This window comes from Elephas maximus, chromosome 12, assembly GCF_024166365.1.
Source record: "Elephas maximus indicus isolate mEleMax1 chromosome 12, mEleMax1 primary haplotype, whole genome shotgun sequence".
Classification (NCBI taxonomy): domain Eukaryota; kingdom Metazoa; phylum Chordata; class Mammalia; order Proboscidea; family Elephantidae; genus Elephas; species Elephas maximus.
Genome location: NC_064830.1, coordinates 94,649,381 through 94,792,378, shown reverse-complemented (window position 1 = coordinate 94,792,378; position 142,998 = coordinate 94,649,381). Strand labels below are relative to the sequence as shown.

The window sequence follows — 142,998 nt, the reverse complement described above, 5'->3', positions numbered from 1 at the left end:
GGCTATTGAGAAGGGCCCGAGACAAGGGCTGCATTCAGGCCACAGCCTGGTTTCCAGTGAGCTCAGCTGCTCCACAGCTGGGGCCAGAGACCGCCTCGCACCCCACCTGCGAGGCCTGTAGGGGACAGGGAGCAGATGTGCAGAGAAGCCCCCACGCAGAGAAACCACGGATGCAGGCCCTTGGGAAGGGGAGCAGATGGAGTGCACGGGAGCCACCCACTGCCGTGGAGATGGACTCAGGTGGTACGATGGCCACACCTTTCCTTCGTGGGAATGCACAGGGACATGGCTGAGACACTTGCCCTTGCACCAGGCTGGTTCTATCAGGGAACAACAGGTTTCTAGAAAAAGCAGTCTCATGGTCAAAGAAGATTGTTCAGCAACAGATACACAAAATGTGTTCCATCCACACAATGGAGTATTGTTGTCCTATTGTTGGGTGCCGTGGAGTTGATTCCAACTCATGGCGACTCCATGTGACAGAGAAGAACTGCCCCATAGGGTTTTCTTTTTTAGATTTCTTTTTGTCGTTGTTGAGAATCTACACAGCAGAGCATACACCAATTCAACAATCTCTACATGTACAATTTAGCGACATTGACTCCATTCTCCAAGCTGTATAGCCATCCTCACCCTCCTTTTCAAATTGTTTGACTCCCAATAGCGTAAACTCACTGCCCCCTAAGTTTCCTATCTACATTTTCAAGTTGCTGTTGTCCCATAGGAGTTTTTTTTGACTGTCATCTTTACAGAAGCAGGTCACCAGGTCTTTCTCTCACGGAACTGCTGGGTGGGTTTGAATCACCAACTTTTCGGTTAGCAGCCAAGCGCTCAACTGTTGCACCACCAGGATTTCCAGTGGGGTATTATCCAGCCATAAAAAGGAATGAAGTTCTGATACGTGCTATGACATGGGTGAGCCTTGCGAACATTATGCTGAAAGAAGCCAGACACAAAAGGACAAACACGGTATGACCCCACTTACATGAAATGTCTAGAAGAGGCAAATGCATAGAGACAGAAAGTAGATTACGGGTCACAGGCGGCTGGGGAAGGGAGAATGAGGCGTTATTGCTGAAGGGGTGCAGAGTTCTGTTTGGGGGGATGCAAAACTTTTGGAAATGGACAGTGGTGATGTCTGTACAACATTTGTTGCTTCAGTGTTGCTGTCCTGGCCCTCCACCCACCTCTGAGTCCACCTGCGCCTCGGTGGGTAGGCCCAGTGCACACCGACAGCTCCCCCTCCCGAGTACTTTCACCTGTTGCTTCTGTACAGAGGGGCTTTCCTGGCACCATGGAAGCTTGCTCAACCCTCACTCAGGGCTTTACACAAGGACGGGGGGAGTCAAGGATAAATACCCCACCTTCTCCTCCCCTCAGGGAGGCAGCTTTGAGGTGTCCTTCGTGTTGCTCCCCAGGGGTCACCAGCAAGACGGAGCCCCAGCACCCACAGCGATCCTCTGCTCATTAACGGAATACCAGCCAGATCTTTCAACAAACACATGCAACGCTGGAAGCACTCACTCATCTATGCCATCAAATCTGGAAGATAGCTACTTGGCCAACAGACTGGAAGAGATCCATATTTGTGCCCATTCCAAAGAAAGGTGATCCAACAGAACACAGAAATTATCGAACACTATCATTAATATCACACACAAGTAAAATTTTGCTGAAGTTAATTCAAAAATGATTGTAGTAGTACCTCAACAGGGAACTGCCAAAAATTCAAGCTGGATTCAAAGAGAATGTGGAATGAGGGATATCATTGCTGATGTCAGATGGATCTTGGCTGAAAGCAGAGAATACCAGAAAGATGTTTACCTGTGTTTTATTGACTAGGAAAAGGCTTTCGACTGTGTGGATCATAACAAATTATGGACAACACTGTGAAGAATGGGAATCCCAGAACACTTAATTGTGCTCATGAGGAACCTGTACATAGATCAAGAGGTAGTTGAACAGAACAAAGGGATAGATATTGAGTGGCTTAAAGTCAGGAAAGGTGTGTGTCAGGGTTGTATCCTTTCACCATACCTATTCAATCTGTATGGTGAGTAAATAATCTGAGAAGCTGGACTATATGAAGAATGGGGCATCAGGATTGGAGGAAGACTCATTAACAACCTGCAATATGCGGACTATACAACCTTACTTGCTGGAAGTGAAGAGGACTTGAAGCAGTTACTGATGAAGATCAAAGACCACAGCCTTCACTATGGATTACACCTCAACATAAAGAAAACAAAAATCCTCACAACTGGACTGATAAACAACATCTTGATGATCTTCTCTCCCCTCCTCCTCTCCCTCTCTCCCCCCTCTTGTCTCTCTCTCTTTCTCCCTCCTGCCCCTCCCACTTCTTCCCCTGTCTTACTCCCCCAACTCACTCATTGTGCTTCCCAAGTTCACCTTCCAATTCAACTCCAGTTCAGAACCTGATTTTGAGTAAATCCAAATGAAGGCAGTTGCCGGGCCCACTGGCCAGACCCTACTGGAGGTGACACAGGGGTCAGCCAGAGGCACCCGAGGCTCCATGGGAAGACGCTGGGCCTCAGTGGCAGCAAACTCCAGATGGAAGGTCCCAGCCCTGCCTCCTGATGGATGGCGAGGGAAGCAGAGAGCACGGTCTACCTTATAGGTCCCTGAGAGCCACCAGGGGACAGAGGGGCCCCATCAGGGACTGAGGAGCACGGTGATGGAAGGAAGCAGCCTTGGTCATTCCATCAAACAAGAAACACTTTAAAAACAATAATTTTATTTATTTTTTTGGTTGTGGAAAATACCCACGGCAGAATATACATCAATTCAGCAATTCCTACGTGTACAGTTCAGTGACACTGATCACGTTCTACAAGCTGGGCAACCATCCTCCCCCATTAACATAAGTCACCGTCCCCTAAGCAGCCTATCAAATCTTTAGAGTTGCTATTGTCAATTTGATGCCATACAGACAGATCGTAAAAGATGATCGTGCTTGAGGCAGACATTCTTTCCTAATTAGCCAAGAAACATGTTTGAGCACCTGCTGTATGCTAGGTACTGCTCTCGGTGCGGGGGAGCATTACACTGAACAAGTCAGAGAACATCTTTGCCTTCCAGGAACTTAGAATGACAAGGTGAACAGTGAGAGGGCTCAGAGGTTTGTGGTCCCGGCGATGCTGATGGGTGGGCGTTATTGAGCACCTCCTGTGTGCCTGGCTCGCTGTTTCTTTTCTCACAGGACATGGCTCACATTTAAACCCCACAACAGCCCAACAACCCTCTTTTGTGTGGGGGGATCTGAGGCAAGGGAGGGGCCAGGTGGCATGCAGTGTTAGGACTGCGGTCTGCCTGGCCCACACTGTATAGGAGAGACAAGGGGACCCCAGGCAGCTGTCGTCACCTCCGAGAGTCAAGTCATTCAGCCCCGTCCACCCCTCTGCTGCCCTCTCTGCTCAGACAGAGGTCCTTCCTAGGCCTGTGGAGGGCTGGAGATGAGTGAGAAAGATCCAGCTCCCCTACCCTGCAGCTCTGGGTCCTGAGAAGCTCAGGTGATCTTCCTGAGCCTCAGTTTCCCCATCTTTAACAGGGCTGCCATGAAGGCCAAGGTCACCAGGTTCACTCCCCCACCAAGCCAGAACCTTTGGGAGCCCGTGTAGCCCACTTCACAGTTTGATGCATTCTGCCCATTCCTAAGAGAAGGGGCTGTTGGGGGCTGCAAGCCTGGGGGGCATCTCCTGGCCCTGAGAATTGGCCTGGCAGTGGAGGTCTGCCCCAGATTGCCCGACTCTGTGCGAGACACACCCCTCAGGCCCATGAGGCTACTCTGGGTCTGGTTGTGGTATCTCCAGCTGGACTGTCTACTTCTGGGGCCAGAGGGCAGTACAGTCCAAGAATGCACCAGTTGTCCCTGAACCCACGCCCCTTGGCACCCTCACCCCAAGGCCTCAGGGGCCTGAGTGGAGACAGCACATTCCCTCTTCTGTTGTTGAACCGGGAGTGGGGGCACAGAAATCCCAGATCTGCGTGGACTCACACCCGTCAGTCCTAGCCACCACCAGCCTTTGCCTTAATTACTTAATTTGCACTGATTCCCATGCCATTCATATTAAAAAAAAAAAAATTCATATGCGTTGCCTAAAATAACATTGCCTAGAAAACAAACATGTCTGACACTATTTTTATAATTTTTCAAGAAAAAAAAAAGAGAGAATCACATGGTCAGCATTTCCAGCTGTTCCCCCTTCCTTTCCTCCTATTTGCACTGTGTTTGCTGCTAAAGCTGGAGGCGAGGATGCAGGACTTTAAAGGGATAGCATGTCTCTTTATGTGTTAGACGCATGGGTGGGTTATGCCTTTGGCAAGTCCTCCTCCAGTTAACACCCGTCTGCCTCCCTGGGAGACAAGGATGGGAGACTCACTGCCGAACAGGGGCTCAGGGTGGTCAGGACACACATGCTCATATACGGTACCCAGCGTGGTGAAAGGTGAGCACATCCACTTGGCACTGTGGGCCTGTGCACCTCAGAGCTGCCTGCGCTGAGCTCCACCAAGGCTCTCAGCCAGGATGCACAATGGTTTGGGAGGGCACTCAGCCCAGAGGCAGGGCCAGAAGGGCTGGGGCATGAATGCATCTGGGCGACCCTCACAGATGAGGAAAGGATTGGCAATGAACACTCCAGGTCCTCGTCACTCAGGGACCAGAGCAGCAACGATCCCCTCATCTACACTTTTCCTCGGCCTCCCTCCTTCCCACCCTCACGCCTCTCCCCTTCTGCTTCCTGAGACCTCTTCCCAAATGAATCATTTGCACCAAATCCTTGTCTCAGGCTCTGCTTTCTCCGAACGCAGACGAAGACAGCATGTCTGTTTGCGTGCACACACATGAACATTGTGTTTACATGTGCACAGGCCTATATATGTCCATGGGTCTGTGCACACACAGGCATGGGCATTATGTTTACAAGTGGGCAGATAGCGGGCTAATAACGACTCCTCCCCGAAAGATTTCCATGTCCCAACCCCTGGACCTATGAACGTTACTGTTGTAGGTTGAACCGTGTCTCCCAAAACTGTATGCTGAAGGTATAATTAGTTAACGTGAAGCACACCGGAATAGGGTAGCCCATAATCCCATCTGAGTGACGTCCTTATAAGAAGAGGGAAAGAGACACAGAGATGGACAGAGGGAAGATGCCTTGTGACAACAGAGGCAGAGACTGGGGTGAAGCACCTACAAGCCAAGGAATACCAGGAACCACCAGAAGCTGGAAGAGGCAAGGAAGGGTCCTCCCCTAGAGGCTCCGGAGGAAGCAGAGCTCGGCCTTGGCCCTGAGAGAACAACCTGGACAGTTAACAGTAAAGACAACCATAGTGATCACTAACACGTGGGGCTGACCTGGGCCAGGCAGCGCTTTAAGGGTTTACATGGTGCTGATGCTCACAGCAAGCCCGTGAGGTTGGTGCTGTGCTGTCTCCATTTCACAGATGAAAACACAAAGGGGCATGAGTTTAGGCCAATGTCCCCTAGCCCTACAGCTCTCAGTGCTGTGGGAGAATGTAATGAGGGCAACTGGCCCAAGCTGGGTGTTCAGGAAATATCGACAAGAGGGTGCTGCTCTTGCACAGAGGGGAACAGTGAGCAGCAGCAAGTCCAGGGAGAAGGGTGGGGGGACATAGCAACAGCAGAGTCAGGAGGTCAGTGGTCAGCAAGGCCAGGCTGCCCTGAGCCTGTGGGGGATGCTCCTCAGCTGGGCACCCCCATTGAGTGGGCAGGGAAGGTCTAGCCTGTAACCTTTAAAGGTTGATTTCTACTTCGTAGTAAGTGGGAAGGGTTAAGGGACCAATGGCTCCATCCTCCACTGAAGAGAAAAGACAGCTCAAACTACTGTCAGTCATGTAGGGAACTTGTAGGCTCTTAGCCACCACCTGTCTATTGGCTTGTTGTACTGCGGTGGCTTGCATGTTGCTGTGATGCTAGAAGCTATGTCACCAGTATGTCAAATTCTAGCAGGGTCACCCATGGTGGATGGGTTTCAGTGGAGCTTCCAGACTAAGAAAGACTAGGAAGAAAGGCCAGGCGATTGACTTCTGAAAATCAGCCAGTGAAAACCCTATGAATCATAATGGTCTGATCTGCAACTGATCATGGGGAAGGTACAGGACTGGGCAGTTTTTTGTTCCATTGTGCATGCTGTAGCCATGAGTTGGTGGTACCTAACAGCAACGACAGCAACTACAACAACATGGGCTCTTGAGCCTAGATGGCTGGGAGCTATGTGGCCTTCAGGATGGATTTGATCCAACATCTCATGAAGTTATCAAAGGCCCAGTGTCTGGTCCTCTTCAGTGTTGGCATGGCCTCAGGCCAGCACCCCCACCCCCATCATCATAAAGGCCACTGACATCCCCATGTCACACTGCTTAGGAGGACTAGGCTTCCATTTCTTACCAGAAAACCAAAAAAAAAAAAAACCGAACCCGTTGCCGTCGAGTTGATTCCGACTCATAGCAACCCTATAGGACAGAGTAGAACCGCTCCATAAATTTTCAAGGAGTGGCTGGTGGATTTGAACTGCCAATCTTTTGGTTAGCAGCCTGAGCTGTTAACCACTGCACCACCAGGGCCCGGCAAATGCCTTGCCATCTCATTGGCTGAGACATGGGTCACAGGCCCATGGATGAGCCAATCCCTGTAGCCCAGTGGGTGGAATTATGACGATTAGCTCAGACCTGAGCCAGGTGCCCACCAACAATGCTGACGGTGGGGACACATTGGCCTGGACTTGCGGGTGGTCACAGGAGAAGGGGGCATGGGTGTGGGAGGCAACTTCACCCTTCCTGTTTGCCTCTGGGAGGGTCTTGGGCAGAGCACAGGGTACTCCCTTGCCCTTCTTAGGGTTTCCCGGTCCCCTGAGTGCCCACCCACAGAACCAGGCGTGTGAGACATGGAGGACACAAGGAGAGAGACACTGGTAGTGCTTACAGCCAGGACAGCAGAAGTGACAGGTACTTGACACTGTGGCAAGGAGCTTCCTCCTGCAGGACCCACCTCCCCTAGGCGTGTGTGGTGTGTGGGGTGCAGTGGGGGTTTCTGAGACCTTCTAGAGTGGACAAGACAGGGAAGAAGTGATGTTCCTGCTCTGTGGTTTGGCCACGTCTTCAGGAGGGTGATAGCCTGGGTCTGGGTGTGGGTCTGCAGAGTGGCATGCTCTCTGGGGCTGGCTGTAATGTTTCCCTCTGGCTGGGAGACCAGTTTCAGGGCAACCTCAAGACCTGGCTCCTGGGTAAGAGCCAAGAGCCAGGCTTCCTGATGCCTCCCCTGTTGGTGCTTGAGCCTTTGTGTGTGTGTGCATGCACACATATGTGTCCATGTGATCTGCATGTGTGTGTGTGCACACATGCATGTGCCTCTGGTCAGACTGTGCCTGTGTGCACACACATATGGTCAGGTGTGTGTTCTGTGTGGGCACCAGGTCCCGTGTGTGGATGCCCTCATACACACAAGCCCTTGTGGGCAGATGTGTGTGGTTACAGGTCGGTGGACACCTGTGTGTATGTGTGTGCATCTGCATGTGTGTGCCTGCATGTGAACGTGTGTCTGAGTTTATGTGCTTGTGTGTCACATGCATGTGTGTGTATGTGTGTGTGCTCATGTATCTGTGTGCGTGTGTGTGTGTGTGTGTGTGTGTGTGTGCAGGGGAAGACGGGATGAGAGTTTTCCTGGAGACCTGTCCTTGGTACAAGGCCAAGCTGTCTCCATTGTCATGTCAACCAAATATTTCCAGCTTCCACGCCCAAAAGCCTCCGGAACACACGGTATCCTCGCTGGCTTGGGAAATCATGCCAGACTCCCAAACTGCTCGGCAGATCTCAAGCCCCTTTTTTAGCTGCTGAACGAAAAAATAAGCAAACCCAAACCTGCTGATCCCAGGCGGCCCCCTCTTTGGGGGAATTTCATTTCTGGGCTTTGATCTGGTACCAGGACCCGGAGGACTTGTTATTTCTAAACAGAGAGCTGAATGTCTGTGCTCTGGGCCTGAACTTTTCTGGTTTGGGGAAAATATAACTTTCCATGGGAACCCTTTGATGAGCAGCTCTGCAGCCTGTGGTGTTGTCCACACCGGATGAAAAGAACTTTCGTTGTTGGGAGGGTCCGCTCAGCACCCCCGTAAGCGGCCCACCCTTGGGTGTGGTGCGGTGCCGGGAGGGGGCTGTGGCTGACTGTCCCTCACTCCCTGGGGACCTTGCTGCAGGGCCTCCCCCTCTGAACGTGCAGGATGGGTCCCTGCTGGCCTCCTTCTCAGTGGCCTTGTGAGGGTCAGTAAGCTTCCCCCAAATGTGGAAGGACAGAGCATTCCAGACAAACACAACCCAGGCATGGTGCCCTGACGGGACGGGCTAACACAGGCAACCCCATGCTGGGGAGTCTGTGGTCACCTCTCCCGTGGGCCTTCGTTGCAGAGGCAAAGGTCCTCCTCCAGACCTAACACCTCAAACCAGGGCTGGGGGTGTCGAGGATAACAGCAGGCAGCTGCTCACAGGCTGCGAGAAACTGTTGCTATCAAGACAACTCTGACTCATGGTGACCCCATGTGTCAGAGTAGAGCTGTGCTCTACGGGGTTTTCATTGGCTGATTTTCAAAAGTAGAGCACCAGGCCTTTCTTTCCAGTCTGTATTAGTCTGGAAGCGCCACAGAAAACTGGTTCGGCATCATAGCAACACGCAAGCCTCCACCGACAGGTGGGTGGTGGATGAGCATGAGGTGCATCGGCTGGGAATCGAATCTGGTCTCCTTCATAGGAGACGAGAATTCTACCACTGAACAACCACTACCCCCTAAAACCAACTGTCATCAAGTCGATTCCCACTCATGGCGACCCCGCATGTTTCAGGGTAGAACTGTGCTCTGTAGGGTTTTCAATGGCGGATTTTCTGGAAGTAGATAGCCAGATTTTTCTTCCAAGGTGCCTTGGGTGGACTTGAACCATTAACCTTTTGGTTAACAGCTAAGCATTTAACTCTTTGCATCACCCAAGGACTCTGGCAACACGCTGCCTGGTGTTATGGCAGCCTTGGAGAACTAGAGAGAGGCACTTCCTTCTGGAGGATTTGGACCCTCAGGGCATAGCTTGGACAGACTGACAGGGCCTTTGTGCAGAAACACAGGTGCAGCTTCCTCTGGGGATTGTGAGCCTGCCCCAGGGTGCGAGGCCAGGTGGAGGAGCGTGCTCCAGGTTTCAGCTTGGTGCTCTCGTGGTGCAGCCTGCTGCCTTTATCTGTGGTGGCCCTGCCTAGACTCCTGGGGCTAAGGAAGGGTGTGTGGACGGGAGATCCCTCGCCCTCCTGTGTGAAGAAGAGGGTGGAGGCACGGGCCCGCCCCTTTTCCTAGGGAAATGGCCCCTCCAGGTGCAGCGGGTCCTTCGGCCCAGCGGTGACCTCATGCCCAGGAATGGCAGATTTCACACTTGAGACAGCATTTCCCCGGAAAGCAGCCGTACATGCTGGGACAGGCGGCGTCGCTGAAGGTCAAGAGGCCAAGGCCGTCAGTCATCTGCCCCGATAATTAGCTCCTCAGGCAGCCTGGAAAAACCATGCAACCCAATGTTTTCGAGCTCTGTCCACGAGCTCTAGCTGAGCCAGGGAGGGCGCTCTGAAGGCTGGGCTCCCTCCGCCCTCCTCTTACACTATGGAACATCCACAGGGGTGGACACTGAGGGCTGCCCACAACCCCGGGGCACACCCGCACAGCACAACTGGCCTTAGAACGTCTCCAGGAACCCAGCCCAGGTGGGAGCCACAGGTCCTGGAGCCTGGGAGCCACAGGTCTGCGTGTACTCCTTGGCCATGTGGGGTTGGGGCATGCTTAAAAAAGAAATTAAATAACTTAATTAGCACGCCACCTCCTCCCCGCCTCCCCGTCTGTCAGTTTGTCTTACTGTGGTGCCTTGAATGTTGCTATGATGCTGGAAGCTATGCCACCGGTATTTCAAATACCAGCAGGGTCACCCATGGTGGACAGGTTTTAGCAGAGCTTCCAGACTAAGACAAACTTTATGAAGAAAAGCCTGGAGATCTACTTCTGAAAGTTAGCCAGTGAAAACCCTGTGGATCACAACAGAACATTGCCCGACTCACTCGCTTTGGACACAGCATCAGGAGGGATCAATCTCTGGAGAAGGACATCGTGTTTGGTGAAGTAGAGAGTCCGCGAGGATAAGGAGACCCTTGGTGAGATGGACCGGCACAGAGCCGAAATGATGGCCTTGAACGTGCTGGCAATCACGAGGTTGACGAGGACTGGCAGCGTTTCATTCAGTTGTGCATAAGGTCACCATGAGTCAGAGTCGACTAGACGGTAGCTATTTATCTCTCTCTCTCTATAAAATAGTATCGTGTGTATATATATATATGGATGGATGTGGCATAGTGGTTAAGAGCTTGGCTGCTAACCAAAAGGTCAGCAGTTCAAATTCACCAGCTGCTCCTTGGAAACTCTATGTCCCATAGGGTTGCTGTGAATCAGAACCGACTTGACGGCACCTAACAACAACATTATATACATACACATCGTGTAATGAGAAATAGAACAATAAAAGCTATTTCACAGAGAGAATTATCTCTCATTCCCTCCAAAGGCCATGTGACAACATGCAGTAGCCAGTGCTGTGCTAAACGCTCACGTGATAACCCATCAAGGCAAGTGCTATCATCTCATTCTACAGACGATGAAACTGAGTCGGACTCTGGCCACCAGCTGAGGGATTAAAGAGATGGAACAGAAGCTGGGTCAACCGGGGCTCTGAGCTTCATTCCTGCCTCCCCAAAGCTGGACAGGAGCCCACCCAGGATGCTGAGCTCCTCCTGGGTAGTGACATCCCTCACCTTGCTCACGGCTCCCTCTGCCCTCAGGGGCCAGGCCTTGGGGTCAGCAGGATGGTACCTGGTGTTGGTAACCTGTGGTTTGGTCTGTGTTGGCCTGGACCTCCCTTGCTTTGCCCCACTCTGGGCAAAGTGTGAGCCTCACAATCGCCAGCCGACCCAGATTTTTGTTTGTTTTGTTGGGATTGTTCAAGGGGCAGGCTGAGCTTCATCGTCCTTCCCTGCTCCCAGTCTGGTTTCCTCCCCTTCCTTTCACAGGTAGTGATCCCAAGTCAATACCTTGCAGCTCAAGTCCCATATTGGAATGTGCTCATGGGGAGCCCAGGCTGTGATGTCTTCCTGCTCCTATTAGGACTTATTGCCCCTTGTGTCTGCATCTGCCTCTTCCACTGGACTAGTGCCCTTGTGTCTACCTCCCCCACTAGACTAGCACCCTCTTGCCCACCTCTTCTTCAGACAGGCGGGAGAAAGCTGCAGGTGGGGTTGTCCCATCTTGTTACTGTGGAGTGGCCCTGAGGATGAAGCCAGAACTGGGTGGCTGAGTTGAGAGACCCAAAGAAACCAGGTTCGTGAAGACTTTGTTGAGAAGCTGAGAGACCAACCTGGACTCTGCCCACCTGTGGACACTCCTGTCATGAGCACTAACAGAAGCCAGTGTGCAGTGGGTTTACTGCTACCTTCAAACAAAAGCAGTCTACTTCCAAAAATGTCTTTCTTTATATAAGACAGAAGGCATTATGGAGGTCAATTTGCTGGCTCTGAGCCAAGTTGCCTGGATTCAATCCTGGTTCTGACCCTTACTAGCCACAGGGGCTTTGGCCAGTTACATAGCTTCTCTGTGCCTCAATTTCTTCAGCTTTAAAAGAGGGTCAGTGCTGGCGCCCACCTCAGAGTTGTCATGAGATTAAATGAGCTAATTCATGTCGGGAGGGACCAGTCCCTGGAGAAGGACATCATGCTTGGTAAAGTAGTAGAGGGTCAGTAAAAAAAATGAAGACCCTCAACTAGATGGACTGACACAGGGGCTGTAACAATGGGCTTAAGCACAACAACAATTGTGAGGATGGCGCAGGACAGGGCAGTTTCATCCTGCAGTACATAGGCTAGCTATGAGTCGGAACCGACTCGACGGCACCTAACAACAACAACAATCGATGTCAAGGGCTTGGAACAGTGCCTGACATAATATGTGCTCAATTCGTCTTCACCTTTTGTCCTCTTTTCCCACAAGGCTATTCTTCCTTCAGGGGAGGGCATGGACCTGGGCACTGGGTGTCCTTGGACTTGACTGGTCAGTCTCGGAGCCTGGAGAGATTCCAGCCTCCCCAGGGACCCGTTTTAGCACCTCTGTATAGTTCCTGGTGTGACCAGATCCATCTTCCCTTGGCCCTTACAGCAGTGGCCCCTCTACTCAACTGAGTCTCCCTAGAATCCTACAGCCCATTTCCTGTCTCCTTGAGATTCTTGCCACGGCCCCATATTCCCCATGTCTGTTGGGCACATGAGCCACTGTTGGACCTGCTTCCTTTTTGTCTTCTATGGAGATAGAGGAAAATGGCCATCCATCCATCTATTCATCCATCTTCCCTTCCTCCCTCCCATCTATCCATCCTTACTTCCATCCATCCATTCTCTTTCCTTCCTCCCATCCATCCTCCCTTCCTCCCTCCCTCCCTCCCTCCCATCCGTCCGTCCATCCATTCATCCATTTATCCATCCACCCTCTCTCCCTTCCTCGTATCCAACCTTCAGGCAGTCAATCAGTTGATCAAAGCCTCAAGCCCACACCATATGCCAGGAACGATATTAAGCACTGAGCATTTAATGGTGAACCAACAGGCATGGTCCTGCCCTTGCGGTGCCTACGGTCTGGCTGGGGAAGCAGACAATATGCAAGTGAGCAAATAGAGACAGAAGTATGGATTACGATTAATGCCATGGAAAGGGGTTAGGTGCCAAAGGAAGCTAGAGGGGTGGGTATATCCTTCAGAGAGGGTGTTGGGGGCTCCTTTCTGGGGAGGTGATGGCTAAGCCAAGCAGCAAAGAATGCAAAGGAGCAGCCATGTGAAGAGTGAGAGGAACAGCATTTCAGGCAGAGGGAATAGAATGAACTAAGACTCTGAGCAGGAAAGAACTTGGGGTTTTCCATGGATGGAGGAAAGACTGCAGTTCCTGTTCACTTTTATTGTGTAAAAAAGTACTTCAGACTTCACAGCTTAAGACAACAAGGACAATTTTGTTATCTCTTGCAGTCTCCGTCCATCATGAATTCAGGAACTCAGCTGGCGGTTCCGATTGCTGGTCGCAGTCAGACTTGCAGAGACAGCAGCAGTTAGGGGCAGATGGGGCATCTCTCTCTTCCTGTAGTCGCAGGGCTTCTTCACTAGGGCTTTCTGTGTAGGCCAGGCTGGGCTTCCTCACAGCACGGTGGCCTCCACGTAGTCGCACTGCTAATATGGCAGCCGGGGCTGCAAACCACTATCCCAGGAGGACCAGGTAGAAGCTGAGCCGCCTTCTATGACCTAGCCTCAGAAGCCACATAACATCACTCCTGCCAGAGTGATCTGAGGGCAGGGGACGTAGGCCCCACTTTCTTACAGGTCTTTGTGTGTTGGGAGATAAGTGGGGAGCACGGTGGTGAGAGATGAGGCTGTAGACACCAGCAGGGACTCGATTTTGCAGGACTTTATAGACAGGACAAGGCAGAGTGCGGTGAGAATCCATAAAAGGAAAACAAAAGCAAATGAGGAGCGTCAATGCAGTTTTACAAAGATTCATTCTGGTTGCTGTGAGAACGGTGTGTGAAGAGGAGGGTGGAGACACAAGACCAATCAGGACACTATTGCAACTGTCCAAGCAAATGAGAGTAGACAGATACCCTGTGGCTCCTGGTCATTCTCCCCGTTCACACTTACTTCCCTTTAACAACAACAAGAACAGTTGTGTTGAGGCAGTTCTGACTCATGATGACCTCATGTGTGTCAGAGTAAAAGTGTGCTCCACAGGGCTTTCAAAGGCTGATCTTTTGGAAGTAGATTGCCAGGCCTTTCTTCTGAGGTGCCTCTGGGTAGACCTGAAGCTCCAACCTTTCGGTTAGCAGCTGAGCACATTCACCATTTGCAGCCCCTAGTTCCCTCTAACAAAAAAAAAAACCCAGATAAAATCTCACATTCCTAACCAGAACAAGATGGCCACCTCCATGGCGTGCACACCTTCGGAGACATCGGCCTGGCCAATTGGAAATACATGCAGCAAAACAATACCTGAATGCAATCCAACCAAAGGCAAACATCTCATGTAAAGCTCATGACATACAGATAAATAGGAGAATTCCTGAGGTCTGATACATTGGCCAATCAGATAAGATTGCTCCTGAGTTACTGTATGTTGGGAAATGACCTAATAACATTACAGCTTGTTACTGATTAATTTTGTTTGATGTGGGAGGCTGCATGGATTTTTAATAAGGGCTACTTGTAATTGCAGACCAACAGAACCTTCCAGAATCATGGAGATCATCTCAGTGAATTTAAAAAAACACATACGTGGCCAGCAGGCCCGGCATTCTATGCTGGTAATTAGACCTGAGCTGCTGTGTAAGGAAATCCTGGGGGCTCTTGTTAACTAATAACATGGAATTAGGGAGCTATTAGGGCCTGCTTGTGGGGCCTGGCTGTTTTCTCCATAAATCTCCAGCCTGCCCATTTTCTCACCTCCCACCAAGAGGAGGAGATATTAGCCTGTATATCCATAGGCACTGAAGAGAGGATACAGAGAAAACTCCAAAGTCTCCAAAGCTAGGGGAGACCCAGTGGCCCTTGCCATCTGTGATTTTGCCCTTTCCTTTGTAAGGACGCCATGATATCAGCCACCCTAGCCATATCGGGGTGGTGGGTGCTGAGCATGGGGGCAGTAGTTACAACAGCTGTTTCCACAGCTTCACGTGGGCTGAGCGCAAGCCTCTGTCTTAATTGCCCTGTGAGCAAGCCTTGTTTCTGAGAAGTGGCCGTTCTGGAAGTCTTTGGGGTCTTGCCACAAGAGTCAGCCAGCTGGCAGGCAGGGCAGGGGCTAGCTGGACAGGAGGAGCAGGGCATCAGACAGATGAACACTCAATGGTTGGAGCATCTAGGAAAATGGGTGCAAAATGGAAACCGCTGGAGCTGCAGACAAGGAGGTGTGTATCAGTTGGGAAGTGTTGGGCTGCAAGTAACAGAAAAGCTAAACCAAGACAAGAAAAGCTTAACTAAGACAGGGATTCACTGGCTCACGGCACTGGAAGTCCCTGAGGCAGGGCAGGTTTCAGAGTTGGCTTGACCCAGTAGCTCAACGATGCTGTCAAGGACTCAATTTCTTCCCACCTGTGTCTTCTGCGGAGTCGGCCTCATTCCAAAGCCAACTCTCCCTCATGCTCACAAAATGGCTACTGTACTTCCAGCCTTCACATACAAACACTGCCCCAGATGGGCTTGCAAATGCAGCTGCCCCTGCTCTGTCAGGCATCTCCCACCTGACAGTGCTCCCACACATGAGTTCGCCCCCAACAGGTACACACACCTGAGGCTGGTGTGGTCACTGCACTTATAACCCTGCACCCCCCACCCTGCTTACACAGACACCACTTCACTGGGCAGCAGAGGCCGGTCCTTCCGGATAACTCCCGGTAACTCATTCTTACTATGGTTTTAGTGGTTGATGGTATTATAACTGGGAGTTTCTCAAACATTTCTGTAAAATCAGGATACTAAATGCATGCCCCCCACCAGGATCTGGGGGCACAACCCAAACAGCCCACCCAGGTTCAAAATGTCTTCCACATTCTCGTTTGTGAAACGGGATCTTGTACAAATTTTTCATCAGTGCCAGAGGCCACCTGTGCTTCTTATAGTACAAAACAACGTTTTCCACTGACTGATAGGGACCCGGCAGGGAGAAAGGACAGGTTCACCTGCGGTTTTTCAACTCCATGACTCCAAGGGTGCCCTGGGGGTAGTGGTGTCCCAGTTTGAGAAGCACGTGCTGCTAGGTTCTCTCTCTGGGGTTCCCAGGATTCCTCCCTGCCCTACCCCTCCTGGCCTGGGGTCTGTGGGTGAGACGCCTGCACAGCCAGACTGGGAATGAATCTGGAGACCCCTCTGATCTTCACATTTAGCTCAGAGACCCTAAAAGGGTGTTTGGGGGATGGACAGGATGAGGGGGACATGTGGGCAAACCTGGGAGCCAGACACCTGGCTCTCAATCCTGTGCAATTGTGCCTCAGGTTTCAGTGTCCTCCTGAATCCCAGGGGACAGCTGCCCTAGGTTCACAGCCTCCAGGGTCACAGTATGTGTGTGGGGGGGGATCACAGTGGGGGTGGAGGGGAGGGGCCCAAGGAGGAGAGCAGAACTCAGTGGGGTGTTTGGGGGTGACAGGAAGTGTGAATCTCCATCAGGATAAGCCCACAAAGGGTGGGCTCGGTTTCTCTGCTGTGCCCCCAAACATTCAGTGATATGTCGGCATCTAATTCCCAGGTCACCTCCTCTGAAAGGGGCTGTGACATTAAGGTTAGATAAAAGAGTGTCAGGTGCTCAGCCTCCCCATGACCCCTCCAGGGCCCAGCTACCTTATCCATCAACTTGTGCTTTCAGGAGGCTAGTGTGGAAGGCTCTGGACTAAAGCCGGGGCTCCTCTCAGTCTGCAGGGCTGGGGGTGGGGCCTGAGTTACAAGTCGGGGGCCGGAATGGACCCTGGGCGAAGGGGGGACGAAGGGAGGGGCCTGGGCATGGCGGGGCAAGGTCAGGGCAAGGGTGGGTCTTGGGCCGTGGGGCGGGGCCTGGGCTGTCTGGGGCGGGGCCTGTGTGGCTCAGTCCCCGCGGTCGGTGCATCCTGAATTTCGGGGGTCCGCAGACTATATATTCCCGGGGCTCTGCTGCCACCTGGTGGCGGTACGCGGCCGTGAGCCCTGCCGGACTCCGCCCAGGCGGAGCGGGGGCGTCAGCTTTAGCGCATCCTGAGGCCGCCACAGGGGTCGGTGGGGAGACGCTGGAGGTGAAGGGGAGCCGATCCGTCCGGAAAGCCCTGCGAGGCTCCGGCTTCCGCTCTGAAAGGCGGTGGGAAGAGGGAGCGGCTGCACTTTGAGCGCCAGGAAGGGCTTGTGCGTCCTGAGCCCACTCCCCTCCTTTAAGGTGAGGAAACTGAGGCTGGGGCGGTGGCAGCATTTCCATTCGCCGTCCTCTCGTGCAGTGGACTCCTTCAAGGATGAGTGTGCGCCACTAACTGTTCCAGGGACGGGGAGTTCACAGCTAACAACTGTGGGTGGGGCCAATGTTCTTATAGAGCAGATGCGTGAAAAAGCCAACAAGCGCAAAAACTTAATCAGTGCATCCTAACATCATAAAGCATAATACAGCAGATCTCCCATAGCCCTAAGTGGGATTAAAAACAAAGCGAAAGCGAAATCGAAATCGGAGGGCAGTTGCTGCGACGCTGCTGGTTTAGGCTGGGTAGCCCAGGGAGGCTTCCTGGAGGGTGCAGCATTTGAGCGGAGCTGGGCATGAGGATGAGGGGCCAGTCAGCTGGCATCTGGCCCAGGACTGCTCTAAGTGGGGGAGGGAACAGCTGGTATGAAGGCTTTAGGGTGTGGCTGGGACCAAGTGAAGATGGTGAGCAAGGTGATAAAGAGGGAGGAAAAGCTGGGGGTGGGTAGAGAGAAGGACCTCAAGCTCAGGGGAGACCAGGGTAGGGCCTAAGGACTTTATTCTAAGTGGCAGGAGAAACCACGGGCAGGTGGGGGCAGAGAAGGGGCGTGGCTCAATACCATGCTGTGATTTCAAAAGTCTCCCTTTGGCTACAGGTTGAACAGCTGGGATCCAATTTCTGTAACAGGGAAACTGCACAGAACCATAGGATTGTATCTGACCTGCATTTTATTGTTGTTTAAGCCACTGAGTATTGGGGTGGTTTGTTTCTCAGCATTATCATGACAAGAGCTGACTGATACAAATGGAGAAGAAATAGGGGATTTTCACCTCTTCATTTCCCCTCCCGACTACATGGTGTGTTGTTCAAAGGGGCAGTTGCACATTGTTCTTTTCAGTGGTTTGCTCCTGGTTGAGACTGGCCTGGGGCAGGTTTAGGAGGGTCAATAGATAGAATATCTGAGACCCGAATGTTTGAGTCCACCAATGTCCGAAATGCAACTCAGGTGTAATGAAGCCTGTACAGAGGTGAATTCAGGATTTTCTCATTTGAGTGGGCTTCTTTGGGCAAATAATCCTTGGTTTCTAACTAGTTACAGTTTTTGAAGTTACTGAGGCTCCTTGGTTTCATCTTGGTGCAAATGGTTGAAGGGTGAGCTCTTGGTGTTTGACTTCTCTCTTCCCCCTCTCTAGTGAGATGTTTCTGCTTTCTCCACGTGAGTAAATCTTACCTGAAATCCAAGTCCCAGATCAAAGGCTTTGTTGTTTCCTACTCTGTGTCATCAGGCAACTTCCAGGATTGATGAAAGTCACAAAAGCCCAGATTCAAAAGCAGGTTAAATAAGATGGATCCTCACACAGACACTTTGTAACAAGATAGCAGACAATTAAGACAGAGACGATTTTTTAAAAACAGCTAGAGACTTTCACTTCTGGACAACATGGAGTAACAGAGACCAGATTTAGCCCCTGCCTGCCTGAAATAACCAAAAAACAGACAGACTATATAAAACAAGCTTTCAAGAAACGTGACAAAGCACAATAATCCCTGAAAGATGGGAAAATAAGCCACTGAACACTACAGCAAGGTGGGGGCTGGAGACCAGCTGCATGTTTTCAAATGGTGTTCAGCTCCACCACCCTGTGGGTCTGTATATAACACTTTTTTTTTTTTTAATTCTAAAAGTATAACGCATTACATATGGAGGAACAAAGATAAGCATGATAGCTGATTTATCATCATAAACAATGCAAGTGGGAAGACAATGGAACAACATCTTTAAAGTACTGAAGAGGGGGGAACACCTGTCAATTTAGAATTCTGTATCCAGTAAAATGATCTTTCCAAGATAAAAACGAAACACAAAAGCTGAAAGAATTGACCACCACAAGAAATGGTAAAAAAAAAAAAAAAAAAAAGTCCTTCATGCAGAAGGAAAAGGATAACAGATAGAAATATGAATCTACTCACAGGAAATAAAGAGCCCAAGAAATGGTAAATAGATAAGATTTCTTATTATTTAAATCTCATCAAAAGATACTCTAAACAAAAATAATAGTACTATATAGTGGATCATAACATATGCAAAAGTAAAATGTATGGCAACAAAAACACAAAGGTCGGGAGGGAATAAATTGCAGTCTGCTATTGTTAAATTATTACGCTGAAAGAGAAGGGGCGTAATATCACTTGGAAGTAGATTGTGATAAGATAAAGGTACATACAATCAACTCTAAAGTAATCCCTAAAATAACAAAGAATTATAGCTAATGAGCCAACAAAGGCAATAAAACAGAATCATAAAAAAATACTCAATTCAAAAGAAGGAAGAAAAGTAGGAAAAGGGGATGAAGGACAGAGGGAACAGATAGGGAACAAATAGCAAGAAAACAGACTCAGACCTAACTAAATCAATGAGCATATTAAATGTTAATTGTGTTCCCCCAAAATATGTACTGTAAATCCTAACTCCTGTATCTGTGGTTATAACCCCACTTGGGAATGGGTTTTCTTATGTTAATAAGACAGGATTAGTGTAGGGTGTGTCTTAAATTAATCTCTTTTGAGATATGAGATCAAATAAGCAAGCGAGAGAAGGAGGTTGGGGGAGTGGTGAGCGATAAATGCCAAGCCACATGGAGATCTCCAAGGAACTGGGATACAGGGAGCTGAAGAGAGAAGGATCTTCCCCCAGAACCGACAGAGAGAGGAAAGCCTTCCCCTAGGACCAGCGCCCTGAATTTAGACTTCTAGCCTCCTAAACTGTGAGAAAATAAATTTCTGTTTATTAAAGCCATCCACTTGTGGTATTTCTGTTATAGCAGCACTAGGTAACTAAGACAGTTAGTAGTCTAAATACCCCAATTAAAAGGCAGAGACTGTCAGAGTAGATTAAAAAAAAAAAAAAGGCAAGATCCGATATATGCTGCCTAGAAGAAGTGTGAAAAAAAAAACAGACTTTAAATATAAAGAAACAAATGGATTAAAACTAAAAGAATGGGGAAAGACACACCATGCTCACACTAATCAAGAGAAAGCTAGAGTGGCTATGGTAATGTCAGAAAAAGTAGGTTTCAGAGTAAAGACTATTGCCAAGGTAAAGAAGGTTACTTCATAATGGTAAATGAGCCAATTGGTCAAGAATACTTAATCTTAAATGATTATGCACCTCATAACAAGCCTTGACAATACACGAAGTGAACACTGATAGAACGGTAAGAAGACATAAAGAAACGTGCACTTATAGCTGGAGATTTCATTATCTCTCTTTCAATAATACAGCAAGTAGACAGAAAATCAATAAACATATAGAAGAGGTGAACCACACTGTTGACTAACTTGACTTTGTTGACATTTATACAATGATCCACCCAATAACAGCAGAATGCACGCTTTTTCAGGTGCATATTTATGACGCATTGAGGAAGGAAATGTGTTAGCCACTGTAATGGTTAAGGTTGTGTGTCGACTTGGCTGGGCCATGATTCCAAGTGGTTTGGCAGTTATGATGTAGTTTGGCAGTCGTATAATGACATAATCACCTCCGTGATGAGATCTGGTATAATGTGATCACCTCCATGATGGGATCTGCTGTAAGGAGCCAGTCAGTTGAAAGGGAGTTTCCTTGGGGCTCTGGCCTGCATCCAATACTTTCTGGCAGGGCTCGCTGGCTTTTGCTTGCTCTGGATCCTGCAACTGGCTCCTGCTTGTCTGACCTCCGGTTCTTGGGACTTGAGCTAACAGCGTACCTGCTGGTCTTGGGATTTGACAGCCTCCACGGTCTGGATCTTGGGTTCGCCAGCCACTGCAGCTACCTGAGTCAGGAGAAGACTTCGGCCTGACCCATGGATTTGGGACTTGCCAGCCTCTACAACCACCTGAGCCATTTCCTTGATATATATTGTCATGGATTGAATTGGGTCTCTCAAAAATATCTGTCAACTTGGCTATATCATGATTCCCTTGTATGATCGTATGATTGTCTACCATTTTATCTTCTGATGTGATTTCCCTATATGTTGTAAATACTGTCACAGTGATGTAATAAAATGGATTAGTGGCAATTATACTGAAGAGGTCTACAAGATTAGGTAGTGTCTTAAGCCAATCTATTGGGAGATATAAAAGAGAGAAGTGAACAGAGAGACATGGGGACCTCATACCACCAAGAAAGCAGCCCCAGGAGTGGAGTGCGTCCTTTGGACCTGAGGTTCCTGCACTGAGATGCTCCCAGACCAAGAGAAGACTTATGACAAGGACCTTCCTCCAGAGCCGACAGAGAGAGAAAGCCTTCCCTTGGAGCTGATGCCCTGAATTTGGACTTGTAGCCTACTCGACTGTGAGAGAATAAACTTCTCTTTGTTAAAGTTGTCCACTTGTGGTATTTCTGTTATAGCAGTACTAGATGGCTACCAAAACCAAAAACCAAACCCAAGTGCCATGGAGTTGATTCCAACTCATAGTGACCCTATTGGACAGAGTAGAACTGCCCCGTAGAGTTTCCAAGGAGAGCCTGGATCTAGACGGCTAAGACATATGTATATAAATATTTCTCTCTTTCTCCCTATCTATCTATCTATATAGACTCTTCACTGGTTTTGCTTCTCTAGAGAACCCAGCCTATGACAAGCATGATAGTCCCCCTTTTTTTTTTTGGTCATGAGATATAATCCATAGTATCCATGTTATATTTCCTTTATCCTCAGTGGTTTTGGCTCTTTTCTTGGCAGCATGACCCAAACTTAATTCCTGGGGAGTCTGAATCCTTGGTGATCTTATAGCATGGGTTTACACTTTTACCTTTGAACACGGCAGTATCGAGAAGGCCCGGGGGGAACTTTGGCTTCATCTGTGTTCCTCGGAGCTCAGCTGGGTGGCAACTATACTTCCCTTCATCAACAGGGCCCACAGTCAATATCTTTTCTGCTGTCTGCATTTTCATCCGGTAGCGTAGCCATCTGGATGCCTAAACTTTCAACTCCACGGACCACTGTTCTGTACCCTGGTAGCAGAATTTCTCCTTGGGGACTGCATTAGATAGGATATATGCCAGAGACATCCAGAGTTACAGTGGCTTAAACTAGATAGACGTTTATTTTTATCACACATAAAAGGCCAGGAAGACGCTCCAGGGCTAACACGCAGCTTTCAAATCACCATACTCCTTCTGTCTGGTTGGTCTGCCATCCCCAACAAATGGTTCCCATCTCATGATCCAAGACAGATGCTCCAGTTTCTTCAGTGAGGTCAGCATAAAGGCGAGAAGGGGGCAGGGGAAGGCATGTCCCTTCCACTTTAGAACAGGACCTGGTAGTTGTACACACAACATCTGCTCAGTTCCTTTTAGCCAGAACGGAGTCAAAGATCCCCCAAGTTCAGAGAAATCTCTCTCTCTAGTTCAGTGGTACGCCTCTGAGAGCTTTCCTGCTCCTTGGTTAGATTTCAGTTACAACCTGAATGTGCTCCTTTTTCTAGCAGCTTCTTTGAGAGCCATTGGTTCCTGATACTTTTCCTTTCTCCTTTTAGGTTGGTCTAGCATGGCCTTATAGACTCTGGGTGCCTCGGAAGAAAACCCTGCTAATCTGCTTCTGGAAAAGCCGTCTTTGAAAACCCTGTGAATCACAGTCCTACTCTGACACTCGTAAGGTTGCCATAAGTCGGAATTGACTTGCAGGAACAACTGGGCAGCGTGGCCTCAGCATCTCATTTTCCCCTTCGGTTCTGCCAAGGCTGGCTTTAGGCCTTGACACCCTCTGAAGCAAAGCCTATGCCTCTTCTCCAGCCTCATTCAGCTCTTCTTCCTTTAGCTTTTCAGTCCCTCTTGGCAACTATCCTGATAGTTGTTTGGTGCCGTCGATTCCGACTCATAGCGACCCTATGTGACAGAGTAGAACTGTCCCATTAGGGTTTCCTAGGCTGTAATCTTTACAGGAACAGATGGCCAGATCTTTTCTCCCAAGGAGCTGTTGAGTGGGTTTGAACTGCAAACCTTTCAGTTAGCATCCAAGAGCTTAACCCGTGCGTCACCAAGGGTCCTAGCTGCCAAGTGTTCCAGGCACAGACCTTTGCTGTTTTTAAACTTTTACAATGAAGTATGGTAATGCACATTCTTAAAAGTGCACACTTCTAAGTGGACGAATTTTCACAAACCTGAAGTCACCTGCATAATCAGAACTTAGATCATGAAAGAGAACAGGACCAGTGTCCTGGAAGTCCCCCCTCACACCCTTCTTCAGCATGACACCCCAAGTCCAGCTACCGTCTTGATTTCCAACAGCCCGGAATAAACTGGCTTGTAAATATGTATAACAGTACATTTGCCATTCCAGCCATTTTTTCCGGTCCAATTCAGTGACACCAATTACATTCACCACGTTGTGCGAACATCACCACAATCCTTTTCCAAATTTTTGCATCACCCTTAACAGAAACGTTGTACCACTTAGGAGTTTTTTTTTTTTTTACATTGTACTTTCTGTTTATTGATTAAATTTTTCAACTTGCACATTTAACATGCAGCGCACCTTCCGTATTGAAATATTTCCAATATTGTACCTTAGAATTAACGTTTTCTGCTAGTTATCACAATAGGCATTATCTGAGAATATAGAAGTACTTTTTTCACTTAATGATGCAACATACCAATGTTGACAGTATATGTTCACATATAGCTTTATTTTCTCATTGACAATCAAAAGATGGGTGAATCCAAAGAACTGCTGTAATCACTATACGGAGCATACCGTGTTGGTATGTCCATAGTTTATTCCAACCCATTTCTTCTTTTGTAGTCTAGAACATCTTCGTTGTGTTGTTTGAGGAGATAGACCCACAGGAAGGCTGTGGTGCCCAAGGTCAGTCCAATTTTCAGCCAGTCAAGCTTGTTATTCGATGGCTCTCGAACACAGAACTTTGGCCGAGCTGAAAGGCTGCTCCGGAGCTGGGCTAAGGCCAGCAGCTGGGAGAAGGGACACAGCAACGCCCCCATCCCTGCCCCCCTGGCTGAGCACCCCCAGCCTTAAGAGTATTTTTATTGTTTAGTCACGTACACACACCACTAGGCACTATCTCACTGAGAGATAAAAGTTCTGTATCCACAGCCCTTTGTGAACGTGAGGTCTGAGCCCCTAAATCCTGATGCCTGAGGCCCTGGGTTCAGATTCTGGCATAGGACGACAGAATGAACACGGGTGGCTCTGGGGAGGGTCCTAGCATTGTTTGGAGGTCCCTGTCTGAGGCTGGGAACTCAGGCAACCAGAAAGGGCAGAGGTCCTGGATGGAGGGACAGAGACCTGGGGAGGCACGGGGCATGGGGAACCCAGGCTGCAAGGGGAGGTGTTGGCCAAGGAATGGCCTGGGCAGTCCTTCCGCTCCTGGGGCTGGTCTGTGTAGAGCTGGACTTTCTGTCCTGAAAGCCGGCTCCAGCTTTAGCCCCCTCTCTCTGAAGATCCACCCTTGCTCCCAGACATCCCCTTTGAGGTCTAATGCCTCGAGGTGCTTAGCGAGCTCTTATGGGCCCAGACAACCTGTCCCTACGGCCGCCCTGGATGGGAGCCCACCACCATGAATATTCACATCCTCGGAGGGCGCAGGGAGGCCTCTGTGCAGAGGAGGGCGGTCAATCTTGATGTGATTTTAGACAATAAACAAGCCCAGCAACATAACTCCTCTGCAGCCTGACTGGCTCCCTGAGCGCTAGTGACCAGTGCGGTGCCCACACCCAATTATACCTCAATCAACGTTAGAGGCACTTGACATTTCCCTTTGATTTATGTATTAACCTTTCCATCAGCACAGGGGTGCTGATTGCTCCGTCGCTGTGGTGGGAGTGCTCTGAGGGGCCAACTCCTCTGATGGCTCTTCCTTCAGCCGTCCCCAGTCCTTGGGGGGCATCTAGGGGACAAGAACTCACACAGAGACACCATCCTGACCGCACCTTCCTCACACACCATGGAGAGGATATTTTTTCGTAAGTGCCGTTGTTTCTCACACTCAGTCCTTGGCACTAAAAGGATTGGAAAAATGCCAACCATTTGCCACCAAGTGTGGTGTGTGTGAGCTGCATTTGGAGGGCAGCCATGTTACAGAGGCCTGTGCGATTGTGCAGCTGGACACGAGTGGGGGTACGGAAATGCTACAGAGACCCCCACACTTGTGCATGCCACCTCCCATGGCCACACAGAGGGGAGCACACATGGTCATGGCCGCATGTGCGTGTGCATAGAAACCCACACATGCCTACAGACACCCACATGTATGCACACGCAGAAACCCATACTCTGCACACACACGTATGCACGTGTAGAAAACCATACTCTACATGCACACACGTGCACACACATATGCACATATAGGAACCCATTTGCCACACACACATGCGTACACACACAGAAACTCATGCTGCGTACACGCACATGTGCATGCGTAGAAGCCTATGCTACACACATGCACAGGCACACACAAGTACGCGTGCATACGAATCCACGCTCCGCACATGCACATGCCCATCCAGAGACCCAGACGTGTACATAGGTACCTACACTCCACGCAACATGACACACATATGCGCTGCAGCCAGAGTGTCACTATTGCCAAGGACAGCAGGTGTTTGCACAGGAGGCCCAGCAGTGTCTGGCCCGTGGTTGTTCTAGACCAGGTCACCCTCTCTGAGCTTGTTCCAAACAGTCCAGAAGCTCACAAGGAGGTGAAGGGCACACTGGGGACACATGCATATGGTCGGTGTCATCCTACTAGTGCTCCTCATCTCCTGGCTGCGCCCCACACACCCAACTAGCTGGTCAGTGTGGCCCAGAAGGTCTTGGTCTTGGTCAGGGTCATGTCTGGTGGGCCCACCATCTCCCTGCCTTGAAGGGGAGGCAGGGTTGTCTCTGCCCCCTCCTCCTGAGGGGCTGGAGGGAGCTGTGAGCTGCTGACCAAACCCCTTCACACAGTAGCGGTCAGCACCTACATCTCAGTTACCTGGAGGCTGTGCCCCCCACAACCACCCCAACAGCAGAGGGGCCAGGACCATGGCTCCCAAACTCTACTGTGTGTCAGAGCTGGCTAAAACACAGAATCCAGGGCCTTGGCTGTATTGATTCAGAACCTGTGGGAGAATCTGCAATCCTCTCAATTTCCCAGGTGGCATGCAGGCCCCACTTCCACACGGGACTGGTTCCAGTGCTTTGAGCCTAAGGCCCTCAAGCAGACACAGCGTGTCTGTCTCATCACTCAGATTCCACCATTAGGGATATACTTCTTGGACTAAATTATTTATCTCCTGTTATTAAACAAATATCGAAACACTTTTGTGTAAATCTGGACGCCTTAGTTAGCAGTGTCAGAATCTCAAGTCACACTGCCTTGAGCCCAAAGAAGTATCTGTGGCACAGATAACTAGAAAAGGTGGCTTTAGGCATGGTTGGATCTGGGTGCTCCAATCATGACATTGAGAATCTCTCTCTCCTTGCCTCTTGGCTCTGCTTTCTTCTGTGTTGTTCCCTGGCAGGCTTTCCCTGGATGGTGGTAAGAGGACCACCCATGGTCCCAGGCTCACATGTCACCAAACAGAAAGTGCCCCTTCCCCACAGTTCTAGAAGAAGCTCCCAGGGTGGGTATTATTTGGATGCATTTGGGTTATGTGGCCGTCCTCGAACCAATCTCCATGGCCAAGGAGAAGGGGACAATCCAATTGGTGAGGTCCGGGCCATGTGCTGGCTCAAGGACAAAGGGTAGAGTAAGCCCCCCAAACCAGGTAGCCTGAGGTGGGAAGGGGCTGCTCCCCAAAGGAAAGCAGGGGCTAGTCAGGCAAAGCCAATGGATTTCTCTCTATAACGCTTGGGTGAAATAGACAGTCTCGGAGAGGCGGCTCCAGATGGCTCGTGATAGGAGGGGCAGCCTCCAGTGCCAGCTCCAGCCTGGACCCTCTCTGCCATCCTCGCTCTGGGAAGAGGCCCCTGTGGCCAGGTGACAGAAAATGCCCTGGGTGTGGAAAGGGGAGCTCAGAGACAAGGAAAAGCGACAAAGGAGCTGGGCAGAGACAAGTCATAACTGGTTGAGTGCAGGAAGTTTGGCTCCTGCCCCAGGATGACCTATGAAGAAATTCCTAGGCCCAGGAGCACTCGCTCAGCTGCCCTGTGCCCAAGGGACATTTCCCAGATGCTGCTCCCTCGGTCTGCCACTTCAGTCGTAGCCCCCCCTTCCCTGTCTCATGTCCTCATCTGTGAGGTGGCAATCCAACCTACCAGCCCAACCTGGTCTACAGAGCTCGTAAGCTGGCTGAAAGTCCTTTGAAAGTTCTTCAGCCACTGCGGGCAGAGCCTGGGAGGGCTGGTGACTCTGGAAGCCGAATAGGCCCTTGGTTCCTGGAGGGGGTGGTGGGCCCCCACGGGAGAACAGGGGTAGATAATGGGTCTCCAGGCCACCCAGCTCACCACCGGGCGGCTGATGTCCTCCAGGGCCAGGGGCTCCTCAGCCTGGCCCACCCCACCCCGCCCAGCCCAGCCCAGACCACCCCACCCAGCCCAGACCACCCCCTCTGGCGCAGAGCTGCCCCTTTCTTTCCCAACCACTGGTCTTAAGGTCCCTCCAGCTGCCCCATCTGCCTCTTCCATGCAGACAGCAGATGCTGAGCCAGAGGTTTCTGGCCCACATCTGGCCAAGCCAGTCACTCTAAACAGAAACAGTGGAAGAAATCATTCCCAGCTTTTCCAGAAGCTGCAGCCACATGTGGCATCCTTTGTCTCCCAGTCTGGGGCGGCCAGACTCACAGATGTGCCTGCTCCAGTGCCCAAGGCTTTTCAGGGTCAAACACATGTCCAGGCAGCACACTCCGGCCCCTTTGTGTGTAGGGTCTGCTCCAGGCTGGAAGCGCGGGGTCTCTGTGAGACAGGGCTGGTGGTGGCGTGTGTGGGCGAACTCACGTCCGTCTGTGGCCATCCATTTCCCTCGGGGTGGGCTGTGGGCCAGAGGGACTTGTGAAAACCCTGACTGCCCCCTCCAGCCAGTGTCCGTGTTGCTTTGAGCCTCAATTTCCTCCCCTGTCACCCGGGGAAAAGATGGGGGCTCTCAGTGAGTTGCTTTGTTACCTCCATTTCTGGAGCATTCGCCCAAGCAGCTGTGTTCTCCCTGGACTACTGGGAGGGCTCAGCCCAGAAGGACGTTCTGCACCATGGCTTGGAAACCAAACCGACTTTCATGAGGCTGAGGAGATGCAAAAGGCGACACAGAAAGGGGGAGCCTCATGCGCATAGACGTGGCGCCCGACATCGGCAGATCAGACCGGCCAGCAGAGCTGTGGAGCCTTTGTGTGCTCAGCAAGACACCGTCTCCCGTCTGTGCCCGTATGTGGACCAGGGGACGTTCTCACTTAGTAATGTGCGTTCATGTCGTGTGCCATGTGTCCTGTGTGTGTGTATGCGTGTGAGTGTGCACGTGTGAGTGTGTGTGCAAGTGGGCATGTGCATGTTTGAGTGTGTGCACAGGTGTGAGTGTGTATATGAACATGTATGTGTCTGTGCACAGGTGTGAGTGTGTGTACATGGGAGTGTGCATGTGTGTGTGGACAGGTATGAGTGTGCACACATGTGGGCATGTGCATGTGTGAGCGTGTGAGCATGTACATGTGAGTGTGTGCATGTATAAGTGAGTATATGTGAGTGTGCACATGTGAGTGACGCACAGGTGTGAGTGTGCATACATGTGTCAGAGTGTGTGTGCACACGTGTGTGTATGAATTTGTATGTGTGAGTGTATGTCAGTGCACGTGTGTGAAAAAAAAGAGAGGGGCTTATAAGAAGGGAAATTCGTTGTCACACAGCTCTGGGGGCCGGGAGTCTGAATTCGGGGTGTCAGTCATATTGATTCCTTCTGAGGCTCTGAGGGAACCAAAATGGGGATCCTGGACATCAATAGCTTAAACAAACAGCTTTCTTTGCTCCTGTTCCTAGTGTCCTGGGGCTGCCAGAAGCCACTGTTTGTGAGACGGGGGACAGACAGGGCCTGGGCAGGCACTCATTCCTCCGTTAAGTCAGTTGGTGCTGGGCCCCAGACAGGTAGGGCGTGGACAGACACGCTCAGTGGCTGCCCTGAGTCCACATGGATGCACACAGCTAACCCTGCCTCACTGTCCAGAACCACATTGACTTGGTAGCAGTTTGAAGAGAGAGCTGGTTCGAACTCCCTGTTCGTCTTAGCCCAAACTCAGGAACAAAGAACACGGTTGTCTCAGTCATCTAGTGCTGCTATAACAGAAATACCACAAATGGATGGCTTTAACAAAGAGAAATTTATTTTCTCACAGTCTAGTAGGTTACAAGTCCAAATTCAGGGAGTCGGCTCCAGGGGAAGGCTTTTTCTCTCTGTCGGCCTTCTCATCAGTATTCCTCTGGTCAACGAGCTTCTTCACACAGGGACCCCGGGTCTAAAGGATGCGCTCTGCTCCTGGTGCTGCTTTCTTGGTGGTATGAGGTCCCCAACTCTCTGCTTGCTTCCCTTTCCTTTCATCTCTTGAGAGATAAAAGGTGGTGCAGGCCACACCCCAGGGAGACTTCCTTTACCTTGGATCAGGGAGGTGACCTGGGTATGGGTGGTTTTACAATCCCACCCTAATCCTCGCAACAGAAAATTATAATCACAAAATGGAGGACAAGCATACAATACTGGGAATCATGGCCTAACCAAGTTGATACACACATTTTGGGGAGGACATAACTCAATCCATGACAACGGTAGTGTCTCTGGGAAACTGACCTGACTTTTGGAACTCTCAGCATTCAAGTGAGGAGCTGAACAGATTCAGGGAGTGGAAGGGACAGGTCCCTGGCCATAAAGGGTGACATGGTGTTAGCATGGAGGGCTGGGAGTGTATTAAAAACAGTCGCCATAAACAGATAACAGATAACACGTGCTCAGCTCCCAGGACGGGGGTGAGTTCTCACCTCCCAGGCAAGGTTTCGGGAAGAGTAGGGAGACCGTGTGCGCGTGGCTGACCCCTGGTCGAGTCTGCATTTAGTGCACAGCAAGGAAAGAAGTTGAATGAAGTTCAAATGTTCCCACTGCATTTCCTTCCCTTTCTGCAAATGGCATCTCAGAGTCACCTCTTTGTTATAAATCTAATACTGCGGGTCTCAGTTGAGTGAGTTCCCATTTTACTTGGAATCTCGGCCTGAAGTCGCCTAAAGCTGGTGGAAATGTAATTGTACAAAAGCACCGAGGACTGTTAATTTGTAACCTGCGACAGCTTGTCCTGGTCCCCAGGAGCCAGTTTCTCGGGGAAAAGCAAAGTGCATCAGGAGGGGCATTTACATAAGAGGCACTTGGCGTTTTTAATGGGGTGAAAACATGTAATTTTGCAAATCTTTCTGGATTGCTAATTTGGCTGAATAGCAGAATCAAATTACAGGTGATAGAGAATTCACCCGCTTTCTGCCCGAGGTCCCCTGAAGTCATTACTTCAGGGTACCTGGGAGCTCACCTAGGGAGCCTGGGGCCTGGCGGGCGGGTGGGGGGCATTTACCAACAACTCAAAGGCACCCACTTTACAACAGTGCATACAAAGCTGGGGGCCATGTCTGCCTCTCACTCTCCCCAACTCAGGACCCCAGGATGAAAATATTCTTGCTATCCCAGATGCACGCTGGAGGGTCAGCTTGTGGCCCTATCTCCTGGACAGAGAAGATGCTAAGCGTGGCATGTACTTTGACCTCCAGGTCAGAGAATGCTACCTGCCATCAGCTCCGGCACCTCTGCCCAGTGACCACCAGAAGTCGTTTCCATCAGGGTCCGTGCAGGAGGCCCTATGACTATGCTGGTGTCCTGGGGTGCCCCCCAGTCACCATCAAGCCTACCTTGGCCACATTTTCTCTGTAACTCTCTTATTGCGGGCAGACCAACGCCCTCAGCAGTAAATACTCATCAATAAATCCTAGAAGCCTTTTTGCCCCAGGTACTATCTTCAGCTGTGTTTTGTCAGATGAGACTCTGGTTTCCCCAATATCTTCCCGAAATCTCAGGTGCCCCCAATGTCACCCCAAAACCTCTAGTCTCCCCAGTATCACCCCACAGGAGCTGCATTTGGACACCTGCCATTACTTAGGTCCCTATGAGAAGCATCATTCCCCACCTAGGATCCCCTTTCCACCCAGCAGCCCCCAGGCTTACAGCTGAGAGAGGAGAGGGAGGTGGGGGCTGTGGTGGGGAAGGGGACACTGGCCCCGGCTGCTCTGGCTCTACCTGTGGCAGGTGGCCTCCTCATTGCCAGGCCCTCCCAAGATGAAATTCCTGGGGAATATCTGGGAGGTCCTCCTTCTCTGGCGGGGGCAAACCCTCAGCCCCTTCCCACAGGTCTCTGGGCCCTCTTGGCTCTCATGAGTGTGTCCTGCTCCTTCCTTCCCCCCCAGATCCTCCCCGTGCACCCACAAGGTGGGAGACACCCCAAAGTCTGCACAAAACAAGGTGGAATTTCCAACTGGGCTGGGTTAGCCACCTGGTCTGGAAACGAGTAGAAAGCTCAGGTGTCTGCCATGGAGCCTAGAGAGGGAGTCTCTCAGAGCTTGGCGGGCAAGGAGGCAGCAGGGGCAGCGGAGGCTTTGGTTGAAACACCCTGCAAGGTGGTGAAGGTAAAGGCCATCAATGGGAGGGGCCTCCAGGTCTCAGACAGGGAGACAGGGAGGAGTAGACAGAGGGGCCAGGTTCAGCCAGGGGCAGACATGTGGGACCAGGTGGAGTCACGTGGGGCCAGGTGGGAGTGGCAGAGGGGCAAAGGTGACCTGGTACCTCCTGTGCAGGCCAACCCCAGCGGGGTGCCTGAGTCAAGGTTTGCTTCCTCTCAGTTTGCCTCTGGGTCCCATCTCCCCAGGAGGAACCCAAGTTCATTTTGGGGTGAGGAGTTGGGAGGTGTATTTGGTAGGTGAGGGCCAGGAGTTGGCTCTGTGTTTTCAGCGTGTGGAGCCATCTATGATTTTCGGGGGAGAGGGAGTGGGAACTGGCTGTGAATTTGGGGAGTGGGGGGAGTGGAAATGGCTGTGTATTTGAGGGTTGGGGTGTGGAGCCAGCTGTGTATTTGGGGGGAGCTGGCTGTATATTTGGGGGAGGGAGCCACTGTTTTTGAGGGGAGCTGGCTGTGTATTTGGGGATGGGGTGTGAAGCTGACTGTGTATTTGGGGGGAAACTGGCTGTGTGTTTGCAGGGGACCCAGCTATATATTTGCGGGGAGCAGATTGTGTATTTGGGAGGGAGCCAGCTGTGTATTTAGGGGAGGGAGCTCGTTGTGTATAACGGGGGTTGGATCTGGCTGTGTCATGCCGGCTGCTCTGGCCCCTACCCCCAGGTGGGCCCCCAATGCTTATTTTCTGTTCGTCCGTCTGGTTGAGAAGCAGGTATCTCTGATTCCTAATTTAGAATGTTTACACAGCGAAATTCAAGGGTCCTCCATGTCCAGATAAACCCCTCTTGTTGGGTCCTGGCCCTGGAGGGGAGGTTGGAGCTGAAGGAATTTCAGGGGGTAGCCAGCCAAACCCTTCCCTCAGATCCACAGCCCTGGGGGGTAGGCATGACTGAGGCCTCTGGCCCCAGTGCAACCCCCAAGGGTCCCCCAAGATGAAAGACCCCTGTGAGTGTGGTTGGCAGGGGGAGCCCCAGTGTGGGCTCCTAGAGAAGAACCCAGAAGTGAAATAGATAGAAATAGGGAAGGCAAACCCAGGCCCAGGTGCCCCTGCCCTTCACCACCCTAGGGCCACCTGGAGGCGTTCCTTGTCCTCCCAGCCTGCCTGCCGGTGCCAAGGTGGCTTTGAGAAAACCAGCAGTGCCCAAGGACAGACTTTGAGACTCCCAGGACAGACTCCCAGAGGGAGGTGCCCAGAGGAGCTGCCCAGGGCCTGGACAGCTGGAGCTGGTTTTCACTGCCGCCCTGCTCAGTTCTTCTGCCCCAGGAACCAGTCCACTTCCTCCTTGCAGGGTCCTGGGGCAAAGTGAGAGGCAGGGCTAGGGTGAGGGGACGGGAGCCAGTCCCAGTCCCTGAGCACATGGGCCCAGCTGAGGCTGCCCACAGCTGACAAGGTGGGTATCTGTGTGTCCTGGGGTGGCTGAGCAAAGGACCACTCACTGGGGTGCTTACAAGAACAGAAATCTATTCTCTCATAGTTCTGTCTGCAGGGCAGGGCTCTCTTCGAAGTCTCTAGGAGAGGATCCTTCCTTGTCTCTCTCAGCTTCTGGTGGCCCACCTCTGAGAGACACTGCTCATCGTGGCTGAGCCAACTCAAAGTGTGGACAGTCCTGAGGAGGCCTGGTAGACCTCCTGAAGACCCCTTCTTACCCATATCACCTACCCAGGCCAGCACCCAATGTCTATCCCTGAATCTGGGGGCAAGAGCAGGAGTAGCATGTTTGCTCCAGCAAGCCAGCTGGCACAGAGGTCATATCAACCAAGGCCAAGTGCCCAGAACATGGGAGGTGATTGTCCTGCTGGCCCTGCTTTGACTCCTTCTGCAGGAGCTCCACAGGTTAAAAGGGACAAATGAACAGAAATTTGGGGAGTACATCCCAAAGGCTAAAGAAACAGCAGGTTTGGCCTGGGCTCAGAGGCTGGTGAGAGAGAGAGTTGTTGGAATCTTCTTACGCACACACCTCCTGGTCTCTTCTGCAAGCACCCCCAACTGTTTCCCACCACAGGCACTTGGCTCAGGCCATCCCCATTGCCTGCAATGTTCTTTCCTTGTAGACTCGCTGCTCCTGATCATCCTTAAGGCCCCAGCTTGAAGGAGGCCTCTGAGGGAGCCCCACCGGGCAGTATTGCCTAAGCTTGCCTTCTACGCCCCCAGAGTGGTCTTCTGTCTTCACGCATAGTCTGCTCCCTGGCATGTGGAGTTTCACATGCATGAAGTGGATGCTCCTGTGTTTTCTGTGCTCACCACCGGACCACCATCTGTGGCTGTTTTGCTCACAGCTGCGTGCCCTGCACCTGGCCCAGGGCTCAAAATGTCTGCTGAATGATGAACACACAGCCCCAGAATTGCTCAGTGGAGGAAGGAAGGGATGTGGAGAGTAGTGGGAAAAGATGGAAGCATCTGGGAGTCAGAGGTCAGCTCAATACTAACGGGAAGCGCCCAGTGGTCAGCTGCCTACTGAGGGAACATCTTTGGAAGAGTGCAAGCGAACACTGGACCACACTTGTCAGAGGTGGGGGAGGAAGCTACCTGAGGCCAGGTATGCATTAATAGGAGCAGAAGCTGGACCACCCTCAGAGGTGGGAGAGGAGGTGCTACCTGAGGCCAGGTGTGCACTAACAGGAGCAGGCGCTGAACCCCCCTCTCAGAGGTGGGGGCGGAGGCGCTACTGAGGCCAGGTGTGCACTATCAGACCTGGCCGTTCTTCTCAATTCTCCTTCTCTCCCCTCCACGAGATACCTGGGGCCATCCCTCACTGTTGCAGGGCTAGGCAATGGTGGAGCCCCTGGGCCTGGCTGCTGTGGGAAAGAATACCCTAAAACCTCACAGTGGCTTGGAAATCCGAAGGCAGCCCAGCCGGAACTTTGCTGCGCTCTATGGAGATCTGCCCACATCTCCCCAACTGGCGCACAGTGGCTCCTCCCCACTCTGCTAATGGAAACCTGGTGATCCATAACCACGTGTGCAGACATCTGCTCCGGGGTAATGCGGAGGTAATGTACATATCAATGATCAATCAGCGGATTTGCAAGAGAGGCATAAGGTATTTAATTATAATTGCGTCGGGCTCCCTGTGTAATGGCAACGACATTTGAATAGGTCACAGCCAATCCGCACCCTGTTATGTCACTGGTATTAAATGCCACTCATTCTTAGAGCTGGGAGCTGTCCCAGGGTCTCAGGGGCTGCACACACTGGGCAAATTGAAAATGTCTCTTTGCTTTTAAAAATATGATTGATATCCTTTCCAAAACAAGTGTTACACCTCAGCGTACACAGATCTTGCCTGGTATGGCCCCTCTCTCCTCACCAAGTCGCCTGAGCCCGTGGTTTGGCCATGAGTGTGTGCTCAGCGGGGCCAAGTTGCAAGGCCTCTAAGGCTGAGTCTCCACAGGGTGTCCTATTTAGAGCAAAGGGTCTTTCTGTCCTGAGTCAGGCTTTGCTGACCAGAACAAAATACAAGAATAAAGCAGGGCCCCCAAAGATAAAACGCACATTTTATTTGCTTGGTTGGTAGCAGAAAAAAGATTTCTGCAAACCCTATAGACCATAGCTTGTGCATAGCGCCATCTGCTCTGTCTTACCCTCTAAATCAGGCTTAGTGTCACTTGAAACAGTATTTTTAGCAAGAATGACCAGGGATATAAACACAGGAGTGCAGACATGGGGCAACAGACAGACACATGGATGGACACATGGGCCGTGATACACAGACACATGGCAAACACATGTATGTGGCACTTCTGATGGCCTGGAAGAGTCACAGTGGAGGGGGGAGGTTATGGGCCGGCTGGAGCCACACACCTGGGCTCTGAGTGGGGCCCGCCTGCGCTGGGCCCCCAACACGTAAAGTGGGCACAAAATGAACACCACCCATCTCTCAGGGCTGGTGTCATAGAAGGGACACATGGTGGCTGTGTCCCCAGCAGAAAGTTCTGGAATGCCAAAAGCTGACCTTTGCAAAGGAAAGGTGTTGTCCGCGCATTACAGGTCTTTTTCAGAAAACCGTATTTGGGGCTGGACCCTCCCCTCTGGCTGCCCCGAAGGTCACAGTCTACAGGACTTGACCAGGCAGCCAGGGCCCTAGAGGCAGCGAAGTGGGCCACCAGGAGAACTTCTCCAACATCTGGAAGGGATAGGATCCTCCCTCTTTTAAAAACAATTAAAGAACACGTGGAGTTTCTCTTTCCAGGGCAGGTGAACAAAGGAAATGCCAACCCTTGCGAATCAGAGACAAGGCCAGGTCTACCTGAAGCTTTGCATGGCTGGGGTCTACCTCCTCGGCCTCCCCACCTGCTCCTCCTTCCAGCCCCTGTTTTTAAAAGACTCTGGTAAAGCGCGACAATGTAATTTCCAATCGAGACAGCCAGCTCCTTGGGTGTGTTTTTGCCGTTTACAAAATTAGCCAATTGTCATCACCTAGTGGTTCAGATTAGGCATAATCCATACTAATGTTCAAATTAAGTCACAGAAAGCAATTAACTCTGCAAAAATGGGCTGGTGAAAAATGATAAGATTGGTCAAATAGTTTCACTGTGCAAAATTGTGTTTTTTAAAATGCCCATCTCTACACCGTAATTAAATCATTTACATTTCAAATGGAGGGTACAATTCCACCTCGACGTTTGCAGTGGTGAACACCCCTAACTGTACACCTCACACCGTACCAGAAATTTTATCAGCCGCCTGCCATCAGGGGCTGCTTTCGAGGGAAACCAGCTGAACAGAACTTGAGCGAATGGGGGGTTACACCTGCTCAGAACAATCAGGAAGAGTGGAGGGTGCCCCTCAGATGCTCCCAAATCTGGCCCCTCCCTCCCTCTCTCCTTCCTTCCCTTCCCCTATCTTTCTTCCTTTTCTCCTGTATATACAAAAAAAAAAAAAGAGTGCAAGGAATCTCTTCAACCAACATCCAAATATTCTGGCAACAACACGATATATTTGTCACTTCTGTTCACATCATCCATAACACAGACCACAATCACAGAAAAAAAAAAAAAAAACCCGGACTAAGATTGGAGGAATCCACTGGAGTCCGTTCTTCACTTTGTTTTCATTTTTTTGACAGTAGAGAAGATGTCCACCACCCTCACTAGCTGTGTGCAGATTTTCAAAGGATCAAGGGATGAAATACCGGCTTGACTCTGAGCAGACCCCGTTCTGAACACCCCACAGATGTTGGAGCAGGATTACTGGGTCAACCTAGAGCAGGCCCTTAAATAAAACTCCAGTCCAGTTGGGTTTTTCCTGCTCTGAACTTTTTTTTTTCTGAGTGGAGAAAGCCACAATAGCACAATGAGTATCTTTCATCCACTTCTGCCTCCAGCCCAGAGCCCTCTGAGAAAGCAGTTTGTAGGATCTGGCAGTACCTTGGCTTCTTGGTTCAAGGTTGGCAAAACTACTCTTCCTGGGAGGTAGCAGCAGGAAGACCGGTTCCAGGCCAACCAGAACCGGCCTCAAGCCCCACTTCACATTGTCCAAAAATGGAAGTTCATTTGCTGAGACTCCAGCTGAGGGTGTTTGCCCTCCTGCCTGGGATGGGGAGACCTGGGCCCAGGGGAGGACAGGATGTAGTCGATGCTGAACTTGATGGCGCGGTGGTCTTCCTTCCCCAGCTTGGTGGGGCTGGTGGGGGTCAGGGGCGCAGCCGGGAGGGCTGGGGCCGGGGACCTGAGCGCACCGGAGGGCTGGGGGGAACCGCGGGATTCCCCTGCGCCGCCCGCGCCAGGATCCCCGACCCCCTCGTCCAGCAAGCCGCGCTTGGGGCCGCGCCGCCTGCGCCGACGCCGGTAGTTCCCGTTCTCGAAGAGGTCGAGCATTGACTCGCAGCCGCCGGCGAACGTCCAGTAGTTGCCCTTGCCCTTCTCATGGCCCTCGGCCCGGGGCACCTGGGGGCGCGCGGCGCGGAGCTCAGCGCGGGCGGGTTCCCCAAAGCGCCCCGCCGCCTGCCCCTTCGCCTGCGTGCGCACCTGGGTTCACTGGGCACCCGGTGGGTGCCAAACCCGGGACGTCCCTGACACCACGCTCTTCCGCCTCTTGGGGTGCGGGGCCCGGGCGGGGCGGCTTAGTTTCTTAGGATGAAGTTTCCAGCAGCCGCGGAGGCGACAGTCCCTCCCCACACGCTGTCATCGGGGATGATTTGGCCGCGTGGGCCCGACGCGGGGCGGGCGACACGGGGTCTCACCTTGACAAAGCAGCTGTTGAGGGACAGGTTGTGGCGGATGGAGTTCTGCCAGGCGCGCTGGTTGGCGCGGTAGTAGGGGAACTTGTGGATGATGAAGTCGTAGATGCCCGACAGGGTCACGCGGCCCGCCGGGCTCTGCTGGATGGCCATGGCGATCAGCGCGATGTAGCTGCGAACGGGGGGTCCGGCCCCCAGCTGTTTGGAGTCTCCAACAGGCCAGCCCTTCCGGGGAGCCCGGTCCCCTTCCAAGGCCGACCCTGCTGCCCTTCCCTCCCCCAGGATACCGTTGGGGGTGTTGGAGGTGGAGGGCGTGAGGTGACCCCTGGAACTCTGTCCAGCTTCTGCCCAGACCCCAGAACTGTCTTCCCCCGCATTTGAGCATCCCCTCAGGGAGGTCGGGAGAACCCTCCCAGCTGCCCTCGAACATGTAATGCGCCCCGCTGAGCCCCCCTATCACTCCCCCTCACCCGAGAGAAGAAAGCGCCTCCCCCTTCCTCTGTCCTGGGCAGGTCCTGCTACTCGGCCCCCTGTGGAGCAGGGTCGCAGCCTGCAGCCCCCGCCACCGACCCCCGCAGTCACCTGTACGCTGGCCGCGTGAGCCGCTTTTCCTCGTTGGAGCTGCCTGCCGGGAAGTCGTCGGCGTCGTAGTTGAAACAGTTGTAGGGGTACTGTGAGCTGTCAAACATCTTCGTGGCCTGGAACCTCGGGCCCCTCCACAGCTGCAGCCGCCTCCTCCGCGCCGCCCGCCGGTCCTGAGGAAGCTATCTTCTCCAGCCGTGGACCCGCAGCGTCTGCACTGCGGGCTGCTCTGCGCTGGAGCCGGGAACCGGGGCTTCTGGGGTCCCCCGCCCGCCCCACCCCGCTCTCCTGCATCCAATCCCGGCGCAGGGAGGCCCCAGCCATCGGTGACAGCGGCGCGGGGGGAGCGGAGCCAGGCGCGGTTCTCAGTGACCCTCTGACCGGCTGCAGCAGGAGGCAGCAGCGCGCTGGGTGGTCCGACCGGCGGGGCGGCCCTTGCAGGCCTCCACTCCCTGCTCCCGGCGCCTCGTTGTGCTTCCTGAGCTGGACCCAGAGCTCCCAGCTGGCTGCGTCCCCCGAGCGGGGATCGGGACTCCCCATAGACTCGCTTCAGGCGGAGGCCTCTTCCGAGCCCACTGGTGCTGCGTGCCCTGGGCGCACCTTAAGCCACTGGGCTTTCCTGGCACCTGGGTCCTTGGGTGGACACGGGCTCTCAGCAGCCGCTGCCAGAGCAGAGCCTGTAGCTGAGCCACCAAGATGGCCAGAGCCTCTTTTCACCCCAGACTGGCAGGACCCAGCCCCTGGGTCTTTAGGGCCCAGGGATTGTCTCCTTGCCTGGGGCGGGAAAGGCACCGCCAATGGCCCTGGATCAGAACTAGGCCTGAGACACTATGTCCAACTTTTCTTGGGCAGGCACACTTGTGATCCCACCCCCTTGTCCCATACTGCCCAGAACTGTGCCTCCTCCAGGGACCCCAGCTCTGGGTATCAACCAGAGCCAGTGATCCCAGCCTGCCTGTAACCCAGCCCTGCGCCCAGGGGCAGAGCTCCAGTCCTGGTCGGTAGACTTCCCATAAGAAAGTAGCTACCAAAGTCCCATTCAACGCCATGGGTCAGTGGGTATAGAAGTGAAAAGAAGGGAAGGGGAGGTAAGGAAGGGGAAGTGATCTAAGCTAGGACAGTCCAGAAGGAAAAGCAGTAAGGTGGTGTCATGGATTGAATTGTGTCCCCCAAAATATCTGTCAGCTTGGCTCGGTCATGATTCCCTTGCATGAATGTATGATTGTCTACCATTTTATCATCTGATGTGATTTCCCTATGTGTTGTAAATCCTATCACTGCGATGTAATAAGATGGATTAACAGCAGTTATACTGATGAGGTCTACAAGATTAGGTAGTGTCTTAAGCCAATCTCTTTTGACACATAAGACAGAAACAAACAGACTGACGGGGGACGTCATACCACCAAGAAAGCAGTGCCAGGAGCAGAGCTTGTCCTTTGGACCTGAGGTTCCTGTGCTGGGATGCTCCTAGACCAAGGGAAGACAGATGAGAAAGACCTTCCTCCAGAGCTGACAGAGAGAGAAAGCCCTCCCCTGGAGCTGACACCCTGAATTTGGACTTCTAGCTTACTAGACTGTGAGAAAATAAATTTCTCTTTGTTGAAGCCATCCACTTGTGGTATTTCTGTTAATAGCAGCACTAGATAACCAAGACAGGTGGGATCTTAGGGGAGGCCCTTTGCTTTACAGTGGACATTCTGCCAGAAGGTGTTTCCATGAATAATCTGTGGAATTCTTACTGGGATCCGGTGCTGTGTCTCCCTGTGCCTAGGAAGCCTGGGACAAGGTGTTTCTTCCAGAAAGCTCCCCTTTGAAGAGAGCCCTCAGCTCTGAGATGATCCAGCCCCAGACCAATAGGGTGGCCCCAGGAGACGGATGGCCCCAGGAAACCCAGTACTGCCCCCCGCCCTTGGTAAGAAAGGCCTGCAGCCCACACGGAGCCAGCAGAGGGTCTCCTTGGAGAAGAGGGCCCAGCACTCCCAGGTCTTCCAGGGGAGCTACCTGGGTGCGAAGTGCCAGGGCCCCTGCTTTGGGCATTGCAGCTGCCTGGCTCAGATGCAGAGTCCCGAATCAGAGCCAAGTGCACCCAATAGCTCCATCCTGTCCTCACCATCAGGTGTCAAAATAAAAAGCACTGTAATACAGAAAGGGAGAACAGTTTGGTGGTTTCTTAAAAAACTAAACATTCAACTGCCATAGCACTTCACAAAGAGTTTCTTTATGTGGCCTTTTGCCTTGGTTCTGTGAAAAAGAAAACAGTTTGGGAGATTTTTGCTCCTGGGCCCTGAGGAGTTGTTATAGTACCGTTGTTACAGTTACCCAGGGAAGAAGCCATCCCTGCTGGTAGAAAATGTCAGTTATTATGCAAATAGATGGAGCCACTTGAGAAGAGGTTGGTCAGTTTAGTCCATCACAGCATCACAGCAACACACAAGTTCCCACAGTACAACAAACTGACGCATGCGTGGCGGATTCTGCAAATAAAGTGTATAAAATCCATCCAATAGGATTGAGCCACTTGTCTATATAAATACCCATCCCACAGAGGTTGAGGGGTGGCCTCACTATTACCAAGAAGAATAGCTTGGAGCGGAGTGTGTCCTTTGGACCCAAGGTCCCTGTGCTGAGACCTTCTAGACCCAAGAGGCAGAGAGAGCTGTAACACTGGACTGGTAGCAGCGGAACCAGGAGACAGATATAAGACGGTATGGTGGGCTTTCTGGCCCGTGGAGTGAGGTGGCTACAGTGGGCTTGCTGACCATGGAGCAAGAGAGCTGAGCACCCTTGGACAGGAGGCTTGCTGGCGGAGTGGGGTGCCTCTGGGCACTTGTTGGTGGAGCTAAAAAGCCCAAGTAGGGAGGAAGAGCCCAGCCCGAGCAGCAGCCAAGGCTAGGCTCAAAAGGTGGCTGAGAGAAGGCCTGTCCTGAGGAGGCTGAGAGGAGATATCTTAGTTATCTGGTGCTGCTATAACAGAAACACCACAAATGGATGGCTTTAACAAAGGGAAATTTATTTCCTTGCAGTCTAGTAGGCTACAAGTCCAAATTCAGGGTGTCAGCTCCAGGGGGAAGGCTTTCTCTCTCTGTTGGCTCTGGAGGAAGGTCCTTGTGATGCATCAGTCTTCCCTTAGTCTGGGAACATCTCGGCACAGGAACCTTAGGTCCAAAAGATGTGCTCTGCTCCTGGCACTGCTTTCTTGGTGGCATGAAGTCCCCACGTCCCTCTGCTTGCTTCTCGCTTTTATATCTCAAAAGATACTGGCTTAAGACACTACCTATTCTTGTCGATCTCATCAACATAACTGCCGCAAATCTGTCTTATTACATCTTAGTGATAGGAATTACAATGTATAGGAAAATCACATAAAATGGTGAACAATCACACAATACTGAGAATCATGGCCCAGCTAAGTTAACAGATATATTTGGGGCACACAATTCAATCCATGACAGAAGGCCTGTCCCGAGGGGACCTAGAGGAGGCCTGTCCTGAGGAGGTCTGCACTGCCGAGACAGGGAGAGAGAGAGATGTCCTATACTCAACAGGGGAGGAATGTGATTTTCACTTTGGGGGAACCTCCTAGACCTTGCCTGTGTACTTCCTGACATTGAGCCTGTTCCTGTTACTTCCAAGTTAATCCTGATCCCACTGATCCCACATTAGTTCCCTAATAAACCATATAACTGTGAGTATGGTCTGTCAGTTGTGTGAGGCCATGACAACAAATTATCGAACCCAGCAGAGGAGTAGAGAGTGCTGTGGGGAGGACGGCTGGTGTCAGAACTAGTAAAAGGGTTGGAGAATGGAGGTATGTCTGACCTCCACCCCATAGGAATCAGCTTTGGACCAATGCTGGTGCTGATTCTCATTCCCCCTGAAGTTAGAGGAGGCCCAATGCTACCACTACCCCATTGCAGCCCTCCTGGGCACTTACCCCAGAGAAGTGAAAATTTATGTCCACACAGAAACCTGTACACAGATGTTCACAGTAGCTTTATTTGTAGTGGCCCAAGACTGGAAGCCACCCAGATGTCTTTCAACAGGGGAGTGATTAAACTGGGCCCATCCACACCTTGGAATACAACTGAGCAATAATGAAGGAGCAGTTGATAGACGGAACAGCATGGGCAATGCTCCAGGGAAGGCGTGATTGATACACGCAAGAACGTGGGTGATTCTCCAGAGAGCTAAGCTCAGTGAAAAAAGCCAATCTCAAAAGGTTACATACCATGTGATTCCATTTATGCAACATTCTTGAGATGACAAATTATGAGATGGAGAATAGGTTAGTGGTTGCCAGGGTTAGGGGATGTGAGGGGGGTGAGCTGGGAGGGAGCTATAAAAATGCAACATGGGGGGATCCTTGCAGTGCTGGGATGCTCTGAGTTTTGACTGTATCCATGTCAAGATCCTGGCTGTGATGTTGACCACAGTTTTGCAAGATACACCATTGCAGGAAACTGGGTAAAGGGTACATGGGATCTCTCTGTGTTATTTATTACAACTGCTTGTGGAGTCTGCAATGATCTCAAGAAAATGAGGTCAGTTACAAAAGTGCTGAGTGGTCTTCAACATGTGGTTTAGGACCCTGAAGCTCAGAGGGGCTGGGCTGTATGAATACAATTAGATGGAGCAGCGTGGCCTTGGTCCCCAATGGGTTCATGCCAAAGGAGGGATGGAACCTCGCTTGCCTGCCTCTGCATTTGGGGTTCTCCACTGATCCTGATGCCCACCGTTCTTGCCTCCCTCCTCTCTCTACTTCCTCCCACAAAGCTTCGGATGAGCTTTTAGGGTTCTGCAGACCTGAGAGCAGGGGTCCTGGGGCTTGTCCTCCCGGGATCCCAAGGTCAGCCATCAGTTGAGGGAGATGTGGGGAGAGCTGGCAGAGTGACAGTCATGGCTTCTGACTGACAGGTGGGCCGGCCCATCAGTGTGCTTGAGCTGCCGCTGACTGGACCAAACTTGGCTTTGACTTCACCGCAGGCTTCCTTATCCCAACCAATGTCTCTGTGGCCAGCCCTAACCTGGGACTTCACCAACAAGGGGGGTCTGGGGACGCGGTTCCAGCTTAGCTGGGTTGGCACTGCACAGAACCCCGCGTGCCCCGTCTCTGCCTCGCCCCTCCAAGGAGAGTCAGCTCCAAGCAGCCAGCACACTCGGCCCTTCCACATCACATGGGCGCTGACCGGCCCTCCGGAAGTATCCTTTCTTTGTGAAGATTGTGCACCAAAGCCACAGAGAAGCAGGTAAGTGTAAACCTGGCAATAGTGGTGCCTTGGTTCACGCCACGCTCTGTGAAGGGTGTTACCTCCTTTTCAGAGCAGCCCCCCAAAGTAGACACAATGGCTGAGCTCCCTCGCATTTTATAAGAAGGAAGCGGAGAGTTGGGGGCTGGGGGGAGGTTTGGTAACGTACCCAGCATCCCACAGCTGGTGAAGATCAGAGCCCGTCTTTGAAACCAGCTCTGTCTCACCTAAGAGGTCTGCCTATTAAAACCACGCTCCGCGAGGGTCACTTTCAGGAGATAATGAGGAAGGCATGAGCTCGAGGGAGGGGCTACAGAAAGGAGGTGCCTCAGTAGCAATCCGGGCTCTTTTGTTTGGGATAAGACTCTGGCCTCAAATCCTGTGCACTAATGAGCTTTGTAATTCCCTGGTGGGATTCTGTGGCGTATGTACAAAAGCCAGGAGTCGCTTTAGACAAGAGGGTTGGCTCTGCTGGGCCTGGATTTGTGGGTGCAAACCAAGCCCGTCCTCCAACTTCCGCAGGTATGGGACTCAGGCTCCGTGGGCCTGGCATCTGGCAGACGTGTGGGAGCCTCTTCCCCTCTGTGGCCCAGGGTTGGGATGGGGGGAGGCTCTGAGTCACCTCTCAGCTGATTTCAAACCAACTGAAGAGGAAGAGCAATTTCTATGAGCTTGACGAGAGACAGACAAAACCACAGGAGGACACGATGCCCTCAAAAGCAACCAGCTGAACTTATCTACAGTCTCCCGTCACTCATATAAGAACAAAACCAAACATCAGCTCGTAAAAGCCCATAAAAATATGCAAATGCTTAGCAGTTACAGTGAACATAATAGTGTACGTTTTCTGAGCAATTATTGTGTGCCAGGCACTACTCTGTGTACTTTACAGATAATAACTCATTTAATCCATCAACAACTCAAGGGGAGCAAATTGCCCAAAGTTACACAGCTAGCAAGTGGCAGCAGTCCTGGGTGGTCCAAACAGTTTGCACTTGACTACTAACACAAAGGTTGGTGGTTTGAACCCACCCAGCAGAGCGGTGGAAGAAAGTCCTGGTAATCTATGCCCATAAAAAGATAACAGCCAAGAAAACCCTATGGACCAGCTCTACTCTGGAACACATGGTGCCGCCTCCTGTCGGAATGGACTTGATGGCAGTGGCTTTGGTTTATCTTCCTGAGTGGCAAAGTCAGGATATTCACCATGCCTTTAGGTGAGACACCAACCTGCCTCTGTTATAAAAATACTTGGAAGGATATGCCCTAAATCAATAATAGTGGTTACCTCTGGGGAGGGAACCAAGCAAACTGTAGCCAGAGTGTTTTAATTTTTTATGAGAACAGTGTATTTGTGTATTTCTTGTGCAATAAAAATAATTTAATTTGCATTGATTACTGTGTTAGTTTTCTATTGCTGTGAAATACTTTGCCACAAATTTAGAGGCTTAAGCTAATGCCCATTTGTTAGCTCATAGTTCTGTAGGTCAGAAGTCAGGTACGTATGGCACGGGTGCTTTTCTGCTCAGGGTGTCACAAGGCTATAATTAAGGTGTCACCTGGGCCACATTCTCATCCAGAAACTCGGGAGAATCTGCTTCCAGGTACATTCTTGTAGTCGGCAAAATTTAGTTCCTTGTGGTTGTAAGACTGAGGTCCTGCTTTCTTGCTGACTGTCAGCCAGGGGCTGCTCTCAGCTCCTGAAGGCTGCCCACATTCCTTGCCACAAGGTCGCCTCCATCTTCACACCTGCGATGCCTCTCTGAGCCCTTCTTATGCGTCAGACCTCTGGCTTCCTCCTCCGTGATCAGTCAGAGAGCACCCTCATGCAATTACAGCAGGATTGATGGGGTAATCCCCCTAATTTACGGCCAAGTGTGTCATGTAACATGACCTAATCACAAGGGTAAAATTCATCATATTTGCAGCCCCGGTATTATACAGGGTGTGTACACTGGGGGACAGAAAATCTTGGGAGGGGGGCCATCTTAAAATTCTGTCTGTCATAAAAACCAAAAAAACTTAGGAGACATCCTAGAGCTGATGGTGGAGTGACACTGGCTGGATTGTGGGACATAAACTTTGTTGGACTGAAATATTTTGCCATGAATTTCAGGGTGAGTGGAAAGAGAGAGGCCACAAGATCAAGAAGATGCATTGGGTGACCTGGGAAGATTTAAGGCAGGGCCAGCTTCATCGCGCGTGACCAGTGCAGTGGTTCAGAGTCCCATGCCTCATGCTTGGATTTTAATGCTTTGTCTTTGCCATCTGGAAGATGATAATAATCTTTTCCTTAAATTTATGTTTTGTAACTGAAGTCTGATGGGACAACGCGGCATGCGCTGGGGCTTGAAACCTTAGCTCACAGGCAGTCCACCTTCCGCCACCTTCCTGGGTCCTGGAGACACGTTCAGGGACAGGTTCTAGGGCACCTTCTCCTTGCAACCTGGTGCCCTAGGGATTGCATGTCCTCCATGGGTTGGGATGGCAGGCCTGTGGGAAGGGGAGGTTGACTTCCTTCCTGCCACTGACGCTGTATTTTCACTTCGCACTGTTATTTACTGTTGTTTGCTGTCAAGTCGGCCATGGTTCATGGCGACCCTATGCACAACAGAACGGAACAGAACATTGCCCGGTTCTGCTCAGTTGTGGATTGGACCATTGTGATCTATGCTTTTCACTGGCTGGTTTTTGGAAGTAGATCACCAGGTCCTTCTTCGTAGCTGGTCTTAGTCTGGAAGCTCCTCTGAAAGTGTTTGGCATCATAGCAACACAGGAGCCTCCACTGAGGGACGTTTACTGGCTGTGCAAGAGTTGCACTGGCTGGGAATTGAACCTGGGTGTCCTGCATGGAAGGCAAGAATTTACCCTGAACCACCAGTGCCCCCTTTCATTTTGCACTGGGCTGCACAATTTCTATAGCCAGCCCTGGGCTGAGGGAAGACGTGATCAGGACACTGTAGTGAATAACTTTTGGTGGATGATTAGAAAAAGCAAACCAAACCCATGGCCGTTGAGTTGATTCTGACTCATAGCAACCCTGTAAGAAAAAGTAGAACTTCCCAATAGCATTTCCAAGGAGCGGCTGGTAGATTCGAACTGCCAGCTTTCTGGTTAGCAGCCTGAGCTCTTAACCACTGCGCCCTCAGGGCTGCATGTCTATCATGCTCCATAAAAATGAAAAATAAGGTGTAGTACTAACCAAAGGGTCGGCAGCTCAAATCCACCAGGTGCTCCTTGGAAACTCAATGGGGAAGTTCTACTCTGTCCTATGGGGTCACTATGAGTCAGGATCGACTCGACGGCAACGGTTTTTTTTTTTTTTTTTTGTAAACTTATATGAGTTTCCTGTCGACAGCAGTGGCTTTTTTTTTTTGTTGTTGTTGTTATTATAACAATAGCAGCTTGCCACAAACTGGGCGGCCTAAAACAACAGAAATGCATTACCTCACAGTTCTGGAGGCCAGACGTTTGAAATCAAGGCATTGGCGGGACCGTGGTTTCTCTGGAGGTTCTGGGGGGCATCCTTCCTTGTCTCTTCCAGCTTCTTTCTGTTGGCCCCTGGTGCATCTTGGCTTGTGGCTGCCATCGCTCCAATCTCTGCCTCCCTGTTCATGTGGCTGTCTTCCCCCTGTCTCCATGTCTCTTCTCTTTTACAAGGCACCACTCAGTTGGAATTAGGACCCCTGTTCCACTCTGTTAATCTCAGGTTAACCTAACTAATAACATCTTCCAAACAAGGTCGTGTTCACAGGTACTAGACGTTAGGAATTCAGCATAAATTTGGGGAGACACAATTCAACTCACAACACTTGTCTAGGACAGAAGCAATCACCCAGCTGCACTGAAACCAACCCGTAGTCTGCATGGTGGGATTTGATGGGCTCCAGCAGAGACAGTGACCTGCCAAGAGTCACACAGCCTGGTAGTGTGGGCTCCACACCTACGCTTAGGGGTGCCCAACTTGCCTCTCAGTGCTCACACATACAAAATAAGAAATAATAAGGGCAAAGTAACTGCAGATGCAGAGAGAAAACTACACTTTCCTTACCTTTTCTCTTTACTTGCCTGCCAAGGGTATGCAAGTATTTGAAGACTGTGAGAGGCCAGAGCAGTAGTGCTCAAACTTTCGATCTCAGGATCCTTTACAATCTTAAAAATATTGAGATCCTTAAAGGACCTTGATAGAGTATCATGGCAACTAGCTGTTAATGGGTGGAAACTAGCTGTTAAACGAATTGATCTTATAGCTCTCACAAACATACCAAGTGGTATAACTAAGTCTCAGAATAACACGCACAATATGATACCATTTATAATGGTGGAAATGGTTAAGCACTCAACTACTAGCTGAAAGGTTGGTGGTTTGAACTCACCCAGAGGCACCTCGGAGGCAGACCTGGAAATCTCCTTTAGAAAGGTCGTAGCTTTGAAAACTCTACAGAGCGCAGTTTACTCTGCAACACCTGGGGCTGTCATGAGTTAGAGTCTACTCGAGGGCAAATAGTGACAACAAAATGAATATTAAAAACAAAACAATGACTTGTGTTGTTTACAGACACATATACATGTGGCAAAAATATGAAGTTATGTCTCAATAAACACCAAGTTATACTTGTATTTGGCCTTGAGGCAGGAGAGAGGAAATGCGTGTGGTGGGGGGGGAGGGAGTGGAGGAGAGACATAGGAGCTTTCAGACTTTCCTCTATAATATCTTGTTATATCTTGCTTGTATACTTTCGTATTTCTATTAGAAATTAAGTTTATTATGGAAAATGTATAGAGAAAGGTATGAAACAAAAATCACCTATGATTCTATCATTCAGAGATAACCACTTGTCTTCGTCATTTAGTGCTGCTATAACAGAAATACCAAAAGTCGATGGCTTTAACAAAGAGAAGTTTATTCTCTCACAGTCCAATAGGCTAGAAGTCCGAATTCAGGGCGCTGGCTTCAAGGGAAGGCTTTCTCTGTGGGCTCTGGAGAAAGCTCCTTGAGACGCACTGGTCTTCCCTTGGTCTGGGAGAATCTCAGCCCAGGAACCTCACGTCCAAAGGACGCACTCTGCTCCTGGAGCTGCTTTCTTGGTGATATGAGGTCCCCAACTCTCTGCTTGCTTCCGTTTCCTTTTATCTCATGATCCTTTTACATCTTGAGAGAGAAAATGTGGTACAGTCCATACCCCAGGGAAACTCCCTTTACATGGATCAGGGATCAGGGATGTGACCTGGTAAGGGTGTTATTACAATCCCACCCTAATCCTCTTTAACATAAAATTACCATCACAAAATGGAATCAAGGCCTAACCAAGTTAATACACACATTTTGGGGGGGACATAATCCAGTCCCTAACACCACTGTTCACAGTCTGGTATACACTCTTCTAATTTTGGAGGGTGGGCGCCATTTGCAAAACTGTTATCATACAAAATTCTTCAAAAACTTGATTTTTAATGGCTACAGAATATCGAATGTGTCAGAATTCATCTATAAATCATATCTGAAATGTTTCTAGGGAGGATATTTATAATAGGAATAATCACCTAATTTGTAACTATAGGTTTATTAATGATGAGTTTCCTTAAAAATCAGACACGAACTTTTTTTTTTTTTTTTTTAAAGAAGAAAAGCCTTACGAGGCTCGCTCATTCATTCAACCGCACTTGTTGGCCGTCTACCATTTTCCAGATCACACGAACAGCTCTTTTGGCCTGGGAATCACAGCAGCTCAGACAAAAGGAATATCCCAGTCTCTTCTGAGTGATTGTGCTGGAAAGCTCTAAGGGTTGAGGAGAGGAAATTTGGCTGTTCTGTTCCCCAGCACTCAGTGAATGGTGCATGAAGATTCTAAAGAAGAAGTACAAAAATTACATTCGTGTCACTTTTCCAAACCCACATAGCAAGCATTTGAATAATTTCCCAAATCACTGAGGTTCAGCCTGAGAGTTTGCCAGGCAGCAGAAATGAAGGCAATTAGCATCTTGCGACTCTTTCTTGACAAGCAATCATCACTGCTTTCATTCCAGAAGAAAAATGTCGCATTCGAGAAGTAGAACATTTTAACAATTCTTTACAAAGCTCTACGCTTCAGTGAGATGAACAGCCAAGGAAAGAACAAAGCAAACAACATAAACTCTGCCTTGAAAATGCACTTATGAGGTTAGTAGACCTCCCCCTTTTATATTTCATCAGAATATCACATTCACTCCTTCTCCTGAGTGCCAAGAGCCTGGGACGCAGAGTCAGGCAGAACAGGGGTGAAATCCCACCCCACCGCTCGTCAGCTGTGCAACATTTGGCAAATTGCTCAAAATGTTGAACATTCAGTTCCCTACTCTGTAAATCCAGGACATTAATAGATTATTGCTCATTGGATTGTTGTTGTTGTTGTTGTTAGGTGCCAACTCATAGTGACCCTACGCACAACAGAATGAAACACTACGTGGTCCTGCACCATCCTCATAATCCTTGTTATGCTTGAGCCCATTGTTTCAGCCATTGTCAATCCATTTCATTGAGGGTCTTCCTCTTTTTCGCTGACCCTCTACCAAGCATGATGTACTTCTCCAGGGACTGATTCCTCCTGATAACATGTTCAAAGTATGTGAGACGAAGTCTCACCATCCTTGCTTCTAAGGAGCGTCCTGTCTGTACTTCTTCCGGGACAGATTTGTTCATTCCTTTGGCAGGCCATGGTATACTCAATATTCTTCACCAACAACATCATTCAAAGGTGTCGATTCTTCTTTGGTTTTCCTTACTCATTACTCAGCTTTCGAATGCATATGAGGCGATTGAAACCACCTCGGCCTGGGTCAGGCGCACCTTAGTCTTCAAGGTGACATCTTTGCTTTTTAACACTTTAAAGAGGTCCTTTGCCTCAGATTTGCCCGATGCAATGCGTGTGATTTCTTGACTGCTGCTTCCATGGGTGTTGATTGCGAATCCAAGTAAAATGAAATCCTTGACAACTTCAATCTTTTCTCCATTTATCATGATGTTGCTTATTGGTCCAGTTGTGAGGATTTTTGTTTTCTTTATGTTGAGGTGTAATCCATACTGAAGGCTGTGGTCTTTGATCTTCATCAGTAAGTGCTTCAAGTCTTCTTCACTTTCAGCAAGCAAAGTTGTGTCATCTGCATATTGCAGGTTGTTAATGAGCCTTCCTTCAATCCTGATGCCCTGTTCTTCTTCACGTAGTTCAGCTTCTCAGATTACTTGCTCAGCATGCAGACTGAATAAGTATGGTGAAAGAATACAACCCTGACACACACCGTTCCTGACTTTAATCCGTGCACTATCCCCTTGTTCTGTCCGAATGACTGCCTCTTGATCTATGTACAGGTTCCTCATGAGCACAATTAGGTGTTCTGGAATTCTCATTCTTCATAGTGTTACCCATAATTTCTTATGATCCACACAGTCGAATGCCTTTGCATAGTCAATAAAACAGAGGTAAACATCTTTCTGGTTTTCTCTGTTTTCAGCCAGGATCCATCTGACATCAGCAATGATATCCTTGGTTCCTTGTCCTCTTCTGAGTCCAGCCTGAATTTCTGGCAGTTCTTTTCCAAGATACTGCTGCAGCCGCTTTTGAATGATCTTCAGAAAAATTTTCCTTGCATGTGATATTAATGATATTATTCAATAATCTCTGCATTCAGTTGGATCACCTTTCTTTGGAATAGTCATGTCCTGGGTTGAATTGTGTCAACTTAGTTAGGCCATGATTCCCTGTATTGTGTGGTTGTCCTTTATTTTACGATTGTAATTTTTTGTTAAAGAGGGTTAGGGTGGGATTATAACACCCTTACTAAGGTCACATCCCTGATCCAAAGTAAAGCAAGTTTCCCTGGGGTGTGACCTGCACCACCTTTTATCTTACAAGAGATAAAAGGAAAGGGAAGCGAGGGAGTGGGGATGACTCATACCACCAAAAAAGCAGTGCCAGGAGCAAAGTGTGTCCTTTGGACCTGGGGTTCCTGTGTGGAGAAGCTCCTAGACCAGGAGAAGATTGATGACTAGGACCTTCCTCCAGAGCTGACAAAGAAGCCTTCCCCTGGAGCTAAAACCCAGAATTTGGACTTCTAGCCCACTAGACTGTGAGAGAATAAGCTTTTGTTTGTTAAAGCCATCCACTTGTGGTATTCCTGTTATAGCAGCACTAGATGACTAAGACAAGTCATTAATATGGATTTCTTCCAGTCAGTTGACCAGGTAGCTGTCTTCCAAATAATGGATTGTTGCTCACTGGATTGTTAGGTATAGTAAATAAAATAGGCAGTAGAAAAATATTAGAGGTTCTTAGTGTTTTTATTGTGGTGCATAGAGAGAGACAGAGAGGGAGGAAAAGAGAAAGAAAGAGAGAGAGAGAGACAAATAGAAAGACAGAGACAGAGAGGGGGAGAGAGAAGGTAGGAGAGAGAGAGGAAGATAGAAGCAGACAGAAAGACAGAAACAGAAAGAGAGATAGACAGAGACGGAAAAGGAGGCCAGAAGGAAGGAGAGAAAGAGAAAGAGAGGCTACGATTTGAAAATCAGCAGACTAGAGTTTGAATGTGACCTTGGAGAAACAACTCGTGCTGTCTGAATCCGTTTTCTCCTCTGAAATTACTCACAACTCTCATCTGTATTACTCATAAATGTTTTGGATGCAAGTAATGCAAACCAGATTCCAAACGACTTAAAGAAATTATAGGAATGATTTTTCTCCTATCTGGACGTGGAAATTATATTTTCCATAGCTATCCTGATTTAGGAAACCCTGGTAGCGTAGTGGTTAAGTGCTACAGCTGCTAACCAGAGGGTCGGCAGTTTGAATCCGCCAGGCGCCCCTTGGAAACTCTATGGGGCAGTTCTACGCTGTCCTATAGGGTCGCTATGAGTCGGAATTGACTCAACGGCACTGGGTTTGGGTTTTTTTGGTTTTATCTTGGTTTAAGGAGCCATGGTGGTACAATGGTCGTGCTTTGGGCTGCTAACTGAAAGGTCGGAAGTTTGAACTACCATTTTTCAGGAGAAAGATGTGGCAGTCTGCTTCCATAAAGCTTACTGTCTTGGACACCCCATGGGGCAGTTCTACTCTGTCCTAGAGGGTGGCTATGAATCAGAATTGACTCAACAACAACAGGTTTGTTTTTTTCATTTGTTTGTTTTATCCTGGTTTAGAAAGTGTCTCTGCTCAAGTCCTTTTGTTGCTAATCTGCCTGCCCCTCAGTGATGCTCTCAGGGGAATAGCCTTTGTCCCTTTGTCCTTTGTGCCCGTTTTTGGGAAAGGCACTGGGGAAGTTTCCCTTCAGGGGATTTCTTCAGTGGTGAGCTTCTTTGGGTCTCCAAAGATGAGGCAGCAGTTGACACAAGCCAGGACTGCCCAGGAAGGAGGGCTTGGGAGGGTTATGAACAGTGCCATGGTGGGTGGGCACCCAGGGACTCCCTATTATAATAAGAAGGTATTAAATTGAATGAACTAAACATCAAACTTAAGAATTCGTATATAGCAAATATATATATACACACAATTTTTATTTATAATTGAAATATCAACACTTAAAAAAATAAAAATGAGAAAAAAAGACTAAGGCAATAATTGAAGTCCCTGGGTGGTATAGTTACTGCACTGAGTTGCTAACTGAAAAGTTTCAGGTTTGAGTCCACCCAGAGGTGCCTTGGAAGAAAGGCCTGGTGATTTACTTTCAAAAACTCAGCCATTGAAAACCTTACGGGACACAGTTCTACTCTGACACACGTGGGCAGTGGGCACCATCAGTCAGAGCTGACTTGACGGCAACTGGAGAGAAAGCAGAAATGAACAATTTTAAAAATTCAGGGACCCAATAAATAAACAGATAATAGGGGGAGGGGTTTCAACATACAAAATAAAATAGGTAGAAATGCCAAATTTAATCTTTAAAAGACAGAAATAAAAATTAAAATTTCAAAATAAATATAAATGTGTCACAGAAGCAGGAGACTTTAAAACACATTAGGAAAATACTGTGCATAATTATATTTTGATACCTTGAAAAATTCTGGAGGAAATTAATCCTCTTTTAGGAAATTATGAACGAACAAAATTGAAAATTCTAACAGATCAATAACTAGGAAAGAATTGTAGGTACCATATTGACGAGCGGGGACTTCGTATAAGTAGCAAAAAGCTTAATTTTTTCATACAACGGTCCCTTCATTTTCACTCTTTTGAATCTCCCTTCCCCATCTCTGAAGGATATCTCAGGCCAATTCTGAAATTTCTGATCACTTTCAGATATTGGAGTACTTTTTTATCCTTGGGTATTAGAAGGTCCACCCTGGACCCAAACAAGTGAAAAAATATACCTCGATCATGAGTCCGAACTCAATATTGTTAAGATGAAGCGTCAATGTAATCCCAATGAAAATACCAGGAGGGTCGTTTGTTCCTTTTAAAGAAATGGATACACTGATTCTAAAAATCATCTGGAAATGGAAAGGATCAGAATAGCCAAAACAACTTTGAAAAAGATCGAAGTTGGAGGACTAATCCTATCTGATTTCAATAATCATTTAGAAATCATAGTAATTTAAATAGTGTGGTATGGGCACAAAGACAGACAAATAGATCAATGGGGCAGAACAGAGGGTCCAGACATTGACCCACACACATATGGACAATGGCTTTTCAACAAAGATGCAAAGACAGCAGCAGAGAAAGGAGAGACCTCTCAACAAAGGATGACGAAACAATTGGATATTCGTATCTTAAGAAATGATAATTTAGATCCATATCTCACACAATATACAAAAATTAACTCAAGTGAACCGTAGACCTAAGTGTAAAATCTAAAACTATACAACCTCTAGAAGATAACATAGAAGAGAACCTTGGTGATCTTGTATTAGGCAAAGACTTCTTAGTTAAAACAAGAAAAGCTCAATCCGTAAGAGAAAAAATTAATAAACTGGACTTTATCACACTTAAAAACTTCTGCTCTTTAAAAGATATTGTAAAAAAAAAAAGAAAAAGAAAAAAGGAAAGACAAGCCACAGACGGGGAGGAAATATTCGATAAAGGACTTGCATCTAGATTTTATAAATTCTCAAAACTCAAAAAGAACTTACAAAACTCAACAAAATGGCAGAGCAGGAAACTCCAAGAGCCTATCCCTTCCCCAAAAGAACAAATAAAGTACAAACGCTGTCACGATCAACTTTCTTGGAACTCTGGGTGTTAATCAAAAGCTTGCAGCTTAATCAAGAGCAAGCAGCTGAATCTCAGAAAGAGCTTTGTGGCACACAAATATTTTCAAAAATTGTGGTCATTCTTTTGACCTACCTGGTGGCTCCCCGGAAGACCAAAGCTCTTCCAGGGCTGAGGTGATACCCAAGCAGGAGGCATTTGTGAAAAACAATTAAAGGCAAATGTATTAGGCAAGGGACAACAGTTGGGGCAAGCAATTGTCAGCCCCTGACTCATGACAACCTCATGCAGAAAGGAACGAAATACACCTAGTCCTGTACTGTCCGCATGGTCAGTTGTGGACTGGACCCTTGTGATCCATAGGGTTTCCACTGGCTGATTTTCAGAAGTAGATCACCAGGCCTTACTTTCTAGTCTTAATCTGGACAAACAGTAGAGTAGCCAAAAAGCTTGAGAGGAAAGACTGGGAAATAAGATGTTCTGGGGAATAAGGACTTTGAAAAGTCCCCACGTATTTCTGGGAATCTAGAAACACCGCTCACAACCCAGACTGGGTTAGCACCCAGCTCTGGGTTCTTGTCACCTGGAGCTTCCTGTATGCTGACTTGAACTCGCCATGTTTCTTTGTCCGGGTGCCCTCCTAAGGACAGAGCCCATTTGTTCATCATCCCACCCCAGCCTCAAGGCCAGTCCCATTCTATCACAGATGCTCAATGCGTGTGCGTTTAGGGCAGGAAAAGCGTATCTGCCACTCACGGTGGGTACTAGCAGGTGGCAGATAAAAACAGAGGAATACAGTGAGGCAAAAATGGTAAAGGACAGAAGGACACACAGATCTGTGCTGTGACATTCACCCCAGATATAGGGAGCGAGCTCTGGTTGGGATATTATATATTTATATGCTTTATATCCGTGGCTGGTAGGGAAGTTGGGTTCATTTTCACAGAACTGGATTTGCAGCCACCTTGGTTGGTACGTGACTTTTCCTCAGCGATAAGGACCCTGGTGCCACAGTGGACACCAATTCTTACCTTCTACTGCCCTGAAATCTGGAAGTCACCATAGCAATTATTGTTGTTGTTCGGTGCCGTCAAGTCAATTCCAACTCATGGTGACCCCATGTGACAGAGTAGGACTACCCCATAGGGGTTTCTAAGCTGTGATCTTTATGGGAGCAGATTGCTAGGTCTTTCTTCCACAGAGTCACTGGGTGAGTTCAAACCACCGACCTAGGAGCCCTGGTGGCATGAAGAGTTAAGGGCTTAGCTGCTAACCATAACTTTTAAACCAAAACCAAACCTGTTGCCACTGAGCTGATTACAACTCATAGTGACCCTACAGGACAGAGTAGAACTGCCCCCATAGGGGTTTCCAAGGAGCAGCTGATGGATTCGAACTGCTGACCGTTTGATTAGCAGCCGAGATCTTAACCACTGCGCTATCAGGGCTCCAACCATAGCCATTAGCTACTAAGAATTTTGAGGGGACGGGCAGGAAACTTCTCTTCAGGAAATCGATACTGAATGACGGTTGCGATTCATACAGCTAATTTGTGTTTATGCAGATTTTGCATCCAAATGCCTCAGAGTTTTTTATACCTAATGCACAGTGTCTCATGAATGAAATCACGATTTTTGCCATGAATGGAAAGTGGCAGCTACTCTTCTAATTAAGACTTCCCAGCACACCTAAGAAGAAAATTGGCTGAGACATAAAAAAGAGATAAAATTAATCTGGATTAGAAGACCTTGAAAAGTCCCAGAATTCAGGGCAGTAGAAGGTAAGGATTGGTGTCCCCTGTGGCACCAGGATTCTTATCTCTGAGGAAAAGCAACCTTGAGCAAACCAGCAGCACACAAAGTATCCTTCAGCAAAGGACCTTCTTGTCTTGGAATGTAGGAGGGCTGCTCTCAAGGTGAGCTGGTGGCAGCAGGCGCTTTGCAGAGGACAAAGTTTCCTACATGTTGGCCATTGCACAGACACGTGCAGTAGCTCAGTAGAAAGGGGGGATCACTAGAGCACAGTTTCCAAGAGTCAGGAATCGGGGAGCGGCTTAGCTGGGTGATTCTGGCTCAGGGTCTCTCATGAGATTGCAGTGAAGATGTTGGTCAGGGCCGCATTTATCTGAAGACTTGACTGGGGCTGGAGGGTCTGCTTCTTAGAGGGCTCCCTCACATACCTGTCATGTTAGTGACAGCCGTTGGCTGGGGGCCTCAGCCCCTCACCAGCTATCGGCTGGAGGTCTCAGCTACTTACTGGCTGTTGGCTGGAGCCCTCAGTTCCTCATCACATTGGCCTCTCCATGGAGTTGCTCACAACATGGTGGCTGGCTTCCACTACAGCAAGCAGTCCAAGAGAGGGAGAAGTGGAACTCACAAGATGTTCTATCTCCCAGCTTTGGAAGGGATATACCATCACTTACGTTGTGTTCCATTGACCTCATAGACCAGTCTGGATCCAGTGCGGCGGGGAGAGTGATGGCTCGCGAGGGCGTGAGCACTAGGAGGCCCAGGCTGTCAGGGGCCACCTCAGGAGATGTTCACCATGCACAGGGAATAGAAACCCTCCCAGAGCAAACCGTAGGGAACCGCATGGGATAAGGAAGAAGATCAGCTAAAGTGGAGTGGCAGGTTCGAGACATTTGACACCCCCTTGCCCATTAAGCAGAGTCCTCGCCTACCCACATCAGGGGCCTGAGGACTGGTGACGCCACCCACTCCACCTAGCCGCCCTCAACAGGTGTTCGAGAATAGGTGGTGCCTCCAAGTCCTTACAGCCAGCAGCACTGGGTGCCCAAGGTCCAGCTGCAAAACCTACCCATCTACATGCTCTAGGTAACAGGGACACGTCTTCCACCCAGGCACTCAGGGGCGGCTATCAGCCCCCTACCTTGCTCAACAAATGACCCCCTACTGCAGCCAGTCACCCCTACATAGCCTTGCCTGTCTAGGACTGTAGGTGAGAGCCTGCACCACACCCTCAGTGACCGACGACCTGGACACCTGAGCTGAATCCGCACAATAAAAGTAAACTGACTCCTGGGCTCACGTACCTAGTAACAGGTCTAACCACCTGGTGACAGGACATGAGGCCTTCAAAGATGCCGATAATCAAAGTAGCTCACACGACCAGCCTATTTGGGCATATCAAAACAAAACAAGGAGCTAGGATGCAGTAAGCAAACATAAAATAAATAAATACCTTATTGACGGCTTGAAGAATTCATAAATTGAGGATGACTAATGGATTGACAGTGGCTGCAACAGTGGGCTCAAATGTAGCAAAGGTTGGGAGGATGGCATAGAACCGGGCAGAGTTTCATCCTGTGGTACACAGGGTGGCTACCACTTGAACGCACTCAACAAGAAGCTTACTGAATAGGCCCAGCTCTTGCTGTTCTCGGTTTGGCCACTAGATGGCGAGAGGGGCTCAGCCATGAGCAAATGTCTGCCCCACCTGGGGCCCCTCCCCAGCAAGTGGCCCAGGACACACCTCCTGTGCTCAGACTCCCTAAGGGAAGGTGTTAAGGAGGATCTGTCCTTGTCCTTGAGCCCCGAAAACCCACGGAGACAGGGTGGAAGAGGGGCTCTGGGGGCTGGCTGATCTGTGCCTCCCATTGCAAACTTAGTGGGCTGTCCCCCAACCTGGGCCCTCGTGGGTGCTGTATCCTGTGACCACCCCTCAGTTCCCAGGGGGTCATGACTCCCTTCAGGCAGTTCCCAGGACAACCTACAGACCCCTTCTTCTGACTACAGCTGGAATCCCCATGCAGGTCCCCCTTGGGGACTGTGACTTGGGAGAGGGGGTTCTCCACGGTAATGGAGCAATGTGAGGACAGCTGAGGCGGGTGACCTGTGCACCCCTGAAGGAGGTGCAGGCCCTGGACAGTAGTGGGAGCTCTGGAGCCTGGAGCCCAGGGGGTGGCCTGGGAAACCCCCATCCGGCCCCCTGGAACCTGTCCCTTCAACCTTTTCGATACATACAATCCAGCCGCATGAATTACATTCACGGTGTTGTGTAGCTGTTTCCAAAATTTTAAGTTTCCGTAACAAGAACTTAGTGCTCCCCAAGCAATGCTCCCTTTTCCCTCCCTCCCCCATCCCCTGGTGACCTCTGTTCCACTGTCTCTGTCCTTTGCCTCTTCTAGATATTTCATATAAGTGGGATCATACAATATGTGTCCTTTTGTGTCTGGTTGATTTCACTCAGCATCATGTCTTCAAGGTCCATCGTATCACAGCACGTATCATTTCTCTTTATGCCTGAGTGATACTCCATTGCATAGATGGACCACATTGTGCTTCTCCATCATCTCTTGGTGGGCTTCTGAGTGTTTCCACATCATTTCACAAATTTTGTCTCCTGTGCCACCATAGAGTCAGGGATCACACACGAGTTCTTAATCATTCATTCACACATTCATTCATTCATGCATTCGTTCATTCAATCTAATTCAGGATTAGGTACTCTCTGTCCATCCCTCCATCCACAGAGCTACTCTGGGCCTTCTGCCCCCTGGGTGTGGAGGGTGGGGCCTGCCTCCAGGGAAGCCACCCCAACTGTTCACCTCTGATTCTCCAAAACGAAATCCAGGCCAACTGCAGGAGGGCACTTACTTTGTTTTGTTTCCCGTTAAACAGCCTTTTTTTTTTTTTAACCGCATTCAAATTCTTCTCCAGACTTTCCCAGAGGCTCCTCTGGCAAAATCCTGCCCTACTTATGGGCAACGCGAGAAGCTTGACTCTTCCTGGGAAAAGTGGACCTCACCAATGGGGATTTAATTGAAAGCCTTTCTCTTCATTTTGTTCTGGAAACGTTCCCTTCCTCAAGCCTCAGGTTCACTCCGGGTTTTGGGGGCAGCTTTGGTGCGCAGGTGGGCCCTGGGGGAGACGGGGGCTGTGGCTTTGGGTTCCTGCCCCAAACGCCACTAACACCCTGTGTTGAGTTCAAGAAAGTCACTTTGCCAGCCTACGCCTCAGTTTATATAGCTGTGAAATGGGCACAACAGGATAGTGGTTCCTGACTATCCCCAGAGTAATTGTGGAGTAGAATTATAATAGTAATTATAGCAAATAGAGTAAAAGGCATGATGTGCCATGAGAGCCACAGGCTGGCTGTGGGCTTGGGGACAGTGCTGATGGCATGACTTGGCTGATCCCAAACCTTCAAGGAGCTTGGGCTCTGTCCTGGTCTCACCTCCCATTCAAATCCATATCAGCATAATAGATAAACAGAGTTTTGAAAGTCTAAAGTCATACCATGGACCAAACCAGGAAAAACAACAGACTTCCCTCCTCACCCCCATCCCTATACCTGGGACCTAGCAGGAACCACTCACAGCAGGATTTGTCGGGTCTTTTCTGCTTTACCTCATTTTTATATGCATGTTTACCTCCATATTTCTACATAACAGGCCTATGTTAAAACTTTTTTTATTTTTAAGCTTTACGTATTATCTATTGGCTTTCTACCTCAAAAGAGAGGCTATAGCTCTCTTAGGACACTCTCCTCCAAAAGAGAGGCTATAGCTCTCGTACGACACTCTCCCTCACCACAAATACATCCCCTTCCCCATCCCTCCCAATACAGCTATAGTGCCGTCATTCCTTTGGGAAAATCATATGACTGCTTATATTATTATGGAAACCCTGGTGGCGTACTGGTTAAGAGTCCAGCTGCTAACCAGAAAGGTCGGCAGTTCGAATCCACCAGGCACTCCTTTGGAAACCCTATGGGGCAGTTCTACTCTATGAGTCAGAATCCACTCGATGGGCAATGGGTTTTTTGCTTTGGTTTTTTTTTTTTTTTATTATTATGTCTCTGAATGTCTGAGCCATGAGTGTACCACACTATTTCCTTTCTTGTATAACTCTTTTGGAGTCGGGGCTTGTCTGTCTGCCCAGTAGCTCCTTGTTGAGTGGATGGGTGAACTGATGGAAGGTGGTTGATGCTGCAGTGATTGCCCCTCTGAACCTCAGATTCCTGAGACCCCCTGGGCCCTTGTGTGGTCCTAGGCAGGTGGTAGTGCCCCACGGCAGGGGGCAGCCTGCACCTGTGGCTCCACACTCCAGCCCCCTGGGCAGCCTCAGGGAATCTCGGATGCTCCTTTGGGGGCGTGGGTCTGGCCTGGCCCCAGCAGGCAGTTCTCCCGTGCCCATACCAGGCCATCAATGCTGGCAAGTGGATCCCGGGTCCTGCCTCTTGGAGGAGACACAGCTAACCTGCCATGCCTGTCTACCCTGAGGCTTGCTCCTGGCCTGGCCTCCCCCTTATCACCCCTTGGGACTGAGATGGCCACGGGGGGCTGAGGGAGAAATGGGGACCAGTGTGGGGCTCATGAAGAAAAAAACGGCACAAGAGAGCAGATCAGGTATAATACAGGGAGGGAGCTGGTTGTGGGCGTGTTGGGGACCCTGAGGTAACAGAACTAGATGAGGAATGTGGAAAAGGCAAGTTGAGGCCGTTGTCCTGGGCCAAGGGTGGACGTTGGGGTGAATGCTAAGGTACGTAAACAGGGTGGCAACTCTTTGGGGGTCATTTTATCAATCCAGCTGTGACAAGATATGGAAGTTCCAGCTGTGGCCTGCCTGCAGCTTGCTGGGGCCGGGGGCGCTTGGGGCCCAGGGAGGGATTCTTCTCCCTTCTGAGAGCACAGTACTGGCCTGGCTGCTCCAGGGACTTAAACCCACTTAGGGCCAAGGAACTGCCCTTCACTGAGCCTCAGTCTCCCGATTTGTAACAGAAGAAAAATAAAAACTACTGTGCTTTTCATTTTACAGACATTAATGACCTCCGTCAAGCCCTGGCACCCACAATGGTCACTGGACGACAGATTACTGTCACTGCAGCAGTAGAGAGTGGACAAACGGCAACACGAAAGAAACACCCAGAAAAGGTGGGGTCCTGCCAAGCCTGTGAGCTATGGCTGCCCAGTACTCTCCACATCCCACAGGGGGACTGTCTTACTCAAAGTCCTGAAGTGTGGGGAGCCCCTCAGGCACCCTTGTTCCCCTGCAAGGGGACCAGCATGGCACCAGCACACCATAGGTGTTTTTACAGGCTTGGGAGGGTGTCTGGGAGCCCCTGATGCAGGGCCCCTGGTGGGGGTGCAGGCCCTGTGCTCAGTGTTGGAGAAGAGCATTGTGGGTGGGGTCTTGGCAGCTCCCAAACCACCGCTTCCAGCGGCCCTGAGCTAGCAGCCCCTAAGCCTGGCCCAGTCTCTGAAGTCCCGGCCCCCATTGGGTAAACATCAGAGGCCACGCGATACCAGGTCGCACAGGATGCCAGCCTCTGGGCCTGGCTGTGGCCACAGGGTCTCCGCCCAGTCTTCACAAAGCGCCACATCCGGAGCAGCCGATGGGCTGCCCTCCGTCCCCCACACCCACTCCCAGCTCTGGAGAGCTCAGAACTGACTCCAAACCGCTTCCCGCCTCCTGAGCCCTGTTTACCCAGAGGCTCCCGGCTCCCGGCCACATCTTCGTCCAAGACTGGATTTTTGGAAATCATGTTGCGGGGTGGCAGGCAAGTGCCCAGACCCTGAAGTCGGCCCACGGATTTGTCGTACCTTTATTGCACATTTACCACATTGCAAAACACCCCACAGGATGCTGCAAAGGCCACCCTACTGCTGTGGTTCACAGCAGCCCCACGCGTGGGCCTGTTTACACTGAAATGCCTAAGCAGAGTCAGAGAGTTGGAGGTGAGGCCACGGCGCGGGGGGAGCTCCCAGGCACTGCTGGGCATCGGTGAAAGAGCTGGTGGTTGGCGTCACTCTGAGAAACTGTACTGAGTGTCTACCTGCCTGCACCCAGTCCGTGGCATCCTCCTGAGGCCTCTCCAGCCATCAGACGAGCCTTGTGGCACTCCGAGTGCTGAGGCCGGGAAGGCAGGAGGAAAGGAGTCTTTATCTTTAACCAGGCCCAGCACCCAGGGGTGCTCTTCACGTGGAAGTCCCCGGAGCCAGCAGAGGGAGTGACCCCTGGGTAAATAGTGGGCAATCCATGGCCTGTGTGTCTCTTATATACAGATAACCACTTATAAATACAAAATAGTAAATAAAAGGGTGGGTGCCGCGGCCACCTCCACCTTTGTCCGTGAGCGCAGACATCAGCCTGTCCTTCCTGCTGGACCCCTTGGAGTAGGTTGCCTCTGACTCCAGAATGATCCACACGCCTCTGAATTCACTGAATTCACCAAGCGGCTCGCAGCCTCTGCAGGAAGACCCTCCTGCTCAGTCCCCGGCGGCCGGCGCGGCGGGCGGGTCACTACCTCGTGGCAGTGGTGGTGGCCGCCACGTGGTCGGAGCCCAGGTCATCCTCCACCACACTGCGGAGCCCGTCCTTCTCCACGCAGTCCCCCACGGCCCGCAGCACCAGGCGCAGCCTCCGGTCTAATGCGTCCAGGTGCAGAGGGTAGAGCACTGGCGCCACCCGGTCGTTCTGCATTGACTCGGCCATCAGGAGGCTCAGCTTGTACTCCTCCTTGGCAAGGAGCTGCAGCCGCAGGTAGGTGGATCTCCTGATTCTGGGGGGCGGGGGGCGGGAGGGAGGTCAGGCCTCTGCAAGGGGGTTGAGGACGGGGCGGGGGGTGGTCCCGGCTGCTGGAAGCTGGGCTTAGGACCAGATGCTCATCAGCGCTTAGCTCTGGGCCCCTGCTCCCGAGTGGGAGTGGAGGAGGGTCAGCTGTGCTGGGCAGCAGGGGGAATACAGGCAGGGTTGGTGCCCAGGAACTGTCCTTCTCAGCCCAGCACGTCTGCCTGGGCAGGTGGAAGCTCTGACATGTGCCCTCAGAGAAGGACAAATGCCTGCTCCCCGACTCTGAGAGCTAGGGGGAGCAGGGTCTTTGTACCCACCCCTGACCTGCTCTAAGCTAGCAACTCACCCTGGGCCTCAGTATCAGCATCTGTGAAGTGGGGACAAGGCTTTGTTTCCAGGGTGGTAGGTCATGGAATGTGGTGAGAAAGGGCCCTGAGCCCCCCTGGCGGTGACGGGCACAGGCACACGTGGGTCATAGTGCTTGTCGGGTTCAGGGCTGGGGACCCTGTCACCTCTGCATTTTGGTCTGGCAGGGCGGGCCTGTGGGGAGGGGCCGGGCTGTGTGGTCTGTACCTGCAGCACTGCTGTAAAGGCACCAGGATGGACAGCTCATCATGGGAGTGCTTCCCAAACCTGCAGAGAAGGCAGGCGGTCAGGGCACACACAGAGGACACGTGTGCAAGGGACACACAGAGGACATGTGTGCCAGGGACACGCAGAGGACATGTGTGCCAGGGACATGTGGAGGACACCTGTGTGAGGGACACACACAGAGTATACGTGTGTGAGAGACATGCAGAGGACATGTGTGCGAGGGGCATGCAGAGGACATGTGTGTGAGGGACATGCAGAGAGCACGTGTGTGAGGGACACACAGAAGACGTGTGAGGGACACAAGCAGAGGACATATGTGTGAGGGACACAGAAGACACATGTGTGAGGGACACAAGCAGGAGACATGTGTGCCAAGGACACATACAGAGGACATGAGTACGAGAGGCACAGAGAGGACATGCATGTGAGGGGTACATGCAGAGGACATATGTGTGAGGGGCACATGCAGAGGACATGTACGTGAGGGACACACATGTGAGAGGAACATGCATGTGAGGGACACACAGAGGACAAACATGTGAAGGGAACATGCAGAGGACATGTGTGAGGGACACACCTGTGAGGGGAACATGCAGAGGACATGCATGCAAGGGACACATGCAGAGGACACCTAGGTGAGGGGAACATGCAGAGGACAAGTGTGTGAAGGACACACATGTGAGGGGAACATGCAGAGGACACGCATGTGAGGGACACACAGAGGACACACGTAAGAGGAACATGCAGAGGACATGCATGTGAGGGACACACAGAGGGCACACATGTGAGGGGAACATGCTGAGGACATGTGTGTGAGGGACACATAGAGGACACCTAGATGAGGGGAACATGCAGAGGACATGTGTGTGAAGGACCACAGAGGGCACACATGTGAGGGGAACATGGAGAGGACATGCATGCACGTGTGTGAGGGACATGCAGAGGACATGTGTGCAAGGGACATGCAGAGGACATGTGCATGAGGGACACACAGAAGATGTGTGAGAGACACAAGCAGAGGACATGTGTGCCAAGGACACATACAGAGGACATGAGTGTGAGAGGCACAGAGAGGACACACATGTGAGAAGAACATGGAGAGGACATGCATGTGAGGGACACACAGAGTTTATACATGTGAAGGGAACATGCAGAGGACATGTGTGTGAGGGACACAGGCAGAGGACACCTGTGTGAAGGGCATGCAGAGAACACACATGCAAGGGGCACATGCAGAGGGCACACATTTAAGGGTGCACACAGATGATAGGCATGTGAGGGGCACACACAGAGGACACACGTGTGAGGGGAACACACAGGACAGACATGTGAGGGGCACATGCAGAGGACATGCATGTGAGGGCCACATGCAGAGGACACTCATGAGGGGCACACACAGGACGCGTGTGTGCAGGACACACACAGAGGGCACATATGTATAGATGTGTCACGAGTGGGACAGAGGCTCAGTGAGCAGCATGCAGCGTGGGCCCGGGTGACAGGTAGGAGTATTTGTCAAAAGTCAACTGGGGCAGGGGGTGGGTGTGGCCAGCCTCTCCAGGGGTCAGGAAATCAGTGTGGCCAGGCTCTCTGGGGTCGGGAAATCAGTGTGGCTCACCCTCTACCATTGTCCAAGTGGATGATGAATGTCTCGTTCCCAAACTTCTCAAAGGTCTCATAGTGGTGGCGGTCCATGTTTCCTGGGGAGGGAACAAACCAGGGAGTTGTGGCGTGTCCAAAACCTGGCTGTGCCATTTGGACATCCTGCCCCTGCACAGAGCAGGACGCCTTCCCCTCCACCTCAGTTGCCACAATAAGAGAAGATGGCTCCGAGGCCCCTGCGTAGCCCCCTGCCTGCTGCCTGGGAATGCTGGGGGGCAGAACCCTCCCTCCCGGGGTTCCCAAATCCCCCACTGGCAGTCAGAGGCACTGGGCGGCCAAGCCCCAGCCCACACCCAGACGTACCCATGAGGAAGTCAAAGATGGTCATGTCCATGAGGTCTAGGATGCGGTGGGGGCTGTCATAGGGTGGTGTCTGCTTCACCTCCTCACAGTAGTCAGGGTCCACCTCCCACCTGTGGGGGGCCAGCGTAAGCAAGGGCTTCCAGCTCCTCCTCTGTGCAGGCGGGGGCCCAGGCCAAATTCTGGGGGCGCCTGGCCACATGGGGCCCAGAACCAGTAGATTCACGCTGCAGCTGAAGGACTCAGTCCCCAGATAAACATGCATTAACAGCGGTACAAGGCCACATTAACAAGAGCACAGGGTGGGGAGATGATGGGGCTACCCCATTCTGCCCTAGGCTAGCCACACCTGGAGGCACCCATCTGCTCTGGGCCTGCTAGGAAACAGGCCTGGGGCCATGCTCATGGTGCCTACTGTCCTGTGGCTGAAGGAACAGAAGACGTTTCTGCCGCTTGAGGGATGAGCAAGCAGGGAGTGTTTGGTGTCATGGGACTCTGAGGAGCATGAGTTCAAGTCTCAGAGAGGGAGGAAGCTCTTCCTAGGGGGCTAATCAGGAAACGGTGTCTCACACATGCTGGTGTTGGAGGGAATTGTTTGCGCCTCTTCTCTGCCCCTTTCCACCCATGTAGCCACTGAGGAGGCTGGCACTCCGAAGCCTGGTTCCCAAAGGAGCCCGCTCTCCCTCGCATCCACCTCCTCGCCACATCCCCACCCTTCCCCCATCCCTCCCTCCTCTCACTCCCTCTCATCCTCCTTCCCCTCCCCCCCACAGCTGGGGTCCACCCAGCACCCCGCACTCACTCGGCCTTCTTGCGCTTGTGGTAGGAGCGCCGCCAGGGGTTCCTCCATGTCTTCCTCTTGGCCAGCGACAGGTCGGGCAGGAAGGCGGCCAGTGAGCCCTCGATCTGGTCGGGCTTCCCGCACAGGGCGTGCTCGGTGGAGCAGTAGTAGGAGCATTCACCATAGAAGCAGATGTTGTTGGCTGGGCACAGGACAGGGTCCGTTAGAGGGGCCTGCTCGGGGACAGGGCTGTGGGCCCACCCAGAGTGCCCCACCCAGGCCGGGCTCTCCTCTGGCACATCCCATGGGCAGGCCCCTGACCTCTGACCCTTGAACAGAAATGGAGCCTCAGAGGGGTGGCAAATTGGCTGAGGTCATCTGGCTACTAGGAGATAGAGCTGGACTGGACCCCAGGTTCTTTCTACTCATCCTCAAAATTATGGGACCAGAGTTGCATGCCACCCTGAGCCCCTCTAGAGTCAAGGTTCAGTAGCTTAAAAAAACCCATTCCCCCTCCTGCCCCAGCCGTGCTGTCGTGGTAGGGGGCTCTGGCTGGGAGACAGACCCCTGGGCCTGGCTGGTTATCTCCTGATGACCAGGGGCCCTGAGGCAGTTCAACTCATGTCATATTCACCAAAGGAGTTCGCAGTCTCACTTTTTTATTTGCTTGATGGACAAACCCTTAAAGCCTAATATCTAAAAGCCAATTGCCATCAAGTCAATCCCAACTCATGATGACGCCATGCATGTCAGAGTAGAACTGTGCTCCATAGGGTTTTCAGTGGCTGATTTTTTGGAAATAGATCACCAGGCCTTTCTTCCAAGGTGCCTCTGGGTGGACATGAACCTCCAACCTTTAACGTAGCAGCAGACATGACTCACAAAACCTCCCACTGACCCCAACGACAGCCTCCCAAACAAAGGGCTTCCTCCCCTCATCTGCACACCACCCTGAGCCCCTCTGGGTGCTCCTCAGCCTCCAGGGCCCGGACTTGTCAGACTCTCCATGAAATCAAAAGTAAGCTCTGTGGGGCCTGGGCTCCTAAACCATCCAGAGTTTCAGCTTCTGGAATGAGGAGAGGCCAGGGGGCAGCCAAGCCAGGTGCCCCTTTCACAGAGGAGCAAGCTAAGGCCAGGAGTGAGGAGGGGGCTGGCCCTGGCCAGGCCTGAGCATCGGAGCTAGGCTGGACCCCGGGCCCAGCCCCCACCACCGGCACAGGAACCCAGCCATCCTAACAGGCTTCGAATGATCCACTCTTCCCCGTCCCCACTTCACTGTGCCATCCCAAAGCTGAGGCTGCACGGGGACTGTCAGCAAGATCACAGGAAGATGCGTCGCTGTCGTCTGCAAGGGACGCAGTGTGATCAAGGACAACGTGGCCCTAACCAAGGCACCGGCTCCATTTTCAGGAGGAAAATCTTTATCTGATCACTCATTGGCTTGAGCCACGAAATCCGTCAGCTACAATAGCCATGCTGTCCCTGCAGAAGCTGGCTCTAGATGGTATCATGTTAAAAGGGAAAAAACACAGGGGCCCATGCCTTTCCCCATCAGAGACCCAAATCCAGTTTTTAATGAACATCCAAGGTAAGCTAAAGGGGCTCGTAAGGCAACCTGTCTCCCCCTTACCAGCTGTGTGACCTTCCCCTCTCTAAGCCTCAGTGCCCTTGTCTGTAAAATGGGGCTAACAGCAGTGCCTGCTTTGTGGGTTGAGTATCAAACACTGTGATCCATATGGAGACAGAAACATGACTGCGCCAAGGAGGTAGCCGGTCAAGGTCAATGTGGAGAGGAGTGGGCTTTGGGGAAGAGAGGGGTCACTGTCCTTTTCACTTTAATAATAATAATAGTAAAGAGAGCCAGGAGAAAGCCAGGGCAAGGGTCACACCCAGGAGAGAACCTACCCTTCCAGCCCTCATCCGGGAACTTGGGGTGAAACTAAAATAAAGGACTCGCCAGCTCTGCCTGAGCTGTGGGAGCCTGGTCACCACACAGAGCCGGTAAACGTGCAGTTTTCTGTGAAGACCAAAGAGGCCGCCTCCGCAGTGTGGCTCTACAGCCTGCGATAATTCTTTTCCCTGAGAACTTCAGGGGGTGACCCAACTGGCAGGTGACTCCTACAATGAAGACATTTGCAAGACTCTGCCAACCTGAGTGCCTCAAAAATGTGGGCAGAAAAACTGGATGCAAACAAGACATCCTTCAGTGGGTGAATGGGTAAACAAACTGCGGTCCGTTCATACAATGGACTGTTATTCAGTCATAAGAAGAAATGAATTCTCAAGCCAGGAAAAGACATGGAGGAAGCTTAAATGCAAATTACTAAGTGAAAGAAGCCAGTGTGAAAAAGCCAATACCGTGTGATACCAACTCTGTGACATTCTGGAAAATGCAAAACTATAGAGACAGTGAAAAGATCAGTGGTTGCCAGGGGTTCAGGGGGAGGAGGGAGGGATGAATAAGTGGAGTACAGGGCATTTTTAGGGCAGTGAAACTATCGTGCATGATGCTGTGATGGTGGGCACGCGACATTCTGCATTTGTCAAAAGCTATAGAACTATACTAAACAAAGAGCGAACCCTAATGTAAACAATCGGCTTTAGTCAATAACGTGTCAATATCTGTTCATCAGCTCCAACAAATGGACCACAGGAATGCAAGATGTTAATAATAGGGGAAACGATGTCCAGGGGGTGAGGGAGTATATGGGAACTCTCTGCACAATTTTTCTGTAAAATCTAAAAAATAAAGTCTATATATTAAAAACTGCTTTAAAAAATGTTAATGGGAAGAAGCTAAGCATCTAAGTTCAGCTCTTTCTCAGCTGCACAAGAGAAGGGTAAACAAAGAGGAGTAAAAAGTGTGGCTGAAGCATTCTTATAAGTGCAAGACTGGACAATCAGATGGGTATCCTCATGTGGGTGTCCACGCCTGGTGTGGTCCCAGTGACCTGGGCCAGGTCATTTCATTCCACTCTACCAGGCATCACTGGACCACTCAAGCATCTCCCAAGAATGGAATGTAAATGACAAAAGTCCTGGAGAGGAATAAAGAGCTTCCCTACAATTCAGACAAAGTGAGCAAGGAGTGCTACACAGTAGCTCTACCCAGTGCCTGGTACAAAGAAGGTGCTCCCTAGCATTTGCCCAGCAAGTGAATGAAGAAAGGAGAGACAGATGTATAAGTGGAGCCTCCAAATGCTAGTTCTGAAACAGCCTGGGGCAGATAATGAAACACAATATGACTTATAGTTATGGATACATTTAAGACCTTTAATATAAAGTCAGAAAAGTTTTTCTTTTTTTATATAAATTTCAGAACCTCAAGTATACATTGTACATCTAAAACGGGGGAAGAAGCCCTGGTGGCACACTGGTTAAGTGCTTGGCTGCTAACCAAAAGGTTGGTGGTTCAAACTCACCAGCCTCTCTGCAGGAGAAAGATGCAGCAGTCTGCTTCCAAAAAGATTTACAGCCTTGGAAACCCTATGGGGTAGTTCTAGAATGCCCTGTAGTGCTGCTATGAGTTGGGGAACTGACTCTCTGACAACAGGTTTTGGTTTAGTACGTGGGGTGTCCTGTGCTAACTCTCAACAGGAACAGCGGAACCTGCTGCTCCTATCAAGTCACTCAGCACTTAGTTGAGGAAGGGAAGGCTGCATGGACCCTACAACTGTGTAAGGGTCTTATGGGGGTATTTTTAAACCCAAGGAGAAGTTCAGAGAATAGAGGTCTCCCCAGGCTGGGCAACCTGAAGAAGACTCCCTGGAAAGACTGGGAGTTTCCAAAAATGAATTCATTTGGCCTTTTAAAATTAAGAAATGGTAGAAATAACCTCTGTGCCCAACGATAGGGGATTGGTTAAATGATAACAGTATAACCATTTTGGCATGATGTAGATTTACATACACTGACGTGCAAGGAGGCACGCTGTGTATTGGTAAGTGAAAACATCAGTTTGAAGAACAGTAGTGTTATGGATTAAATTGTGCCCCCCCAAAAAAGATATGTGGAAGTTCTAACCCCTGTACCTGCGCACGTGATCCTGTTTGGAAATAGTAGGCTTTGTTATGTTACTGAGGTTATACTGGAGCGGGGTGGGCCCTAAACCTAACCTTTTCTGGAGGTGTCTTATAAAGAGGGAGAACAGACTCACACACGCACACACAGGGGAGGACAGATACCTTGTGAAGATACAAGCAGCCAAGGACTGCTGGGTGCTACTGACAAAAAAGGGCCCTTCCTCTTCAGAGCTGAAACCCTGAATTCGTACTTCCAGCATCCAGAGCTGTGAGAAATTAAAAGTCTGTTCCTTAAAGCCACCCACTTGTGGTGATTTTTGTTATGGCAGCCCCAGGTAACTAAGACAAGCATAGAATGATTTTTGTTGTTGTTGTTGTTAAAAAACAGTAACTAAAGCTCATGGCTATTGTGTGTTTGGAAAGCTACCTGACAGTGGGGCTGCCCCCCACCAGGTACATGCTTACCTGGTGAGATGAAGAAGGTTCTCCACAATTTCTTGTCTCGCGTGATGTCCCTGATTTCCTTGGTCATGTTGATCAACCTGCCCGCCACAGGAGGGACGCGTCGAAAATCCAGGATCCTGGCCAGAAAGCAATGGGGAAATGAGTCTGTGGTGTGTGTGGATCTGCTTCACACCTCAAGCAACCGCTCCACAGATCTGAGGAGCTCTGAGAGCCAGAACTCTGCCTCCATTTAAATCCGATCTTAAGGAGGCCCCAGCTCTGCCATGCTGCGAGGACAGGAGGGGACAGCTCCGGAGGGACTGACGTCAGCAGCGCTTGTGACTGCCTGAAGAACTGAAACACGCCCTCATTTCTGTGCTAAGTTTAAAATGAAATGAAATAATCTGCTTTTAACAGAAGACTTTCTAAACGGCGCTGTACACATTGCTGCGTGCTTAATTAAATGGTACGTGCTGAAAACGGGGTCTTTTCTTGCTGATACTGGTCTGTGAGACACCTCGCCCGCCTCCTCTGTGACAAGACGACCAGGCTCCGAGGATCTTGGCTGCCCACCCCACCTCCCCATGCTAAAATATAGACCACTAAAGCCCCTTCCTTCCTTTCTTCCTCCCTTCCTCCCTCCCTCCCTCCCTTCCCTTCTGCTTCCCTTCCTTCTCTTTCACCTTCCTTCATTCTTTCTTTTTTCCTTTGTTCACACCTACCCATCAGCCTGTCAATAGCTATACATGAATATGTCCTGACTGTTGGGCCCAGTCCAGGGTCTGGGTGTACGTCAGGGACCCTCTCTTCATTAGAAAATAGTAAGTAAGACAAAGGGATTCTGGGCAAATCAGTTACTCATGGTGCCTCAGTTTCCTCATCTGTAAAATAGGACAATGGTAGTACCTACCTGTTGTGGATTGAATTGTGTCCCCCCAAAATGTGTGTCAACTTGGCCAGGCCACAATTCCCAGTATTGTATGGTTGTCCTCCATTTTGTGATCTGATGTGATTATCCGATGTGTTGTAAATCCTAACCTCTACGATGTTAATGAGGCAGGATTAGAGGCAGTTATGTTAATGAGGCAGAACACAATCTACAGGGTTAGATTGTATCTTGAGTCAATCTCTTTTGAGATATAAAACAGAGAAGCCAGCAGAGAGGAGAAGGACTTCATGCCACCAAGAAAGAAGTACCAGAAGTGGAGAACATCCTTTGGACCTGGGGTCCCTGCACTGAGAAGCTCCTAGATCAGGGGAAGATTGATGACAAGGACCTTCCCCCAGAGCTGACAGAGAGAGAAAGCCTTTCCCTGGAGCTAATGCCCTGAATTCGGACTTCTAGCCTCCGGAACTGGGAGAGAATACATTTCTGTTTGTTAAAACCATCCACTTGTGGTATTTCTGTTATAGCAGCAACTGGATAACTAAGACACTACCTACAGGGTGTTATGAGGGCAAAATGAATATATATATACGCATATATACATATATGCGTATATATATGGCTCAGAACAGGGAAGTCACTGGATACAGAGTAGAGTCATTGCTGTTGTTATTGTCATTGTTACAATGTGCAACTGTATTCCAGTGCCTGGCAAGTCGCAGGTGCTCACTAACAAACCCTGAACAACCTGGAGTCTGTGGGGCTCCTCTGAGCAGATGCACAAAGAGGGAGGGCTCACCTGTCCAGGTGGAAGGCAGCAATCTCTGCATTGTGTCTCTCGTAGTCGGAGAAATAAAAAAAGTCGGGAGGTGTCTCCTGCTCCCTGGTTTGCCTGGAGAAATGGGATAAAACAGAAAGCATGTATTGCTGAGAAGGCCTTCTGAGCAGAAGGACAGGCAGGGTAAGCTGGGTCCTGGGAGCCCACTAAGATTCCCAGGGACTTTGCGAGCTGGTTGCTAAACAGAGTTGGAGTTAAAAATCAAACGAGAAACACAATGAAACAAAGTTTTAAACAAACGACTTCCTGATTATTTTATGACCCTGTACTGCTTCCCTGCTCTCTATGTTGTGTATGTTTTTCGTGGTTGTGGAAATGTGACATAATGGGGTACCACCATGCATCTCCACCCCACCCTACCCCCGCGCTCCCCTCCCCGGTGCCCCCAGCCCCGGGCTCCTGACCTCATGGTGGAAGCTTTGCTGGCTTGTTAAACTATTACCAGCCCACCACTGGGCCAACAGCCAAACAAGGGCAAGGCCTGGGTGGCAGCAGGGATTGAGGAGAGGACAGGTTCTGGTTGTCAAGGAATCACCCCAAAAGTGAACAAGACACAGACTTCTCCAGGGTTAAACTCGGGGGCCAGGGCCAGGTTCCCAGCAGCTCCCTAGAAAGAAAGCTTCTCCTCGGAGGGGGTGCCTATGGGTCCCCCATTCTGAAGTCCACAGAATCAATCCATTTTTCAGTGCCTACTCCCTTCCCACCCCACCGAGGGGCACCTGGACCTTCACCCCAGCAATTAGGATCTTCCCGCCCTCTCCTCCTCTCCCCTGCCTTGGTCCCCATCTCTCCTTCTCATCCCCTGGGCTCCATTCAAGACTCTCTGCTCTGTCCCGGCGCTTCTCTCATCTCTCTGCTTACACTGTTCCATCTTTCTGGAATGACTTTCCCTTCACATCCCCAGGTAGCTAAGTCAGCCTTTTCTAGAGTGTATCCACCGCTAAACACCATGCTGGAGCTTTCTAGTGCACACGCGCGCGCACGCACACACACACACACACACACAAAGCAAAAAACGAAACCCATTCCCCTTAAATTGATTCCGACTCATAGTGACCCCATGTGTTACAGAGTGGAATTGTTCCATAAGGTTTTCTAGGCTGTAATCTTTACAGAAGCAGATAGCCTGGTCTTTCTCCCATGAAGTGGCTGGTGGGTTTGAACCGCCGACCTCTCAGTTAGCAGCCAAGAGCTTTAACTACTGAGCCACTAGGACTCCTTTTCTAGCACAAAAGACATCTGAAGTTCATGTAAAGGGTGTCAATCAGGGTCCCCTCTTGGGTCTTGGCTGTGCACATTAGCATCCAAAGGCTCTGACAAGGCTTGCGGCCAACGTGTTTAACCCATTGTTTCCCAGGCTGGGCTTGGCCAGGCTGAGCCAGGAGCTGGGGGTCCCTGAGCACACATTCCTTCTTTGAGACTCCAGAAGGCATAGCCAGCAGGTGGAGAGGGGGTGTGGCTGTCCCAGGAGGGGTCAGCATGGATATGGCTTCACAGCCAGGGTGAAGGAAACCTGCTTTAACCAGGAGAAAAGAGCTCAGTAGGCGTTTTGTCTATCCAAGACTATCTGGCACGTAAATACGTAGACCGACTTTGGTCAGATCTTCTCAGGCTGACTCTCACATTCATAGGCTGCACTCCAGTCTTCCTTTGGGGCTTGACGGTCCACACATTTCCCCTGCAGCGGTGCAATCTCTTGTCTGTTGAGAAGCTTCCTCAGCTGCCAAGTGGGGTTAAGGGTGGCCTGTGGGAGGCAGCACGCCCCACCTCTGCTTCGATGCTCCTCTCTGAGGGTCACCCTGGCCCTGCGGGGACAGGGGCCAGCAATAGATAGCGGGGCACAGTGACACTGGCCTGACTCAGACCCAGGGTAGGTGCCAGGTCCTAGTTGCTCCTTCTCAGCCAAGTGGGCTCAATGCCACTCTTGGACTGACCGGGGACTCCCATCTGTCCATTGTTACCGGGATCCACAGCCACATAGGGAGTGTGGCTGAGCCTGGGGGGCTGGAGAACCCTCCACATGGGTCTAGTCCCATCTCTGCACTGGCTCACTGGGTATGGGGTCGTGGACCATCCCATGCCTGAGGACCTGGAAGACCCCTTGGCTCTGATTCTGCACCACTCACAGAGAGCCGCAAACAATAGGAAGGAACAAGCTTGCACCTCCCTCTCCCTCTGTCCCAGCCAAGACAAGACTTTTCCTGAAAGGTCAGCCTTGTTCTGCGAACATAAAGGTCTCTGATATCTCTGACCCAGGAATGCCTAACAAACTGTCCAGGAAGCAGGCACAAGGCACAGCTACTTTTTCAGGTTCCTGTAAATGCAAGTGTTTGACCTTAAGATTTGGAAACGTCAGCAGACAGTTGTCCCGCACAAGTCCAAGAGCAAAACTCCTTCCTGCACAAAAATGGAAGTCTGTTTTCTGTTTCTGCCTCCACTTTGGAGCAGGGCTTCCAACCAGTTCCCTGGTTCAAACCCCTGCTAAGAATTTCCATTTCTAACAAGTTCCCTGCTGAGAATTTGTATTTTTAACAATTTCCTAGGAAGTTATACATAAGAATCACCTGGAGATCTTGTTAAATTGTAGATTTTGATTCAGTATATCTGGGAAGGAAATACAAATTCTCAGCAGGAGTTCGAACCAGAAGGAATCAGTTTGAAGCCCCTGCTTTGGAGGGGGTATTTTACTCCAGAGGGTTCCTTCAGGCCAGACCCAGAGTGGGAACTCAGCCCTCAACCTTTTCAGAATTTACCAGAACAAAAATGGCTGTGGCCTGCCCAAGTGCTGACAACACGAAGTAATGAGAATCTAGGGTCCCACGTGTGATTCAGCCCAAACCTTCTGCACCAAGGTGGAGGGCATTCTGGTCTGAGATTGAATGCTCCTAGTGATAGGAGACTCACTACCTTTCCCCAGGTCAACTATAGCCAGCGTGTGGATCCCTCTAGCCTAGAACCTTTCTTCCAGAGCCCCTCTGAATATAGCCCCCCCGCCCCCCCGCTTTTATACCTTTCAACCACTGAGTGACCTACAGACATAGAACAATTGAAATCCATCTTCAGGGAGGTGAATGGCCCAAGGGGCAGGATGGAGTCCTGGCCTCAGGCTCCCTCGCCTCCTGTGTGTTCTCAGAAAGCCACAGGCCGGAAGATTCCAGCAATCCCTCATGCTTCCGGAAAGTCTATCTCCTGAGTGAGGGATTTCTTTGTCAGCCCTTCTAAGAACTTGTTTGTGACACGCAGCCCTCAGCCCTCTGGGAACAGACCGTTTCTCATGACCCCAATGCTGTGATGCTTGACCTGACGGGCATCTGGTGAGGTGTGGGCCGGCCTCACACAGAGGACCTTGGTGGGGCCAGATGTCTGCTCCAGGAGCCCCAGACAGTCCAGCCGCGTCCACTGGGCCTTGTATATATACACCTACATGTAGCTATTTAAAAATACAATATGCGTCACCCACTCCCTCAGCCCTTTCTCATTTTGTTTTGTTTTAGTCTGTGCTGCAATTAGGAATTATTCTCTTCGGAGAATACTGGCCTTGACCGGTCGTTGCCTGGGCAGCCAGCACTCACTGCCCAGGGCATTCCTAGAACCTTCCCAGGACTGCTGACCCATGAGGAAGCCCACTCAGAGGGTGGGCACCAGGCCTTGCTCAGAGGTAGAGACCCCCGTAGACATGTTCTCACCCACCCAGGCCACCTGGGAAATAGTGCCCCAGGTTGCCCTCTTGAGTGACCGCCTAGTGTACCCTCTTGTGCGGCCTAGGCTTCAGGTCAGACTCCCCGCCCACAAGCCCCGTGCTGACCACAGGACTTTCTCCAATGATGGACACATCCTAGCCTGCATTGTCCAGTACACAGCTGCTGGCCACGTGTGGCTTCTGAGTACGTGGAACGCAACTAGCGTGGCCAAGGAACCGACTTTCGCATTTTATTTTAATCAAGTTAACTGTAAATAGGCACATGTGGCTAGTGGCCACCCTGTTGGGCAGTGCGGCCCTAGTGGACAGGGCCTTTCTAGGCCTCTCAGATCTCAGACCTGTCCCTCTGTCTGTCTACCTCTGCCTGGTGGAACCATGTGAGGCTGGTCCACCTCTGTCGTCCGCACGGCCAGAGGACCCGCTGAATTCAGCCGGCTGCCTGGCCTCTGCCGCCCTTCCTGCCCCACCTGCACAGCCTCTCCCCCATTTTCTCACTTGGACCCACCCATGGCCACTGCCTCCAGGAAGCCCTTCCAGGATTCCTCAGCCCTCTGGGGGCCTCTTGCCTACCTGCCCCCAGGTGGCACTCACCGGTACGACCTGCAGAGGGACAGTATGCCTGGGCTTCACCTGTGTGTACCATGGAGGGCTCATACCCTGTTCCTGGATCCCTCCACACTCACACTCACAGCACCCCGGGCCCTGTACACAGAGGCAGCCATGGAGTGTTGGAGCAGGAGAACCCAGGTCTGTGTCCCCTCAGAGGACAGACAGCACCCACAGGCGCACTCCCATCTCAGCTCTACCACCGACAGACAAGCCGCGAGCCCCTGGAGCCCCGCTCCAAGCCACAGACCCACTAGAGGAGCAGTTGGCACCCAGGGCTGCTGTGGGGACAAGGTATGCATGGGCCGGGTACACTGTTGGTGCTCAATGCGTGCTGGACCGATATCTGCACGCAGCTGGATGTGAAGCAGAGCAGTCGGGACCCCTAGAGCACCGAGGCCTCACCTTGTAGGTAGGAAACTGAGGCCCTGGGAGGGATATACACTCAAACACATACTCATACACACATACACACATGAATGCACACATGTACATGCGCACACGCATTCACACACAGTCACACCATGCATACTCATTCACACACATAGTTGCACACACCAGTACTCACACAGTCACACACATGCACAAACACACATACGCACACACTCAGTCACTCACATGCACACACATTCATGCACTCACACCCACACTCACACACACACCCCCTTGGGACTGAGCCATCGGAGGGATTCCGAGAGAGGAGGGCACGAAGACTGACTCCGCGGATTTCCCAGCCCAGCCTTTGGAGGGGCTGGGCAGGGACACTCAGGGCCTGAACAGGCACCGTGTGATTCCTGGTGGCCCAGCAGAGGGAACAACTTGCTGATTCCAGCAAGTGGCACCAATCCCGTCATGAATCCCACTGCTATGGTGGCACCTGAGCCCAGCAAGTGGCACCAATCCCGTCATGAATCCCACTGCTCTGGTGGCACCAATCCCATCATGAATCCCACTGCTCTGGTGGCACCTGCCGGCAGAAAACCTGGGGGGTGGCCTTGACCTGGGGAGGGCCAGACAGATATCAGCCTCCGACCCCAGCTCAAGCCCTGCTTGTCAGTCCCAGCACATGGAGGGGGAGGGTGCAGAGCCCTGGGCAGGGCAGCCCAACACTGGGCCATATTCAGGTACCCCAGGCAGGCAGGCAGGGAGGGAGGAAGCCATGCTGGGAGTAGATGTAGTAAGCGGCTAAAATTACCAGCCTTTTAGAGCCCCGGGGTGCTGGGCAATCTCCCGATCTCACCCCTCTCCACACTGGCCCTCCCCACAACCCTGAGGACATGTCCAGGCAGGCAGAAGCCTCCACGAACTCCCTTGGCAGTGGATGACTCTCCAGCCCCTACCCTTTCCATTGCTTCAGCCCTGTGCTGTGTCCTCCAGTGTGGCTGGACCCCAGACCTCTCGACCTCAGGCCCCTTGGTGTGGGTGCCCTCTGTCTAGACACCCCTGCCACCCTCTCCGCCACCTGTTCCAGCCCCAGAGGCCTCTCTGACACTCTGAGACAGACCCGGCTCTTTCTCTGCAGAGCTTGGCACAGCCACATTGGGCACCATTGTTTGCTAGACTAGGGAGGAAATGCCTGGAGGCAGGGGTGTCCTCTGGACTCGTGAGCCTGGCCAAGTCCTTGGTTTATGACAGGTGCTTAATAAACAAACGAATGAATGAGGAATTCATGGAAGAAGTGCAGAGAGAGGAGATGGGGAGGGGATACAGCTATATGCAGACTGGAGCTCCTCCCAACCTCGCTTCTTCAATTTCCATCTTCATCATCAACACCTTCACTAACATCACAACCACTAACATCACTGCCAACATCACTGTCATGGATTGAATTGTTTCCCCCCCAAATATTCTGTCAACATGGTTAGGCCATGATTCCCAGTATTATGTGGTTGTCCTCCATTTTGTGATTGTAATTTTATGTTAAAGAGGATCAGGGTGGGATTGTTAACACCCTTACCCAGGTCACATCCCTGATCCAATGTAAAGGGAGATTCCCTGGTGTGTGGCCTGCACCACCTTTTATCCCTCAAGAGATAAAAAGGAAAGGAAAGCGAGCAAAGAAGGGGGGACCTCATACCACCAAGAAAGCAGTGCTGGGAGCAGAAAGCATCCTTTGGACCCGGGGTCCCTGTGCAGAGAAGCTCCTAGTCCAGGGGAAGATTGATGGGTAGACCACCCGAAAGAGAAAGCCCTCCCCTGGAGCTGACGCCCTGAATTTGGGCATCTAGCCTACCAGACTGTGAGCAAATAAATTTCTCTCTGTTAAAGCCATCCACTTGGCGACACTTCTGTTACAGCAGCACTGGATGACTAAGACAATCCCCAACACCACCATCACCTCCACCACCACTATGACCACCATCATCTCCACCATCACCACCATGACCAGCATCACCATCATCATCCCCACCACCACCATTACCATCATTTCCATTATCACCATTCCACCGTCATCACCATCACACCACCGTCATCATCACCATCATCATCACTATCACCACCACCACCATGATCTCTACTGCCTCCACCTCTACCACCACCGTCACTCACATATACTGAACTCTCACTGCCTGACCTGCAGTGCCCATACCTGTGACGCTTTTAACAAGTGGGCATTTCTCTTTGCCAGTGATGTGGCCTTTGTTCCTCTCTCCTTCACCCCTGCCTACCCTCTGAGCTGGTCTCACACCTGGAGTCCAGGTGGCTCTGAGCCCTGCTGCTCCCAGAACTCCATTGCTATTCCTCAAGGCCTGCTCTGGCCAGGTTCCAGAACAGCTCCTGGTTCCCTCAGGGCCCAATTTGGCCACATCTCACACCTTGGGGCTTTCCACTGACCTACCTCCCTGGGCTATTCACAGAAAGAGGCAGCTCTGTCCAGCCCAGCCTGAGGTGGCCTGCCCCTGGGGCGCCTCACAGCCTGTGGGCTGCATTCATCTTCCCTGTATGTAGGCCTGCCAAGTTCTCTTTCCTGGAATGTTCCGGAAAGCTTAGACAAGTGGCAATGGAATATGCTTTTATCCATGTTCCCAATGACTCCTCATTCCCCAAAGGGCCTCCAGGACTCTCCCGGGGCTTCTGTGTCTCTTGGGCAGGCCTACCAGATGTACCCACAACCTACCATGACCCCAGACATCAGTCATACCCTCCTTCATCTCACACATGAGCCCCACTGCCAGCTCCATAACCACTGTGGGTTGTAAGATGTATCCCAGCTGGCAGTGAGGGTGGAGCAGAGTGCTAGACTGGTGTCAGGAGAGCTGGTAGTCCTGGGCCTTGGTTTCCCCTCTGGACAATAAAAAGTGGGAACAACGAGCCCTAAGGGAGTCCCTAAGGGCATGAAGGTCCAAGGGGTCTCTGCCACACTGGGAAGGTAAGAGGCCAGGTGGGAGGGGGTGAGCCCCTGGTGAACCCCCCATGTCACTCAGAGCAGACAATTTTCACGGTGCCTTTTCCAGCCCCCACAAGCTGCCCCCCAGCTGGCTCCCACCAGAGGCCCCCTTAAGGGGGGCCCTGGCCACGCTGGAACCCCACCCACTGCCCTGGCACCCCACCAGCCCCATACCAGGAGGTCCTGCCTCTGAGCAGAGAGCAGCCGCACCTTGTAAGTCAGCATCTAGAATCACACTTCTCCTCCCCCTCAGGAGCTCCTTTCAAAGTTCAAATGAGAGACGCAAAAATACTGGGAAGTTGCTATTCTAAGTGAGAAGTCCCTGTGTGGCGTAAATGGTTAAGCGCTCGACTACTAGCCGAAAGTTGGCAGTTCGAACCCACCCAGAAGCACCTTGACAGGCCTGGCAATCTGCTTCCAAAGGGTCACAGCCTTGAAAATCCTATGGGGCAGTTCTACTCTGTCACATGGGGTCACCATAGATTGGAAATGGCTGCTCGACAGCAACTAAGAACAATTCTAAGTGACAGGGACTCACCTCCCACGTTGGGCAATGAATAAGGAAAACTGAAGAATTGATACCTTCGAATTACAGTGTTGGCAAAGAATACTGAATATACCGTGGATTGCCAAAAGAACGAACAAATCTGTCTTGGAAGAAGTACAGCCAGAACGCTCCTTAGAAGCAAGGATGGTGAGATTTCATCTCACTTACTTTGGACATGTTATCAGGAGGAACCAGTCCCCAGAGAAAGACATCATGCTTGGTAGAGGGTCATCAAAAAAGAGGATGACCCTCCACAAGACAGACTGACACAGTGGCTGCAACACTGGGTGCAAGCAGAACAGTGATTACGAGGATGGCGCAGGACCGGACAGTGCTTCGTTCTACCGGAGATAGGATTGCTATGAGTCAGGATCGACTCAACAGCGCCTAACAACAACATGCAGGAGACCTGGGCTTGATTTTGGCCAATGTACCTCATGTGCAGCCATCACCCCGTTGTTACATGTTGCCGTGATGCTGAACAGGTTTCAGTGGAACTTCCAGACTAAAAATGGGTAAGAAGAAAGCCCTGGCAATCTGCTTCCAAAAATCAGCCAATGAAAAGCTTATGGATCACAACAACCCAATCTGAAACTGATCATGGGGATGGTGCAGGACCAGGCATGTTCCTTTCATTACGCACGGGGTCACCGTGAGTCAGGCCGACTCCATGGCAGCCAACAACGACTATAGTCTGTGAGCCCCTTGGGGGCAGGGACCCAATGTTATCTGTCTAAATATGACCCTCTGGGCAGAGCTGGGCTCTCTGGGAAGTCTGAAGACGAGGAGTGTGCACAGAGTGGGGTCAGCCTGATCATGGGTGGGAGCAACAGAGTGGACCGGTAGGAGGCAGACCAGGAGGCTGGGGTGAGTGGGCTAAACCTTCTGACCCTCAGTCTCCCCAGCTGCAAAATGGGGATAATTCTCCACACCTCCATCCATCAAACAAAGCTTTGGGGGGAAGCACTGTGCCTCCTGTGGGGCGTGGCCAGCCGAGACCCCCCGCTCCACCTCACCCACTCACTCAGCGCTCACAGAGTGGACCACAGCAATGGGTCAGCGACAGGAAAGACCCCGTGGTGAATTCATCAGAATGAGCGAGATGGACAAGCCTTGGTTCCCTCTGGGTTTTGCTGTTTAAGACTTGCACTGAAATAACCAGGGTTGTGAAAATGGCTCCTGTCACTGCTGGGGAGGAAGCAGAATGTGAGGGTCCTAGGGGTGGCACCTTCACTGGCTGCCGCCACCTGTTGACCCACCCTGCCTATCTCCTGGTGAGTGTCCTTGCCCAGTGCCAGAACACCTCAGGACTCCAGGGGCTCAGAGTCCCTGCAGCAAGAAAGCCTCACCCTGGGCCTGAGTGCTGCTCCTGCTTGGCTGGCTGTTCAGGGGACAGCTCCTTAGGGGGACACCTGGGGGCATTTCTGGGGCCGCCCAGTACCCACTCAGGCTGGCATTTCCCCTGGACTGGCAGGGCCACAGCGGAAGCAGGGGAGGCAGGAGGAGACAGGTTGACCCCATGCAGGCCGGCGCTCACCTCTGAGGTGAGGTCTGAGGCCACGTCCATGTTTCCTGGGCCACCCTGGACAGAATGCTCCCAGCTGACTCAGGGGCCTTCAGAAAACACTTAGGAAAATTACTGAACTCACTGTACCTGCAGGAGTCTGAGCCCATCCAAACTGGCCCAGGTTCTCCCAGGCGCCCAGGCCCAGGTGTGCAAGATGTGACCCACCCAGGACAGAGGGGCAGGGCTGGCTTCCTTTTGCCTCAGAGGGAGAGGGCGCAGAAGTGTGGATGGGAGATGTTCTCTGATGATTAGTGAAGGAAGCACCCGCCTGCCGTGAGGGGGCAGGTAGGTCGGGCACAGAGTGTGTCCTGGCACAGGAAGATACTGCCACTACAAACACTGGGACTGTGCAGCCATGAAGGTGACCATCCCCAGGCAGTGTGGTCAGTGCCACAGCGAGGTTGAGAGGCCTGGGAACCACAGTCCCCCCCACCAATGTCTGCTCGGCTGTTCCGTTTCACTTCGGCCCAGACAGGGTACCCCCTTATCCGAACCTACAACTTTGCCTCCAAATCAGCAATGGGACCCCCCTCCCAAGCGGGGAAGGGGTACTCAGAGCAGGGACTCACCCCAGAGCCTTTCGAGGGAGGGCTTGTGGGAGGGGGGTTCTGGTTTCTGCCAGGGGTTGGGGGCGGGCAGTGGAGAGGAAATAAAAAAAGCTTAAGGAAGGAAATTCATAAAAAAAAGAAAAAAATGAATATGCACAGATGGAATAAATGCAACCCCCCCCCCCAGGCCCATCATGGGAGACATCTGTCCAACCCCTACACTCCCCCACGTGTGGTCATGGGACTGCAGGTCCAGCCACACCATTCAATGCATCATCGGGAGTCCCCACGAGGAAACTGGGGCCCCGGCTTCCTTTGGAGGGTCTTTTGAGAAAGGGTCTGGGCTCCATGACCCCACAGTGTGGACAAGACCCCCATGATGCAGAGGGGAGGTGTCACTCGAGGCTTCGTGGGGTCTAGGCTGTCCCATGCTCTGCTGGAAGGAGGTCCTGGGGCACAGCGACTCCTGCCACGGTCGGTAAGGCCCCAGGACAGATCTTTCCAACGCCCACCTCTTTATAAGCTGCTGACTCGACCACTCACAAAGGGGCCACGTGTTAGGAGACCTGGGTGGACTCCAGGCTTGGAAGGGCCCAGGACCGTCCTGGCCACAGAGCCTGTGCCGGTGGCTCCTCCCCAGCCAAGCCTGGGCCTCCTGCACTGGACACACTGAGCTGCTCACACTGTTGCCTGGCTCCCTGAAGGAACTCTTTTCTGGGAACCAGGAGTCACCCCTGGGCCCCCACCCCCATGCAGGGAGCGGTCAGCCCTGGAATCGCTCCTGGCCACAGCCCCTGAGGCTGGAGCCAGCCACACCTGGCCTGTGTCCTGAGCAGGCAGAAAATATGAAGATTTAAAGGCTGACTTCAACCCCACCCGGCATCTCTCCCTCCCATAAAAAGCCAGTTGAGGGATCCAGGCAAACACTCGGCTCCGAGGCAACCACACCAGGGAAAGGCCCATCCTGGCAGCTCAGTGATGAATGGGGAGGGAAGAGAAGGCCGTGTTCTCAAGGCTCAGAGGGCTGGGAGCCCGAGAAACATTCCGGTACTTTCTTACTCCCAGCCTGGCTTAGATGGCCCCAAGGTCACTAGAAAGGCATACCCTGGAGGGCAGCCCCTCAGGGGGCCTCTGCCCCCAGGACAATGTAAATGGCAGATCTCCGAAGCCCTCTGGGCAGGGGCTGCTCAGAACCGGTTTTCTGGATCGTCGGCACTTCCAATTCTCTCTCTCCCTCTTCCCTAGTGCTGACCACATCCAAGTCTCTTCCATTAGAGGGGCTTCCCTTAGCTCTGAAGAAGCACGGTAAGAGCTGATGGTGATTATTCATGCTAAAGTGAGAATGGCTACTGGGTTGGCCTCTCCCAGGGAATGCTGATAGTAGTTATTCACACTAAAGTGAGAATGGCTACTAAAGTGAGGTTGGTCTCTTCCAGGGAATCTGTGGCGGCCTGAATAACAGCTTGTCAAAGATGACTGAATTCCCAGAACCCGTGAATATGTTACCGCACATGGCAAAAGGGACTTTACAGATATGAGTAAATTAAAGAGGTAGAGAGACTATCCTGGAACATCCAGGTGGGCTTGATATAATCACAAGGGTTCTTGTGAGAGGGAGGTAGGAGTGTCAGCGTCAGAGAGGAGAAGACGCTACACTGCTGGTTCTGAAGGTGGAGGAGGGGGCCATGAGCAAAGGAGTGTGGGCGGCTTCTAGACACTGGGACAGGCCAGGAACAGAATTTCCCCCAGAGCCTCCAGAGACGGCGTGGCCCTGCCAATACCCGACGTAGGCTTCTGACCTCCACGAGAACTGTGAGAAGAACTCTGTGTTGTTTTAAGCCACTGAGTTCGTGGTGAATCGTCACAGCAGCTGTAGGACATGAACTCCTTCCTGCGCAACACCAATGCAGACGAGGTGGAAAAGGCTGTGAGATTTGGTCCATTTCCACCAGACCTGGTCTTGTATCAGCGCTAAATTCATCGTACTTTTAAGAAGTGGTGCAGAGCATTCTGAGGGGGGCTTCTCTTCTTTCAGAGAAGCCACAGGGAGACAGAACTGAGGACCATCCAGTGTCCCCCATACTCACAGCCATCCTCCATGGCTCCCATACTGTCTCCATTTTAGAGACAAAGAAATCTGAGGTCCCAAAAAGTGAAAAGGTAGGTGCAAAGTCACACAGCTGGGAAACAGCAGAGCCTGGACTGGAACCAGGTGGCTGTGACCCCCTGTCCAGTGCTCTTTCCATGACGTTGTCGTTGCTGCTACGGAGTTGGCCTTGACTTTGATTTAGGCTACTCCCTGCATGACGGAATGCAATGCTGCCTGGTCCTGCTCCATCCCCATGATTGGTTGCTGATCAGGCCACTGTAATCCACAGGGTTTTCATTGACTCATTTGCAGAAGTAGAGCACCAGGCCTTTCTTCCTAGTCTTAGTCTGGAAGCTCTGCTGAAACCTGTTCAATATCACAGCAATACACAAGCCTCCATTGACAGATGAGTGGTGCATCGGCTGGGAATTGAACCTGGATCTCCCACGTGGAGGGCGAGAATTCTACCACTGAGCCAGAAACCCAAAATCAGGGTGTTGGCAGGGCTGCACTCCCTCTGGGGATCCTTTCTTATCTCTTCCACCTTCTGGTGGCCATGGATGTTCCTTGGCTTGGGACTGTATCACTCCAGCCTCTGCCTCCGTGGTCCGTTAGAGGGACTTCCCTTAGGTCTGACGGAAGCACAGTAAGAGCTGATGGTGATTAGACCTCGTCGGTGGTCACATCTCCCTCTACCTCCCTCTTACAAGGACCCTTGTCCTTACATTTAGGTCCCACCAGATAATTGAGGATAATTTCCTACTCAAGATCCTGAACCACACCTGCAAACACCTTCACAGGTTCTGGGGATTGGGATCTGCCATTTCAGGAGGGGGAAGGGGCAGGGGGCATTTCTCAGGCCTGTTCACTGCCCCTATAAAAGTGACCATCCACGACCCCCATTTCTCATATCCAGCTCAGACCCCATCCCCGGGGGGCCAGCCTCAGGGAGGCCAAGAACCAGCTCAGGCGACGCTTCCCTTTCTTCCCTGACTCACCATGGGTCCTGAATCACCCGAGGAACCTTTCTGTCTTGGGTAATCTTCCTGTCACTCACCCAGCAGAAAGCAGCCCCCTTGTTATTAGAGAGATATATTAAGCTGTTTAATACCAGGCTTTCAGTTGTAGATGTTCTCGGAGTAGGGAGGGGAGCCCTCTCCCCAGCAATTGTTTCAGCGAGGCAGTGTCTCACACTAATTTTGGCCATCACCTGTCCTGGCCCCGTGGAAGGGGGGGCTCCTGTTTGTTTGTCTTACTTAAAACCCTGGGTCCTTGCCGATTTACCTCATCTTTCCTGAGATTAAAATATTAGATCTAGGTTTACACCTTCGTGTTGGGACAAAACACTGAGTTCCTCCAGGACCAGGGGCGGGGGACAGTCCAGGCTGGGGTCCGCCAGCCCTGGGTTCACAGCCAAGCCGTCGCTGTCCATCCCAGGAGCACTTTCTCACCTGCTGCTGTGCAAAGCCAGAGGGACCTTGCAAATGAGGAGGGCGGAAACCCCAGGAAAAGCAAGGAGGGCAGCAATGAGCTTTGAATATTGATCCAAGAGGCCCGGCACCTCTGCCAGCTTGAATACATCATTGTCAAGTCCCTAGGAAGCAAACATATCCGTGACGAGGAGGGAGATGCTGCCCAGCACACATGTGAGAAGAAAATCGGAAGGTGTGCCTTTGGGAGTTCTGAGCATGAGGATGAGACGCTGAGAGGTAGCCGTGAAGGCAGCCCTGCGCAGGCAGACAAGCCCATCAGTGATGGGTCCATAGGATTAGCCTCCTATAGGCATCGGAGGTAGATGTTCTAGTGGTAGAAGGCCCAGTGGGGGCATCAGGAGGCTGGCTTGGACCTTGAAGGGTGTCCCTGAGCCCCTCACGTGACTTTCAGTTTCGACTCCTGGCTGTAAATGTGAAGGTTGGAAGGATAGTCTCAGAAATAGCCAGTTCTGGGTCAAGGTTCTGGGCTGAGGCCCCTTGGACCTCACCCCAGTGTGGCACCCAGGCAGCCACACATGCTTACATCTCTAAGTTGGGACAGGAGTCCCTGGATGATACAAACTGTGAACGTGCTTGACTGCTAATCGAAAGGCTGGTGGTTGGCGTCCACCCAGAGGCACCTTGGAAGAAAGGCCTGGATATCTACTTCTGAAAAATCAAAAACCTGAAAACCCTAGGTAGCACAGTTCTACCTACAGGGTTGTCATGGATGGAATTATGTCCCCCCAAAAATGTATGTATCAACTTGGTTAGGCCGTGATTCCCAGTATTGTATGGTTGTCCTCTGTTTTGTGATTGTAATTTTATGTTGAGAGGGTTAGGGCGGGATTGTAACACCACCCTCACTTAGGTCACCTCCCTGATCCAAGGTAAAGAGTTTCCCTGGGGTGTGGCCTGCAAGCAGAGAGTTGGGGGCCTCATACCACCAAAAAAGCAGTGCCCGGAGCAGAGTGTGTCCTTTAGACCTGGGGTCCCTGTGCTGAGAAGCTCCTAGTCTCGGGGAAGACTGATTAGAAGGCCGACAGAGAGAGAAAGCCTTCCCCTGGAGCTGACACCCTGAACTTGGACTTCTAGCCTACTTTACTGTGAGAAAATAAACTTCTCTTTGTTAAAGCCATCCACTTGTGGTATTTCTGTTATAGCAGCACTAGATGACTACGACAGGGGTGAATTGGGGTTGATTCCACAGCAAAATTTTTTTTTTTTTAATATATATCCTGGATTCTAGTCTTGTGTGAATTAATATGAAATGAAAATATTTTCTTCCAATTTGAATGTTTAAAAAAAAAAAAACAAGTCGGCAAGATTTCTCAGCCACGCTGTTGAGCCAGAGTCTGGGTCATTTTAACGACCAAGCCAGGTGGGCAGCTTTTCTCCCGGCATTTTTGTTACATGGTCACAGACTTTCACATCCTGACTTGGGGTGGTTCCCCTGGGCCAGCTTTGCCAGGCAGGTTGGCCACGTCCGGCAGCCAGAGTTCCCGACCTGACCCGTGACCTGCCACCCTCCAATGACCACCTGACCCTGTGGGATGGCCGGCTCCCTCACTCCCCAGAGATCTCAGGAAACCGCTGCAACAGCTCTTCAAAGCAGGAGGCAGAAGAAGAAGAAAACGGCTCGGCTAGTTTCTTTCGATGAGTGGGAAGTTAACCAGAGGAGACTTGTGAATCTCACAGCATCAACTTGATGGGCATAAATTAAAAAATTATTCAAAGGAGAGTTGTAATGGAAAAAGTCTGAAGTCATTTCCATCTGAAAGTAATTGCAACGGTTTAGACTCAATTTCAAAAGTAAAAGAGGAGAAAAGATTTGCATGAATGTTAAGACCTGCTGGATTTTTAAATAGCTCCCTCAGCTCAGCCAGCATTCACGGATATGACTAAGTGGAAATGAATCCACTTCCCCACAAGTCCAAGGTGCTCCTGTCTGTGCTCAAGTCCCCATGGTTTATCATTTTATTTAAAGGTAATAAAAAGACAAGCACGCTACTCATCTACCAAACCATGGCTTAAATATTTATCACCAAGACTACCGCTATAACGTTGGTTTTTCCCCCAAGGAGTCCTCGATGTTTGGAAAATATCGATAGGAAAAATTAACTGAATCCAGAGATCATGGGCTCGCACTCCGGCCCCTCCAATAGCCTTGTTTAAGGAGACATAAGTCTGCAAAATGTCCCTCCAGGACACAGAAAACTAGACCCGATCGAGACACTTTTGAATCAAAACCCCTGACTTTCATTTTCTTCCCCAGGAGAAGGAAAATGAAGGCCAGCCTTCTCTCCCCTCCTTTTAATCTCTGTTCCCTTTCAGGACAATAGGAACTAGGGCCCACACCATAGCCGGCTGGCACCCTGCTGTGTGTAATAACCAGAGAGCCGCTCTTGATGCTGCTTTTCAGGGGGATGTCGTGGGGAAGACGACTTGCTTGCTTTCATTTTAAACAAAGGGAATAATCTTTTCCAGAAGCCCCGGATGGAAGGTTACTCCAGGCTGAAGAGGACAGATGGCCTGAGAAGGGTTGGGGGTCTCATCAGAGAAGCCACACACGAAGTGAGGGTGCTCGGCTGGGGGAGCCTGGGCTCAGTCCTTGCTGCCCGGACAGTTCTCGACGCAGTCCTCAGCTTCTCCGTCTGTGAAATGGGGGCACGGCAACATCAGGCCTGAGCGGTGCCCTCTGGGGACAGTTTTCCTTAGATTTTATCAGTTGTTCATTGCCAAGTTGTACAGTTGTTAATCACTTCCTTTCCTTTGATGTTATTAGGCAGAGAAACGTCTAGCTGCCAAGTGGGAGCAGGAGTAGACGGCTGACTTCTGTGGACAGACCGAGTCAGGGCAACTATGGCTGAAAGTGAATCAATGCGTATATGGGCCACCAGGGTGACCCTGGCTACTGAGTAACCTGTCCTGGCAGATGCTGGCCCAGCACATGTTGTGGTGCAGGTCCTCAGAACCACAAAAGGTGGGGAGGGGTCTCTGCTGGTGCGCCGTGCCAGGGCCGTGCAGGGTCACACAGGGCCATGCAGGGTCATATGGGGCCATGCAGTGTCACACAGGGTAACACAGGTCATGAAGGTTCACATGGGACCGTGTGGGGTCACACAGGATATGGGGTCACATGGGGTCACACAGGGCCACAGGGGGCCACGTGGGGTCACGGGGGCCATGTGGGTTCACGTAGGATCACACAGGGTCATGTGGGGATCACAAGGGACCACATGGGGTCACACAGGGTAACCCAGGGTCATACAGGGTCACACGGACCATGCAGGGTCATTCGGGGGTCACACAGACTTGGGTGAGACCCAGACCGCAGCTTGAGGCCCTGGCTCCTGGCAGTGAGGACACCTGCTTCTCCAAAGCCCCTCCACCTGCCTGCCACTCAATCTCTCACGGAGCGCTAAGTGTGTCCTGGCGTGGGGTGTATGGTGCCGAGCAACATCAGGGCAGACAATGCCCAAACCACCAGCCCGTTCCCACTGTGGGCACAGAACGCAGATGTGTTCTCAGTGTGGTGGGGGGGAGGGGTCGACAAGTCACCGGGAAGGGTCCCTGCAAGGACTGAATGCTCAGAGAGCCCCCTGACACACGGACATCCATCAGAGAGGCACGACAGGGGCTTCCGCTGTGGGAGCAAGGGCAGCTCAGCCAGGAGCCAACGCTGGCAGACCTGGGAGCCCACCGCCTGCACAGGGCCAGAGAGGGGCCCCCAGGCTGGATGGGCGACAAGCCTGTTCCCAGCACCCCGTTGCGCACACACACACATCCCATGCGCACACTTGCACACCCTAGCACGCTGAAGCCCTGGTTGGAGGAGGAGGGCTCAGGTTTCTGCCTTTGGAACATGGTCGCGCCTGCAAATTTCTCTGCAGCTGCTTGTTTATGCATCTTGGCTGGGAGGGATTCCTGGCCTCAGAGCAGCTGTTCCCAGATGATTTGTCTGGAAAGTATATATATGTACACGTACATGTATACATACATACACACATGCACATGTACACACACGAACACGTGTGTGCACAAATGCACACGCACACACACACGCTTCTATTCTTTGCAGGGGGAAGCAGAGCAATGAGCAGTGGGAAGGTCCTGCGTGTCCCTGAGGAAACATAATGGCACTCTAGCTCCACGGAAGTCGGGCCGAGGCATGGGTCCAGGAGGGCGCAGACAGAATCAAGGGAGACAGCACAGTAGGCCGGGCCTGCTGCCCTTCTCGCCTAAAACCCAGCTTAGCAGGAAACACGAAGCAAGCTGAGTGTTTAAGGTCCTGTAACCCTAGGTGGGGCCTGAAGGGACTCGTCAGGTGGTCAGGAACAGGGGTTGGGGCGCCTCTTCCAGCCCTGCCATGCACACAGGCCAACAGCTCCAGGGTCACTGAGGGGCCTGTCACCCAAGTCAGGAACCCTGGACTCATGCTTCGGCTGTGCTCCCTCGCTGTTGATGTTTACATCGTTTGAGCCTCGATTTTCTCCTCTGGAAGGGAGACTTGAGAATGAAAATAATACCCACCCCAGAGCAGTTGTAAAGGTCAAGTGCCATACGATGGGCTCAGAGCTTCACAAAGTACACACAGGCATCTGCCACTGTTACCAGCCAGAGCCAGGTGGTAAAATGAAAACAAGCTCGGAGAGATGGGCTCTGGCAACGGACCAGGCTGCCCACCTTGAACATCCAAACGTTAAAGGAAAGGAGGTAAAAGGAGCATGTTGTGGGGCACTCGGGCGTTGTCAGCTGCAGGACACTCTACCCAACAGAGCTGAGGTATGTGGGCATAGGTGACTCCAAAGGCCACCACCTTGAGGGTCTTCCAGACCTAGGAGGCAGGGCAGGACAGCAGGTAGCCTTCAAGACCCTATCTTAAGGGAAATGTTACCCAAGGGCCCAGACCGGGGTGAGGGCAGCCTGGCCCAGGCAGAGGGATCAGGGTGCTCGCTGCGGTGAGCTCTTCAGGGCTGTGACGTCCGCAGACTCTGCAAGATCCCTCAGGCTTCTGTGTCGTGACACTCAGGCCTGCCTGCGAGGTTCCCAAGACCCCATGCTGCTTGCCCCGCATCACAGATACAGGGTACTCTGGCCCAACAGGCACTGTCCGGACTTCCACTCTCTGAGCGGAAGAGCAACCGGTGCAAATCTGGACAACTTTGGCCACACCTACTCTATGACCCAAAATTCACTCCTAGGCATGAATGGATGGATGGGTAGGATGGATAGGTAGGTAGGTAGATGAACACACAGACAGATAAGACAGATACCTGCTGTCTAGCCAACTCCAACTCATGGTGACCCCAGGTAGAACAGAACAAAACCTTGCCTTCTTCTGCACCATCCCTATGATTGCCGGCATATTCAAGTCCATCCTTTTGGCTATCATGCCAAACCATCTCACCAAGAGTCTCCTCATCCTCAATGGCCCTCTACTTCACCAAATACAATGTCCTCCTCCAGCGATCGATCCCTCCAGATGACGTGTCCAAAGTAAGGGAGTCATACAGTATTTTATTATGACCCATAAGGGTTTCATTGGCTAATTTTCTGAAGTAGATTGCCAGGCCTTTCTTTCTAGTCTGTCTTAGTCTGGAAGTTCCACTGAAACCTGTCCACCATGGGTGACCCTGCTGGTATTTAAAATACAGGTGGCATAGCTTCCAGAATCACAGCAACATGCAAGCCACCACCATGTGACAAAGGGACAAACAGGTGGTGGCCTAGGCACATAGCTCCCCACCAAAATGGGTGCTTCTGTCCAATGAAGGTACACGAATGTCCACAACAGATTTATTCTTAGTAGCCCCAGACTGAAAACAACCTCAAGGTCGATCAACTGGATAGAAATGGTGGTGTATTCATAGTAGGGGAAGCCGTTCATTCAGGAGACTGAAGAAACCACAGCTACACACAACAACACAGGCAAATCTCAGACACAGTGCTGAGCAAAAGGACCATCTAATTCCATTTATATAAAGCACAAGAGCAACAGAGGGACGCTGTCTACGGAAGCCCGTTGAGGCTGTCCTCGGGAGGTAGCACCCCAAGGGCAGGAGGGGCCTCTGGGGGCTTGGCAGGTTCTGTTACTTGATCTTCTCCTGGTTATACGTAGGCGTTCCATTTGTGAATATTCACTGAGCTGTTCACTTATGATTTGTGTATATTTCTATACGACTGTTACAACTCAATAAAAGTGTAAATTTTTAAGAGGCAAGAGAAGAGGGAGGAGATGGGAAATTATTATAAGTGTTGGTAAAATTAAAACTTTATTGAATTTTGCCAACACATATAATATTTGCTCTTGATCTAATCTAATCTCTCCTGGATCAACATAATGAAAAAAGGCCCCAAGAGGGGCAGTGAATTGATAAACAGTGAAGATTGAAACTATTCACCACCTTTGTCAACCCAGGCCTTGAAATAAAGGGCTGATATACATAGAACATCCCCACATCTGTCAATTTGTTGTGCTGTGGTGGCTTGCATGTTGCTGTAATGCTGGAAGCTATGCCACCAGTATTTCAAATACCAGCTGGGTCACCCATGGTGGAAAGATTTCAGCTGAGCTTCCAGACTAATACAGACTAGGAGGGACCTGGTGGTCTACTTCTGGAAAAAAGTAGCCAGTAAAAAAATAGCGGTGGAACACTGTCTGATACAGTGTTGAAGATGAGCCCCTCAGATCGGAAGGCACTCAAAATATGACTGAGGAGGAGCTGCCTACTCAAAGTAGCGTGGATGGAGTCAAGCTTTTGGGACCTTCATCTGCTGATACGGCATGACTCAAAATGAGAAGAAACAGCTCCAAACATCCACTGATAACAGTAACGTGGAATGTATGAAGTATGAATCTAGGAAAATTAGAAGTAGTGAAAATGAAATGGAATGCATAAACATCAATATCCTAGCACTAGTGAACTGAAATGGACTGGTATTGGCCATTCTGAATCAGACAATCGTATGGTCTACTATGCTGGGAATGACAAATCAAAGAGGAACGGTGTTGCATTCATCATAAAAAAGAACATCTCAAGATCTATCCTGAGGTACAATGCTGTCAGTGATAGGATAATATCCATACGCCTACAAGGACAACCAGTTAATAAGAGGACTATTAAAACTGACGCACCAACCACTAAGGCCAAGGAAGAAGAAATTGAAAATTTTTACCAACTTCTGCAGTCTGAAATTGATCAAACGTGCAATCAAGATGCATTGATAATTACTGGCGATTGGAATGCAAAAGTTAGAAATAAAGAAGGAACAATGGTTGGGAAATATGGCCTTGGTGATAGAAACGCATGACAGAATTTTGCAAGACCAATGACTTCTGCACTACGAATACCTTTTTTCAGCAACATAAACAGTGACTATACATGTGGGGTAAACTCTGGTGGTGTGGTGGTTAAGCGCTATGGCTGCTAACCAAAAAGTCAGCAGTTCAAATCCACCAGGCGCTCCTTGGAAACCCTATGGGACAGTTCTATTCTCAGAATTCACTTGACAGCAACGGGTTTCGTCTGGTGGTTTTTTTAATACATGTGGACCTCGCCAGATGGAATACACAGGAATTGAATCAACTACATCTGTGGAGACAATGGAAAAGCTCAATATCATCAGTCAGAAGGCCAGGAGCTGACTGCAAAACAGATCATCAATTGTTCATCCGCAAGTTCAAGTTGAAGCTGAAGAAAATTAGAACAAGTCCACGAGAGCCAAAGTAAGACCTTGAGTATATACCACCTGAATTTAGAGACCATCTCAAGAATAGATTTGACACATTGAACACTAGTGATCAAAGACCAGACGAGTTGTGGGATGACATCAAGGACATCATACATGAAGAAAGCAAGAGGTTATTGAAAAGACAGGAAAGAAAGAAAAGACCAAAATGGATGTCAGAGGAGACTCTGAAACTTGCTATTGAACACAGAATAGCTAAAGCAAAAGGAAGAAATGATGAAGTAAGAGCTGAACAGAAAATTTCAAAGAGCAGCTTGAGAATACAAAGTATCACAGTGAAATGTGCACAGACCTGGAGCTGGAAAACCAAACGGGAAGAACACGCTCAGCATTTCTCAAGCTGAAAGAACTAAAGAAAAAAATTGAGCCTCGAGTTGCAACACTGCAGGATTCCATGGGGAAAATGTAAAACAATGCAGGAATTATCAAAAGAAGATGGTAAGAATACACAGAATCACTGTACCAAAAAGAATTGGTGGATGTTCAACCATTTCAGGAGGTAGCATATGATCAAAAACTGATGGTACTGAAGGAGAAGTCCAAGCTGCACTGAAGGCACTGGCAAAAAACAAGGCTCCAGGAATTGACAGAATATGAATTGAGATGTTTCAACAAATGGATGCAGCACTGGAAGTGCTCACTCGTCTATGCCAAGAAATTTGGAAGACAGTTACCTGGCCAACCGACTAAAGAGATCCATATTTGTGCCCATTCCAAAGAAGGGTGATCCAATAGAATGCGAAAATTATCGAACAATATCATTAATATCACACACAAGTAAAATTTTGCTGAAGATCAGTCAAAAGCGGTTGCAACAGTACATCAACAGAAAACTGCCAGAAATTCAAGATGGATTCAGAAGAGGACATGGAATGAAGGCTATGTCAGATGGATTTTGTCTGAAAGCAGAGAATACCAGAGAGATATTTACTTGTGTTTTATTGACTATGCCAAGGCATTGAACTGTAGATCATAACAAATTATGGATAACACCGAGAGGAATGGGAATTCCAGAACACTTAACTGTGCTCCTGAGACACCTGTACATAGACCAAGAGGCAACTGTTCAAACAGAGCAAGGGGATACTGAGTGGTTCAAAATTAGGGAAGGTGTGTGTCAGGGTTGTATCTTTTCACCATACTTATGCCACCTGTATATTGAGCGAATCATCTAAGAAGATGGACTATATGAAGAAGAATGGGGCATCAGAACTGAAGGCAGACTCACTAACAACCTGCCATATGCAGATGATACAACCTTGCTTGCTGAAAGCGAAGAGGACTTGAAGCACTTACTGATGAAGATCCAAGACCATAGCCTTCAGTATGGATTACACCTCAACATAAAGAAAATAAAAACTCTCACAACTGGACAAATAAGCAACAACATGATAAACAGAGAAAAGACTGAAGTTGTCAAGGACTTCATTTTACTTGGATCCACAATCAACACCCGTGGAAGCAGCAGCCAAGAAATGAGACACATTTGCAGCTATAAATTTCCCTCTGGGATCTGCTTTGGCTGCATCCCATGAGTTTTGGTATGCTGTGTTTGCACTTCCATTTGTCTCTAAGTATTTTCCGATTGCCCTTGTAATTTTTTCTTTGACCCATTGGTTGTTTATGAGTATATTGTTTAATTTTCACAGAATTGTAAAGTTTCCAGCTTTTCTTCTGTTATGGCCCTACCTTCATTATATTATGGTCAGAGAAGATACTTTGCATGACTCCAATCCTTTTATGTTTATTGAGAGTTCTTTTGTGAACTAACACGTGTTCTATCCTGGAGAATCATCTATGTGCACTGGAGAAGACTGTATATTCTGCTATTGTTGGGTTGAGTGTGCTATATACATATTTGTTAGGTTCAGTTGGTTTATGGTGTTGTTTAAGTCCTCTACCGATGTGCTGAAAACAAAAAACCAAACCTTTGCCTTTGAGTCGATTCCAACTCATAGTGACCCTATAAGACAGAGTAGAACTGCCCCATAGGATTTCCAAGGAGTGCCTGCTGGATTTGAACTGCTGACTTTTGGTTAGCAGCCATAGCACTTAACCACTATGCCACCAGGGTTTCCACTGATGTGCTATGCATTATTAAAAGTGACATATTGAAGTCTCCACCTATTATTGTAAAGCTGCCTATTTCTCCCTTCAATTCTGTCAGTGTTTGCTTTACATATTTTGAAGCTCTGTTGTTAGGTGCATATATATTTATAACTGTTATAGCTTCTTGATGCATTGACCCATTTATCAATATATAATGTCCTTCTTTGTCTCTTGTGATAGTTTTTAACTTAAAGTCTATTTTGTCTGATATTAGAACAGCTTGTTCTGGGTTACTGTTTGCATAGAATATTTTTTTCCATTCTTTCATTTTCAACCCATATGTGTCTTTGGATCTAAAGTGATAAGGAACTTCTGCCATATTGCTATTTGTTTTCTGTGTATCTTATGCCTTTTATGTCCATCATTTCCACCATTACGTCCTTCTGTTTTATTTAGTTGACTTTTTTTGTAGTGCACCATTTTTATTCCTTTCTCATTTCCTTCTGTGTGTATATTATAGATGTTTTCTTTGTGGTTACCGTGGGGATTACATTTAACATCCTAAATTTATAACAATCTAGTTTGAATTGATATCTACTTAACTTGTATAACATACAAAAATTCTGCCCCTATATAGCTCTGACCCTCCCCTCTTGTTGTTGTCACAAACCACATCTTTCTACATTGTGACTATTTCCCAGAGTTCTGACAAAGTTGGTTCTGACTGTTTCCGCTTATTTTTCTATGTTTCTGTGGGGGCACCGGAGCTTGGAGCTACAAGTTCTGCCATCTTGCTCTGTAGACTCTATTTTTATAACTTTGATTTCAATTCCTCTCTGCCTTTGGGCCAGGTGGAGTACAGCTTCGTGTAGGGAACTTTCCACAATCACACCAGCTTTCAGCAAGCCCCTTCTCAAATTTCCTACAACAGCTACCAAGCCTCAGTATCACAGGTGTTCGTTAAGCCAGGCTTGAAATTACCCATTTCACACTTTTTCGAATCTGATCTGGGGATTTTTTTTCTTTTCTTGCAAGCAGAAGCCAAATCTGTAGAACAGCAGTATTGTTGACTTCCAATGTTGATGTGGCTGTTGAAGTTGTTTTTCCTCCATCCTCAGGGAGGGGTATACCTTTTCTTTCTTTAATGTCTTTAAAGACACTTTAAATCCCAAACTATGCACAAGCAGAGAAGGAGTTTTAGCTCTTGGTAGCCACTTAAAAATGTGGCTCTAATGCTGAGAAGGTTCAAACAGCTTTGGTTACAGAGACCTTTAAAAACAGCCTCTCCAGACACCAGGGGAGTGACACGAATCTGTCACTGGTGAAGAGGCCAAAGGCCAAAGTGATTCTGCCCCCACAGAGCACCCAGTCTTTCGGTTCCATTTCTAGCTGCTTATAGCAGCCAACCTCTACAGTAGCCACCTCTCAAATGCACCAAATATTTGTCTTCTGTCTAGTGCTTGGAGATGAAGACTTAAACACTGAGAGTACTCAGAAATAATCAACGGCACAATGATTAGCTCTAGGGGGAGATTTTCAGGCTGCTTGCTTAGAGCTCCCACAAGTCTATGCTTACCATCATAACCAGGGATCCATTACCTTCTCTCCCCCTGAGACGGTAAGGCGCAGAAGGGCAAGGTTCCTTGGTGCCCTCTAACGCAGCCTAGTACAATGTAAGTAAGCAAGGCCCAGGTGGACACAGCAAGGACATGCAGCCTGGGATGTGGCCAGCACTCCTCTTGGTGGCTCATCCTCTACGCTTCAGGCTGCCATACCCAGGGTGGGGGCCTACTGTAAATGGTATCAGACCCCAACTACGGACACGGGCCAAGCTTCACAGGTTAAGGGCACAGTCCTCCAGAGTGCCACGTCTGCCCAAGACTTCAGACTCTTCAGGAGTTTCTAAAACACCCTCACATCTGACCAGCTGGCTCCAAATTCAGGGGTTCCCACTACCTCCTCAGGTTTGATAACTCTCTAGAACAACTCACAGAGCTCACTGAGAGTGCTATACCTACAATTACAGTTTTATTAGAGCAAAAGGAGACAAATCAGAACTAGACTAAGGGAAAGATGCATAGGGTGAGGTCTGGAAGGGTCCCAAATGCAGAGCTTCCTGTCCCCAAGGACATGTCACTCTCCTGGCACATCAATGCACATAGAATATTGCCAACCAGGAAGCTCATGTGAGCTTCGATGTCCAGTTTTCATTGTGGCTTAGTTTCATAGACATGCATGACTGAATCACCGACCACACGCTTGAACTCAATCTCCACCCCGTCCCTCTCCCCAGAAGTTGAGCTGACAACATGTGGCTCAAAGCTCCAACCCTCTAACAACATGGTGCATCTTTCTGACATGGATAACCCTCACCCTGAGTCACCTCATTAGCATAACATATCAGGTGTGGCCCAGCCCTTCATGAATAATAAGAGCATTCCTACCAGCTATCTGTCAGTTTGTCCTACTATGGTGGCTTGTGTGTTGCTATGATGCTGGAAGCTACTCCACTAGTATTTCAAATACCAGCAGGGTCCCCTATGGCAGACGGGTTTCAGCAGAGCTTTCAGACTAAGAGTAGGAAGAAAAGTCTGGAGATCTATTTCCAAAAATCAGCCAATGAAAATTTTATGGATCGCAACAAAATTTTGTCCAATATAGTGCTGGAAGATGAACCCCCTAGGTTGGAAGGCACTCAAAATACACAGTGGCCTCAACAATGGACTCAAGGATGGGCAACATTTCATTCTGTTGTACATGGGATCACCATGAGCCAGGGCAGACTCGATGGCAACTAACAACGACAGAGGCGACCTCCCAGAAACCAGGGACAAGGCCATCCCAAGTCTCTGTTTCGTGCCTATTCACCTCTCTGCCTTTGCTCCCCAGCCCTCACCATCCGCAGCCCATCACCACGCCCAGAGGGTTTGCTTCTCCTAAATATCTCCTAAGTCCATTCTCATTCTCCGCCCAGTCCAGGCCACATCACCTCTCCCCTGCCACCTGCCACAACCTTCTCACAGGTCTCCCCATTCTGACACACCAGCAAGAGCAGCCTGTCTAAGATGGCTGCCTGGTGCTCCTAGAAAAAATCCAAACTCCAATTGTCCTTTTAGAGCTGGCCTCTGCCACCCCGTGAGCTCGATTTGCCTCACCTTCCCCCCATTCTTGCTCTAACCGGGACTGTTCAATGGAACCTTCTGCAAGGATGGGCAGGTACTGTGTCTGTACTTTCCAATGGGGTAACCACTAGCTATGTGCAGCCACGGAGCACTCAAAGTGTGGCTGGTGCAGCCGAGGAGCTGAAGATTTAATCTGATTCCACTTAAGTCAATTTCCATTTAAATTACCATATGTGGCCAGCAGCTGTACTGGGTAGTACAATGATCAGCCCCTGTGAAACCTTCCAGTTCCAGGATGTGCCAACTCTGTGTCCTCAGGGCCTTTGCAGACGCTGTTCTCCTGGCCTGGAATGACCTGACCTCCCCCTGGCCAGTTCACACTCACCTCAGGCCCCAGCTAGATGTCATTGCTGACAAAGCTTCAGCTGCCCACCAAGTATGATCCTGGCCCCTGTGCTTCTTTCTCCTAACTCGGCTCTGATCCTACTAAACGGTTGAAAGGCTCGCTCACATGCCTACATCCTGCACCTTTCACTCATTCTCTCACCATTCTACGTGCATCTATTGAGCACCGACTGTGAGCCAAACCCTGCTTTCCTGGGGGGACCCTGGTGGATAACGCAGGCATTGCTCCTTGTCCCCACGGTACAGCAACAAAGCAGTATGTTAAGGATGTCAGGGAACCTGGATGCTCCTCTTGAGAGGTCTAGGGAAGCTGTGGCTTCTCAGGAGGGCACACTGGGTCTGGTCATGTCTGTATTCCCAGTGTCTGGTTCCAGGCCAGGCCCAGGGGCTTCGTGAGTGTCTGCAGAAAGGTGACATGAATCAGGGTCAAGGGCTTGGTCCGCCTGTAAGGCTCCTTTCCAAGAAGCAAGTTAAAATCTGTAGCAAAGAGCCTGCACTGTTTGGTGTGTCCAACCCAGAGACACCCCCACCCAAGTCCATTCCCACCTCGCTAACCCACCCCAGCTTCTCTTAGCTTACCTTTCAGATACCTTGCATCCAGTACAGTTTACATCTGGAGGGGGCCCTAGAGACCTCTTCATACAACGGGTAAACCGAAGCACAGGAAGGGGAAGGAACTTGCTGGGATCCTACACTAAGAGTGACCATGCCAGATCTGTGGGCTCTTGGGGTAGACCAGTGATCAAACCTCAGCCAGCGCCTGTTGTGCAAACTCTGCCAAGCCCATGAATCACCTGCATCACTATTTACTTAAAATATATATTTTTCAGTATGAAAAACTTTAAACCCTACACCAAAAACAAAAGCAATAAAAAAGAAAGGCTTCAATTGGTCTCAACCCACCAGGATCAAACGAGAATGAAGAACACCAAGGTCACACGACAACTACGAGCCCAAGAGACAGAAAGGGCCACATGAACCAGAGACTTACATCATCCTGAGACCAGAAGAACTAGATGGTGCCCGGCCACAACCGATGACTGCCCTGACAGGGAGCACAACAGAGAACCCCTGAGGGAGCAGGAGATCAGTGGGATGCAGACCCCAAATTCTCATAAAAAGACCAGACTTAATGGTCTGACTGAGACTAGAGGCATCCCAGAGGTCACGATCCCCAAACCTTCTGTTGGCCCAGGACAGGAACCATTCCCGAAGACAACTCATCAGACATGGAAGGGACTGGACAATGGGTTGGAGAGAGATGCTGACGAAGAGTGAGCTACTTGTATCAGATGGACACTTGAGACTGTGTTGGCATCTCCTGTCTGGAGGGGAGATAGGAGGGTAGAGAGGGTTAGAAACTGGCAAAATTGTCACGAAAGGAGAGACTGGAAGGGCTGACTCATTAGGGGGAGAGTAAGTGGGAGTATGGAGTAAGGTGTATATAAGCTTATATGTGACAGACTGACTTGATTTGTAAACGTTCACTTAAAGCTCAATAAAAATTATTAAAAAAAAAAGAAAGGCTTGACATTCTCAAAATTAAAAACTTTTGTGCTTCAAAGGATACCATTTAAAATGTGAAAGACAACCAAAGAATGAGAGAAGACTTGCAAATCATATATCTGATAAGGGTCTTGTATCTAGAATATACAAAGAACTGTTACAACTCAATAATAAAAAGATAAACAACCCAATTAAAAAAAGGAAAAGGACTCAAATATCCAAAGAATATGTACAAATGGCCAATAAGCACATGAAAAGATGTTCAACATCATTAACCATCAGGGAAATGCAAATCAAAACCACAATGAGATACCACTTCACATCCACTGTTGTTACTGTTGTTGGGTGTAGTCTAGTTGACTTTGACTCATAGTGATTCCCTGTGACAGAGTAGAACTGCCCCATAGTGTTTTCTAGGCTGTAATTTTTATGGGAGCAGATGGCCAGGTCTTTCTAAGATGGCTATAGTAAAAAAAAAAGTCAGATAATAGCAAAGATGTGGAGCAACTGGAACCCTCAGACACTGCTGGTAGGAATGTAAAATGGTGCAGCCACTGTGGAAAACAAGCTGGCGGTCCCTCAAATGATTAAACATAGAGTTTCCTTCAAAAAAAAAAAAACAAACCTGTTACCAACAAGCTGATTCTGACTCATAGTGACCCTATACGACAGAGTAGAACTGCCTCACAGAGTTTCCGAAGAGCACCTGGTAGATTCAAACTACTGACCTTTTGGTTAGCAACAGTAAGCTCTTACCCAGTATGCTACCAAGGCTTCCCAGAGTTTCCTTATGATCGAGCAATTCTACTCCTAGGTATCCGCCCAAAACGAAAACCTACGCTCAAATAAAAACTTGTACGTGAATGTTCGTAGCAGCACTATTCACAATAGTCAAAAGGTGGAAACAACCCAAGTGTTCACCAGCAGATGACTCAATAAACAAAACGTGGTCCATCTATGCAATGGACTATCACTCAGCCATAAACAGAAATGAAGTCCTGATGCATGCTATGACATGGGTGACCTTGGAAACTCATTATGCTGAGCGCGAGAAGCCAGACACAAAAGACCACATATTATATGATCCCATGTACATGCAACTTGAGAGTAGGCTAATTCATAGAGACAGAAAGTAGATTAGTGGTTGCCAGGGGCTGGGGAGAGGTAGGGGATTGAGGGGGAACAGCTAAGGGGTGCAGGGTTTCTTTCTGTGGGGATAAAAATGTTTTAAAATCGACTGTGGCAAAGGTTGTATCTATCCATGGATATACTAAAAGCCACTGAATTATACACTCTGAATGAATGACTTGTATGGTATGTGAATTACATCTTGACAAAAACCAAAAAAAACCAAACCTGCTGCCGTCAAGTCAATTCCGACCCATAGCGACCCTATAGGGTAGGGTAGAACTGCCCCATGGAGATTCCAAGTGGTGCCTGGCAGATTCGAACTGCTGACCTTTTGGTTAGCAGCCGTAGCACTTAACCACTACGCCATCATACCTTGACAAAGCTGTTAAAACAAAAACTTAAATATTATAATCTAACCATAAAGCCATACAATCCAGGAACTCTGGGGCTTAATATGCTGGTTCCATATGTTTTTCGACGTCTATTAAAAATACATAACCATTACCATTTTGAACCGCCTCTCTCTCTCTCACACACACACACACACACACACACGCACACACGCTCACACTTACGATCTGCAGGAACCCCTCCGGCCCTGGCCTGCCTTGTTGCTGCGTCCCTCTCCTAGACCCTGCATCCACCTACACCCTCCAAGAGCTCAGAAGGAAAAACACTCTGTCCATCTAATTAATTCATAACATTCCACTGACCACATACAACACTATTGCCAGCTCTCAGACCAAAGTCCTTGCTTAAAGAGAACGATTAATCGTGGGTTTTAATTTTTTCATGTGGTGGTCACAGACCACAGCCATGTGAATGAGCCCCTCCTGGGGCCCTGGGGTCCAGCCCTGCATGATCACCCAGAGGCAAGGGGGCTGCAGGCCACAAGACCACAGTCAATGAGACTCAAGGGCTCTGAGATCCTTTCTTCCACAGATTGTCAGGCCTTTCTTCCATGGCAGCACCGGCTGGGTTTGAACTGCCAAATTTTAGTTAGTAGATGAACGCAACCATTGGTGGTGCCCTGAGACCTTTCACATAATAAGGGCCTTTAAAGTAGCCACTTTTAAGGAAGCTCAGGTTTCTGGGACGCTGAGGTCTACCCTGGAAAGGACCTGAGGGGCAGAGAGCACCAAGACCCAGGGAGGCAGGAGTTGTTCCACGAGTGTTAGGGGGTGAACTGTGCCCACCCCAAAAAAGAAATACGGAAGTCTTGACCCCTTACTTGTTTGGCAGTAGGCATTTTTCTTTTGCTATGTTAATGAGGGCATGCGGGGGGAATAGGGTGGGTCCTAAACCTAATCCCTTCTGAGTTATAAAAAGAGCAGAACAGAGACAGACACACATACAGGAGGAAGACAGACACCATGTAAGGATCCATCTACGAGCCAAGAAACATCCAGGGCTACCAGAAGGTGAAAGAGACAAGGGAGGATCTTCCCCTAGAGCCTGCACAGTCCTGCTGACACCCCAAATTCAGACTCAGCTTCCAGAACCTCGAGACAGTAAATTTCTGTTCTTTAAAGCCCCAGGACACTAAGACAGGGAGGAGCCCACACTCGCCCACCCAACTCCACCAGCCATGATCCCCGGCTCCCTAAAATTGTCCCTCATGACGCCGAGGGTTTCGGTTTCATGAACGCCCAGCAGTTCACTTCCTGAGCCACCGGACCCACCACAGCAGCTCACTTCCACTCAGCAGGAACAGGGAGGGAAATGAGTGTGATTTCACGAACTCCCCAGACACAGACACGGGAAGTCTTCATTAAAGGCCTTTGGCCGCTGCAGCCTCAGGACGGGCGCTCAGCATCTCACCTCCAGCCCTCACCGAGGCAAGGAGTTCTGCTGTAGCCTTTCCTGACTTCCTTTTCATCTCTATCAACAGATTGTCCTCAATGGAAGTGGGTAGCGTCCCCAGCCGTGGGCTCCCGCAGCCCTGGATCAGACGCAGGTCAGGCAGACCCTCGGGGGAAGCCCCAGGAAGGGCCCCCCCCCCCCCGCCCCGTGGAGTCCACCCAGGACATCCGTTCAGAGGAACGGGGGCAAGAGGCTAGGGCTGAGCACTGACTAAAAGGACGCCTTCAACCACACATTGCAAATTAACAGCTATGTATTATTTTTCTTTTTTTTTTTTTTGACCTGCAAAGTATTTTAAATGCTTCTAAATTAGTTGCCACCACTTTAAATTTGGAGAGGAAACAAAAAATAAAAAATCTGTCTTCCTAGCTTATCTTGAAAATTGGAAATCAGGCCTGCATTCCCCGATGGTCATGACTTGATGAACCACGAGATGGGACCTATGCTCTGTAGTTTGCCACAGTCCCCACCCAGCCCAGCGGCCTCGCTCAAAGGACTGGAATGGCCTCATGGGCCTTTGGGTGTGCAACCCATGCTCTAAACACAATGAAATCTCTCTTGCCAGTGCAGAAATGGCCTTGTTTGGGACGAACGACAGATGGCGGAAGAACCTCAGATCACTCGGGATACCCAAGCCCATGATCTTTAGAGTGAATAGTCACAAACCACAAATACACATCCTATATTTCCTGCCATGATCTGGCTTTCAAATATTCCTACCCCGTCATTCCCATAAATTTTCGTGTGCTGTCACATAGCTCAAAATCTATTTTGGTAACAGTTTCTATTTCTGTAACACAGTAACATGTAGGCCAAACAATGGCTGGGAGTCAAATCCAGCCACCGTCTAATTTTATAAATAAAGTTTTATTGGAACACAGCCATGCTCACTCACTTACGTACTGTCTGCGTCTACTTTCAGGCTAAGATGACAGAGTTGAAGAGTTGAGACAGAGACCAAGTGGTGTGCAGAGCCTAAAATATCTACTGCTGGCCCTTCACAGAGAAAGTTTGCTGACCCTGAGGTTGAGCGGTGGATGATGGAAATGGCACCTCCTTGTAGAGGCATTCTTTGGGTCCATTTCCCGGGTTCCTTGTTTAAAATATGAATATTCTCATTGGGGTAATAATGATCCACCAGTGGATTTTCAGCTGTACTAAGGGGTGAGGTTGGGGAGAGTGGAGGTTGGGGGACAGGACGGGTGGGAAGTGCACAGCCACCAGCTTGGCCATTATCATGAGAAAGAGCTACGAGCTCCATCACAGCGCACCCTCAAACTCTGCCCACCCGCAGACCCTGAGTGTGGTCCCTCCTGTTCCAGCGCCCTCTCTGCCCTCCCACCCCACCCAGAAAACTCCTGCACTTACTTCATGGGCTTGAACAGCGCCTGCCCGTAATTCTGGAACGTCATTATGAGCTTGAGCTGCGTGCCCCCTGACTTCATAGCTGCAAGAGGGAGGGAAAGAGAAACTGAGTCACTCACTGCCTCCAGGGGGATGAGGGCCAGCCCAAAGAGGACCAACTAGGTCCCCCAGGCGTGGCGGAGAGACCCTCATCTGCCTGGGAGGTTTGGGTTCTCTGCCGCCATGCTCCTTCCCTGCTGATTCATGCCCCTCCTGCCACTCTGGTGTCAGAGCTCAGAGTCTGTCAAAGGCTCTGAACCAGACAGAAGGCACCAAATTCTAGAGTGTTTGCTCACCAACAGCATCTCTCGCCCCTGTGCACGTACTTATGCACACATTCACACATACACACACGCACTCCCACACATACATACACACATGCACTCATACATACACATACCACATGTGTGCACCATACTTGCATGTGGATGCACTCACACACATGCAAGCACACACACCACACATGCACACACATACACTCACACGTACACATGTGCACACATACACATGTGCACACACGTGCATAAACCATACATGTGCATACCACAATGCACACACACACGTGCACACACAGACATGTGCACACACAGACACATGCATATTCCCCATTGCTGGCCTAGAAGAAGGGGAAAAGGGCCCCCCCAGTCTAAGTCTCTGGGTTCTGAAGGAAGCCCAGCAGGGTTTGTTTAGAAGACCCCAGGACCTCTTGGGTTGGAGGTACCCTCCTCGTCAAAAGCAGCTTTGGGGCCCACAGGTCATGATCAGGGAGTTCAGAAGCCTCCAGAAGCTTTGTTCTGTGGCTTCTGGCTGCCTCACCAGCTCAGGAGGCTAAAGAATTCCCAGCCTCCCTCAGCTGTGGGTTTTCTTTCTGCTGATAGGACAGAAAGGAGACGACTGGGGATTTCCAACACTGGAGACAGAGCTGGTCCCAGCCATGGCAGCTGGTGAGCAAGGCCCGAGTGAGGAACAACCCCCACCCCCACGATCGCTGCATGGGGACCCCATCATTTTCACAGGAACACCGACCATCCCCATGTGCAAACCCCTGACCATCGCTGTGTGGGGACCCCTGACCATCGCCATGTGGGGTCCCCAATGCCAAGACAGCGACAGGGACACTGGATATCCCAGGGCTGACTGTCCACAGGCAGTCCTCGTGGGAGCTTGTCCAGCATTGTGGGGCCCTTATGTGTGGGAGCCAAGCACTGAATGATGCACTAACAGAAATGAACAAGGTGAGGGCCCCTCAAGTTTGCATTCGGTGGGGCGGGGTAGACCGTTCATTAATAACCCGAGGATACATTCAGGTTTCGAAGGTCCGATGGTGAAGCAGGCAGACAGGGTCTGGGGACGGGGGGTCCTGCCCAAGAACAGTCACAGTCCTGGGGGCAGAGACCCTGAGACGGGCTGCACCAAGGTCTGTTTCCTCTTTCCATGGGTTTCTTTACGTGAAGAGAGCGAGGAGTTGGGCAGCAGCTGGGCAGCAGTGTGTGTCAGACATGTGGGACACTGAATGAGTTGATGAGAACATGGGAGAGAGGAGATGAAGGTAGACAGAGATGAGGGCCCTGCAGGTGGAGGTGCAGAGCACAGGGAGGGTGGGCAGCAGGCGGGCAGGGAGTGGGAGAGGGGAGAAAGAAAGAGGGACTCCCGGTGTCCAAGGACTGGAGACAGTGATGAGAGGTACCAGGTGAGAATACCTTCCGAATTCTGGAAGCCACGGGTCGTGGGGGAGGGGGCTGGGTGCTAGAACTGAGGAGGCCTGGGTGTTCCAGGGCAGGCTGAGCCTAACTCAGGTTCTGGATGCAGACATGACCTGCCTGAAGATGGCCAACCATTCTCGAGAATGGCAACCGCCAAGGCGCTGTGGGTGCCATATTGAGGGCTACGCTTTGGCAGGAGTCTTCAGTCATCTCCCATCTCAGTTTCTCCTTCTGTGAAAGGGCTCAGGGTACCTGCTCGGCCTCCTTCTTGGGGTCGTGGTGAGGATCAAAGTCAGAGTGTATACAAAGCTATGAAATTGGACAACTTCACCAGGGAGTGGGTGTACACACGAGCCTGGGCAGTGGGTACAGACATGAACCTGGGAAGCCAAGCACTAAGAGGTCATGGAATTAGGAGAAACGTGCACAAGTCTGAGGACAAGCCACTATAGAAGAAGGAGGAGAAACAGAGACCGTGGTGTCCTCAAAGTCAAATGAACAGAGATTTCATGGCGAAGTGTCTTGTTGAAATCATATCAGTGTAAGTTCCAGTGACGACACTACGGGGGTAGAGGGGATACGGACCACACTGGCTGCCACTATCAGAGGAAGCGACACCAAAATGACTGTCTATAAAATTTTTGTGCAGTGTTTCAGCAGAAATTTATTATTCTTTATAAAAATATCCCAACAGTTATAACAAAAACATTTTTTGTAAGCCTGGCTTCCAAAAAATGTCTCAAGGTATCAATATACCTACAAGGCTAAAAGTCTATCTTAATTTACTTTTTGAACCTTCTAGTGCCCTCTGGTCAGAGCTGTCATTACTACCTAATTTTAATGACGCTTCAAATCACGTGGTTTCATCTGCAAGCGTTACAAGCAAGAATCGTTGGGGTTTTTTGCTGCTGGTGTTTTCACAGTCCCTGATATTGTCAAATCTTCTGGTGTTTTAGCTACAATACTGTGGTAATTAGTATTTGTGAGCCTATATCAATAATTTTTTTTGAGGATGAAGTAATAATTACAGGAAAAGAAGGAGCGATGTATGGGAATTACGATTTACGAATAACATTAGTACAAAAACATTAGGATTCTGTATGGTCTGGCACAGGAGGAGGTCCATGGCAGTGAGTGACATCATGAGTTACTGCACTAGGTGACATCAACCCTAGTGACACTACTGGTAAGTTATTAATTATACCTCCTTTTTTTTTTTTTTTTACAAAGAATCCTTAAAATTTAAGCTTTACAGTCATATTGTAAATTATCACTTAGACATAATAAAAGTTTTCTTTTGTTCTTTCTAAATCAAACTAGGGTAAGGATTTCTTTGACCTGTCACTGCCTCCACTGCTCACCTGTAAGATGGGAAAGATAATCACACCTGTGTCCTCGGGCCACCGTGAGGACTGGGGGAGGACAACACTTGTGAGGAGGCAGTGGTGGTTCCATGGTAGAATTCTCCCCTTCCATGCGGGAGACCAGGATTGGGTTCCCAGCCAGAGTACCCCATATCCACACAGCCACCACCTGTCTGTTGTGCAGACTGTGTGTTTCTATGATGCTAAACGGGTTTCAGTGGACTAACACAGACTAGGAAGAAAGGCCTGGTGATCGACATTCAAAAACCAGCCAATGAAAACCCTTTGGATCGCAACAGTCCAATCCATAACTAATCATGGGGACCGGCAGCATTTTGTTCCATCGTGCATGGAGTCACCACGAGTTGGGGCCAACTCAACGGCAGCTAAAGGCAACAACAATTCCTGACAGTGGAGAACTCCACAGCCACCCCAACCCAGACAACTGACCTTTTAACGACACAGCACACTGTTTATGATTTTACTATTAACCAAGCCAAAAACCAAACCGTCACGTCGATTCCGACTCATAGTGACCCTACGGGACAGAGTAGAACTGCCCCATAGGATTTTCAAGGAGCGGCAGGTGGATTTCAACTTTAACAACAGCTTATAAAACACTTCTCCTCCACAGGCCTCTTCTTTTTGAGAAGCGTGTGTATATGTGTGTTCACAGGAGTCTGATGCTGCGGCAGCCCCAGCCCTCAGGGGTGGGGCTCTCTCAAGAGCAGAATTGTTGGTGGCTTTAATTTTCTCTTTCTCCTTATCTGCACTTCCTGAAATTCTACAATGCACATTTATTGTGTTTTTAATAAGTTGAAAACAGAAGTGATTGTATAAAATCATCAGCCCAATGAAAGCTCATTGAATGTTCCCATTTGCATGTAATAACCAGGGTCCCTGGGTTAATTATTCCTTCCTAGGCCTTTCAGAGTTTGTAATCCTGTTTTTTTTTTTTTTTTTAATAACCAAATATTATGCAAATCTGGTCAGTCTAATCATTCTTGTTCTGGAAGCAACTCCCATCTGCCCTGCTGTACCCCGACCCCATGCCCACGCTGTTACCAACTCTCCCCATGGACCAAATACATAATTAGAATTAGAAGGCATTAACACCTCACAGTGACTAGGAATGCCAGGAACACCCGGCTCTTGCTAACTATGCTGGGCACCAGCTGTGCTCTTGATGGGGGACCTTACCTTCCCAGCCCAATTCTACCATCAATCTATCACATCGAGAGGCAACAGGTATTAAGAGTCCTCTTTTTTTTTTTGTTCTAGGATAAGATAAGACCACTCTGCCAAAACCCACAAAGGAACCGCCAAAGGCTCAAGATAATCATCTGGGGTGGGTGAGAAATGGGGACCCCCACCTAGCACATGGCCAGTGGGTTAGCCACCCTACTCTGCAGCTGCAGAAATGGGCTTGGAAACGCAATCAAGGTCCAGGCTGCAGGGGGCAGAGTCAAGGCACAGACTGGGTCTTGAAAAGCTGGGCAGAAGTTTAGGGGTTCTTTTGGAGCAAGACTGAGGTTCTGGCCCATTGCTATGGTCGTGGGGCAGAAGCAAACCCAGAAAAGGGGTCCAGCGTGAAGAGCTGGCATGGACGCTCACATTGGGGGGCCTCCCATGTTCCCAAGGATATTAAATTGTGATGTAAAAGAAGAAAAATGGTGCAGTTATTGAAATATGAATGGACTTCAAACTGGCCCCTCTCTGTGGCAGGTAAGTTTGGGAAAGTCACTGAGCCACAAGCAGCTCCAGCACCCTCTGGAAGTTCCTGGAGAAGGGGCAGGGCTGACCCAGAGCCCAGGAGGAGAGCTGGGGCCGAGCAAGCCCCCTAAGGGAGAACCCTGAGTTCTACCAGAATCGCTGTGCACCCCAAGCAAATACAGGGCCCGGCCTCAGGGCTGCCAGGACAGGATGAGTGAGGGATCCCGGAAGCACTGAGGGCAGCTTCCCACTCTGCCCCACACGGCCATTCTCCCCGTTTCTAGAGAACCTGGTCTGTGCACTGATTTGCCACCTTCTGACTTTTAAAGACAGAACTAGTCCAGGTCTTCGCCATCCCTGCCTGCCTGTCACACCGTGGGAGCTGGGGTGTTGCTGTGATACTGGAAGCTATGCCACCAGTATTTCAAATACCGGTAGGGTCACCCATCGTGGACGGGTTTCAGCAGAGCTTCCAGACTAAGACAGACTAGGAAGAAAGGCCTGGTGACCTACTTCTAAAAATCACCCAGTGAAAACCCTATGGATCTCCACAGAACACTGTCCGATATAACGCTAGAAGATGAGCCCCCTAGGCTGGAAGGCACTGAAAATACACGGTGGCCTCAACAATGGCCTCAAGCATATCATCAACTGAGAAGACGGCACAGGACCAGGCAGCATCTCATTCTGTTGCGTGTGGCGTGGCCGTGAGTCGGACTTGACTCAATGGCAACTAACAGCAATACTACCACGTAGGTGGCCAGCATGAGGCTGGTGACACAGATGCTCCTGGCCTCAGTCACCTCATCTGTGAAGCAGGCCTCGTATCTATCTTTGCAGCCTCAGCAGGGGGAGGGGGGGTCGGCCAGGGCAGGAGGTCTGAGCGTTTTTAGGGTCGTGACTTTGCTTTAGAGGTCAGAGTGAGGCACCGCTGTTCTGGAAAACTCACAGGACCAGATAGCTCAGACCTTCCTTGTAACTCACAGAACGCGGCCCCTGCGGGGGCTCAGGCCACCCTCTCTTCCCCAGCCCACCCCACGCACCCTCCCACTCTGCACAAGTGTTTCAGACCCCAGACACACGGAGCCCCTCTGCCTCCTCACATACATAGAGAGGGTCAACATGGCTCACAGTCTGGGGCACTCCTGTGGGCTGAACTGTGTCCCCCAAAGACACAGTTCAAGTCCTAACCCTGTGAACTCGACCTTGTTTGGAAACAGGGTCTTTGAAGATGTTATCAGTTACCATGAGGTCACGCTAGAGCAGAGTGGATCCTAAACCCACCTAAGAGGTGTCCTTATAAAGGGGGGAAAGAGACACACAGAGGGAAGACCCCGTGTGAAGATGCACCTGCAAACCAAAGAATGCCTGGGGCCAGCAGAAGCTGAGAGAGCCTTCAGAGTGAGCTCAGTCCTGCTAACACCTTGACTTTGGACTTCTGGCCTCCAGAACCGACAGAGAATCGGTTTCTGTTGTTTTAGGCCACCAGTTTGCGGTCCTTTGTTATGGCTGCCCCAGGACACCCAGACAGGCACCCAGGAGCCCCGGCCGGAGGGGAGGGTGTGGCAGCACCCAGGAGCTGGCCTGGGGGTCTCAGAATGCCAGATCACGGCCCTCTCCAGTACTCTGGAAGCCTCCAGCCCTGGACCTGCCACCCCGCCTTGTGAGCCCTCGAAGGCCTGATCCCAGCTGCCCAGACTCCAGCCAGCTATACACAGAACCTTCTGGAATTTTGCTATGACAGCCTCTAGCCTGCCTGTTTTTCCACCCCTTTCTTTACAGCTGCTTTCTTTGATTTTAAAAGTTACATTCACTTAAAGAGAGCTGCAGCTCAGCCACAATGGAAACCAGCAGCCCTCCTGAGAAATCAACTCTCAGAACAAGATCCTGTCGGTAGTGGGGCTGCCCACGGCTGTAGCCTGCTGTCCAGGCTCGAGGGGCGGAACTGGGTTGGCAGCAGCCTGGGAGACCGTTCTCATCAGACGTTGCAGGGGAGCTGAGAAAGGGTGATATCGAAAACATAGCTCTCGGCATCCTTAGTGGCGTCCATCCTTCCGTCCAACGACTTTCAGTAGTTCCTCCGGCATCCAGTCCTCCTTCTCTGGGTCACCCAGCCAGGCCCTGGGAACTGTGGCCTTGGCAGCAGATGCCACCCTGGTGAGAGATGCTGTGGCCTTTCTGGGGCTGGAAATGCCTCCTGGGGGATCTCGCTCCTGACTAATTAACCGGGGCAGCCGGTGCCCGGCCCCAACCCAAGCCCCCAGGGCAGCTCCTCACGTGGGCAGCTGCAGCTGAAGGCCCCTTTGTTCCTTGAGGCTGCAAGCCAATTAGTGCTGGATTCGGCTCAATGCTCCCCCACTCCCCCCACCCCCAGCAGATCCATTAGTGTCGGGACTTCTGTCCTGCGAGCTGGTTCCTTTTGTTCACCCTCAAGCTCCAGACCACGCTCTGTGCTGGTCCCTAGGATGTGATTCAGGCCAGAGGCTGCCCCACACACCTTCACAGGCAGTGACTGCTTTTCCCTCTTCTTCTTAAGAGATCCTGAGAACAGAGTCCTGCATCATGCCGGCTCCTCTTTGCACCCACAATTGTGCATGACAGTGGCTAGGGGGTTGCTGGCCTGGCCGAGGCGCCGCACATGTGAGCTCAGGCGGGATAGAAAGGATAATATCCTGGCCGTTACCAGGCAGCCAAGCCCAGTTATAAATAAACCACCGCTGCCCAGACCAGCTGTGCCGTGTGCCATGCGGCGCTCCGGGAATTTGATCAAGTGGCTCTGAATGGGGAGACTCAATGGGGCCGTTCCAGGAGGAGGGCCGGAGAACCTTGCCGGAATCCTTCTCCATTAGGGCAATATTTCTGGGCTCACGTTTAATGGCGAGATGAGTAACTGGGAGGGTAAAGTGGCCCCCAGAGGCTGAGAAGACAGAACTTAAGAGCCATACGATACCCTGCCCAGGGTGCCCCTCTAGGAAGCCTCTTGTCCCTGTGGTCAACAGGGAGCTGTAAGGCCAGGCTGGCTTTTGGATGTGTCTCCAGCTCCAAATATTTGAGATCTTCTTTTGAATGCTACTGCCCTGGGTCATCATGACTTCAGGTCTTTCTTTTTGTCTGTCTCATGCCCAAAAAGGGGGAGCTGCCGGCAGGCACAGCTGGATCTTCCACCCTTGGAGATGTTCGGGGCTCCTTACAGGGGGCTGTCTGTCCAGGGCTCCCACGTGCCCCTCAGAAAGTGTCCCCGCTTCCACTCTGCTCCAGATCACAGCAGAGACAGGGACAGGGCCACCAGGCAGCAGACCCCTCAAATCTAGGACCAGCTGGGCCTCCACCCCAAACCGCCAGCCAGGTGTCCACACCCAGAAGGTCCTGAGAGCAGCCATGGCCTTGGGTAGGAGTAGGGGCGAGTGAAGGGGTACCCTACCCACAGACACCTTTGGGAGAGGGCTCAGCAGTCCCCCCATGCACCCTCTCAGACAAGGGGAACTGGGCCCAAACCCCTGGGCCCATGCTGGCTGCTCTGGTGAGATGGTGTCCTGCTCTCTGAGGAAGGGGGCATCCCAGACACATGACTCAACAAGAGCACTCACTGGCCTTGGTCCCCAGGCCTGGGCCCACAGCACTGCTCAGCACTGGCCGGGCACAGAGCCTCCCCTCCCTCACCTGCCCAGACGCTATTTCACACCCACTGTTACTTATACCTGGAAGCCACACAAGGACCCTGTGAAGTCAGCTAAGGGCCCAAGACCCTTCCTCAGATCCTGAGGGGGGATATATTTGGGGCTTTAGAGTATCCCAGATAATACTGAGCACACGTGGGGCACATACCCCGTGTTGATGGGCACCCTGAGCAGGGTGCGGGCCCACCCCTCAGCCACCCACCCGTGTCTGCAGAGAATCTGTGAGCACCCACTCCAGTGAGGAAACAAATACTGTCAGCAACCTCGCCAGTCAGCCCCGCCCCCCAGGAGTCGGGTCTCGTTGAACCCGCTGCCCATGAGTTGTGTCTGGATTCCAGGTTTGCAGTCAGGTTGTGGGATCCTGATCATGGTGTCCCCATGGCCTCGGGAGGAGCCCAGGGCTCTGAGAGGGTCACAGACCTGCTCAAAGTCACCAGGAAGAGCCGTGGACCTGGAATTCACACCCAGGAGAGGGCACAGCATTAGGCACTTGGGCCCCACTGTCCTGTCTTGGTGAGGGGATGGAGCAAATGGCCAGCTCAGTGCTCTGATGACCACACAGCTCAGGAGCAGGTAAGTACTAAGCCCCAAGGCCAGCACAGGCCAAAAGAGGAGTGAGGCCCTCCCCTTCACCCCCTCACCAGACGGTGGGCGCAGAGCAAACGTTCATATTTTACAAGCCGCTCACTTCCACCATTTTACTCCATCTTTGCAATCCTCCCCAGCTGATGTGACCCCCACCTGGCAGACAGGGAAACCGAGGCAGAGAGCAGCCCACACCAGTGGCCAAAAAGGAAGGGGTTCTGTAAACATAAGCTTCCTGCCTCCCTGCCCCCATCCTGTGTGACGGAAGTCTGCATTTAAGGCCCAGGTTGGATGCCAGCTCTTCTAGAAGATCCTCCTGGAACCTCCCTTCCCTCTAATGGAGGTCAACTCCTCTCTAGAAGCTCCACACCAGTCAAGATCACCCACCCACGCACTGCAGCTGTGGAGTGAAGCCCCAGGGAGCAACTTTCAGGACCAGAGCCTCCCAGCCCCATCTCTGGGGACTAAGGAGACCCTTGCAGACAACCACCCACAGACCAAGCCCCGACCCTGGAGCTGCTGAAATCAGTCATCCAACTCAGCTGGTAACTAACCTTCAAACTTCATTCACCCCAGCCCCAAAGACAGCCCAGCTTCTCCTGCTAGGAGGGGCCACACGACACCCATGTTGAAGCAGGGGACCTAGCTCAGAGCACAGAACCAGCCCCCTCTATGAGGGGAGAGGACTGCAGCCATTGGGGTGGTAGGCAGGCATGCGGGCACCTTCTTATTCTTTTACCTGTGGCCTAGTCAGTGCCCTCTTGGGGGCCAGCTGAGGTGGAGGGAGTCCCACAACACAGCAAGGGGGTGGCGGGGCGGGGGGTGGTGCAGCCTCTCTATATCTCTTTCTCTATCTCTCCATCTCTGTGTTTGTCTCTCACTCCTGTCTCTCTTTTCTTCTCTCTCACGCTGTTTCTCTTCTCTTCTCTCTGGCTGTCTTTCTCACTCTGTCTCTCTTCTTTCTCTGTCTCTTTTTCTCTCTACAGTACCAGGAACAGCGGCGGAGCAGCCCAGCCAGTGCCAACAGCAATTCTGGTACCTTTCTTTCCTCTTCTCGGCCCGGCAGGCTCCTTGCCCTCGAGGCTACAGTACAAGCCGCCCGGAGGGGACACTCTGGCAGCCCCCAGCCCGGACACCCCTGCAGCTGCAGACAAAGGCCAGGGCATGCACAGGAAAGCACCTACCAACACTGGTTATCTTCTGGGAGCTGAGGTCCTGCAGCAGTGCCTCGATGGCGGGGTTGTGTCGTGAGTACAGCTCATAGCGGTTGATACCGATGTGGAATTTCAACCAGTTGGGGTAGGCGTCCATGGCCGTGCCCCCGGTGGGGAGAAATTCTTCACCTTCGTTACCTTCATGTGGCCTGTAGGAAGCAAAGACAAAGGAAAACACACTTGCATATGCTTGCGGGTTGATCCAAAAGTCCACAAAAAAGAACAGAGTGTGGGGTCCTGAAGGCCCTGGTGAAGGATGAACGGTCTGGTGGCAACGCTGAGACTTTAACTTTGGGTTCAGATGCTCGTAGATCAAAGAGGGGCCGGTGTGTTTGCACTTTCTTTCCTGGCTCTTGTTCTACCCGCTAATAACACACCCGGAGGCCATGACTCCTAGTTATCCTCCGCAGACGCCCCAGACAAGCTACAACTAAGGCCAGACTAACCAGGAGCGTCCGTGCCAGCCTGGCCCATTCCGTCCGGGATTGCTGGGCCCTGAAGCCACCTGACTGCAGGCCACTGGCTGCTCTGGGAGCAGGAGCAGAGATGTCTCTGACCATAGACATGTCCAGGCCTTCAGGAACCTTCCCTAAGCCTTTGTTCCAGTGACCAGGGGTCGGAATGGTGCAAGAGGCTGAATTTGATTCTAATTAGAGCAGCCTTGGGTGGGGAGAGAGGACGAAGCAGGCCCTCTTGCTGGCCAGGCCCCAAGGCGCCACCCCCTTGCCTGTCCACACATCCCTGGGGTCAAGGGTCAGTCTGGGGGAGGACACACCCTCTAATCTGTCTGCTGGCTGGAGGAAGAATGGAATTGTCTTAGCTTTAATTCACCTGGAAGCTCTGTCCTGCAACAGACTTGAGGGGTGTCCAGGCACCTCCCAGAGGCTGCAGTTGCTGACCCCTGGGAGGGCCGAAGGCCAGGCTACCGCTGTGCTTCTTGAGTTTCTGAGCATTTCCTGGGCCTGGGCCTGGGCAGCAGACAAAGCTCAAGCCACCCAACACGACCGTGAGTGAGACAGAAAACTAGGGCCTGGGCACATTTTGGGAAGAGGGGATTCTCACCAGTTGTTTTGGAAACCTGGCCCTCCCTGCTCCATACTCAGCCCCGTTGCTTGGGTAACCTTTTGCAGGTTGTTATTTATTCTGGCCTCGGTAGTAGTTAATATTTCACTACTCAGGTTGCTGCATCTGCTTATTTTGAACCGTGTGGCTGAAAGGAGGGCCTTGAGAGAAGGGCTTAAGCCAGGATGGCTTAAAAAGATGTCCTGGGGGCAGCTCTTCTCCACCCTGCCCGCAGCCTTCCTTGCACGAAGCTTCCACCCCCTTAGCAGCAGGCACTGCTCCCAGCTTGCTTGAGAGGGAGACCCCTTTGTCCCGCTCACTCATTTCTGACTCATTCATTCATTGCCTAACCCACTTTCCAGGCCAGTGACCAAAGCCTGCAGGGCAGGGGCGTTTCCTGGAAAATTGGGCTCTGGAATTCCTCCCCATCACACCTCCCTGGCTCTGGGGTGCCCAGCCTGCCTGTCACACCAGCACCTAGCAAAGCTCCCAACTGCCTGGCAGCCCCCTGAGTGAAGGGCACTGGAGACAAAGGCTGGAACCAGAGACCTCCTGTGCCCCAGCCTGCAGCCCCACGCCACAAAGCTCCTTTTGCACAGGGTCTCTTCCACGGGTTCAACTCCCTCTGGGGGGGGTCCCTGAACCTCTGGGCCTGTTTGCACAACTGGGGTGCAAGGACATTACTGGGGAGCAGGCGGACAGATTTATCTTTCTTCTCAAAGGGTGCCTGGCTCCCTTAAGGGCAGGTCTGCCGGCACCCACCCAACCTGCGCCCACCCGAGGACACGGAGAGTCCTCCACTCACCAGTCCGAGTTCTCCGCTGCCTTGGGGTTGAACCTGATGTCGCTATTGACATTAAACAGAACGTCATCCTCTGTTAACGGTGGAACGGCCACCCGGTAGAGTGGATGTTCAAACAGCCTGGCCAGGAGGGAGCCGTCCCCGCTGGGGCTCGGAGGCGGCGCTGACCTCTGCGGACCGTGGGCGCGGAGCAGCGGCCGGTGCGCTGGGTCGCGGGACTGCGGGGCGCCAGGGTCCCGCCCTCGCCAAGCTCCCTCGGCCGGCTCAGCCGCGGGCGGCAGCTTCTCCAGCGAGTGGGACGTCAGGTTGGAGGAAGGGTCGGAGCTGAAGTCCTGGAGGATGCGCAGAGTGTGCTTGTTGGGCCAGCCGGGCTCCGCAGCAGCTGCCGGGGGCTCCCCGGGGCGGCCCCGCGCCTGGGCCCAGCCCGGCGCCCCCGCCTCGGCCGCGGGCTGCGCGCACGAGCAGCCGGGCTCTCCCGGGGGCCGCACGGCGCGCCGCTCCAGCTTGGGCAGCAGGTCCAGCACGATGTGCAGTGCGCAGGCCACCAGGAACACCATCAAGATGAGCACGCGGAACCTGCGCACCAGGATCATCTTCATGGCCACGGGCGAGCGGCTTGGGTCGGGTGCCCTCCGGCGTGCCGCCCGCCCCTCTAGCCTCGGCTCCACTCGGACGCGGCGCCGCCTCGCGGGTCAAGGTCCATCCAGCGTTGGGACAGCTACCAGCCGCGGAACGGCAGCCGGGCCTGGACCCCGCGGAAGGAGCCCGCCGCCGGAGCCCCCGCCCGCCGGGCCATCCCGGGGACCGACCCCTCCCGGCTTCTCCCGAGCGGCCGCGCCCTCAGCGGCCAGGCCCCGCGTCCCTGATCCGTGAAGCTCCGGGTGTGGGGGGCGGCGCAGAGCGCGGCGGGCCGGGGGCCTGGGGACGCAGCCGGGGGATGCCCGGGCGCACGCAGTGGCCGGCGCGGTGCTCCGGTGCCGCGGCCCCGCTCATCAGGCGCGCGGGGGCCCGACGCGGCTGCCCATCCCCCAAAGGGGCGCGGCGGGCCTGGGTGGTGGCTGAAGCTAGAAGCGATCCGATCCCGGCGCGGTCCCCTCGGTGGGCTGCGGACGGGCGGAGCAACGCGGCTCCTCGGGGCAGCTCTCTGGCAGGGCTCGGCGCTGTCACGCTAGGCCGAAAGGCGGGGACCGACAGGAGGGACGAGGGTGCAGGGCCGCGTGGACAGAGGACTAGGGACGGAGGACTGAGGTGGGAGCGGCGGGGCGGGCAGGTGCAGCTGCCGCGTCCCGGAGCAAGAGCTCCAGCACGCCCTAGCCCCTCGGTGCGCCCCCCGCGAGCAGGGCGGGCAGATATTCCGACCACCGGAGCCGCCCCTCGCGTCAGAGCGCACGGATTGGCGGAGCCGCGACCCTGGCGAGAGTCACGGCCAAACCCGGCCCAGCTCACTCGCTCCTTTCTCCTCCCCTTGGCCGCGCCCGAGAGGCCTCTGCAGACCGGAGCCGGCGTGGAAAGGGCGCCTCTGCCCGCGATTCGCAGGGAGAAGGCGGAGAACGAGACCAGAGAGGGGTAGGCGGGGAGCCGGTGTCGCTACCGACACTGGCGAGATGGGCGCCCCGCCTGGCTTTTTTTTCAAAACCCCCGCCCGGGCTCGGCCTGCGGCCTCCCGGCTCGTCCCCAGAAGGGGCCTCGGCCCCGAACCGAGGCCAAGTCCCTCCCCGAAGCAGCGGGGCGTCTGCACCCCCGGATACGCTCTCTGCGGGGCGGCCACCTTGCGCCCAGCGGTGAGCCAGGAGGGAGAGGAAGGGGCGCTGGGGCCACCACCGCGGGAGAGGACTCGGAATCGGACTAGAAGAGCGCGGTATTTGGCCCAAATTCGGAGAGAAAGCCAGGACAGCGGCCAGGCTCCCTCCACCCGGCGGGTCTCCACCCCACCCCAAGGGGATACGCCCACGCCTTAACCCCGGCGGCGCCGGCGCCCGGAGCTAGCACTCGCTTGGCACTGAGAGGTACCCGGTGCGCCGGGCCGCGGCCCCTCCCTCGCAGTGGGAGGGTCTGTGTGTGTGCGCGCCTGTCGGCGCCAGTGCTGCTTCTTTGCCTCACCCAGTGCGCAAAGCCGACAGTCCACCCCAAGAGCTGTACTTGCTCACCGTGGCCTCGTCTGTGACTGTGTGGCTTCTGGTCCCCCGACTACCAATAATAGGAAATATTAACTAATGTGAATGTCAGTCCTAGAAAACCCAGTTAGGGAAGTTAGGGTGCAGGAGGGGCAGGCAGCCATAAGCACATCCTCCACCAAGTGGAGGGCCCCTCTGACCCCGGCCCTCTTAAAAGTGGCTGCAAGTTTCCAAAGCAGGTGGATGGTGAATCCTCCCAGCCCACACCCTCTGTTAGCTGGACTGAGGGGAGGCGGCCTTCGGCAGGGACTAGGGTCTGGAGCCCCCACACCCCCATTCACTCACTTGCTGTGTTGCCTGGGCATCTCACCACTCTCTCTGGACGCCGTTTTCTGCTCTGTGAAGTAAATGCATTGGGGACATTATTTCTGAGCATTCATCGCGAATCCTGGTGCCCTGCCCAGCATCTGGCATTCAATAGTGCCCACTAGATACTTGTCACACAGAGGAGGGTGGTCCCAGCCCAACTGGCCAGGGAAATTAATGCCTCTTAGGCTGTTTGAAATAAGTGAAAGGACCAGAGGATGTGTGGGGGCGGGGAGGGGGGATCAGTGCAGCAGGGAACAGAGGGGACAATAGATTTGAGTTGAGACAGGCCCTGGATTGAGAGCTTCTTGAAAGTGGTGTTCATTCACTCTCTTGTCCCACCATTAATTCATTCAATGAGCTCCATCTCTGTGCCATAACTGGTCTGGGGGCGGGCAAAAGACAGCACTGACGAGCCCCCTGCTCCCATGACAGTCTAGCTGGGGAAACAGACAGTGAACAAGGAAAGAAAGAAAGGAAATTCGAGCTACAGCGGGGTGATATGTTGATGAGCATGTGTGTGCACCCAGGTGTGTGTGTCTATGTGCGTGTACATGTGTACATGTGTGTGCATGTGTGTGTTCGGGAGAAGAGGCAGCTTTGGTTGGTGTTACCCAGAGGGGCCCAGGAGGCAATCTGTATGCTAATACCCCACAGCTGAGAAGAAAGCTCCCCTCCACCAAGGTGACATTGGGGGGGAGAGTCCTGGGGGTGGTAGGAAGGAGCTGGGTCTAGGTCTGTGGCTCACCCCCACCCGGCAAGCGTCTCCCTTGGAGCTCCGTAGCCGCCACAAACCTGTCTCCATCATCTGCAGCCCCTGGACAGCAAAGCCGTGGTCCAGTGTTCTCAGGGCAGACATGTGGGTGGACTGATCCCATCGACACCCAACTGTGGGGCTTCACAGGCCCCATCCCACCCCCCCCCACCCGGGAGCAATACTATCTGGGTTGGACCCCTCAGCTGGGTGTCTGTCTTCCATTGTCCTGGTCGTCCACACTCCCCTTTGAGGAGCCTTCTCTAACTAACCGGGTCATTCTGAAGGGCCACCACTCCTGTTTATCTTCTGGTTAACACCGATCACTCTCTGGATCTGTCGTCTCATTTCTTTGGGTCCCCTAAATGCACACATTCTGCCAAGACAGGGGCCTGCAACACCCTCTGCACAGCCCTGCCCTGGAAGCCAGTGAGGGACAGGGGCTCCAAGAGGCATCTTGAGCCAGGACCCAGTTCAGGCTGGTGTCTCAGGTTCAGGGACAAATGTGAAACAGAACACACGGCACCAGAGGCAGGGCATGATAAACTGCCTGGCTGGCTGCCTTTGGCTCCGAGAGGTGCGGGCTTGGCCAGCAAAGCTTTGGAGGCAGGGGGCCTACAGATGGACATTCCCCAGCATAGACCAGGGGGTGGTCTGCGGGGTTTTGCCTGCCAGTGGAAAATATGTCCAGTGGAGATGGGAATCACACAGAAAAATAAAGCTAGGTACAGAAGAAAGGGAAATAAGAAACGCTGGAGTGGGGGATTGCTGGTTTGTGTAGGGGGGTTGGGGAGTTCCCTGAGAAGGGGGCATTTGGATGGAAAGTGGATGTCTGTGGGCATGGTGATTTAGGCCGGGGGGACAGAAAACATGGAGGCCCTAAGGTTCAGCCCAGAGGCAGCAAGGAGGCCTGGTGGTGGCTGGTGGCATGGGGGGCCAGGAGATACCAGGCAGGGCCAGGTTGGGAGACCAGTTTGGGGGTCGATAGGGACTCAGGGCCACAGTCCAGCTGAGGGGAACAATGACTCTGACTCGAGCAGGAAGGAGGGAGTGGGGAGTGCCGGGATCCCAAATGATAGATCCAGCAGTGGGGTCAGGAGAAGAGTGGGGCCCAGAGTGCTTCTGAGCCATAGGGAGCCCCCTGGAGACAGGTAAGCCTGTGTGTGTGCTGGGAATTGAGAGTTTGACCCTGGACTGTAATGTTTGAAATGCCTGCAGGACCCCCAATGGGCTGCCTGGTGTGGAGATTGGTCCAGGGAAAAGCAGGTGGTGGAGGCAGAGTAGATGCATCTTACGGGGAGTTTTTCTAGAAAGGGGAGTAGGCGTCAAGGGTCCTGGACTGGATGAGAGAACCTGGACGCGGAACCTGGACCTGTCCCGAGCTCTGAGCATGCTCGCAGGGCTGAGGGCTGCCCTGTGGGGGTTGATCCCAAGCAAACCCCAGGGCTGACTGAGGCTGTGGTGAGTGCAGGGACCTGTAGGGGAGGAGGCTGTTGCTGGCCCAGGAGCACAATGGACCCAGGAGGGGGGCAGGGGAAGCTGCTGGCACAGGTACAGAGGTCAGGGTCTCAGGGTAGTTGTGGTTAGGGCACTGGACAATACAGCAGGCAAGAGCCACCTGCTTCTCATGATTTTGTACGTTGTCTGCTCGCCCCCGTCTGTTCTCTGGAATCCTGGTCCAGCTCAGTTCTCCTGGGGGGAAGGAGCCTAAGGCCCAAAACCCCTGGGGTGTGCGGAGGAGCCAGCTGGCCTGACGGAGGAGCCAGCTGGCCTGACCGAGGACCCCCGTTAACCTTCGCAAGACAAAGCCTGCTTATAAGTGGACAGACCGAACGGTGAAGACAGGAAGTGTGAATGGGGTGTTTAGCAAGAGCCTTTGGGCAAGAAAGGGAAAGAAAACACGTATATACAGGTAGTTGCATAAGGGAATATGGGACAGGATTTAGGAAAGCAACGAAACAGTTGTCTCTGAGACCGGCACACAGAGGGTGAGGACGGAGGGACTGAGAGTGGGACGTGGAGTTTGGGGTGTTGGGACGGGTCGGGTAGATGGGCCTGGAGGTGGCTCACAGACTTGAGGAGCTGCAGTCCGGGAGCAGAGAGGGAATACAGGGGCTTGACTTCCCCCATCCTTCCCCCCAGATGCACCATGTCTAGCTCAGGTCCTGTGAGCTTTGGAGTGACAGGTTTTGAGAACATTCCAGGAGGGCCCAGAACTCCTTGCAGGGTGGGAGGCAGGAGGCAGCAGAGCCTGAGAGCTGGCCTGCCTCCTTCTTCAGGGCTCCCTGTGCCCCTGCCTGACCCGAGTCTGCCCCCTACCCACCCTGAGGGTCAGGGGTGGTGTGAAGGACAGAGCCGCCCACGGTGTGGCACGGTGTGGAACACCACGATGTTTTCATAAGGATTACTCACTCATCCCAGACCACCAGGGAAGCTCTGGCTCTGGCCACAGACTGTTCTGGAAGCTGGCTGAGGGGTTGGAAGGAGGATCATTCACAGTGCCAGGGGCTGGCCAAGCACCTAATGGTGTGTAGGCAGCTCCATCCTTGTCAACTGAACCAGAGGACGATAACATACCCTTCCGTCTACCTCCTCACTCTGCTATGGGCCCCGGTATGGCCTGAAGGAGCTAGGCTGACATGGGGAGGGAACTCGGGCACCTGCTGGAGAAAAGGCCTTCACAGGAATTGGGAGACTACACCCATGTCCTCTGTGCTGGGTTGAAGGGACTTTTGGGGACCAGGTCCTCCTGACACCGCGACACTAATCGGTCCAGCCGTCCTCTCCCTCTGAGCTCCCCCTCCTGGGCTCCTCCTCACCACCCCCCCACCACTCACTGTCATCCCCAGCCAGAAGGTCTTTGGAAAACAGCTCCATTGTTCTAATTAAAGCAACAGATCCAGATGCCCCCAAAAGTGCAAATAAAAGAATTTAAAAGTTCGACCTTATCTTGTCCACTTTGTATCGCTCACATGTGTGATCTGTATTCTTACCCATCACACGCAGACCATTCATAACTGACCGCCTGCTGACCGTGAGGAAATGCCAAGAAATGCCCAAATCCAGTCTGTTCACAGAATCTACATATATACACATATACGCATATACACAAATACACATAATTTGTGTCACATGCACATATAACCCTCAGTTTTTTCACCAACTCTACATATATGTATATGCAAATATACACATATGCATATATAACCTGTAGAATTTTCACCGAATCTACATATACACACAGATGTTGTTGTCGTTGTTAGGTGCTGTGGAGTAGATTCCAACTCATGGCGACCCAGGTGACAGAGTAGCACCTAGGCTATAATCTTTACAGAAGCAGATCGCCAGGTCTTTCTCCCTCCAAGCCACTGGGTGGGTTCAAACCACCAACCTTTTGGTTAGCAGCCAAGCACTTAACCATGGTGCGGCCAGGGACCCTTACAGACACATACACACGTGGGCATATAAAATCGGCAGTCTTGTCGCCAAGTCTACATATACACATATGCGTATAGTATCCACAGTCTGTTTGCTGAACACAATGCCATACAAAAAAAACAAAAGCTTGGCTTCAGAGATATTTTAATCTGGAAATTAATCCCACAAATAAAAACACTCTTATATACAGTTTTGGGGGGTTCTGAAGGAAACCAAAAGGGAAATTACAGACTATTTTAGCAATGAACACAAATGAGAACAGCACCCATTAGAATCTGTAGGATGCCTCCCAAGTCCTGCTCTGAGGAATCGTAGAGTGATAACCGCGCTTATTAGAAAATGCTAATGAGTAAGAATAAATGAGCCAGATTTTCAGTTCAAGAAGTTAGGAAAAGAACAATAAAATAAGTCCAAGTAAAGAGGGAAAGAAATCATACAGAACCATCCGAAAGCAGATGCAATAGAAAAAACAACTGTGGCGTTGGTTAATATGAGGACAAAGTGCTCTGAAAAGGCCAGGAAGGGAGTCCCCACTTTAGGAAGCCTAATTAAGGAAAGAAAAAAAGGATACAAAAGAAGAGCCTTTAGGGATGATAAAGGAGGTTTAACGAGAAACGAGGAAGGCGTTAAGACATTTCCAGAAAGACTGGACCACAGGATACCATTATATTTGGTGATGTGGATGGCCCAGGCATCTTTAAAGAAAAATTACAAGATCCAAACTGACTCATGAAGTCCTGGAAAATGGAATCCTAGCAGGAGAAATTGAAAATTGGTCAAATATTTATTCCTAAAAAGGGAAACGGGGCCAGACGGTTTTGCCACACATTTGAGGAATGGGTATTCCATGTGTTGTGTAAATTGCTCCAAAATAGGGGGAAAGATTGAAAGTCATCATTGTGTCAAGAGATGTGCTAACACTGGTGTCCACCAGATGAGTGGTGAGCACCCCTCTCCCTTCCTTCCTACTTGCTGGGCGGATGGGCCCCTGCCTCAGGGCCTCTGCACCTGCCATTCCCTCCCCTAGAGGCCATAGATCCTTCACATCATTCACTTCTCAGGCAAAAGGAAACCCTCTATTATCTCAATAGGTGCAAAAACCCATCTCGTCAAATTCAACATTTATTCCTGTTTAAAAGCTTTAAACCCAAAAAACCAAACCTGTTCCTGTCAAGTCAATTCCGACTCATAGTGACCCCGTAGGACAGTGTAGAACTTGCCCTGTAGAGTTTCCCAGGAGTATCTGGTGGATTCAAACTGCCAACCTTTTGGTTAGCAGCTGTAGCTCTTAACTAGTACTTCACCAGGGTTTCCAACATTGATATGGTATCCAAAATATCTTTATCTCCAACTTACCAGGGATACCATTTTATCTTTTCTTGGGTCTGGGGGAATAATTTTGGAAGGAGGCATTTTATAAAATTAAACTGCATTCACCAGACATTACTTTGTACGTGAGTGCAATCTGCAGGTGATTAGAGATGAAAATGCAAATTGTGGGCTCATAAGATTCGATTTTTAGAAGAAGCAAAGGCAGGATTCAAGACAGAGAATAAATTACAGAGAAACTTCTGATCCACAGCCTCAAATTTCTGGGTCTGGAGCAAAAATCTAATCTGGTCAGGCCTGTGGGGTGATTGCCTCAATATCAGGTCCCTACTCACCGGGAAATGGCCGTAAGAGGCTCCATGATCCCTGCACCTGAAGCTTTGGGCCACAGCAGTCACGGCACAGTGACTGGTTCCGGTCTGGGAAGTACTCATTTTCCTCTTCTGTTGACTGTGAAAATCCAACCATCCAGAGTCAGGTCCCAAACCTGTGGCCTGATGATCCCCATCTGTGGTCCCTGCAGGTTCCCCTCCCCTGCCCTTGCAGTCTCTGCCCTCTGCTCAGACCAGGGGATGTGGGCAGAGGTCCCTGAGAGCATTCCCAGGGAGGACACCTGACTAGGGAAACCCGCTTTCTCAGTGTCAGCCCTGGACACACACAGGTGAGCACCCAGCAGGTCTGGGCCTCCTCCTGGGAGCAGATGAGATGCAGTGTGTCCCCAGATGCCCGCATGGATCCAGGTCCAGCGCATCCGCCCATCAGCACTGCTGGTCCATCACCAGAGTCAGGCTTGTGTCCCCAAATCACTTGATAGGTTGGAGACCCTTTAGCGCCAGTGGGAGAGTCTGAGGTGGCCAAAGAATGCAAGAAGTAAACCTGGAAACAGCTGCCAGATGTCTGCTGTGAGGTCGTTATTCGAGATTTTATTGGCCATTTCTCAGCTCAGCCCCAGGGTGGCTCATGGCTCTTCAGAGAGGTGCGTTGCTTTGATGGATGACAGTTGGTTCTGTCTCACCTTTGCGTCATCATTTATAGTAACGGGACCGCGTGATGTCCTGCAGACACAGGCCTGAGTGAGTGCAGGGGAAAGGGTGCTGCTCCAGCCTGGCCTGGGGAAGGGGCTCCATGTGATGCTTAGGGATCTCATCCTCACTCCAAAATCCTGCCGGTCAAGTCACTGTGGCAAGAACCACTGATGGCACCCCAGAACCAGCCTTGGGAGAGGCCCCTCACTGGGTGGGCTGGTCCCGCAAGGCATCAGGGGCCGTGGCGTCTGTTACAGGCTCCAGGACAGAACAGGGGCTCTGAGGGAGGGAGGGTATTTGTCCTTCCCTCTCCCACCTTTTCCTTTGAAATCTTCCAGGCATTTCCTCGGCCAGGTTCTGCTCACTGTCAGAAGACAAATGCAATCGATCCTGTCTGAGTCTAAGCCCCACAGCTCCGGCCTCTCCAGAGGGAAGGCCATATGCCCTGTTCTGCCCTAGCTGGTCACTGGTCACGCCAGTTGGGGCTCCCACTGCCCCCAGCCCCATAGGCCTTAGCAGAGTTCTAAGTGAGGGCGGATTTCTCAGTCAGGGAAACCACTGCATTTGGCTTCACTAGTGTGCACGGCTGGCTCAACCGCTGGTCCCTGCTTGAGGAAAAGCTGAGCATGGACAGACCGACACAGAGCTGTGGGGAGAGGCCAGCAGCTGGGCTGCTCAGAGGGCTAGCTCCCAAGGTGTCTGCAGTCGATTGACCAGGACCAAGGGTCCAGAGGTGTGTCAGCTGAGGTGAGTGAGGCCTCTGCTCTGTGGGGTGAATGGGGGAGGCCGTCTGGAACTGGAACAGGCCACATGAGGGACCCGAAATCTCTCGCCCTGCTCTGGACAGGGCCCAGGGCAGCACAGAGCTGAAACTACAGGGCACAGAGGCCAAATGCAGTCTGGGGCCGTGGGGAGTGCCCCCACCCCACCTCTATAGAACCACACAGCCTGCAAAGTCGTGCACTGGGGGATTTGGGGCTGACACCATGCCATGACCAGAGACACAGCCCAGATCCCAGGAGCTACACTCCAGGAGACTCCAGAGAGGAAGGAGACCGCAGCAGATGAGGCTGGCCCTAGGTAGTCCTCCTGCTGCTGAGACAGACACAGGGGTCTCTGGGCTATGTCGGGGGTTATTTTAAATATCTGTGAGCCACTGGACCTAAAACCAGAATCTGCTTTCTGAAATCACCGCCATGGAAGAAGCAGAATGCTCAGACAGCCTCCAGGGACAGGCCCATCTGCCTCCACCCTGGGCTCAACTGTGCCTCCCTCTGCCGTCTCTGCTCATAAATGGGATGTCTTTCCACCCTGCCGGGGTTGTCTCCACAGAGTGGACATCCCTGGGCCCTACTCAGTCTCTGTCCAGCCGGCCTGAGCTCCTGCTTCTGGCAAATGCGTGGAGGTGGCACAGGAAACACACTGGGGTCTCCTCTCACCCCGGGGCCCCAAACACCCTCTGGGGAAATATACAAACTGTCTGTCCTTGTGCTGGAAACAGGCCTCGTTGCTTAGATGTTTCCTCCTTTCCGTGCTCCCTCCGCTGGGTCAACAGCCTCTTATGGTGGGGGGGGGACACAGAGACCCCCCCCTCAGAGGGATGGCAAGGGAAGGACATACACAGAGCAAGCAAGACAGGCAGCAAGAAGCTGTATCAGGGATGACCCTCCCTGTGAACTCCAGCCTTCAGCTCTGACCGGCTGCACTAGGCCCAGCCAGGATCAGGAGAACAAGCCAGGGTAGGGCAGTCCAGACCTCGAGGGGTATCTGGCTAGTGGGGGGAAGGTTGCGCTGCTAGGCCTTGCCCGGCTGGAATGGGGCTGCCATGGAGAAGGCAGAAACAAATTCTCTCAAGGATGGTGTCCCAGGCGGTAAAACCTGAAAAGATTCCTGAAGGATGAATAGAAGTTCGCCAAGCAGGGAGAGAAGCTATGGAAGCAGCTTCCCTCTTTGATAAGACTCGATGAGGGGGTTCCTTAGGAAGAGCTAGGGCCTTATGCCTACTAGGGAGCTGCGAGGGTACGAAGGAGGCCTGGGAAGGTCATTCTGGGTGGGTCTGGGGGCTCCTATCAGCATTTCTCTGAGAGGAGCCAGCAGTGGCTAAAATGGCAATTTCTGTAATGCTCTTATGGGGGGAGTTTTTGCCCAGTTTTCTCCCCTGGAAGCTTTGTCAGTCATCATCCCCCAACAACCTTGCTGGCTGTGTTCACCATGGGAGTACAGAATCTTACCTATGAGATGTCGGTGCCTCAGATCACAGCTGTGGAACCAAGGTGTAATGCGAGCCCTCACTGTTGGCTCCTAATAACAGAATTCAGAGAACCCATGGCAGCAGCCCGTGCAGTGTTTTCCACGTGGTGTTGTCCTGAGGGTCAGGCCCCTGACCAGCAGAGCCAGTGCCCTGGCATGGGGGACTATAACTTCGCTTACCCCCTCGAAGACCCCCGCCTCTGTCCATCGATCCTTCGGGCTCTGGTTGGCTGGGGGAGGGGGGCAGTGTACTCTAGCACAGGCAGGTGGAGGCAGTGTGTAGAGGGTGAGCGGGGAGAAAACAGAGACATAGGGGTCCCTGCCTCCCCTCAGGTGGGAGAAGTGGCCGTGAAAAGATGCCGACAGCCACTCCTAATGCAAAACTCCCCTTGCATCTTAAGTGCCTGTTCCTTGGAGACTTGGGGTTCGAAGCAGCCAGATGCAGGGACCCGGCCGGCCCCCAGGCAAGCATAGACTTTCTGTGGAATGGCAGGGACTCAGCCTCCCAGGGGACTGAGGGCCCAGCATCCTCCACTCCTTAGCAGAGCGTGGGTGCGGCTCAAGGAGATGGGGTGGGGGGTGTCTACAGCATATACCCAGGTGCTTGGTCAGGTCTCGAGTCCACACTGCCCCAGCCAGCATTGGCAGTGGGAGGCCCCGGAGCTCCAGGAATAGACCCCATACCCTCACCAGGCAGAACGCCCTGAAGAGGACCAGCAAAGCTGCTAGGACTGAGGCACCTTTCAGCTTTCTTAAAAAAAAAAAAGAGAAGAAGAAGAAGAAGAAGGTGGCAGGAGTGTCTCTCCAGGCCAAGGATGAATTCGTGAAGGACGAATGCAGCTCGGTGATCATCCATCATCCCAGCCCAGGGTGCCGAGCCCCATCCTGGCCTTGGACTCAAGGTCAGAAACTCTGCTTTCCCTCATTATTTCTATTTTTAACAATTTCACTCAGGCTTCCTGCTAAAATAGCACGAGGTGAGACCATCTCAAGCACCAGCCTGCTCCTGTTCGCTGGGAAACAGCAGGATCCAGGGAAAAGCAGCTGGGATCAAGCACCTAGGCCTTGGGTCTGCCCACCAGAACTGAAATGCCCCCTAGAAGAGGCACCCAGCTTTATCACTCACATGAGGTAAACTGAGGCCCAGAAGGGCAGGCACTTGCCCAAGGCTTTTCAAAGGGAACAGGAACAGTGGCCCCTCCAAATGCAGGCAGGGTTGCCCAGAATCAGAGAACTCATCGTGTGGAGACACCAGTTTAGAACCCAGTGGTCCAAGGGAACTGCAGATGAGATCACCATCTGCCACCCTCAGACCCTTCTGCCGGGGTCAGGTCACTGCCCCCTCCCCCAGCAAGCCTGGAGTGGTCCAGCCCAAGAACATTGGGACTTGTCCCCGTGGGGAGGCAGAGGGTGCAGTTCACATCTGGGGGTCTCCTTTGCAGCCCCCTTGAGGTCCAGAAGTACTAGCTTCTCTATAAAGGACTGTGACTCCAGCCTGGCCTGCTCTTCCCCTCCCTCTCCCAGAAGGTGGGGCCTCGGCCCCCAGCTCCTGAGAGGCTGTGCTGAGACCCAGTCAACCTGGCACTTCCCTGAGCCACCACACTTAGTCAAGTCCCCCGGGCCTCTGGAGTCCGGAGAGGGCTCCCCTTTCCCTGCCCCCAGCCCCTACCCCATTTCCTCTGTCCCTGTCTCCATCTGAAATGCATCTTCTGGCTCCAGGCCAGAGACAGATTGATGGGCCCTGGAGACAGACCAGGAGGAGGTGCTATGAGTGGGAGGCCTGTGTCCCTCTTGGGCAGGCCCCCCCCATGTCCGGCTCCCCCAGTGCCCCATATGCCCCCTACCCCCATGCTTCCCACACTCCCGGTGCCCCCCACCACCAACACCCCCCCATCCATTGACATCTCTCACCCATCAGACAGCCCCATCCCCAACACCTCCCACCCCCTGGATGCCTCCCACCACCTCTGCTGCCCATGCCTGACCAGTCTCAGAAAGGACCCCCCCATCTCCACTCTATGGCCACAGCTGACCTTGGTCCCCAATGCCTCCCTAGGCATCCTCTGGGTGGCTAAAGCCACACCCCATGCAGCGGCCACCAATTAACTCATTCAACCCTTCACCCCCTTATTAGCTTAACCCCCACCCCCACCGCCGTGTGCCAGGCTCTGTTGTTCCCTGGGAATGTGACTTAGACCTCATGTCTAAAGCATCATCCTCACAAGGAGGTGCAGGCAGGGGACATGGCTGGTGGCAGCATTTACAGAGCACGTAGTATGTGCCGCTTTCCTAAGTAGTGTTTATTGAGTACCTACTGTGTGCTCTCCTAGGCTGGCTCACCGATGAGTTCAATGACCAGGTGGGGGCATGATTTCACGGCTGCATTTTGCAGACTGAGGCTTATGAAAAGACACCAGGGCCAGAGGGTCCCCAAGAGAGGGTGGGAGAGTCAAGACTGTGACCTTACTCTACACCTCCAGACCTGTCCCACCTTGGGACTGCCCACCCACCAGGTGACCTGACCCCACCTATTTCCCCAACTGGTCTCTGACCTACTTCTCTTGTTGTTAGGTTCTGTTGACATGATTCCGATTCACAGTGACCCTATGTACAACAGAACGAAACACTGCCTGGTCCTGTACCATCCTCACAATCGTTGCTACATTTGAGCCCATTGTTGCAGCCACTGTGTTAATCCATCTCATTGAGAGTCTTCTTCCTCTTTTTTGCCGACCCTATGCTTTACCAAGCATGATGTCCTTCTCCAGAGACTCGTCCCTCCTGATAACATGTCCTAAGAATGTGAGACGAAGTCTCACCATCCTTGCTTCTAACAAACATTCTGGCTATACTTCTTCCAAGGAAAATTTGCTAGTTCTTCTGGCAGTCCAGGGTATATTCAGTACTCTTCACCAACACCATAATTTCAATAGCCTCATACGCATATGAAAGCTGGACAATGAATAAGGAAGACCAATTGATGATCTGCTTCTGGTCAGTTGATACTTTTCAAACTTTTCATAATTTTCTAATTCCCTACATCCTTTTCTCTTTACTTCTGAGGAAGCAGGCAGGAAACTGGCTTGAGGAGGGGCTACAAACACCTGCCCTCTCCCCTTCTCTCCCTCCTCCCCTGTATTTCCCCTCTCCCTCCCTCTAAGTCCCCCACTTGCTTCAGGTTTGCTCCAGAGCCTGCAGAGTGGTGACAGGTGTGCACAAGACCGTGTCCACACACCTTTCTGATGTGGTGACACACGGTGGGAAGGCTTGGGGATGGGGGAGCACCGGGTGATGGGAGCATCTTGTGCTTCGTCTATCAGACAGTCCCAACATCCACCAGGAGCCTGGAGGGTACACAGTCCTGGTCTACTCACTCAAGGGACACTGACTAGCCATGAATCTCGATCATCATGTTGAGACGAAAAATAGTGCATGACGCCATTTACATAAAATTCTAGAACTGGCAGAACTAATATAATCTAAGACGTTACAAATAAGAATAGTGGTTACCTGGGAGAGGGACATTAAAATGAAGGAATTAAAACACGGTGGGGGGGGCGGTCCTTTCTGACTCCAGAGCCCAAACTTGTCCCCCGAGTTCTGCAGCTTCTTTCTGTCCTTGTCTCCTTCCTGAGGAAGCCCACAGTCTACGCCCAGCGCCAGTGAGTGTGTCCTTGCAAACCTAAACAGCCCATCAGAAATCTAGGTCCTAAAGCTATCTGTTCCAATCAACCCAAAAGGAAAGTCATTTGACTGAAGAAAAAACCCCACAAAACTAACAACGAAAAGACACATGTCCCTTCCTAAAGCCTTATGTGGCATCATTACCTATAAAAGCACCCATTCTTGAAGAAAAACAGATGTCCTAGCACTTGATGGTTGGGAAGGTAAACTAAGGCTTATGAAATTATGGGAATAGGATGCAACTATGGTGACTCAGTGTTTAAGAACTCAGGCTGCTAACCAAAAGGTCGGCAGTGCAAATCCACCAGCCACCACTTGGAAACCCTACGGGGCAATTCTATCCTGTCCTATAAAGTCGTTATGAGTCAGAATCCACTTGACAACAATGGGTTTGATTGAGTTTGGTATTTACAAGGATAGTTCTCAAAGTGACTTAGTTCTTGAGAAAAGAGCGCTGTCTGTAAAGTGAGTCAATGCTACGTGTCCACACTAGTGCCAAAAGTGGTCAAAGAGGCAAACAAGTGTAAAGATGAGTTGGTCAAAGTAACAGAAATACAAAAGTGTGTTTCCCTCACATTTCTCTTTAATGAAAACGTGGTTTCGTTGCCTTAAAAACCAAACCAGCTGCTGTCCAGTTGACTCCTTAATGGCTGAATTTTCAGAAGTAGATTGCCAGGCCTTTCTTCCGAGGTGCCTCTGGGTAGACTCGAACCTCCAACATTTCAGTTAGCAGTTGAGTGTATTAACTGTTTGCACCACCCAGGGACTCCTTTAGGAGAGGTGAACGGCTGGGGGTCAGGGCAGGGGTCCTGGCTGAGCCACAAGGACCCTTGGGGAGTAGGGCACCTGGTGGGTGGGATGCAGGCTGGGAAGTTGAGGTACAGGTGAGGGCGGGGCAGAGGGCCAGGTCTGAGGAGGGGTCAGGAGTGGGAAGGAGAACCCCAGGAATAAATAAAGGGGAGAAAGCAGATCACGGGTGAGGAGGCCCGCAGGCACCTTTGCTTAAGCTCCCCATTTGAGTTTATCTTCACTACAGAAACAAAGATCAATGGCCTTGACATTCTCCCAAAATGATGATGGAGAAGCTAATTACCAAGAAAAATTCTTGAGAGATAATGGGAAATGAGGCTGTGCGAATAAATATTTCTACCTTTTAATCAATCGTGACCAGGAAAGCCTGTGCCTAGGGCTGTTGTCTGGGTGACAGGAGGCCCTGACCACCCCACCCCTAGGGCACGGCTCATTACGCAAGCCACAGACACCCACCACCACCGCCTCTTGGCATTAAGGGGGTTTTGAAACGCAGGCCTTGCTAATGACGCTGGAATTAGCAAAGGTCAGAGCCAACATTAATGGAATTCTTATCCGCACTGAGTAACAGGAATCCATTTCCTCCTGGTAATGGGTGTGGGTGCTGTTAAAAGCGATGCTGGAACCCACACAATGAGGAAATCGCAGCCCCAGGCAGGAGGCATCCGGGGCCAGGGACTGCCTAATGCACTGTCCCCACCCCCGGTACGGCACTCCTCTGCTCAGGAGTCCCCTTCTCAGAGTCCCTGAGGATGGGTGGGACAGGCAAGCCTGTGACTCAGGCCACGAGGACAGAGCAGACGGGCTTACGATTTTTTTTTTCTACAAAGGTTCGTTTAGAGATTTCCTGGGAGCAGTTTTCCCCTGAGGCAGCTCAAGTTCATCTTCCCTTTGAAAAAAATCCTCTGGAGTTTTAACACAGAAGTGCTTTAGATCCAATGGTTTATACACTATTTCTTCTAAATCTGAGGACATGTAAGTAAAATTGGATGAGCCACAAGGAGCAGGGGACAGGGACCCCACCTGCTAGCCTCCCCTCAGCTCTCCACCATGGTGGTCCCAGAGACCCACAGGGTCACCGTTGCCCATTTGATCAGCTCTCCCAGCTCAAGGCCACCACCCCACTGGTCTGTTCCCTCCACGAGGACAATCTGGGAAGCAGGACTTGGCCACCCAGGATCTCCTCCCATCACAAAAGGCCGTGGGCGCTGAGAGACTGAAGGTACAGAGGATGATACTGAAGGGACTGATGGTGGTCAGACCATGTGTGACAACAGATCTCTGACCCACAGCTGCAGCAGACAGCTCAGAACCAAACCACAACCTCTGGGGCATTGGCCCAGACAGCCAGGACACAGTGACCACCAGCTTCCCTGTATTTTCACCCTGGCCTTCAACTCAGGACCAATAGGAGAAAGCCAAATATACTCCCCAAAACAATCACATGGGATGCCCACCCCCAGTTCCCCCAATCAGAACACACCTGAATTCTTTCCCATTTAACCATAAAGCTCATGCCCCCATCTGCCTTTGAGTCTCCCCCAAACACAAGTGATGGTGGCTGGCCCCTTGCTGGAGCAGCTCTGAGTGAATGGCCTCTGTTCCCATAAGGAGGTCTTTATGCCCACATACTCCATACGCCAGACCATAAATCATGAAGGATATCTACATTAGGCATGAGAATAGTCTCCAGACACCGGATAGGAAGAAGATAAATCCTCTCTCTCCATTGCCTTACTTTATCCTTTGGATGTCCCAGAGTTCCCCTGTTGGAAAGTGACTACAATAAAACGAGAAATCTGGGACTATAGTTCCATTGTAGGGGAGCTGTAATAATATTTGGCTACTGACTAGATGAAAAGTGTGAGCCTGGCAGGGAAGATTTTCATCACTGCAGGAAACTCATTTTTAAAGTTCAACTTTAAAATTTTTAAACTTTAACTTTTTAAAGTTCATTTTTAAAATAAGATATTGTTATGAGCCACCAAACAAAAACAGGGCCTGTTCCCACGCAGGTACTTACCAGGAACTGCAATTCAGTGTCGGCACTGACACAATACCTCCCGCCAAGCTCACCCAAACAAACATTCGTCCTACTTGACCCACTGGCCAGCCACTCGTCCTGAGGGAGATGACACCAGAGCCCACCTTCCTTCTTTCTGAAGGGACTGGCTCCTCCCTTGGCCTCTCTGGGATTTGAGCTGCGTGTCTGTCCTGGGGATGCTTTGTGGGGATCCAGAAGCGGTGTCCACGGGCTCTGTCTTGAGTGGTCTGACAAGAATGGGAAGGAGGAAGGGGGACAAAGCAACTTAAAGAAAAGTCAGAGGGGACACCCCAGGGAAGGTCCCAGGAACTGAGACAAAGGCCAGATTCTTTGGGTGAAGTTAATTCTTCACCCTACACTAATTGACCACCTCCCTGGGTGGTGCAAATGGTTAATTTGATTGGCTGCTAACCCAAACTTTGGAGGTTGTATTGCCAGCACCTCTACGCCTTTAATTGAAGAAGGTCCTTACCTCTCACTGGTCAAGAATGAACAGGTAAGGCACAGAGAATGTTCCACACGAGCAAAGCTTTACTGAAGAGGCTTGCAAGTGGAGATGAGGAAGGCCTAGGCAATGCTTACCCCCATCTCTCTGAACAAAGGGTTTGCATGGGTTTTTAAAGGTTTTTGAAGGGGGGAGAAGATTTATGTTTATTTGTAGGTATAGGCGGGGTCCCCCCCCCCCGCAAGTGGCCCATCTGGGCGGGGATATGTTAACTACAGCGAGTGCACAGCAGCTTTCTAAAATGGCTTGAAGATGGCTCCTGTCCTGGAGGCTTCTGGGATTCGTAGCAGGACTTATTACGGGGTGTCGTGCCTGTGCAGTCCCTCCTGTGGTGCAGGTTCGATTTCTGTCTTGGGTACTTGCATCAGGCAGAAGTCATCCGTCAGTCACTTTGGTCACCTTGCTGATGTCTCCACATGCTCCAGGGACCAGCCATGCTTCAGGGACCAGATCAGGCCGGTCCTTTTGAAAAACATCTTACAAAAAAGAACACTGTTCCTTCCTTATCGCACATTCCAGGATGCGGGTTTTATGTCATTAGCCAAACACATAGTATTGTTGCCTAAGGGCTCAGTCCCTGTTTCTCCCCTATCTCAGTTGGAGTCCACCCAGAGATGCCTCAAAAGAAAGTTCTAGAGATCTACTTCCAAAAGACCAAAGCCATTGAAAACCCTATGGAGTGCACTTCTGCTCTGATACACACAGGGTCATCCAGAGCTGGGGTCAATTCCACACAAATGGAGAGAGGAGACACTGGTTGACTCTTTGGGGTTGCCTATCTGTTTCACTAGACAGAAACGGCCACGTCTCTACCAGACTGGAATCTGCACATTAACAGGCACCAACCCTCAGACTTGGGACTGAATCACCAGTGTCAAAGAGCAAACTGGAACCTCTGTTAAAATTAAAGCAAAGAATTTTATTGAAGGAACAGAGTGATTGGATTGGGCAGCACTTCATGAGGAGTCACAAAAGTACTCCAGCAAAAAGGGTTTTTGCCAGAGTTTAAGTACAGAAAATTCAGGAATGTACAAGGAACATATTCTGATTGGTTGATATCTACGAAACCATGCTTTAACAGACACAAGACAATTACAAGATCCCTTAAACGTTGTTTTGTTAATCACAAAGTTTGAGTCAGTTAACGTCTTGGTAATCTATGGGTATTTGGAGGCCAGCCTGAGGAAGTGTCTTTCCTGGGAGCATGGAAGGGAGGGGAAGGAAACCCACAGGCTTCCTGAAACATTCTGGCTAGCTGATTTTAGAGAGGAGAGTCAGCTCGGAACGTGCAGTAAATAGCAAAAATGGAGTCCGACCTACATCTTGGGCAGAAGCCTCTCCTTACGCCAAGCACTTAGATTTTGGGTGCTCCTTTGCACTGGGAAACAGTGGGATGAATTAAGTACCTCCCTCTAGACAACTCCTGGGTGATTTTCCCCCCATGCTTTTGCTGTTATGTGCCATTGAGTTGATTCTGACTCATAGTGACCCCATGTGATGGAATAGAACTGCCCCCATAGAGTTTTCTAGGCTGAAATCTTTACAAGAGCAGGTCACTAGCTCTTTCTCCCTCGGAGCCACTAGGTAGGCTCAAACCGCCAACCTTTCAGTTAGCAGCCAAGCTCTTAACCATTGTGCCACCAGGGCTCCTTTTACCCCTCACCCCATACTGCCCACCTTTTTCTCCTATTTCCACATTTCAGATTATTTTTCCAACATTAGTCAAGTGTGAATTTTTAGTGTGTGCTAGGAAAATGTTACTAAAACACCAAAGCCATGTTTGAAGGTTTCCTGCGTAAATACATTTATCTCAGTATAATTCTGTTATTTATGTCACACGTACCTTACCTGGTGCAGGTGCGTGGGGAAGCAGCCAGGTCGCCCTGCCTTGCATGGGGCCATTAGGAACTCTCACTGCTTCTTGGCATGCTCCCAGGAAGGAGAGTCAGGGTCCAGCGGACCTTGAGTGCCTTTGCCTCCCCTTTTTCCTCTTCTTGCTACATCAGCTTGGCACCTGAGCCCAGGTATCAAGACTTTTTTTTCAGGCTTCCTTTTAATTTGCAGGGCAGGATATAATTTGGAGACAGGTCTGAACAATGGGTGCTCTATTAGGCAAATAGCAGTTAATGGGTCTATTTATTGCTCTCTGTTGGAAAATGTCACCCAGCATCTCTCCCTGTTGTAATTAAGGGTTTGATAACTCAGAGGGGTACTGCTGCTTTCTAATAACAGCCCCCCCAACACACACACAACTTATGCTTGGAGGAGTGGTCCATGCCTTCCACCAACCCGTTTTGGGCCTCCCATTTTACTCTCTGGATGAGCAGGGGCTTCCAGGAGCTCCCTGGGTCCTGTACCCCCTCCCAGACCTAATGGAGCCACCAGGTTTAGGTCATTTACTCGGCAGCTTTGTTGCCTCAGTGGCCTGCCAAGGGGGAAATGGTGTAGCCCAAGTTAGACCAGAGGCTGGGGCACTGCCTTCATCCCCTCCCCACCCATACCCCCAACCACTCATCCTTCCACCCATCAGCCATCCATTTGCTGACTCTCTCATGGCAATCCCACGTATGCAGAGTAGAACTGTGCTCCACAGAGTTTTCAACTGCTGATTTTTCTGAAGTAGCTTGTCAGGACTTTCTTCCAAGCGAGGTGCCTCTGGGTGGCCTTGAACCTCCAACCCTTCAGTTAGCAGTGGAGCACGTTAACCGTCTGCATCACCAGGGAGTTCTTACCCTTCAAGCCTCAGTTTTAAGTATGACCTCCTCAGGCCACCACTCCCTGCCTCCAAACAAGTCCTCCCTTTCGAAGTCTGCTTCCTGGGCTCCTGGGTCCCTCCTTATCAGCATTGTCCCACGTTGGCCTCCCTGGCTAGCACCTCGGGACTTGCCACAGGCAGGCGCTGCACCCAGCACCCCCAATGCTCAACACACCTTTGTGGATAGGAGGTATGGATGAGTGATTCTCATGCACTAACCACGCAGGCAAACACCCAAAACTGCTCTTCAGGGCATCTAGATCTGGGCTGGTGCTTGGTGGCCCCTTTCTCTGTGACCTCTGATGCTCCGTCCTTCTGGGCACAGAGGCTTAGTGAGGCCTGAGGCATCTCTACCCACCCACCCTAGTCCAGCAAGAGGGTGCTGTCACAGAGACCACCACTGACCTGACCCCACACAGCTATTGGGACGCTGGACCTGTCCAAACCCAGCTGTTGTCCACAGCACAGCTGGGAAAAGTGATCACCGATCTATTAGGAAATACAGAACTCCATGATTGGGTGCGGTCATCAGTGCAGACTGTTGTCATGGGAGAGGAGCGTCCTGGAGACCACGGCAGAGGTCTGCTGACCAAATGGATACCCCAGTCCCTGGCTGGCTGTTCAGAGTCCTGGATTATCTTGTCTAAGAGTCAGCCCATAAGAGCGTGGCCTCTCAGGTGGCAAGACCAGGCATAGTTCCACTCTGACTGCAGTGCAGTCAGTGACTTACTTAATGTGACCCTTCTGGCCAGTGTCTTTGTGACTCCCATACAATGACTGGGGGGGACCATACAAATAAGGTGTATGGAACCCTAACAAGGTGTGGTGGTTTGTGTTGCGTGTTGGCTTGGCTAGGCCATGATTTCCAGTATTGGTGGCTGTCCTTCATTTTGTGATCTAATTATCCTCCATTTTATGTGTTGTAAATCTAACCTCTACATGTTAATGAGGCAGGATCAGTGTGGGATGTATCTTGAGTCACAGCCTTGGAGGAGGGCATGACTCAAGTCCCACCCTTACTCAAGTCATGCCCCTCCCTGGAGTGTGGCCTACATCCAATGTATATACGTGGGTACTCTGGTGGGGCTCTCTCTCTCTCTTTCGCATCTGGATCCTGTTTCTGGCTCATCACTGTCTGACCACCAGCTCTTGGAACTTGAGCCAGTGGCCTGCTGTCTGACCTGCCGATTCTGGGATTTGCCAGCTTCCACAGCCCTGTGGGGCAGCAGCCTATCTATCATCTGACCTGATCCACCAGCTTCCACAGCCTTGTGAGCCAGCAGCCTGTCGTCTGGCCTACCGATTTGGGTTCTTCGGCTCCTGCGGCCACATGAGTCAGGAGAAGACTACATGTAACCTACAGATTTGGGACTTGCCAGCCTCCACAACTGTGTGAGCTATTTTTTTGATATGGTTCGTGAGTTCCGTGAAACGTTGCAGCAAATTATGGGACACAAAGACAGGAGGTAGAGTACTGAGGGGGGGGTAGTTGATATTAGAGATGATAGAGTGGAACAGCAGTTTGGAAAACTGGACATTTGGGACATCCTTAACCTCTGCTTTGTGCTGATCCTTATAAAAGAAATTTCATTTACTGACACATTTGGGGTCACCATGAATCAGAATGGACTTGACAGCAACTGGTTATACCATGCTTGAATGACAACTATGAAACTGGTTTTTTGAGCCCCCAAGAAATTTGCCTTTCCAAAAACTGAGGTAGGTGCTAATGAAGCCAAGGTGAAGGGTGGGCCTGGGCTGGGCCCCTGTGGTGGCAGCCCATCCCCTAACTGGGCAGGGGAGGGAGCTCTGCCCAATCCGCCTAAACCCAGGCCGCGAGCAGCTAAGACAGGGAAACTGCAGCTCTGAGGATCCAGGTGATTTCCAGAGGGCTCTGGAAGGTGCAGATGTCCCTATGCGGATGCTACTTCCTTCGGCACTCGCTGTGGACGGCATCCTCTTGACCTTTCTCCAAGGTAAATTTTAGGTTCTTGTGCAACCAGCCAACAAAAACAGCAGCTGAGCTAAATGCCCTTGAAAATGCTTCCATCAGGAGACACCCAGACACTTTAAATATACTGTGTGTCTAGTTTAATGAGCACGTTGCTGCCTCCGGCAACAACGGTTGTGCACCCACCCAGGCAATGACCAGGGCTCTTTATTTCTACCGCAGAATAAAATGTTGCTAAAGGGTCTTCCGCAGGGCTCCTGGCATAGCCTCACCCCGTGGGCTCTGGGTGGGGGGCAATGCCTCTCTACAGCCCACCCTGACCCCCAAATCCAGCAGGGACAGCACCACAACCCGAACACCAGTTAAAGTGGGTAGTAACTGTGGACCCCAAGAGGGAACGTTTCGTCATTTGCTCTCGGCCTCACGTGCTCAGGCTTCTGAGTCCCACGAGTAGCCAGCGTGACCCCAGACACAATTACTAAGTGCCGGAGCCCTCCCAGGGTCAGAGGGCCCAGAGGGAGTCTGCCCAGAGAAGCACCTTGTTCTCCAAAATGTAGGCTGTGTGCTTTGCCTGGAGTCATGCACTCACCTGCTAACTGCTAACAGGAAGCTTGAAGTTTCAAGCCCACCCAGAGATGCCTCAGAAGAAAACCCCAGCCATCTGCTTCTGAAAAACCAGCCACCGAGATCCTTACGGAACACAGTTCTGCTCTGACGCACACGGGGTCACCGTGAATTGGGGTCTGGCTACTGATTCTGAAGGCAAGTGAGACAAATATTTTAGTTAATTGTCTCCAAATCCGCTGAGCGATGCAACAACACCTGTGCTCCCATAAAGGGGCGGTGCTGTGTCACAGCCAAGGGGCAGGATGGTGGAAGTCCAGGAAAGCAGAGTTATGGTAAGGAATTTCAAACAGCCCTCTGTTTAAAATAATTTTTTTTTTTAACGCACAGATGGGTCTGGTGTAAGGCTCTGAAGTGGTACAGGGCTGATGTGTCACTCACAGAGCCTCACAGCACCCACCGCCTCCTTCCAGCCTGCCCTGGCCAGAAGTCTGTCACCTGCCCACCTGTTCTGTCCCCTATTCCACCCCATCAGCTGACCTTGCCACAACCCACCCAGCTCCCACGCTTGAAATACTTCCTCCTGGCATCCGGATCACCACACTTTCCTGTTTGTTTTGTTTTTATTTTTATCTGACCTCACTGGCATTTCTTCTCCATTTCCTCTGTTAGTTTTTCTTGTTCTTCCCAAAGCCTCTCAGCGTTACTGTTCCCCAGGGCTCGTCCTGGGACTACACCCTTCTTCAGCAACCCGTTCCCTCGCTGACTGCATACACCTCTTGGCTTTGTCATTGTTGGTTGCCATTGAGTCAGCTCCGAATCATGGTGACCCCATGTACAACAGAACAAAATGCTACCCAGTCCTGTGCCATCTTCAGCATTGTGGGTATGCTCGAGTCCATTGTTGTGGCCACTGCGTATTCTGAGTGCCTTCCAACCTAGGGGCTCATCTTCCAGCACTATACCGGACAACGGTCTGTTGTGATCCATAATGTTTTCATTGGCTGATATTCAGAAGTAGATCACTAGGCCCTTCTTCCTAGTCCCAGCTGAAACCTGTCCACCATGGGTGGCCCTGCTGGCCTTTGAAATACCAGTGACATAGCTTTCAGCATCACATGAAAGCCAGCACGGCACGAAAGACTGGCTCTAGGTGCCATCTAAGCTGGCATGAGTTCTACCTGTACG

At 51.2% G+C, this 142,998-nt stretch overlaps 3 protein-coding genes across 3 annotated transcripts; all 3 read right to left on the bottom strand.

Moving 5' to 3' along the window:
• Positions 1-23,802: 23,802 nt before the first annotated feature.
• LOC126087535 (NADH dehydrogenase [ubiquinone] 1 subunit C1, mitochondrial-like) lies at positions 23,803-24,027 on the bottom strand. The gene has a single exon (XM_049905061.1). The coding sequence runs from the start codon at positions 24,025-24,027 to the stop codon at positions 23,803-23,805; it is 225 nt and encodes a 74-aa protein (XP_049761018.1).
• Positions 24,028-37,170: 13,143 nt separating this feature from the next.
• FOXL3 (forkhead box L3) lies at positions 37,171-38,572 on the bottom strand. The gene is made up of 3 exons (XM_049905120.1): positions 38,466-38,572; positions 37,887-38,055; positions 37,171-37,590 (listed from the first exon to the last, which is right to left on the bottom strand). The coding sequence occupies exons 1-3, from the start codon at positions 38,570-38,572 to the stop codon at positions 37,171-37,173; spliced, it is 696 nt and encodes a 231-aa protein (XP_049761077.1).
• A 23,686-nt stretch (positions 38,573-62,258) lies between these two features.
• On the bottom strand, positions 62,259-119,554 carry FAM20C (FAM20C golgi associated secretory pathway kinase). The gene is made up of 10 exons (XM_049905113.1): positions 118,225-119,554; positions 116,328-116,506; positions 106,066-106,144; positions 72,914-73,006; positions 71,250-71,365; positions 66,784-66,964; positions 65,985-66,094; positions 65,638-65,719; positions 63,999-64,058; positions 62,259-63,414 (listed from the first exon to the last, which is right to left on the bottom strand). The coding sequence occupies exons 1-10, from the start codon at positions 118,818-118,820 to the stop codon at positions 63,156-63,158; spliced, it is 1,755 nt and encodes a 584-aa protein (XP_049761070.1). The 5' UTR covers positions 118,821-119,554; the 3' UTR covers positions 62,259-63,155.
• Positions 119,555-142,998: the final 23,444 nt, after the last annotated feature.

Bases quoted from the DNA above. Each gene is read 5' to 3' on its own strand.
- LOC126087535 (XM_049905061.1), bottom strand. From the start codon at position 24,027: ATGGGGGCGTTGCTGTGTCCCTTCTCCCAGCTGCTGGCCTTAGCCCAG.
- FOXL3 (XM_049905120.1), bottom strand. From the start codon at position 38,572: ATGTTTGACAGCTCACAGTACCCCTACAACTGTTTCAACTACGACGCC. The intron at 38,056-38,465 runs GTGACTGCGGGG...CCCCGTTCGCAG, and splicing joins CTCACGCGGCCAGCGTACAG to CTACATCGCGCTGATCGCCA. The intron at 37,591-37,886 runs GTGAGACCCCGT...GCGCGCCCCCAG, and splicing joins TCAACAGCTGCTTTGTCAAG to GTGCCCCGGGCCGAGGGCCA.
- FAM20C (XM_049905113.1), bottom strand. From the start codon at position 118,820: ATGAAGATGATCCTGGTGCGCAGGTTCCGCGTGCTCATCTTGATGGTG. The intron at 73,007-106,065 runs GTAAGTGCAGGA...CCATTTCTCCAG, and splicing joins GCGCTGTTCAAGCCCATGAA to GCAAACCAGGGAGCAGGAGA. The intron at 66,965-71,249 runs GTAAGCATGTAC...TCCTGTGCCCAG, and splicing joins AACCTTCTTCATCTCACCAG to CCAACAACATCTGCTTCTAT.